Below are 131942 nucleotides of genomic sequence, written 5' to 3'. Positions count from 1 at the left end.
CATAGTTAACAAGATGCATGGAAGCTAACATTGGAGGTCACAGACAGAGACAAGGAGTGTCAGCTCGAAGCCACAATTCAGACCAGAAGAAGAGAATTGGGCTGGCTGGGATGAGGGTAGGACCAGAGGCTAGGCAGTGACGAAGGTGTAGATGTTGTGGAGAAAGCTGAGAAAGGTTGCATTGAGGGAGGCTCAAGGCCTCCTTTTGAAAGTTTGGATGTGCAATTGTGTTATGTCTGGCTCATAATGAATGCTAAAGGAGCAGATGTTTTCTACATCCAGGATTTGGCGTCTTCCACCTGAGATCAACTACAAGGTTGCCTTTTCACTTCCAGGTAAATTTAAGTTGTGAAGCCGATAATTAACATCAAAGTATTGGCTCCCCAAGCACCGCCATTTTTTGTGGGATCTTCCCAAATGGCCAGATTATGTTAAATCTTAGAGTGCTCCAAATGGGGTTGTACTGAGTTTTGTTTTTAATTCAAAAATATACTTGATACACAAAAGAAAACACCTTTGTACATACACAGTCACAAACAGAGTTTGGTTTTGTACAGTAGCATATCAAGGAAACAAATATTGGAGTTTGACTCTATCCAACCAAACCAAAGACATCTCTTACACATGCAAGATTATATTTACATATATTTGAGGCACAAGGAGGGTCCGCTAACTGAATGGACCCTCATTTACCTTCAGCTGGAAGACCTCAGACCATGGTCTTTCCCCACTGCAGCAGCTGCCCAATTGTTAGTGGTCCCTCAGCACGTAGTCCTGGACCTTGGAACATGCCAATTGGGGGTCAATTTCTTGTTCTGGAGACTAATAAGTTTCAAGCAGACCAATAAGCATCTTTCACCAAGTTGACAGTCTTCCAGGCACAGTCGATGTTTTATTTTAACCCCTTGGATTCTTAATCTAATTTCATGTGACGATTGGCTGCTCGAAGGAAGTATCAGAAGACTGGTTGCACTATGAAACCTATGAAAGTTATTATCTTGAAAATAGGATTACCTTATGAAAAAAGTGCAAAGTATATAAATTTGTGTAGTAAGTGGCTAACCTATACTAATTACTTCAATGTGTAGAACTCTGCTTCAAAATTAGTTTGAAGAATTTGATCAAATGTTTTATTTAAATGGAGTAATTAATCTTTAGAATATTTTATTGGGATTATTTATCTTTTTGAATGTCCTATTTAGTTATCAGTTCTGTTGATAATCATGAGAAAGTAGTTCAAATATGGTTTGTGATGGGCAGCCAATCTGGACCTTCAACTGAAGTGAAAATTATCTGCTATAATTTATGTACTAAGTATCTAAGCCCTTTCCTACCCTCTTTGGCCAAACATTCATTCATTAATGGAAGTCTTTATCCCATTGCATCTGCTTTGCTTCATTCAATTCTTTTACAGCATGGAAATGGACCCTTCGGTACAATTCATCTGCGCACACCAAACATCCCAATCTGACCTAGTCCTGTTTGCTAGCATTTGGCCCATGTTTCTGTAACACCTTCCTATTCATATACCCATCCAGATATCTTTTAAATGTTGTACCATTATCCACCACTTCCAATGATTGACCTAATTATGGTGTCATTCTTGCCTCAGTGGTAGAACTCATGCTGTGTCAGAAAGTTGCAATAGTTGCTCTATGGAACGTGCAATCTAGACTCCATCATTCTGAGCCATACTGAGAGTATGATGGACTTTCTTAGAAATACAATCTTTTGGAAAAGACATAACTCTAAGTCTGTCTCTCCTCTTAGAGCAATGTTAACAATCTCATTTCACTGATCTAAGAGGAGCAAGATAATGGTACCTGGTAATTTGACAATTCTTCATCCCTGAAACAGTATTTTTTTAAAAATGAACTTTATTGCTATTTGTGGAATTTTGCTATGCAAATTAGATGCTTTCCATATAACAACACTTCAAAAACGTTTCTTTGGCTGGGAAACATTTTAGAATTCCTGAGGTCTTGAAAGATCCTATGGAAATGCAAACCTGGCTTTTTCTTGATTGATCCCTTACAGGGGAGTTAATTTGATAATTGCCATCTGTTAGTTATCTATCCAGAAAGGGCTTATGTGCTGTTGTGGCACAGAATTAAAGTCCCTAATCCTGGGCTGGGTGACCTGGATTCAAGTCCCATCTGTTCCAAATTTATGTAATAACATCTCTGAACAGGTTGATTAGAAAAGCAGGATTTTAAAATAAAAGGGCCTGCAGCTGAGTTTGAAACTTATTAGACAGCTTTAAAGCAGGTATATCAGAATGCAAATTGTTTTAAAGACTGAAAAATTATAAAGGGTGAAATGATCAACCTAAAATATATTACAACAGTTTATTAGCAGAGCAGACAGAGTGTGACAGTGGAAAATTATGTATGTAGTATTAGCTTAAATTATTTTGAACAAAGTCAGTTGACGAAGTTGAGACTATTACCTTCTGGTATCCCGTGAGTTCACAGCAAAGGATGTGCATATTTGATTCATTATGTGTGCATACATTTTTCTTCTGCAATCCAACATTTCTTTGCACCTTTCCTATTTCTTAGTAGCAGTTGCTTCTTACATTTTTTAGATTTTACCTAAAGGGATTGGTGTCTGCTTGCACTTTGCCCTGTGGCAAAGCATTTCACACTCTAATAAACCTTTGCAAAAAGAAATTTACTTAATTGCTCTAATTTAGTAATAATTTTCAATCACAACTCATTATCCTTGACTCCCCAATGGCATGACAAGGAAAATACTATTGAAATGCTTCATAATTTTAAAAAGTCAGTAATATTCTTGCTTGTCACTGCCAAAATTAATTTTGAGTACTAACTAAGTGAATCTAGGTTATTGTGCTACAAACAATTGAATATATGATTTAAACATTAATATTTAATCATATTCAGTCGTGGTCCACATAGGCACCAATGACATAGGTAGGAAAAGGCATGAGGATGTAAGGTAGAAGCTTAGAGCTAGAAAAAAACCAAATTGTTATCTCTGGTATGTTACCCATGCCACATGCTAGTGAGGCAAGGAATAGGGAGAGAGAGCAATTGAACATGTGGCTACAGGAATGATACAGGAGAGAGGGATTCAGATACTTAGATAATTGGGGTTCATTCTGGGATAGGTTGGACCTCTACAAACAGAATGGTCCACACCTGAACCAGAGGGGTATCAATATCCTGGAGGGGGTAATGGAATTTGCTTTTCGGGAGTGTTTAAACTAATTCAGCAAGGGAATGGGAACCTGAATTGTAGCTCCAGTGTATAGGAGGTTGAAGTAATGAGGTCATGAAGAAGATTTCAAGTTTGCGGGAGTGTACTGGCAGGCAGGAAGGTGGTTTGAAGTGTGTCTACTTCAACACTAGGAGCATCCAAAATGAAGTGGATGAACTTGCAGTATGGTTTGATACCTGGGACTTCGATGTTGTGGTCATTTCGGAGACATGGATAAAGCAGGGATAGAAATGTTTGTTGCAGGTTCCAAGGTTTAGATGTTTCAGTAAGATCAGGGAAGGTGGTAAAAGAGGGGGAAGTATGGCATTGTTAGTCAAGGACAGTATTATGGTGGCAGAAGGGACATTTGATGAGGACATGTCTCCTGAGATAGTATGAGCTGAGGTGAGAATCAGGAAAGGAGAAGCCATCCTGTTGGGAGATATAGAGGAAAGGATTGCAAAAATGATTCTGGATAGAAACAAATGTAACAGGATAGTTGTTATGAGGTCTTTAACATTCCAAATATTGACTGGAAATACTACAGTTCAAGTACTTCAGATGGCCAGTTTTTGTCCAGTGTGTGCAGGAGGGTTTCCTGACACCGTATATAGATAGGCCAACATGAGGCAAGGCCACATTGGAATTGTTACTGGATAATGAACCAGACCAGGTGTTAGATTTGGAGGTAAGTGAGCACTTTGGTGATAGTGACCACAATTTGGTTACATTTACTTTAGTGATGGAAAGGGGTAGGTATATAATGCAGGGTAATGAAAATACTATTGAAATGCTTCATAATTTTAAAAAGTCAGTCATATTCTTGCTTGTCACTGCCAAAATTAATTTTGAGTACCAAATGTAACATTATTAGTAACTAAGTGAATCTAGGTTATTGTGCTACAAACAGTTGAATATATGATTTAAACATTAATATTTAATCATATTCAGTCGTGGTCCACATAGGCATAGGAAGAAAGGCAATTATGATACAATTAGGCAAGATTTAGGAAACATAGGATGTGGAAGCACACTGCAGGGGATGGGCACAATTGAAGCATGGAGCTTGTTCAAGGAACAGCTACTGCATGTCCTTGATAAGAATGAACCTGTCAGGCAGGGAGGAAGTGGTTGAATGAGGGAAACATTTACTGAAGAATTTGAATCTCTTGCCAAGAGGAAGAAGGATGCTTATATAAAGATGAGACGTGAAGGCTCAGGTCACTTGAGAGTTACAAGTTAGCTGGGAAGGACTTAAAGAGAGAGCTAAGAAGAGCCAGGAGGGGACATGGGAAGTCTTTGGCAAGTAGGATCAAGGAAAACCCTAAAGCTTTCTTTAGGTCTGTCAGGAATAAAACAATGACTAGGATAAGATTAGGGCCAATCAAGGACAGCAATGGGACGTTGTGCGTGGAGTCTGAAGAGATAGGAGAGGCGCTAAATCAATATTTTTCATCACGGGAAAAAGACAATGCTGTCGAGGAGAACATAAGAGCAGGCTATTAGAATAGATAGGATTGAGGTTCAAACGGAGGCAGTGTTAGCAAATCTGGAAAGTGTGAAAATAGTTAGGGCCCCTGGACTGGATGGGATTTATCCTACAATTTTCTGGGAAGCTGGGGAAGAGATTGCAGAACATTTGGCTTTGATCTTGATGTTATCATTGTCTACAGGAATAGTCGAGGAGAAAGTGAGGACTGCAGATGCTGGAGATCAGAGCTGAAAATGTGTTGCTGGAAAAGCGCAGCAGGTCAGGCAGCATCCAAGGAACAGGAGAATTGACGTTTTGGGCATAAGCCCTTCTTCAGGATTCCTGAAGAAGGGCTTATGCCCGAAACGTCGATTCTCCTGTTCCTTGGATGCTGCCTGACCTGCTGTGCTTTTCCAGCAACACATTTTCAGCTCTGATCTCCAGCATCTGCAGTCCTCACTTTCTCCTCGAAGATTTTAACCTACTGTAAATCCTCTTACAAGGATGCCTTCCTTGAAAGCTCTCTTCCTCCCTCTACAAGGATTTCCATGAGTCTCTCTCTCACTGCACACCTCAGGTCATCTCCTCTGCACAGAAGCTCTTCAGGATTCCTGAAGAAGGGCTTATGCCCGAAACGTCGATTCTCCTGTTCCTTGGATGCTGCCTGACCTGCTGCGCTTTTCCAGCAACACATTTTCAGCTCTACAGGAATAGTGCCAAAAGACTGGAAGATAACAAATGTCCCCTTGTTCAAGAAGGGGAGTAGAGACAATCATGGTAGTTATAGACCAATGAGCCTTATTTATATTGTGGGCCAAGTTTTGGAAAGGATTATAAGAGATGGGATTTATAATCATCTAGAAAGGAATAATATGATTAGGGATATTCAACATGGTTTTGTGAAGGGTAGACCGTACATCACAAACCTTATTGAGTTCTTTGAGAAGGTGACCAACAGGTGGATGAAGGCAAAACAGTTGATGTGGTGTATATGGATTTCAGTAAAGCATTTGATAAGGTTCCCCATGGTAGGCTTTCGCAGAAAATATAGAGACATGGGATTGAGAGTGAATTAGCGATTTGGATCAGACATTGGCTAGCTGTAAGAAGACAGAGGGTGGTAGTTGATGGGAAATTTTCATCCTGGAGTTCAGTTACTAGTGGTGTATTGTAAGAATTTGTTTTGGGGCCATGCCTGTTTGTCATTTTTATAAATGACCTGGATGAGGACGTAGAAGGATTGGCTAGTAAATTTGCAGATAACACTAACATTGGTGGAGTTATGGACAGTACAGAAGGATGTTGTAGGGACAGAGGGACATATATAAACTGCAGAGCTGGGCTGAGAGGTGACAAGTGGAGTTTAATACAGGAAAGTGTGAGGTGATTCACTTTGGAAGGAGTAACAGGAATACAGAGTTCTGGGCTAATGGTAAGATTCTTGGTAGTGTGGATGAGCACAGAGATCTCAGTGTTCATGTGTATAGATCCCTGAAAGTTGCCACCCAGGTTGATAGGGTTGTTAGAAAGGCGTAAGATGTGTTAACTTTTATTGGTAGAGAGATTGAATTTTGGAGCCTTGAGGTTATGTTGCAGCTGCACAAAACTCTGGTGAAGCCGCACTTGGAGTATTGTGTACAGTTCTGGTCACCACATTATAGATTGAATGTGGAAGCATTGGAATGGGTGCAGAGGAGATTTACCAAGATGTTGCCTGGTATGGAGGGAAGGTCTCATGAGGCAAGGCTGAGGGACATGAGGCTGTTTTCGTTAGAGAGAAGGTGGTTAAGAGGTAACTTAATAGAGGCATACAAGATGATCAGAGGATTAGCTAGGTTGGACAGTGAAGTCTTTTTCCTCAGATGGTGATGGCTAGCATGAGGGGACATAGCTTTAAATTGAGGGGTGATATATATAGAACAGATGTCAGAGGTAAGTTCTTTACTCAGAGAACACCCTGCCTGCAACAGTGGTGAACTCATCAACATTAAGGGCATTTAAATGGTCAGCACGGTAGCTTAGTGGTTAGCACTGCTGTCTCACAGCGCCCGGTACCCGGGTTCGATTCCTGCCTCGGGCAAATGTCTGTGTGGAGTTTGCACATTCTCCCCGTGTCTGTGTGGGTTTCCTCCGGGTGCTCCGGTTTCCGTCCAAAGATGTGCAGGTCAGGTGAATTGACCATGCTAAATTGCCCACAGTGTTAGGTGGATTAGTCAGGGGTAAATGTAGGGGAATGGGTCTGGGAGGGTTGCTCTTTGGAGGGTCGCTGTGGACTTGTTGGGCGACGGACCTGTTTCCATGCTGTAGGGAATCTAATCTAATCTGGTAATTGGATAAACATATGGATGATAATGGAACAGTGTAGGTTAGATGAGCTTTAGATTGGTCTCACAGGTCAGTGCAACATCGAGGCCGAAGGGCCTGTACTGCACTGTAATGTTCTATGTAAATGCAAAATAAATTGCATGCAATTCAAATTTTGACACTGCTGGTAAAGTATGAAAATTACATTATATTTATTGCACATCATGCATGCTGTTTAAACCCGACTTGCTTACTATCTTTGAGTAGCCAAAGCAAACCATGTTAGGCATTTTGTAGAAACAGTTATGATCTCAGCTGGTTCCAAATTGTAATCTGGCTTAATAAATCATAATTTCTTTTTGCAATTTGGTTCCCATGGTGGCCAGTCACTGAACATATTCATGAGAGGTTGCCAATGTACTTTTAGCAAAATAACAAAACTTTATTGCAAAAAAGATTAGGAAAAAAAGCTTCAAGAACATTTTGAAAATATTAAGATAAACAACAAAAATAAGGATTCAATACTGTTCCCTCACAATATCCTTTACATATACTCAACCCCAAGTGAAGTATCACTCAGCTTTATTTTAACAGTTCTTACTTAACAGTGAGTATTCAAGCATTTCCTTTTAGTGATTTCCTCCATATTTACTAGATGTGATTTTCTCCATCTCTCAGAGGTATACAGATGCAGGCCAACTCACTGATATTTTTTGCTGAACTTTGAGACAAACTCAATGCCCTTTCTAACCCTGACTATTTGAGTCCTAAAAATCTCTGATGGCCTAGAGACTGCTAAAACTAAACTTCACTTCAATTAAGAATCTTTTCCTTCTGAACTGAATCTGCTTAAGAATGTTAATATCTCTCTGCCTGCAGGTTGTGAAAGCTGAACTTCATAAACACTTCAATTATCGTTCTTATTCAGTCATTTACCATTTCCAAGATAACTGACTCTAACTTTTTAAAAAAGCAACAATCTAGCTTCAAGGAATTCAAATTAGAAACCCATGTACTTCTACCTTAGAATCAAAGGACTGAATTTTCCCACTTTCAGGCAGTGATTTTTCCCCCAAGTCAAAGTTATTGACTGTGGCTCAAAGTAACTTTTCTGATGCTATCTTTCACCCTGTAATTATGCATCCAGTCTCTAGGACGCTCCTCCCATGGAATCCCTTAGCAGAAAAGGTGGAAGTCTCCGCTGCTGCTCGCACCTTGTTATTCATGCTGCTGGTGCCATACTTAAAGCCCAGCTGCCTAAAGGTTTTTCAGTGTACTGCTCCAACATTATCACTGAGAACGTGGTCTAGAAAGGACGTTAACCCCTTGGTTTGACATAGACCTCGCATGTTAGTGGTGGAGAGGGCAATGCTATGTCCTGCTGACTGGCAAAGGATGTCACACCAGAACCATGATTTGGAGGTGCCAGTGTTGGACTGGAGTGGACAAAGTTAGAAATCACAGAATTCCAGGTTATAGTCCAACTGATTTATTTGGAATCACTAGCATCGGGTGGTTGTGATGAAGAAGCAGTGTTTCGAAAGCTGGTGAGTCCAAATAAACCTGTCGGACTATAACCTGGTGTTGTGTGATTTTTAACATCAGAACCAGACAGCTCAGACTGGGGCAGCGGCTGTATCACTGTTTTGGGGAATGCAATGTATAGCAGTGCAAGCTAAAGATTAATGATGTTTCACAAGGGCAAGTATTACATTTTCTCTCTGCTTATTCACACACATGTAAAGATACCACTCACCATAACTGTCACAAACTTCTTATCAAGGTTTATAGACTACAACACTCACTATTGCATGCAGTGTGTCCACTCAGACTCTCAGTTGCCTCATCCTTCCAAACGGGTACACCCTCCTGTCCTCTGCTCTTCCTACTCATTCACTCCATATTACCTCTCCTGTTCACGCATCATCAACTGGTATGTTCACAGTAGCCAACCGACGTACCTATAATTCCTGTCCTGCAAGATCAACTGTGACCCAAATGCGGACTGCAAAAACACAGATCCCAGGACCCTGACTGGACTATGTTTGTAATGAACGGTAGCCAACCTCCTTGACCAGAATTGGACAAGCCCCTTAACTGACTGTAGTTGGCCTTGATCCAACCAAAAATTCCTGCAATTTGTGTTTCAGACATGGCTGTGCAGAGAGAAGCATATTGTGTGTTTCCTGCATAAGCTGCTAGTACATGTTGAAGGTCTGACATTATTGTAGCCCAATGCCATAGTAATATGTCCATCCTCCTTGAAAGTCAGTGTACTGAACCATGACAAGCTGTCTGCCTTTCCTTCTGCACTAAAAGGCAATACAAGCCACAGAGGCTGACAACCTCCAAATAATCAGTGATTGTTTGTAAAGTAAGCTATCAGCCATAAAATACACCCTGTGTAGATGCATGTGTGTATCTACATGCAAAGCACACTGGCAAAAGGCAGGTCTCCATGTCCAGAGTGAAATCTAACAGAAATAGTAGGTGCACGAGTTAGCCATTTTGCCCTTCAAGTCTACACCACCATTCAACACGATCATGGCTGATCATGCAATCTCAGTACCCCATTCCCATCCCTTAATTTAGTCTGAGAACAGGCATGATATTAGATTAGATTCCCTACAGCATAGAAACAGGCCCTTCAGCCCAACAAGTCCACACCAACCCTCCAAAGAGTAACCCACCCAGACTCATTCCCCTACATTTACCCCTGAATGATGCACCTATCACTATTGGCAATTTAGCAAGGCCAACCCACCTGAACTGCACATCTTTGGATTGCGGGAGGAAACCCACACAGACACAGGGAGAATGTACAAACTCCACACAGTCGCCAGAGGGAGGAATCGAACCCGGGTTCCTAGCGTTGAGAGGCAGCAGTGCTAACCACTGAAACACCATGCCGCCCCAATATGGTTGGGTTGGTGGTTCACAGATGCCAACTTGCTCGGATGAAGAGTGGAGGAGAGTGTCTAATGGAGTACACAGGAATGCTGTGAAGATTGACAGCCTAGAGAAGTAACAAGCTGCTGCCATCAGGTAACTCACCTGATATGTCAGGAATTGGCATATCTAGTTTCTGTCAAAAGGAGAATTGCAAAGTGACACAAGTGAAGTGAGTAGGCTAATAATGAATGGAATTACAGAAGCTGCTGTTTAATAGTGACATTCTGAATTCAGAGTTTAAAACTTCAGGTGAAAATTGGGAATTTTATTTTCTTGAGACAGATTTTGTGATTTCATTCATTCTTTCCATATTTTCCCAACATATATACCATTGCTTGCATTCTTCATGGAAGGTGAAAATTCCACTTTAAATGTGTGGCAGTGCAGTCGGCTCCTAGGCCAGAACTCATCCGCACTGTTTCCTCACTTTTTTCTCTCTGCGTACCTCCATCCCTCAGAGAGCATGGGTAGTGGAGAGTTGAGTCTTCGTGGACTTGACAGGCTCCTGGACTTCTCAAGGAAGCCTGGCGTGGAACCCCAGCTTTAGAAAACTAGAATTCTGAACATTCAGATATAAATTGGAAAATTAAAGGTAAGTTTTTATACCTAAGATGGCATCAGAAATGGTGACTTTTTACACTTGTCACTGTATTCATGCACCCCTATACTAGAGTACAAGACGATAAAACCTAATTCCTAAATATTTTTAAACTACTTCACAACTCAATTTATGTCACTGTGGATAGTCTGGTTTCTCCTTAAAACCTGCTGTCCTGCCCATCTCTATCAAGATTGGCTACAACATGGTTAGTCCCTTCACCCAAATCATTAATATAAATTTAAATAATTGAGGTCCCAGCATCAACTCTTTGGGATTCCACTTGTTATAATTTGCTAACCTGAATATTATCTATTAATCTGAGCTTCATTCTCTATTGGTCAATACTCTATCCAGATTGACATTCATCCACATAATCGGTATCCTAATGAGTGTCTCTTAGAAATCAACACACATCTACTAGCCCCTCTTCTACACCCAACTTATTATATCCTCAAATAATTTTAACAAATTTGGGAACACTACTGCGACAAAATCGTATTGATTTTTTCAGTTTCTAATGCGATTTTGTAAATGTTCTGCTGCGATCTTCATCAAAAATTCTTGCATTTGCCTTCTGACTTACATTGTACTAACTGGGCACTTATTAGCCTTTGGCCCCATTAACTTTCCTAGCATTTATTACACTAATGATGGTGATTTAAATTTCTTCCTGCCTTTTGTCCCAATCAGCCATGCCTAGGAAAGGAGTCAAGGCTGCAGGAACAAAACTATTTTGGCATCTGCCAATTATCAAGCAGCATAATGTCACAAGGACAATTGATTACCCTGCAGAAGAATTGAAGCAATTAATCACAGAAAAGCTATGTCTTCAGACAGTGAAGGTCAAATGTCACAAAGAACAAGAATCCCTCAGTCAGGAATCCTCTTGGAAGGAGTGATCACAGTATGGTTGAATTTAAAATACAGCTGGATAATGTGAAGATAAAATCCAATATCAGGGTCCTGTGCTTGAATAAGGGAGACTATGATAGAATGAGGGAGGACCTGGCTAAAGTAGATTGGAAACAGAGACTTAATGGCGCCACAGTTGACGAGTAGTGGAGGACCTTCAAAAACATTTTTCAAAGTGCTGAGCAAAAGTATATTCCGGTGAGAAGGAAGGACTGTAAGACGGGTAATAAGGCAGGCTATCAAAGTGAAAGAAAAGGCATACAATGTGGCCAAAAACCAGTAGGAATCTAGAAGTTTGGGAAAACTTTGAAGGTCAACAGAAAGCCACAAAAAGAGTTATAAAGAAAAGTAAGATAGAGTATGAGAAAAAAGTAGCACAGAATATAAAGTCAGATAGCAAAAATCTCTACAAATATATAAAACGAAGAAGAGTGGTTAAAGTAAAAGTTCGTCCTTTAGAGGATGAGAAGAGGCAGTTATGGGATGTGATGAACTAGCTGACACATCGAACAGGTTCTTTGCATCGGTTTTCACAGTGGAGGACACTAATAAAACGCAAGTGATGGAGAGACGAAGGTAGGTGAGGACCTGGAAACAATTATTACAGAAGAGCTAGTGTTGGGTAAGCTAACGGAGTTAAGGATAGGTAAGTCTCCTGGCCTTGATGGAACGCATACCAGGGTACTAAGAGATTGGAGAAATAGCAGGTGGACTGCCAGTAATTTTCCAAGATTCGCTGGACTCTGGGGTAGTCCCAGCAGATTGGAAAATAGCAAATGTGATGCCACCATTTAAAAAAAGTAAACAAAAAGATGGGAAATTATAGACCAATGAGCTTAACCACTGCAGTGGGGAAGATGCTAGAGTCTATTATCAAGGAAGAAATAGCAGGGCATCTCAAAAGAAATTGCCCCATTGTACAGATACAGCATGGGTTCATGAAGAGCAAGTCATGCTTCACAAATCTTTTTGAATTCTAAGATGACACTTCAAGCAAGGTGGACCTAGTGGATGTGGTGTACCTAGACTTCCAAAAGGCTTTTGACAAGGTGCTGCACACGATGCTGTTGCATAAGGATGGATGGTGCTCAGGGTCGAGTATTAGCGTGAATAGAGAATTGGTTGACTGGCAGGAAGCAAAGAGTGGGGATAAGTGCTATTCTGGCTGGCAGTGACTAGTGGTGTGCCTCAGGGATCGGTGTTGGGACAATTACTCTCAATTTATATAGATGATTTGGAGTTGGGGACCACGTGTATGGTGTCAAAATTTGCCGATGACACCAAGATGAGTGACAGAGCAAAATGTGCAAAGACTGAAATTTTGCAGCGGAATGTAGATACATTAAATGAGTGGGCAAAGACAGTTGGAATACAACGTTAATAAATGCAAAGTCTTACATTTTGGTAGGAATAACAGCAAAATAATTTATTACTTGCATGGGAAAAAGTTGCAGCATGCTGCTGTGCAGTGGGACCTGGGTATCCTTGTGCATGAATCACAAAAGGTTAGTCTGCAGGTACAAGTAATTAGAAAGGCAAATTAAATTTTGTCCTTCATTGCTAAAGGGATTGAGTTTAAAAGCAGAGAGGTAATGTTACAGCTGTACAAGGTGCTAGTGAGGGCACACCTGGAGTACTGTGTGCAGAGGAGGTTCACGAGGTTGATTCCAGAGGGGAGGGGATTGGTTAATGAGGAGAGGCTGAGTAGATTGGGATTGCATTCACTTGAATTCAGAAGAATGAGGGGCCATCTTACAGAAACATATACAATTATGAAGGGAATCGATAAAATAGAGATAGGATGGCTCCACTGGTAGGTGAAAGTAGGACAAGACACACGGCCTCAAGATTAGAGGAAGCAGGTTTAGAACTGAACTAAGAAGGTACCTCTTCACCCAGAAGGGTGTTAATCTTTGGAATTCCTTGCTCGGGGAAGTAGTTGATGCTACTTCAGTACTCGCTTTTAAAGCTAAAGTAGATAATTCCTTTAGTTTTCAATAAGAAACTAAGGGATATGGTGAAAATGTGGGTAAGTGGAGCGGAGTCCATGAAAAGATTAGCCATGATCTTATTGAGTGGCGGAACAGGCTCGAAGGGTGGATAGCCTACTCCCGTTCCTCGTTATGTTATTTCTGATAAGTCGCGAAAATGCAGTTTTGCAATATTTTGGATGAAATAATCTAAAGAAACGTAGTTAATTTAACACATAACATCATAGAACTAAAGGATGAAAATCTGTACAAGAATCCAATACTAGACCCATCATTAGCAGAACTTTGAAGAACATGGCACAAGGATCAATCCCTGGACACTTCCAGGAACAAATACTGTTCATTGGAATAGTAGCTAAATTCCACCATTAATTGCATCATAGCCAGGTTAAGTGGTGAGGCTGAACTTGCTTACTTGAGGGGTGTTATTTTGGTTGCTACATGCAATGAAGTTTAAATCACTGTTTCAATACTTGATACTTGTGAGAAACGTAAATACTGAATTAAAGGGAATGTGGTGATTTACCTGCAATACTGGGCAGCAGTTATCATTGATTATTGATCAGCAAGTGCCACTCGATAGCACTTTTGTTTATTTCTTCCATTACCTTTCTCAATATTGACAGCAGATATAATGGAATAGCAGTAATATCACTGGACTAGTACTCCAAAGATCCTGGCAAATATTCTAGGGATGTGGGAGTTGGTGAAATTTGAATTGAATAGAATCTGGAATGAAAAAAAACACTAGTCAAATTACAATCATATGACTATTAGCGATGGTCATAATACCCATCTGGTTCACTAATGTCCTTTAAGGAAGGAAAATGAGTCATATTTGCCTGGATATGCCTACATGTTACTCCAGATACACAGACTCAATTGTCCTATGAAAGGGACTATAGTAATTATAGGTAGGCCCAAATGCTGGCCTTGACAGTGACACCCACAGCTGCTGAAAAATAAGATTTCAGGGGCAGTAATTGGCTGAGCCAGATTTGACTTTTTATTTTAAAAAGACAGAACCTATCTAGGTAATTTTCCACATTGCCAGGTAGATTAAAGTGTTGAAACTGTACTGGAGCAAACATCTTTATTTCTATTGCTGGAAATGTTGCAGCATCTGATAAAAAATAACAGCTATCAAGCTGATTGTAGGTGTTTATATATAGAATAGGAATGGGTCCAGATATCAACACCAATAAATAAATCCTTGCACCGTAATCAAAAACTGACAAGTTCCTATAGTATCTAAGGAATGCCTAAAGGATAGCAATTCAGTTTACTTCAAACCATTTAAAAAAGATTGAAACATTATTTTTCAAGATTTTTAAGCTGAAGTAATCTCAGTTCTAACTGAATTAACTTTTGTTTTCAGGTTATAATCACCTCTGAAAACGAATATTGGATATTGACAGATTTCACATCTTTAACATCCCATGTCATACATTTCTCAAAATGATTTAACACCAACATTTTGAATATATTTATTTACATGTATATTTTAACAAATTGATTAGAGACAGTCCAATTTCTAATAGGTGAATAAATACAAAAACCTTTAAATGTTAATTTTAGTTCTGAAACACTGCATTCACATGGATTGAGCCAAAGGAGGAAGAGTTTACATCAGATTATGACTATGGTCTTGATTATCGCATTTAAAATAAAATTCATTAGTTAACCGATTGTTAAATGCAAAGCCATTACCCTTGCTCCTTTTGCTAGATGCAATGACAAAATGCTTTACATATTGTGCTATTGATTTCAGATAATTCACCTTTTAGAAGATATGTCCACAGTACTGCAAACTGTAACTACAAAAAACTGTGCATTACAATGGAAAAAGAAACACCCTGTAACCAAAAAAAGCACACATTTGGGAGCTGGCTGGAAAAAATTACTGAAGGAATACATGGTCATTACTTACAGTACATACAATTGTAGAGTGCTCTATGTCATATTTATATCATAATTATAAAGTTTTTCATAACCCTTCTAGAACAAATCTGATCTACTTCAATTAGTTCTGTATTTAAATGATTTTTCAGTACAGCATTCCTAGCAGAGCAGACTGATAAATTTATGTAAATGCAGACCAAGTCTTAATACCTTATTTACAAGAAATGGATCTCAGTAAAATTGCAAAGTAATGATAGGGAATATACACAAGAAATATTAGTGCAAGAGTGGATAGCTTTTACACAACAACCTGCTAAAATAAAGTTCAATTCCATTATAATTTGCTGATCAGATTGAAGGAAATTTTACATTATAAAGTTATTTCCAATAAATAGTTAGATATTGGTTTTATGTACTGTACATCCAATGTAAACACTTAAGGATTAACCAAAAGGTCACCTCTTAGTTAATAATTGGATAGTTAAATGGTACAAATTTCAATAGCTTACATTAAATTGAACCAATTTAAGCAGGTTTTAAGATTTCATTTTTCATTAGTTCATCCCTACAGAAGGCAAAGTTTATGCTTATATTGAGCGATGCATGCATCTACCAACTGAAGAGAAGAACACATTACATTTTTAAGTTCTTAAGACAGAAATCTTGTATTAGAAATGTAACTATATGCTTTCCCCTTTAAATTTTGAAATTGTTGAGGATCATTTGTTATCACCAGTTCTTCCATTACAAAGCAGTAGTGAGGTGGATACTTGGAAATGGAATTACATTAGAAACAAGCCTAGTTACTACAGCACTGGCTCTTAGTCTGTTGAGTGGGTTCATGAAGATCTACTCCTCTGCTTCTTCCGCCGTTTAGTCCTGTACTCTGTGGCTCATTCTTAGGCAATTTCTTTGCTGCAACAATAAGATTAAAAGGTTAATGTCTGACAGTTCACTTTCTATTGTTTTTCACACCTGAGTATGTATCAGCTTTTCTGTGCAAAAGAATCTTTTGTTTTTGCAGCACGTTTCTACCCAGTCAGAAATACTGACTTTTCATTCTTTCTCAGCTAGTCCTAATTTAGGTGTTTTGGTGATGGACTAATAAACATCTGAAGCACAGAAGAGTCTGTCACATTTTCATTGTCTACCAGAATCTCTCACTGATCTCTTTCTGTTCCAAAGTATTTCGTAATTTGTCAAACAAAGCCTCATTGTTTAAGTTCAGTATTCCAGAATCCACAAGAGTGCAATTTCAGATCATAACCTCAGTCCTCATTTGGATGGTAGCTGAAGATTTTCACATCTGCATTAGTTTTGGGTCAGATTTTCCAAGAAGTGCAATCTTTCAGATTGCCACACTATCCCATGTTTTTACAAAATATGGGAGCTCTGCATTTCCGGGAGTAGATTTGATCAGGGCTCCATCAGAAATGTGGAGTTGTACTTCCATTCTGACAGTCTGTTGTCTGTTCTTGACAGAACTATAAAGCTGGTGGTTGGAGTTGGGGGTGGGGAGGTGGTTGTTAGTGCTGGGTGCTGCATGGCAATCAGTTGCCAGATCCTGATATTTAAAGGTCGAGACAGCCACTTTGACAGCTACTGTAAAATGCCAAGTACGTTGCAGTAGGGTGCCTAGTAAGGATTCAGGAGGCCTGACTAATCCTGAATAATTATTTAATTCATTTCATTGCAACATTCTGATTGCACTTATTTAATGGAGGCTTTTAGAGTGCTCCAAGCGCAGAGGAATGGCCACAGGAATCTTTAATTTCTCAGGCAATTCCTTCATGAGTGGATACAATAGGACCTCTGCAAGGTCCCCATGCGCAATCCACATCTACCGTGGAGTTATGACCATCAGGCTTCTGGAAATCCAGGCCTTTAATTTTTCTCTCTGGATGAATCCTGATCTGCTAATTGTATCCAACATTTTCTGGTGGCAGCTGGTGAAATCCAAATTTAATAGAAGTTAGCCTAATGGTAACCACATAGCCATGCTGACTGTTTGGTTCATTCATGCCCTTCTGGAAAGGAAGTCTGTTATTTTACGTAGTCTGGCCAACAAAGGACCACAGATTTACTCTTAACTGTAGTATTTTACATTTAACTATTTCTGAATTAGTGACAAGTTATATAAAAAAATGAATGAAATGACAGTTTACGTATTCCTGAAATATTAGCAGCTCTTATTCCAATTGCTTGAATGCAGAATCCATTTTTAATGGCATTTTATTGCAACAGGTTGCAAATTATATTAAGTTCCTTCCGATATGAACAAGCTTACCTATTGCCAAAAATATTTCGTTCACATTCATTGAAGTCTTTGCAGATGTCTCCATGAATAGTAAGCTGTTGTCGTCTGCATAGGACTGTGCTTCCTATAAACAAATCAATTAATTAGAAAGTAGTTCCCTTAGAGCTTCTGGACAGGACAACAGCAACTATTTAATCCTTTACAAAAAGACACAATTGGAACATATCCAGTTTTTGTGTCACGGAACAAATATTTCTTTGTGTAGTGTGGTCTGTAAAATACACTTTGGAGAATGCCACTCTGTTGAACATTAGGAATACGTAATAGATTCAGCAATGTCAAACAGGAATTCATTTAAGTTTTTCAACATTTATATAATTCATGAGAACTATTCTCTTAACCAAAGCTTTGATTTAACCCTTCTAAAGTCAGCTTCTGCTTCCTTGTATTCTCTCCCTCTTTACCAGGCAACAGCTCATTTTGAGATTTATTGGTGCAAGTGCTAGCGAGACAAAGATATACAGCATGGAAACAGACCCTTCGGTCCAACAGTCCATACCAGCCAGATATCCCACCCAACCTCGTCCCACCTGCCAGCACTTGGCCCATATCCCTCCAAACCCTACCTCTTCATATATCCATCCAGATGCCTTTTAAATGTTCCAATTGTACTAGCCCCCACTACTTCCTTTGGCAGCTCATTCCATACACGTATCACACTCTGCATGAAAATGTTGCTCTTAGGTCTCTTTTATATCTTTTCCATCGCACCCTAAACCTATGCCCTCTAGTTCTGGACTCCCCCACCCCATGGAAGAGACTTTGTCTATCCTATCCATGCCCCTCATGATTTTATAAACCTCTATAAGGTCACCCCTCAGCCTCCAATGCTCCAGGGAAAACAGCCTCAGCCTATTCCATCTCTCCAGATAGCTCAAATCCTCCAAACCTGGCAACATGCTAATAAATCTTTTCTAAACCTTTTCAAGTTTCACAACATCTCTAACCAATGTCCTGTACAGCTGCAACATGACCTCCCAACTGCTGTACTCAATACTGACCAATAAAGGAAAGCATACCAAATACTACCTTACCTCGCCAATCTACCTGCGACTCCACTTTCAAGGAGCTATGAACCTGCATTCCAAGGTCTCTTTGTTCAGCAACACTCCCTAGGACCTTACCATTAAGCATATACGTCCTAAGATTTGCTTTCCCAAAATGCAGCACCTCGCATTTACCTGAATTAAACTCCATCTGCCACTTCTCAGCCCATTGGCCCATCTGATCAAGATCCTGTTGTAAACTGAGGTAACCCTCTTCACTGCCCACTACGCCTCCAATTTTGGTGTCATCTGCAAACTTACTAACTGTACCTCTTATGCTCACATCCTAATCATTTATATAAATAATGAAAAGTAGTGGACCCAGCACCGATCCTTGTGGCACTCCACCAATCCTTCAGGCCTCCAGTCTGAAAAACAACCTTCCACCACCACGCTCTGTCTTCTACCTTTGTGCCAATTCTGTATCCAAATGGCTACTTCGCCCTGTATTCAGTGAGATCTAACCTTGCTAACCACTCTTCATGGGGAACCTTGTGAAACGCCTCACTGAAGTCCATATTGATCATGTCTCCTGCTCTGCCCTCAATTTCTCTTTGTTGCTTCTTCAAAAAACTCAATCTTAAGTTTGACAGACACTATTTCCCCCGCACAAACCCACCTCATCCTAGTTTCAAACTTCCAGTCCCCTTGATTTGTCCGGACTTGTCCGACCTGCCTAGCTCCTTTTCCACCTATCCACTCCACCCTCTCCTCCCTGACCTATCACCTTCATCTCCTCCCCCACTCACCCATTGTACTCTATGCTACTCTCTCCCCACCCTCCCCTAGCTTATCTCTCCACGCTTCAGGCTCTCTGCCTTTATTCCTGATGAAGGGCTTTTGCCCGAAACGTCGATTTTGCTGAAGCTCCTCGATGCTGCCTGAATTGCTGTGCTTTTCCAGCACCATTGATCCAGTGCTAACCAGTGTCCCATTGTGCTTCCTTCTTTTTCTTAACCAAACCCTCAATTTCTTTAGTCATCCAGCATTCCCTAGACCTACCAGCCTTTCCGTTCACCCAAACAGGAATATACCATCTCTGGACTCTTGTTATCTCATTTCTTAAGGCTTCCCATTTTCCAGCCGTTCCTTTACCTGCGAACATCTGCCCCCAATCAGCTTTTGAAAGTTCTTGCCTAATACCGTCAAAATTGGCCTTCCTCCAATTTAGAACTTCAACTTTTAGATCTGGTCCATCTTTCTCCATCACTACTTTAAAACTAACAGAATTATGGTCGCTGTCCCCAAAGTGCTCCTCCACTGACACCTCAGTCACCTGCCCGACCTTATTTCCCAAGTGTAGGTAAAGTTTTGCATTTTCTGTCATAGGTACATTGCACATACTGAATCAGAAAATTGTCTTGTACACACTTAAAATTCTCTCCATGTAAACCCTTAACAGTATAATTGTCCCAGTCTATATTTGGAAAGTTAAAATCCCCACCCTATTATTCTTACAGTTAACTGAGATCTCCGTACAAATTTATTTCTCATATTCCCTCTGACTATTAGAGGGTCTATAATCTGATCCAATAAGGTGAGGAACACTCCTGGAAAATTAGTGCCAATAGACTAAATGAACACAGCCAAAATAAGTATTTCCCAATTTAGAAAACTATTGAAGTATTTTCTAATCACAAAACAGGGCAAATGCAACACAGCTAACTTGCCAATTAACCTACCCCAACAATAAAAAAAAAAGGTGGAAAGAACAACAGTGCTATTAAGCACTTCCCAATAACCTGATCATTGATGTTTAGAATGACTTTCAGGGGAGACAGTGGCAATGTCACTGGGTTAGTAATCAAGAACACCAGGTTAATGTTCTGGGGACAAGGGTTCAAACCCCACCAGAGTGAAGGCAAAATCTGAATTAAATTGAAATCTGAATTACAAAGACCTAACGCTATTGGTGACCATAAATCCACTGCTGAATGTTACAAAAACCCACTTGTTCATTAATGTCGTTTAGGGATACATGACTCCAGAACTACAGCTCTTAACTGTCCTCTGGGCAATACATTCTGGCCGAGCCAGTGACACTCAAATCCCATGAACAGAAAAATAAACTTCCATAAAGATCACTCAACTTTAGACCTTATTCCAGACTCAATCCAAACATGCACACAAAAGTCTTACTTCCACAAACAGGTTGTCGACTGGCTGAAATTATGAAAGAATGACTTGAATGTAGGACCAAGTAAAACTCAGGTTATTCAGAATTGGGGAAACATTCCCTTGGTTAAAGTCATGAAAAGCCCTGACTGTTCAAAGGCAAAGATAATCATCTCAAATACTTCATCACTTCTTGAAGGGCATTAGAGAAATTTCCAAGAAAATTATGTGGTAGCCAATGGGTGGGGAGTATTGGCATCTTGGCGAAAGTGAAGACTGCAGATGCTGGAGATCAGAGTCTAGATTAAAGTGGTGCTGGAAAAGCATAGCAGGTCAGACAGCATCCGAGGAGCAGGAAAATCAACGTTTCGGGCAAAAGCCCTTCATCAGAAATTCATCAGTAACGTCAATTTTCCTGCTTCTCAGATGCTGTCTGACCTGCTGTGCTTTTCCACCACCACTCTAATCTAGTATTGGCATCTTGTTGACTAGTTGCAAAATGGCTCATCAGGACAGAAAAAGATCAGCTAGTTTCATGTTTGATATGAAATAGCCAAATAATTAATTATCAAGCCTCGTGGACAAATGCAGCAGGATCCAAACAGTGTCAAGATTAGACTGAAATGTGACATGAATATTATTTGTCACAAGAATAGCAAACAATCTTCAACAAGCGAATCCAACCATCAATAGCATTTTCATTGTTGAATCGAGTCATTTTTATCAGACAGAAACATAACTGTCAAGAAGTGTGGCGCTGGAAAAACACAGAGTCAGGCAGCATCCCAGGAGCAGGACAGTCGATGCTTCGAGTATAAGCTCTTCATCAGGACATTCTACACTTTTTGACTCTGATTTCCAGCACCTGCAATCCTCACTTTCTCCCAGAAACATAATTGCACCAATCATATAAATATTGTGCCTACCAAGAGCAGGTCAGAGGCTAGACAGTGGGAAGTAACCCCCAAATGCCTGTCCAACATTTCCAAAATCAGCAGGGCAATGGAATTCTCACCACTTGCCTGGATGCTGCAGCTCCAACAATACAAGCTTGACACCATCGAGGACAAAGCATCTTGCTGAACAGACACCCCATCCACCATTAAACATTCACTCCCTTCACCACTGACACAGTGGCAGCCATGTGTAACATACACTAAACAAAATGCAGAAACTTGGCACTTTCCAAACCCGTAATCTCTATCACTGAGAAGGTCAAGAGAAGCAGATATTTTGGAGCAGCATCATATCCAAGTTTCCCTCCAAGCCACATATCATCCTGACTTGGAAGTGAATTGCCTTATTTCATTGTCATTGGGTCAAAATCCTGAACTCCCATTCTAACAGGACCTTGGGTGCACCTGCCTTCCAAGGACTGCAGCAATGCAAAACAACAGCACATCACCTGCTCAAGGTGCTTAGGGGTGGGCAATAAATGACTACTTAGCCCAGGCTGCCCACATTCCAAAAAGAATTTTAAAAAGTATATTAGCTCATTTTGAGAGAGATAAAGTAATTACAGAACAATCTCGACTATCTGTCTGAGACGGGTGGGGAGTATTTTGTTTGGGATCTGATCGTAAACAAAGCCATATTGAACATAATTACATGAAAAGCATGTTTACAGAGTTTTTATTTCATTCAATCGATAAAATATGTAAAAACTGGATATTGCTAAAAATATCATGATATTTACAAATAAAATCACTGAATAAAATTCATTGAGGTGGAGGTTGGTTATTAGTTTTCGAAGAAAACACCCAGTTGCAATTGTTTAAGATGCTGGTGTTTCTTTGTTTTTGTCAGCAAAAACATTTGACAAAGATGCATCAACTTAATGGTATCGACTCAGTCTTGTGCTTCATACCACCAGTGTCAGTGTCACCTCTTTGATATAATGTTTTTACGGGACCTTAAGATCTTGTTTGGATAACCAAGGTTGTTCTGTATCTGGTTTAGATCACAAGTAGCTGTTGGGCAATGAGAATCAATTTCCATTAAGCTAAAATAGTTAGATTGCTTACAAGAACAACTAGGGTAATTGAACCAGATTTGAAAAATGTGTTGCGGAAAAGCGCAGCAGGTCAGGCAGCATCCAAGGAGCAGGAGAATCGATGTTTTGGGCATAAGCCCTTCTTCTCCTGCTCCTTGGATGGTGCCTGACCCGCTGCGCTTTTCCAGCAATACATTTTTCAGCTCTGATCTCCAGCATCTGCAGTCCTCACTTTCTCCTAATTGAGCCAGATGCCTTGTCCTGGCCAATGGTAGACTCAAACTTATAAATAAATATTCTGGCAAGGAATAGGATTTTTGAAGAGGTTGCTAAATATTCCACTTTACATTTCATAGGATCAATGAGATTAGCAGTTCGTCACAAGTGTGATAGGTGTATTTTGCTTAGTATTTTACTTATACTCTCCAAAGCAAATTCAAAAGGTTTTGAAAACATTTTTTGCAGCTTTTTGCAGAGACTGTTCAATTTCTTTCATATACAAACCTGGAACTCTACTGCTCTCTTGTTAGCAAGATCAGCCTTGTTTCCTGCTAAAGCTATTACAATGTTAGGACTTGCTTGCCTCTGAAGTTCCTTAACCCAATTCTTGGCACGTACAAAAGTGTCCTGCAAAGAAATTGACATGGGAAATAATGAACATAAAATACCTTTCAAAAATACGCTCAGAGGTGGCCAGCTATAAAACACACTTCACTAGCAGATGGAGTTTAATCAAGATAAATGTGAGGTGCTGCATTTTGGAAAGGCAAATCAGGGCAGGACTTATATACTTAATGATAAGGTCTTGGGGAGAGTTGTTGAATAAGAGATCTTGGAGTGCAGGTTCATAGCTCCTTCAAAGTGGAGTCACAGGTAGATAGGATAGTGAAGATGTTTGGTATGCTTCCTTTATTGGACAATGCATGGAGTACAGGAGTTGGGAGGTCATGCTGCAGCTGTACAGGACATTGTTAAGGCCACTATTGGAATACTGCATGCAATTCTGGTCTCCCTGCTACAGGAAGGATGTTGCAAAACTCTAAAGGGTTCAGAAAAGACTTACAAGGATGTTGCCAGGGTTGGAGGTTTTGAGCTCTACTGAGAGGCTGAATAAACTAGGGCTATTTTCCCTAGTGTGTCAGAGGCTGATCGTGATCTTTAAGGTTTATAAAATGATGGGCATGGATAGGGTAAATAGACAAGGTCTTTTCTGCCAAGTGGGGGAGTTGAAAACTAAACAGCATAGATTTAAGGTGAGGGTGGAAAGATTTAAAAAGTGCCTAAGGGGCAATGTTTGCATACAAAGAGTGGTATGTGTATGGAATGAGCTGCCAGAGGAAACGGTGGAGGCTGGTATGATTACAATATTATAAAAAGGTATCTGGATGGGTATATGAATTGTAAGGGTTTAGAGGGATATAGGCTAAATGCTGGCAAATGGATCTAGATTAATTTAGGATACTTGGTCAGCATGGACAAGTTGGACCAAGAGTCTGCTTCCGTGCTGTATATCTCTCACTCTATGACACTGCGCTGTGAAACATTGTCAGAAACAAAATAAGGCAGTTGTATCAAAAAATCCCTAGGATTATTTGACAGGACCCATTTCAGAAAAGGAATGCCATGCTTCAACTTTGCTAGACAGTGGTGTGCCTGTCAGATAACACAAATGCATAATATAGCTCACAAAGCTCCAAATGTCAAATACAGTCAAATGACAATCTACGCCAGAATCAAATATTTTAAACTCCTGAGCTTTGAATCAACAAAGTAAAAATAAATCCTACTGTGCAGCCAAATGTCAGCTGAAAGTCCAACTTTTCCAGGAACCTTGTGTCTCAGTGCTTAGTAACAGCCAGTAAATATATTTTACCGAGTTTCATTTGAGAGATTTCACAAATTAAGCGCCACAAAGAGACGATCTAATACAGTGATTTCTCCAAGATGTTGGGACAATCCACTTGTGAAGGGTGGTGGGTACAGCAGTCAATGAATTATATGTAATTCAAGACAAATTGTGCCAGTTTGTTATATACAACTGTCCACCTGCATTTTCTGGTAGGTCCAATTCAGCCATAAAAGTCTAAAAGGAAATCTGAACAATTGCTCTTCACGGAACAGATATCAAAGAATCTTATTTGATTATGATGTGTTACAGAATCGTCACAATGATCATCAATTTTGGAGACTGACAGATGGTCAACAGGGTAGCTCTAAAGAATAGCATTGGTAGTAACAGACTAAATTTCAAACTTTAGGCATTCCATATTCTGTAAAAGCATTAAAACTATACAATTTGAGCTATGTACCAAATTCTCTCTTTTTTTAAAAAAGATGTTGTTGATGACCGAGCAACATGTAGCTAAATGTCTGAAATACAGATTAATTTTAAATTTAATGTAAACCTTAATTATGAGGCAGAGGCAAACTGATTCAATTACCTATTTTCTAAGAATAAATGGATCAGTCTAGTGTTTGCATCTGATAGAAGTGAAGTGAACTCTCAGACTGAATGAGCTAAACAATAATTCTACAGATAAAAGATTTGACAGCAGGTAATAAAGATGACAAATGGAATTTTGGCATTTATTGTTAAAGAAAGTATAAAAGTAGGGAAATGTTGCTGCAAAGTGAGACAGCATTGGTGCTTAGTGTACTATTTTGGCCCCCTTGAGGAATGTAGTTGTTTTGGGGGCAGTTCAGAGGAGGTTCACTAGATCAATTCCAGAGATGGAGAGTTTGTTTTGCGTAAAAAGATTGAACAGTTTAGGCCTGTATTCTCTGGTCAGAGGAGATCTAATTGAGGTACGCAAGTTGCTAAAGGGATTAATAAAGACAGAGAGGAAGTTCTCTCATGTGGAGCAATGTAGAAGGAGGTAGCAGATAAGCTTTCAGAGTGATGCTCCTTCATCAGGTGAAGAATCACCCGATGAAGCAACATCGCTCCGAAAGCTTGTGATGTCAAATAAACCTGTTGGACTATAACCTGATGCTGTGTGATTTCTGACCTTGCCCACTCCAGCCCAACACATCCAAACACCTCCACATTATAGAGGAATCTAATAAATGCTATTCCCTCTCTATTCCTGTAGATTGCAAGTTAAGCTTCCTTTTGGAATGTTCCATCACTCTCCTAGGCTCCAAGTTTCAGGCCATCATCACTCATGGACTAAAATGATCTTTAAAAAAAATCAGTTTCTCCAACCTTACTTTATCGATGCAAGTCCTCATCTCTGGAATCATGCTTGAAAAATCAACTCCAAACCCTGTGGAGGACCCTACCAGAAATGGACTTAATGTGCTTTTAGTGGCCTAACCAAAATGATATACATGTTCAGCATTACTGAACTGCTTCTGCACTCTCTACCTCTTATGAATCCCAAGATTGTAACATAGGGGAAAATGCACATGGTATGCATGCCACGACAGTGATGAAATAGAAGCGTGAAAGAGAAATTAAGGAGTCTTAGCAGACTTGGAATTCAAATACATCAAAGTCTGTAGATCAATGATAAAACGATGTGTTGGTAATTTGATAGTACAGCATAAGTCAGAAATCAAAATCAAAACTCAGATGGCCAGAACACACCTTCAGTAGTGTAAGTAGCTCTAGTCATCAAAAGACAAGGGAGACACAGAAGGTCCAGCCCAAGAAAAAAACCATGATGCCAACTCTTAATGTTAAGAGACCTAAGTAAGGAAGGCTAGGAAAATGTGGTCATTTCAACCTTGAAAGATGAATGAAACAAATGCTTTACAAAAAACACAATTCAAAATTACTTTGTACTACATTGCAAACATAGAACCAGGGATCACAATTTAGAATTGGCAAAAGAAAAAAAAATTAGGACTGCTATCAGGAATGTTATCCAAAATATTTAAAATAAATGCATTTGCAGATGGTCTATTGGACGCAAAAGGTAACATTGAATGTCTGGATGGAAGAAATAAGCTCATCACAATTATCCAATGACTTTAATCATGTGGAGCTTTTCTACACAATGTTCAAAGTTATTATCTGCATATGCCATACAACTGCTAAATCAAATGAATCAGATAGGAATCCAAAATAAACCTCAGTCAGAAGAGAAAAAACTTCAACAATCCAAGGCAAAGTGCAACATTCCAAATCTGCGACCTCTGCCTCTAGAAGAATACATGAGAATACTATGACCTACCTGCAAGTTCCCCTCCAAGTCATACATCATCTTGACTTGGAAATATATCACATTTCTTCATTGGGGCTGGTCAAAATCCTGGAACACTCTAACATCACTGCGTGTAGACCCATACTGCATGGACTGCAACAGTTCAAGGTGGCAGCTTACCAACACCTTCTCAAGGACAGGGGAATAAATGCTGGCGTAACCAGTAATGCTCACATTCCATGAACAAATAAGCAATTCAGATACAGGAAAGTTGTTTCGAACATGCGAATGCACATTTATACTTGCAATATTTCCGAAACACCAAAAATTGCTTACGTGGATGCTCAAAAATACCAGATTAGACAAACAGTAAAATTGTCAAGTTAGATTCTCAATACCTCAAGATTCAAAGCAAACATCCATCAAGACTCATGAAGCTTTGGGGATGTAGGAAGCATATTTCTCACATCTGCACATTTTTATAGAATAACCTATTTAAATCATTAGGCATCTGCTAACTTTAATAATTTAAGGTTGACAGCCAACTGCAAAGATTTCCAACACATTTAGTTACCTCAGCAAAAAAATATATCTTAATATTCAAACATTAATTCCGCTAATACAATCTTGAATAAACCAGTGATGGAGTATGAATAGAAAGAGGAAATGAAACTAACAAAATGAACTGAAATCATAAGATTAAAATTTAAATAAAAGTAAAAGGAGAAGAAAAGTCAGGAATAGTGGACGTATGCCTAAACAAGGAGCAGGTGACTATTCAGCTCCTCAAGCCTGTTCTGCTACTATTCAACAAGATCATTGCAGTTCACATTGTGGTTTCAACTCCACCTTCTCTATTAGTTTTTGATTATTTTATTGGACAAAAATCCAACTAACTCTGCATTAAAAATATTCAATGATTTTGCCTCAACTGCTTTCTGGTAAGACAGTTCAAAAGGGTCACAGCTGTCAAGAAAAGAAATTCTCAAATGACTTAAATGGAAAATCCTTTCAAATCAAAACCAAACCTGCTACGTCCATGAATTAAAAATCTCTCCTAATAGATAGTGCTAACAGACAGTTCAACAAAAACCTTTTCCTAAATTTGGTCCTTATTACAGATGAAGAATCATTAACATTTTAATATCTTCATCCAACCGACAGAAAGCTGTATTAGTTAATCAAAATGCACTGCGCACACTGGTGCCTTCAGGTGAAATGAAATTGTTTAAATTTTGTACATTTACTGGAAACAATTCAACTTTGTAATACTTATAGAATTAATAATGTAGCTGTATAAAGTTATTGTATAATTCTACTTACATCATTTGTAATATCATATACCACTATGGCAGCCTGTGCTCCTCGATAGTACATTGGGGCCAAGCTGTGATATCTTTCTTGCCCTGCTGTATCCCATATTTCAAACTTCACAGTCGTGTCATCCAAGCATACAGTCTGAGTTAGGAAAGCAGCTAAAACAAAATAATGTGTTAGCGGGTCAACATTTTTATGTAGCTAAAAGTTTGAATATTTTTAAGTGAACATGCAAATAATTCAGAGAAGGTTCATTTGATTAACTTCAGAGATGAAAGGTTCATCTTATGAAGAGATTTTGGGCAGTTTGGACCCACATATTAGAAGAATGGCAGGAGATCTAAGTAAGATATATAAGATGCTGAGGAAGACTGATTAATCTGATGAAACACCAATATTTCCCCTTGTGGGGCAATTTAGAACGAGAGATCATAGTTTGAGGCTAAAGGGTGGCAGGTTTAAAACATTAAAACTCAATGTTGTGCTCTGTGAAATACTGCCCTCTGGGAGGTCAGCTCTTTGGTCCATGTTTGGTCCAAGGGCTGCTCTGATGTAACCCAGAATGATCAGTTAAGCAGCTTATTTCTTGGCAGATGCTGCTTGATAGCACTGTCAACGTATCCTTCTAACACTTTGAGTTAAAAATCACACTTTGACTGAGAGAAGAGTGATAGGGTGATAACTGAGCAGATTCCATTTCCATTGTTTTTTGTGCACAGGACATATTGGGTAGATGCAAGTGGTTGAGCTGTACTAGAACAGCTTTATGCAACAGTTTTTAGTTACACAACATATCTAAAATTATACATTACAAATCTCAGATACTGTACTGAGATGTTTTTTTTTTAAATTTTAAACAAAAATAAAATTGAAATAATTGTGCTTATCCCTTTGCAGTTTAAGTGGTAGTCTATAAACAGATAGCTAGCAGAACCATAAACATTTAAATAAACTACAAAATGCATGTTCAAACAAACAAATACTACAAATCTTTTGTCCTACTTAGAGTTTAGCACCTAGATATTTGGACCATGGTGGGTAGCTATCAGACGCATGATCTCGGTATATTACAGGAGTTTCTGATAAGGACACATATTACGTAGGTAACATTTTAAAATATTAGTCAAAGAATACCAAAGTTGCACTACCCTGTTTACCCAATGTTCACCATCCCCCCAAAAAATACTAATCCTAAAAACTAAGAACTCAAAAAACTTATAGTACATTACAAAATAGTTAGTGTAGCACATTAACTGGGTATGCAAAATGTATTTAATTACTTTTACCTCTTCAGTGGCATCAGCAGAAAACAATTGCTTTATTTGGTTAGCATTGTAACCATTATAAAGCAGACCTTAGCAATCATTTACAAAGATTCAAAAGCTGCTAGTAAAATATTCTACTCAGTCGCGGAAGATATTAATTTCTAAATGTTTAGACTGAGGTAAAGTCTTCAGATGAAAATAAAGACTTGTAACTTTTAAAATGAAGATAACATCAATTGCATGGCATTGCTGACAGTGAGTGAGTCAAAGAAAACTGGAATTTTATCAATAAGACTCATGGGAGCAGAAATCAGGCCATTCAGCCCATTGAGTCTGCATTCAATTATGGCTGATAAGCTTCTCAACTCCATTCTCTCGCTTTCTCCCCATAACCTTTGATCCCCTTGATAATCAAGAACCTATCTATCTCAGTCTTAAATATACTCAATGATGTGGCCTCCACAGCCTTCTGTGACAATGAATTCCATAGATTCACCACTCCCTGGCTGACGTTTCTCCTTATCTCTGTCCTTAAAGGTCTTCCCTTTACTCTAAGGCCTTGTCCTCGGGTCCTAGTCTCTCCTACCACTCTGTCCAGGCTGTTCAGTACTCTAACTTGCAATTAGATTCCCCCCCTCGCCCTCATAAACTCCATCAAATCCAGAGTCCTCAAAAGTTCCTCATATGTCAAGCTTTTCACTCTTGGGACAATTCTTGTAAACCTCCTCTGAACACGTTCCAGGACCAGCACATACTTCCATATATATGGGGCCCAAAACTGTGCACAATATTTCAAATGTGGTCTGACCAGAGCCTCAGAAGTACATCCCGGCTTTTATATTCAAGTCCTCTCAAAATAAGTGCCATTACTGCATTTGTCTTCTGAACTACTGACTCAACCTGCAAATTTACCTTGACAGAACCCTGGAAGAAAACTCCCAAGTTCCTTTGCATCTCAGAATTCTGAACTTTCTTCCCATGTAGAAAATAGTCCATGCTTCTATTCTTCTTACCAAAGTGCATGAGCTCACACTTTCCCACATTGTACTCCATCTGACACTTGTTTGCCCACTCTCCTAACCTATCCAAAACCTTCTGCAGCCTCCCTGCCTCCTCAATGCTACCTGTCCCTCTACCTATCTTGTATCGTCTGCAAACTTAGCCAGAATGCCCTCAGTTCTTTCAACTAGATTGTTAACGTATGAAGCGAAAAATTGTTGCCCTAACCCCACTTGGCTTCCATTCTGAAGAAGACTTTTTTATCCACACTATCTGCTTTCTGCCAGACAGCCAAGCTTCTATGCATGCTAGCACCTTGCCTCTAACACCACGGGCCCTTATCTTACTCAGTAGCTTCCTGTGCGGCACCTTGTCAAAGGTCTTCTTGAAGTCCAGATAGATAACATCCATTGGCTCTCCTTTTTCTAAACTGCTCGTTACTTAGTCATAGAGATGAACAGCATGGAAACAGACCCTTCGGTCCAACCTGTCCATGCCGACCAGATACCCCATTCTAGCGATTTGTCAGGCATGACTTCCACTTGATGAAACCATGCTGACTTTGCCCTATTTACCATATATTTCCAAGTTTTCAGAAATCTCATCCTTCACAATGGATTCCAAAATCATACCCACGATCAAGGTTAGGCTAATTGGTCTGTACATTTCCATCTTTTGCCTTACTCCCTTTTTAAAAGGGCTGTCATGTTAGTAAAATCAGGGAACCTCCCTGATTTTAGCGATTTCTGAAAGATCACCATGAACACCTCCACTATCTCTCTTAGAACTCTGGGGTGTAGTACATCTGGTCAAGGTGATCTATCCACCTTCAGGCCATTCAGTTTTTCTAGCACCTTCTCCTTGATAATAGGCACCATACTCAGCTCTGACCCCTCACTCTCTTCAATGTTTAGGATATTACCCATGTCTTCCACTGTGAAGACTGATGCGAAGTAATTATTCAGTTCCTCAGCTATTTCATTCTTTCCCACTATCTCTCCAGCATCAATTTCCAGCAGCTCAATGTCCTCTTTTGCCCTTTACATAAAGAAACTCTTACAGTCTTCCTTTGTATTACTGGCTAGCTTACCCTCATATTTAACCTTCTCCCTCCTTTTTTTGGTTGCCCTCTGTTGGTCTTTTTAAGCTTCCCAACCTCTGGTTTCCCACCACCTTCTGCCACATTATATGCTTTTTCTTTTTCTTTTATGCTTTCCCTGACTTCCCTAGTCAGTCATGGTTGCCTCATCCTCCCTTTACCCTGCTTCTTTTTCCTCAGGATGAATCTCTGCTGTGTCTCCTGAATTACAACCAGAAACTCCTGCCAATATTGTTCCACTGTCTTTCTTGCTAGACTCTCTCCTAGTCAATTCTACTCAGCTCCTCCCTCATGCCTCTGTAGTTGCCTTTATACCGTTATATCGGATTCTATCTTCTCCCTTTCAATCTGCAGAGTAAATTCAATCATATTATGTTCACTGCCTCATAAGGGTTCCTAAACCTTAAGCTCTCTTATCAAGTCTGTCTCATTGCACAAGACTAAATCAGTATTGCCTGTTCCCTAGTGGACTCCACCACAAGCTGTTCCAAACAGCCATCTCGCAGACATTCCACAAATTCATTTTCTTGCAATCCACTAGCAACTTGATTTTCCCAGTCTACCTGCATACTGAAATCCCTCATGAGTATTGTAAGTTTGCCTTTCCTATACATCTTTTCTATCTCCTGGTGTACCTCGCATCTCAGCTCCTGAATACTGTTTGGAGGCCTGTACATAACTCCAACTATGGATTTTTGTTGAACCTTCACAGTTCCTCAATTCTACCCACACAGATTCTACACTATCTAACCCATTTTGTTTCTTATGATTGATTTCATTTCTTAATAAGAAGGCAACCTCGCCCTATCTGCCTAATATTTCAATCGGATGCATATCCTTGAATATTCAGCTCCCAATCCTGATCCCCTTGCAGCCACGTCTCCACAATGCGCACGTCATATCTGCCAATTTTGATCTGCGCCACAAGCTTATTTACCTTATTCCTTATACTTTGTACATTCAGATAGAACACCTTCAGTCCTGTATTAACCACTCTTCTCTGTCATTAGTTTGTCCAGTGAGCTTGAAGTTTGATTGCTAACCCTTTCCAAACACATGGTCCTATTTGTGTCTGTGCTGACAGTTTAATAACCTCTCCTGATAACCTCTTCCACTCCACTCCCTCCACCCACCCCTCCCCATTTAGTTTAAAGTCCTGCCTACAGCCCCATTATTGGTGCCAATGTCCCACATGTGTTATCAATAATCATTGACAGATTGCAATTATAACTAAACGTTTGCCGTTTCACAGCATCCAGGTACATGCATGGTGTTTTTAAAACCACTTCCCACAATTATATCAATACTTGTGAGCACTCAGAACAGAAATAGGCCATCTGGTTCAACAAGTCTACAGTGGTACTTATATTTCACATACTACTTATCTTCCTCATCTAAACTTACCACTGACTATTAATTCTCTCCTCCCTCAAAGACCTGTCCAGCTTCCTTTAAAATGCATGTATGTTAATAGCTTAACCACTCCTTGTTTGCAAGTTCTCATTATTCTTTGGGTAAAGACGTTGGTCTTCTGGATTCTCTACACTATTTTTTTTGGTGACCATTTCATACTGATGGCTTCAAACTACATTGAAAACCACTATTAGACGATCGTCAGTTTTGTTTATTTTTTAAAAAAAAACAAACCTTTTAATCCTTTTCATATATGTATACACACACCCCCACACAGCATCTCCACCAGCCTATTTTAATCATAGTTGTTGGCTGTCCTTCAACCAGAGAATGTTGTTTGTTAAGGGTCAAGAGATTCTGCCATGGATCTTCACGTGACTGAAGAGGCATAGTCTTAACTTGTACATCCTTGGGCGTGTACGGCACAACAGCCTATGAGGCAGTAGGATCTAGAGTGCAGGATTTACTTCTTTTTCTTTGTTTTCCTGCCACTGCTGTGCCTCATCATTTCAATGAGTGATGCAGCGAGACAGACAGGTGGTTGCAACTTTGGACACATGGCAATAAGTTCTTTGCAGTCATTAATGTTAATGCTGCAGTGCCTCCAGGAGAAGGCAAGTATACTTCAAATATCTTAAGCAATCTTAGCAGGACTTATACATTTAATGGTAAGGTCCTAGGGAGTGTTACTTAACAAAGAGACCTTGGAGTGCAGATTCATAGCTCCTTGGAAGTGAAGTTGCAGGTAGAAACGATAGTGGAGGCGGCGTTTAGCATGCTTTCCTTTATTGGTCAGAGTATGGAGTACAGGAGTTGAGAGGTCATATTGTGGCTGTACAGGACATTGGTTAGGCCACTGTTGGAATATTGCGTGCAATTCTGGTCTCCTTCCTATCAGAATGTTGTGAATCTTGAAAGAGTTCAGAAAATATTTTCAAGGATGTTGCCAGGGTTGGAGGATTTGAGCTATAAGGAGAGGCTGATTAGGCAGGGGCTTTTTTCCCTGGAGCTTCAAGAGGCTGAGGCGAGACCTTACAGAGGTTTACAAAATTATGAGGGACATGGATAGGATAAATAGACAAAAACTTTTCCCTGGGCTCGAGGAGTCCAAAACTAGAGGGCATAGGTTTAGGGCGAAAGGGGAAAGATATAAAAGAGACCTAAGGGACAACGTTTTTATACAGGGTGTGGTATGCGTATGCATTGAGCTGCCAGAGCAAGTGGTGGAGGCTGGTACAATTGCAAAATTTAAAAGGCATTTGGATGGGTATATGGGCCAGGTGCTGGCAGGTGGGACTAGATTGGGTTTGGAAGTCCGGTCGGCATGGACGGGTTGGACCAAAGGGTCTGTTTCCATGCTGTACATCTCTATGACTCTATGTCCCTTTAATATGGTCATATAGCTTGCTCAATTCTACTCCATATCGCCTACATTAAAAAAAGAGGAGGGACAAAGAGAAAGTGAACCAGTGTGATTATTCCTCTGATGATCTTGGCTTGGAAACTGTTCAAACGAGAAATCATTTATTACCACCATGCTGGTAATAAGTTTAAAATACATTCAAAGATCTACTTTCTTTCTCATTCTTCTTTCTGAAAACAGCGTGGAGATGTTAATTTGTGAAGGGGAAAAAAAAATCGATGTACAGTACACAATACACTGATTAGCACTGAAAAAATGTTAATTCAATACAATTACACCAAGGCCTTTAACTAAATGCCCACTAAAGTAAAACTTACCACCAATAGTACTTTCTTGATATTCATGGAACTGTCCCTTCACAAAACGGAGAACTAAACTAGATTTGCCAACAGCAGACTCTCCAAGTAGAACAAGCTTGAACTGGCAAATTTTGTTAGCAGCAGCTGGTCCATTGGGTCGCGCTGTGCCTCCCCGATTTGCCATTCCTAATTGTCACCAGATTCACTCGTGCCAATACTTGCTCCTGGTCACGTTGTCAGTTTAAAGCTTAAAAAACAAAGACTTTTCTTAAAGCAAGGGTAACAAAAAACATTGAGAAGGTTAAATAACCTCTAATAATGCCCAATTCACAACTAACCAGACACAAAAAAAATTGTTAGAAATCTGAAACAAGTTATGAAATGCTGGAAATTTACACTATCTTAATCAGTATTTGAGAAGAGTAAAGACATAAATGCTTAGCATACATCCTCACAATTGAGACAATTATCCTACCATGACGGGCAAAATCCAGACCATTTTGGACGCCACCCAAATAAATTGATTTTCTGAGAAAAGCAGCAAGTTCTCTATTGAAGTGTTTTTTTGAACAAAGTTTTACTGTATGTTCCAATAAAGTTTTTTTCTTCTTTGCTCATCCTTTCAAGATACTGCCATACGTTTGTCACAAGCCTTCTTTCCTGTGATCCTTTTCTCATTTTGTCCTTCAAAATGGCCAGTAACCCTGCTTAATATTTATGTGCTTTGATTAGTTAGAGTCATAGAGATATAAAGCACGGAAACGGACCCTTCGGTCCAACTCGTTCATGCCAACCAGATATCCCGACCCAATCTCGGCCCACCTGCCAGTACCAAGCCCATATCCCTCCAAACCCTTCCTATTCATATACCCATCCAGATGCCTTTTAAATGTTGCAATCATACTAGCCTCCACCACTTCCTCTGGCAGCTCATTCCATACATGTACCACCCTCTGTGTGAAAAATTGACCCGAAGGTCCCTTTTATATCTTTCCCCTCTCACCCTAAATGTATGCCCTCTAGTTCTGGACTCCCCCATCTCAGGGAAGAGACTTTGTCTATTTATTGTATCCATGGCACTCATGATTTTATAACATCTACAAGGTCACCCTTCAGCCTCTGACTCTCCAGAAAAAAATGCCCAAGACGATTCAACCTCTCCCTATGGCTCAAATCCTCCAACCCTGGCAATATCCTTGTAAATCTTTTCTGAACCCTTTCAAGTTTCACAACATCCTTCCGATAGGAAGGAGACCAGAACTGCACGTAATATTCCAAAAGTGGCCTAACCAATGTCCTGTACAGCCGCAACATGGCCCCAACTCCTGTACTCAATACTCTGACCAATGAAGGAAAGTATACCAAACGTCTTCTTCACTATTCTATCTACCTGCGACTCCACTTTCAAGGAGCTACGTACCTGCACTCCAAGGTCTCTTTGTTCAGCAACACTCCCTTGGGCCTTACCATTTAGTGTATAAGTCCTGCTAAGATTTGCTTTCCCAAAATGCAGCACCTCTCATTTATCTAAATTAAACTCCATCCAACACTCCTCAGCCCACTGGCCCATTTGATCAAGATCCCATTGTAACCTGAGGTAACTTTCTTCGCTGTCAACTACACCTTCAATTTTGGTGTCATCTGCAAACTTCCTAACTGTACCTCTTAAGTTCACATCCAAATCATTTATATAAATGACAAAAAGTAGAGGACCCAGCACTGATTTTTGTGGCACTCCACTGGTCACAGGCCTCCAGTCCGAAAAACAACCCTCCGTCTCCTACTTTTGAGACAGTTCTGTATCCAAGTGGCTACTCTTCTCCCTGTATTCCACGAGATCTAATCTTACTAACCACACTCCCATGAGCAACCTTGTCAAACGCCTTACTGAAGTCCATATAGATCACATCCACCTCCCTGCCCTCATCAATCCTCTCTATTACTTCTTCAAAAAAAACTCAATCAAGTTTGAGAGACATGATTTCCCACTTGCCTTTCCAAATACATGTACATCCTGTCCCTCAGGAGTCACTCCAACAACTTGCTCACCACCGACGTCAGACTCGCTGGTCTATAGTTCCCTGGCTTGACATACCACCTTTCCTAAACAGTGGCACCACATTAGCCAACCTCCAGTCTTCCAGAACCTCACCTGTGACTATCGATGATACAAATATCTCAGCAAGGGGCCCAACAATCACTTCCCTAGTTTCCCACAGAGTTCTAGGGTACACCTGATCAGGTCCTGGGGATTTATCCACCTTTATGCATTTCAAGACATCCAGCACATCCTCCTCTGTAATATGGACATTTTTCAAGATGTCACCTTCTATTTCCCTACATTCTATATGTTCCACATCCTTCTCGACAGTAAAACATTGATGCAAAATCCTCGTTTAGCATCTGCCCCATCTTTCTGCAGCTCCACACAAAGGCCACCTTGTTGATCTTTGAGGGGCCCTATTCTCTCCCTAATTACCTTTTTGTCCTTAATGTATTTGTAATAACCCTTTGGATTCTCCTTAATTCTATTTGCCAAAGCTATCTCGTGTCCCCTTTTTGCCCTCCTGATTTCCCTTTTAAGTATACTCCTACTGCCTTTTATACTCTTCTAAGGATTCACTCGATCTATCCTGTCCATACCTGACATATGCTTCCTTCTTTTTCTTAACCAACACCTCAATTTCTTTAATCATCCAGCATTCCCTACGCTTACCAGCCTTTCATTTCACCCTAACAGGAATATACTGTCTCTGGATTCTCGTTATCTAATTTCTGAAGACTTCCCATTTACCTGTGAACCTCTGCCCCCAATCAGCTTTTGAAAGTTCTTGCCTAATACCATCAAAATCAGTTTTCCTCCAATTTAGAACTTCAGCTTTTAGATCTGATCTATCTTTTTCCATCACTATTTGAAAGCTAATAGAATAATGATCGCTGTCCCAAAGTGCTCTGCCACTGACACCTCAGTCATCTGTTCTGCCTTATTTCCCAAGGGTAGGTCAAGTTTTGCGCTTTCTGTAGTAGGTACATCCATAGACTGAATCAGAAAATTTTCTTATACACGCTTAAAATTCTTCCATGTAAACCCTTAACATTATGGCAGTCCCAGTTTATGTATGGAAAGTTAAAATCCCCTACCATAACCACCCTATTATACTTACAGATAAGTGAGATCTCTTTACAAACCTGTTTCTCAATTTCCTGCTATTAGGTGGTCTATATCAGTAACCTATGATGCAGCAATTCCTAACAAGGAGAAAAGATGACACCGGAAGATCCGAAGACAAGAACCTACAGCTGCTTGGTTTTGAGATAACAAGTGTTGTGTTGTAAATCTTAATTGGGAGTCTTATCAGACTAGTATTATAGAAGGGAAGGTAGAAGATAGGTTAGAGAAAGAAATTGTAAATAGTGGTTAATTAATTATTCTCTGTTAAACTTTAAGAAATGAAGTTTTTAATTTTTATTTTACATAGTTCTTGGCCACTCTAATCTTTATAGATTACTGCACGGGCTAAATCTTTTATGTGTTTTCTGTGTTTTAAATTAAGCAGGAGAGTTTACCCCGTGTCATAACAAGATGACTTTGGGACTTTCAATTGATCTGTTGTGCAATTACTCAAATACACGACTCCAGCTGCACATTCCAAAGTGATCTAAGATCTTGCTGCTATACCGTGATGCCAAAACTTTAGTGACGGTTCTGTTCGGTTTTGAACTGGGTAACTTGCATGTTAGAAGATCAACATTATATTACACAATCTCAGAGCCAACATAGTGTCAGAGTAGATATTTGCTTGGTTAGCAGTTAAATAACAGTGTTAGAATTAGTATGTAACAATACTTCCAGTGCTCCAGATATGCAGAAGTGAGCCTTTGAAATTAACAATTTTTAATTGTTTTTGAAAACAAAGCCTCACCTTGCTAAAACTTTGCTTGCTTAAGTCAACTACATACCACCTATCCAAAGAAGAAGAAAAGAAAGTGAATTGCGGTTATTTCTCTGATGATCTTGCTTGAACACTGTCAAACAGGAAATCATTTATTGCCATCATGTCATCAAGATGTGAGGTGCTATGTCTTAGGAAGGCAAATCAGGGCAGGACTTACATACTTAATCATACAGTCACGGGTGACTGTCTTTATGGTTCTCCCAGTGTCTGCATGGATTTCCTTCAGGTGCTCTGGTTTCCTCCCACAATCCAAAGATGTGCAGGTCAGGTGGATTGGCAATGCTAAATTATCCAGTGTTCAGGGACGTGTAGGTTAGTTGCATTAGTCAGAGTAAATGTAGAATACTAGAGTAGGGCAATGGGTCTGGGTGGGATATTCTTCAGAGGGACGGTGTGGACTTGTGAGGCCCAATGGTCAGTTTCCACATTATAGGGATTTGATGATATCTACGATAAGGCTAGGGCTGTTTTCCCTGGAGCGTTGAAAGCTGAGGGGTACCTTATAGAGGTTTACAAAATCATGAGGGGCATGGATAGGATAAATAGACAAGTCCAAAACTAGACAGCATAGGTTTAAGGTGAGAGGTGAAAGATTTGAAAGGGACGTTTTACATGCAGAAAGTAGCATGTGTATGGAATGAGCTGCCAGAGGAAGTGGTGGAGGCTGGTACAATTACATTTAAAAGACATCTGGAGGGGTAAATGAATAAGAAAGGTTTAGAAGGATATGGGCCAAATGCTGGCAAACGTGACTAGATTAGGTTAGGATATCTGGTTGGCCTGGATGAGTTGGACCGAAGGATCTATTTCCATATCGTATAGCTTTATGATAATGATAAAGTCTGAAATAGCATTTTTAAGCAAATTATTTAGAGTTGATCTTTGCTGACAAACTATGTATTCTGCTTTCAGCTGAAATATTTGTCACTCACTTCTGGCTAGTTCAGCATAAGTTTGCTTCCTTAGTCTATTCTCAATTCATATCAACTTCCTCAAATCTTTATCCAACTGTATCCATTTTCAATTCTTCAATTTTACTATGGATTGCATACCCTCAGTTTTTCCCCAGCACTTTGAAATTGTGAATTCCTATCTAGAAGTTTCTTACACTCAGTCTATCAGACTTTCAAAAAATTTCTGAACCACATTATGTGTATGGAATAACGTGCCTGGTGACTTCAACCTCAAATTCTAATGCTTTCTGAATAGAATTATACTATTTAATGTATTCTTCACAATAAATCCCCAGTATCTGATCAGGTGTACCCTAGAACTCTGTGGGAAGCTAGAGGTGTGATTGTTGGGCCTCTTACTGTGATATTTGTATCAATGATAGTCACAGGTGAGGTGCCAGAAGTGGCTGACGTGGTGCCACTATTTAAGAAAGGTGGTAAGGAAAAGCCAGGGAACTACAGCCCGGTGAGCCTGATGTAGGTGGTGGGCAAGTTGTTGGAGGGAATCCTGAGGGACAGTATTTACATGTATTTGGAAAGGCAAGGACTGATTAGGGATAGTCAGCATGGCTGTGTGTGTGGGAAATCATGTCTCTCAAACTTGATTGAGGTTTTTTTGAAGTAGTAACAAAGAGGATTGATGAGGGCAGAGCGGTAGATGTGATCTCTATGAAACAGTAAGGCATTTGACAAGGTTCCTAAAGGGAGACTGGGTAGCAAGGTTGGATCTCATGGAATAAAGGGAGAGCTAGCCATTTGGATACAAACTGCCTCAAAGATAGAAGACAGAGGGTGGTGGTGGTTTGTTTTTCAGACTGGAGGCCTGTGATCAGTGCTGGATCCACTGCTTTTTGTCATTTATATAAATGATTTGGATGTGAGCATAGGAGGTATAGTTAGTAAGTTTGCAGATGACACCAAAATTGGAGGTGTAGTGGACAGCGAAGGAGGTTACCTCACAATACAATGGGATCTTGATCAGATGGGCCAATGGACTTAGGCGTAGCAGATGGAGTTTAATTTTAATGAAAGGGTTTGCATTTTGGAAAAGTAAATCAGAGCAGGACTTATCCACTTCATGGTAAGGCCCTAGGGGGTGCAACTGAACAAAGAGACTGTCGAGTGTGGTTTGATAGTTTTTTGAAAGTACAGTCACAGGTAGATAGGATAGTAAAGGCAGCGTTTGGTATGCTTTCCTTTATTGGTCAGAGTATTGAGTATAGAAGCTGGGAGGTCATGATGCAACTGTACAGGACATTGGTTAGGCCACTTTTGGAATTTTGCGTGCAATTTTGTCGGAAGGATGTTGTGAAACTTGAAAGGGTTCAGAAAAGATTTACAAGGATGTTGCCAGGGTTGGAGGATTTGAGCTATAGAGAGAGGTTGAATAGGCTGGGGCTGTTTTCCCTGGAGCGTTGGAGGCTGAGGGGTGACCTTATTGAGGTTTATAAAATCATGAGGGGCATGGATACGCTAACAGACAAAATCTTTTCCCTGGGGTGGGGGAAGTCCAGAACCAGAGAGCATAGGTTTAAGGCGAGAGGGGAAAGACATAAAAGGCACCTAAGCGGCAACATTTTCTCACAGAGGGTGATGCGTGTATGGAATGAGCTGCCAGAAGTAGTGGAGGAGGCTGGTACAATTACAGCATTTAAAAGGCATCTGGATGGGTATATGAATAGGAAGAGTTTAGCAGGATATGGGTCAAGTGCTGGCAAACGGGGCTAGATTAGGTTAGGATATCTGATTGGCATGGACGAGTTGCCGGAAGGATCTGTTTCCATGCTGTACATCTCTATGACTACGATATGCTCCTGCTTAAAATGTAACACAAATAAAGGCAAGATCATTTTAACTTATAATTGACATGTAGGACATTAACAGCTTCTTGGAAACTTAATGCAAACTATGATACTTCATTTGCTTTTTTGAACAGTGATCGTAGTTTCACATTTCATCTTCTGTTGTTTCTCTTTAATAGCTATCTCAACTTATTGGATTCTACTTTGCACTGCTGCAAGTCTCTTGTTACCATATTTGTTGAGTGTTTGTTTAGGTATGCAATAGCAGTCAGTGACATATGCAGATGCTGGAGATCAGAGTTGAGTGTGTGTTGCTGGAAAAGCATGGCTGGTCAGGCAGCATCCGAGAAGCAGGAAAATCAACTGTTTCAGGCCGGAGCCCTTCATCAGGAATCTGGCCCGAAACAGGCATTTTCCTGCTCCTCGGATGCTGCCTGACCTGCTGTGCTTTTCCAGCAACACAATCTCAACTTAGGTATGCAATAGTTGAGTACATGGCTTTCTGGGCAATGCAGTAGTTTTATATAGTACCAAATTATTTTCCTCAGGTACCGCCTGTTTACAGGGTTACTGGTTAACGATTCCCATCCAGTCTTTCAGTTTACATCCCATTCTTTTTTTCTTAGTTCATGACTCACTTTTCTCCCTCTCAAATGCCTACATGTACTCCAGTCATATATGGTTACTGTTCACAGGATGTTCCCTATGTGCAAGGCGTCCCCTTACTAAACAATATTTGGTTCATTAATTACCACTAAATCTAGTACATAAGTAATTTGACAAACTGAGATCAAACAAACAGGAAAAAAAACAGAGTTCAGATTAATAAGACATTTTGTTTTACTCTCCATGAGTTGACGTAAAAACTGGTTCCTACTTTCATAAATGTTAAATGGTAACTTGGCATGGTTTTATATTCAAAAAGGTAAATTACAGGCACCCGGTATTTCGTAAGTGTTTAGAAAAAGGGCAAAAAATCAGGAAGTCTCATTGTAGTTTCAAAGTAATCTGCGCAGAAAGCAACATAATAATTGGGACACATAAAAGAATTTATGAATTAAGTTGGATTGATTTGCTAAATTACTTTTTTAAAAAAGTCAGCCAATGAACATCAATTTGCTCTTAACCTTGTTAGAAATCTGGTCATAGATTATACTCTGACAATACAGTCTATTTGACTCCTCCAACACAAACAACTTCAATTAATTTACAAAGAGTTATCAAGACAGGCAGCTGGAGAGCTGTCACACTCAGCATTATTCAGTACATGCAGGAAGCAGTCAAGGAAAGAAAATTAATACAAACACAAAGTAGGAACTGAAGTAGGTCATTCAGCCTTTCGAGCCTGCTCTGCAGCTCATTGCGATCATGATTGATCTACCAAATCAGTACCCTACTTCCACTGTCCTCACACCTTTAATCCTTGGAAAAATTCAACATTTTAGCCGTAACTGTTTTCTGTGGCAAAGAATTTCACAGACCCGCTACATGCTGGGTGAAAATATTCTCCCTAATCAGTCCTGTGGTCCAACCCATATCCTTAAACTGTGACCCCTACTTCTGTAATCTGCAGTCAGGAATATCCTTCCTGTGTTTACCATCTGTCCTGTTAGAGTTTCATAGGTTTCTCTGAGATTCCCCCAACGCCAACAAATTCTTTTAAACTGCAGTGAATATCAAAACAGTCTCTCTTCATTCATCAATCCTGCCAACCCAGGAATCAGTCTGGTAAATCTTAGCTGTACTCCCTCCATAACAAAAACGTCCTTCCTTAAACAAGGAGATCAAAATTGCAAACAATACTCAGATGTGGTCTCACCAAGGATGTGTATAAGTGCAGCACAGGATCCACATACCATTTGCCTTCTTCACTGGCTGATGCACCCACACACTTACTTCCAGTGACTGGAATACAAGATCACCCAGGAATCATTGTAGCTCCCCTTTTCCCAATTTAAAGCCATTCAGATAATAACCTGCCTTCCTGTGTTTGCTACCAAAGTGGATAACTTCATATTTATCCATACCATCACTGCATCTGCTATGCATTTGTCCATTCACTCAACTTGTCCAAATCACAGTTCAGTCTCTCACCCAGCTTTCTGCTATTTACAAACTTAAGAGATGTTACATTTAGTTTCCTCACCTAAATCATTAATCTATATTGTGAATCTCTGGGTCCAAATACTGATCCCTGCAGTAACCAATGCCTACCACTTGGAAAAGGATTGTTTATTTCTATTGTTTCCTGTCTGCCTACTAGTTCGTTATCCACATCAGTACATGACACCCAACCCCACACGAATTTTAAATGTTAATCTCTTTTGTCGGGCCATACCAAATTCTTCTGAAAGTCTGAAGAAATCACATACAACCACTCCCCCTTTAATCAACTCTACTAGTTACATCCTTGAAATATTTCAGTAATTTGTCAAGCATGCTTTCCCATTCATACATCCATGCTGATGCTGTCCAAACGTGTCACTGTTTTTCGAATGCTTTGTTATTCTTTTTGAAAAAACAATGAACTCCACCATTTTCCCATTACTTATGTCATGCTAACTGGAGTATAATTCCCTTTATTCTGTCAACAAGTCTTTTTAAAATAGTGGGGTTACAATAGTTACTTTCGAATCTATAGTATCTGTTCCAGACTCTAAAGAACGTTGAAGGACAATTAGCAATGCATCCACTATTTCGAGGGCCACTTCCTTAGGAATCAAAATATGTATTTCATTGGTCTCCATCTCTTTGTTCCCCATTGTTACTTTTCTAAATAAGAGAAGTTAAGGACCTACATTTGCCTTCCCCAATCATCTTTTCACATACCTATAGAAGCTTTTCCAGTCAGTTTGTTCTCCATAAGCTTACTTTAGTACTCTATTTTCCCCCTCTTGATCAATCCCATCCTCCTCCTCTTTGAAATTCAACCTGCTCTTTGGATCTAACACCATCCTGAAATTCTCATCATCCATGGTTAGGCCACTTGTCCCATTTTATGTGCCAGACAGAAATGAATAGTCTTTCCAGTTCCTCTGCATATTTTTAAAAATGCGAGTCATCATCCCTTTAAATAATGTTTCCCAATTTATCATGAGCTTGCACCTCAAACAATCTTTATTTTGATTCAGGACCCGAGTTTCAGAATCAACTACATCACTCTCCACCTTAATGAAGAGTTTTATATATTATGAGCGAGACTGCCAATTATTCCTTTCTCATTATACAATATCTAGTTCAGGACAGCATAGTTTCTAGTTCCTCAATGTACTGATGCAGAAAACCATCTCAAACACACTTAAGGAACTCTTCCTCTCCAACATTGTCACTGATTTGATTGGCCCAAACAGCATGCAGACAGAGACGCAGATCTACGTTGTCCATAATTAGAACATAGAACAATACAGCACAGAACAGGCCCTTCGGCCCACGATGTTGTACCGAACATGTGTCCTAGCTTAAGTACCCATCCATGTACCTATCCAATTGTCGCTTAAAGGTCACCAAAGATTCTGACTACCACTCCCACAGGCAGCGCATTCCATGCCCCCACCACTCTCTGGGTAAATAACCCACCCCTGACAGCTCCCCTATACCTTCCACCCTTCACCTTAAATTTATGTCCCCTTGTAACACTCTGTTGTACCCGGGGAAAAGGTTTCTGACTGTCTACTCTATCTATTCCTCTGATCAGAGGAATAATTAGGCTTTACCTTTATTTCTTGCATTTCTAATCCACTGCTTAATGCCTATCCCAACACTAGCACCACAGTTTGGGGGGGGGGGGGGGGGGGTGTATATATATATAAGCCCAATATAGTTTTCTGCCCCACGGTGTTTGTAGACAAGTAGGAGGCTGGAAGAACACAGCAGGCCAGACAGCATCAGGAGGTGGAGGTGAAGAAGTCAATGTTTTGGGTGTGACCCTTCTTCAGGACAAGGAGTGGAGGTAAGGGGAACTGCAGGTAAAGGGGAGACTGGGGGAGGGTTTAGGGTGGAAGATGAGGTAGGGATAGGTGAACACAGATTGAGGGTACGGCCTGGTTGGTTGATGGGGGGGAATGAATCTAGTTGGTAGCTGGAAGGAAGGGTCACTCAGAGGAATGGAAGGGAATCGGTGGGGCTTGAAAGGGAGTCAGGGGATGGGAATGGAGGTCATTTGACATTGGAGAACTCAATGTTGAATCCTCCGGGCTGAAGGCTGTCTAGGCAGAAGATGAGATGTTGCTCCTCCAATGTGCATTCTGATTTACTGTGGCAATGAAGGAGGCCGAGGATGGTCATGTTGGAGGGGGAATGGGAAAGGGAATTGAAATGGGCGGTGGCTGGGAGGTCAGGTTGGCCCTTGTGAGCCTGACTGAGATGCTTGGCAAAACGTGCCCTTAGTTTATGTTGGTGATGGCAAGATTGTGTAATATTTAAAAGTGGGAAATAATGCATTATTTCACAAGTTGATAAAGATTGTCAAAGCATGGTGAATGTAATTGAATGGGATTAGGGTAAGAAATCGCACAAATTGCAGATAAAGGTTTTAAAAAAAAACACTAGAAATATAAAGAAAGATACAAATATAAATCAAAGAGAAAACATATTACTTAATCTTTTTTCCATATTAGATAATAATGCAAATCATGTCAAATAAAACCAGTTAAGCAACTTCATTAAATGTTCCATTACAAGTCAACTTTCTACTGGCATCTGGATGGACTCCATTATGAGTATTATATAGATAGCTGAATAATTATTATTTTAAAACATATGAAATCTAGGCAATGTTTTTCACAAAATGTTATTACTTAACAAGTTCTCTTGAAATTAATTTAGAAGTAATCTTAAACCTGCCTATGAAAATTGGTGGGAGCATTTAGAAGTTTGTGGATGACACCAAAATTGGTGGCATAGTAGAGTGAAGGAAGTTTTCCAAGATTACAAGAGGATCTTGATCAAATGGGTCAATGGGCTGAAAAATGGCAGACGGAGTTCAATCTGGATAAATGTGAGGCATTGTATTTTGGTCCAACAAACAAAAGTAGGGCTTATACAATTAACGTTATTACTTTAAATACATTCCTGACAAAGGACTTATTCCCAAAACATGGATTCTCCTGCTCCTCGAATGCTGCCTGACCTGCTGTGCTTTTCCAGCACTTTTCAACTCTGATCTTCAGCATCTGCAGTCCTCACTTTCGCCTTATACAATTAATGGTAGCACCTTGGGTAGTGTTGTTGAACAGAGGGATCTAGGGCAGCATGTACATATTTCTTTAAAGGTTGCATCACATATAAACAAATGGTCAAAAAAGACATTTGGCATGCTTGCCTTCATTGTTTAGTCCTCTGAACATAGGAGTTGGGATGTTATGTAGAGGTTGTACAGGACATATGTGAGGCCTCTTCTGAAATACTGATTCCTGAAGAAGGGCTTATGCCCGAAACGTCGATTCTCCTTCTCCTTGATGCTGCCTGACCTGCTGCGCTTCTCCAGCAACACATTTGTAAGGAGAATAGTGAATTGCGAGGATAACACAGAGGAACTTCAGAGCAACAGTGACAATTTGGCTAAATGGGCAGACACCGAGCAGATGAATTTCAATGCTGACAAGTGTGAGGTAATGCATTTTGGTAGAAGAAACAGAGATACAATGTAGGTTCATTGGTACTACTTTGAGAGGGCTACAGGAGCAGAAGGACCTCAGGATTCCAGTGATAATTCTCTGAAGGTGGCCAGGCAGGCTGAAATAGTTGTTAAAGCAGCTTGTAGGATCCTTGGGTTTATAAACAGAAGCATAGAGTGAAAAAGGAAGTGACACTACACTTCTACAAATTATTGCTCAGACCCCATTTGGAGTATTGTGTTCTGTCTAAACGTTTTATTTAAGAAAGGATGTTACAGTCCTATAGAGAGTGCAAAGGAGATTTACTAAAATGACGTAGGAGTAAACTACTAGATGCTGGAATCTGTACTGAAATTAAAAATGGAAATTACAGATCAGGCAACATCTATGGAGAGAGCAAGCTAACATTTCGAATCTTGATGATTCTGATGAAGAGTCAACCAGATTCAAAACGTTAGCTTACTCTCTCCACAGATGCTGCCTGAACTGCTGTGATTTCCAGCATTTCTTGTGTTTCATTTCCTAGAACAATACCCGGAATGAAGGATTTTAGATACAAGGAAAGATTAAAGAAATTGCTCTTATCCTTCAGAGATCTTCATCTCTTCAGAGATGATTAAGAGGTGATGTTAGTGTAAAGATGAATATTCTGTTTCCACTAGTTGATATGTCAGTAACTAGGGGTCACAATTTCAAGATTATCAGCAAGAGCTAGGAGTGAGATGAGGAGAAACTTCTCTACTCAGTTGTTAGGGATTGGAATGCACTGAGTGTGGTGAAAGCAGATTCTATAGATACTTTCAAAAGACAGCAGGATATATATTTGAAAGTGACAAATTTAGAGGGCTACAGCGATAGGCTGGAGAACAGGACTAGCTGGGTATCTGCGCAGGAGACAGTAGGGACATGGGTTGAATGACCTCCTTCTGGACTGTAAAATTATATGATTCTGTATCTATCATGATACAAATTATAAATATCAAAAGTTGAAATTATTACAGCCATTATTCGGTTTATAGAATATTTTCATAAATAAGGAAAGACTGAAGTAAACACTATACTACTTCAATACATTATTGCTGTATTTACCAGTAGATAGGAAATAGGAAAGAATTCTAGCATGCTTCAAGTAACTTACAGAATGGCTCTTTGATAACATTTCTGACAAACAGAGGATTAACACATTTAGCTATAAACTAACAAAGAAATGCCAGAGCAGATTACAAACGAATAGGTTTGGTGTACAAGTGTTACGTTAAACAAGAGGCAAGAGTCATAAGATTGTAAGAAACAGAAAAACTGTTAGCAACAAACACTCTACTCACCCACAAAACTAAAGTTAATAACAAATTACTTTGGTGTAAACACATAACTTGTTACAGACATCAAATCGACAGGAATCAAACAGTATAGGAGACGTTTGTTTTAGCAGCCGACTGCTTAAAAAGTGTTTAATAGGTTTCTACAGTCTCTACATAATAATAGATAATGGAAACATGATACCTGGATTTCAGGGGTTAAGTCCGAGGAAGGATTCTACAAACGAGACCTTTTTAGTCTAGAATTTCAAAGGTTAATGGGGCGATCTGATCAAAGTTTTCCAAGATATTAATGGGGAGAAACAGGATAAAGATAAACTATATCCACTGGTTTGGAATTTTAGGACTAGGAGGCATAGTCGTAGAATTAGTGCCAAACTATTCAGAAACATGTTAAGGAGCACTTCTACACACAAAAGTCAGCAGACATTTAGAACTTTCTTCCACAATAGCAGTGGATGTTAGATCAGTTGTCGATTTTAAATTGGAGATAAAATTTTGGGTAGCAAAGATATTAAAGGGATATGTGCCAAAGGCTGGTATTTAGAGTTAGGCCACAGCTCAGCCATGATATTGAGTAGTGGAATTGGTTTAAGGAGCTGAATGGCCTACTCCAGTTCCTATGTTCAGCGTTAATAGCTGTAAACCTGTTCATTTTGCTGCCAACCTATAAATTAGAAATATGAAGAGCATACTTTTCTTTTTACCCAAGTTTCAAGCAGCTTTATTCCAAACTGAAAATCCTGGCAGCCTATATAATAGATAACAGCTTTAATGCTCAGATGAGGACAGCATTTACTTTTTCCTTTGAAAAACGTAGTTAGCCACAATTTAGTTGCAACTCTACAGTTCAATCTTTAGTGATGGCTAAAAATTAAACCACTTTTACTTAAGAATTTCCAAGAAAAATAATAAGCAATAAGTCCTGCTTGAAAGCTGCATTGGCATTCTTCTTTTCTAAATTCAAAACTCAAAACAGTGGAAGACGAAGGCGACATTGGGAAGTCGTGTCTTTTTGGTGCATATAAGGCAACATGGTTTCATTACAAACTAGCACAGATAATGACCACAAAAAATTCTGTAAAAGACTCCAGGTTAAAGCAAGATGACTGCAGGTTAATTAAAATTACCATTGGACAGAGTTAATTGAGGTTATTTAGAAATTCTGTTACATAACTACGAAGAAACCAAAGATTCAGACTTGTTGCACTTTACATTTCTTATTAGTCAGTTGTTGCATAGCCTGCCAAGTTTCCAGCATTTTTGATTATTTCAGATTTCCAATCTCCACTTTTGATTTTGAAGGAAATTCATTTGTATAACAATGTTTTACCTAACATACAACCCTTTGCCATCCAAATGTAATGTTGACCTAATAATAACTATGATTTCAGTGCAGCTGAGGGTGGATGTCAGAACAACAGGGTTGCGGGGGCAGGGAGAAGAGTTGGCAGCAGGAATGGGACGTTATTTGAGGAGAAAGATATGACAAGAGCAGGGCCTGGAGAGGTGAAAAGGGTGGGGCTCAGAGGGGTGGTGGCAAGAGCAAGCCCTGAAGTATTAAGGAAAGAATAGCACGGCCAGTCACCAGGACCTGGGTTTCAAACATTCAAACTAACAGGTTGAGCCACCTCCCACCAAGGACACCCCTCCCATCTCTGTCACTCAAACTTTGAAACCGCTTTTTTTGAAGATGCTACAACTACATCCCCTCCCTTTCTGCCTGTCTCTGACCCAATATTTCTCTCAAGCCAACACCCCACTCCCTTAGACACACTGCCCCTTCCCCCAAGTTTCCCACTCTGACATGCAGACCCCCACCCTTCAGAATCTTCTACCACTCCTCTCTCAGATGACTGGATCTATCCCTTTCAAAACAAGGCCCAATTTCATGTTTCTCCCTCTGACCCGCAGCCCTCGGGGGGCCCCCCTCGCTCCCACTAACCCGCAGCCCTCGGGGGCCCCCCTCGCTCCCACTGACCCGCAGCCCTCGGGGGCCCCCCCTCGCTCCCACTGACCCGCAGCCCTTGGGGCCCTCCCTCGCTCCCACTGACCCGCAGACCTCAGGGCCCCGTTTCCTCCCTCTGACATGCAGAACACGGCCTCCCTCTCTCCGACACACTGACCCCGGGGCCTCCCACCCACCCTCCCTCCCTCTCTCTGACACACCGACCCCGGAGCCTCCCACCCACCCTCCCTCCGACACATTAACCCTGGGCCTCCCTCCCTCTGACACACTGACCCCAGGCCAACCTCCCTCTCTCTGAGGCACTGACACCGGGCCTCCCTCTCTCTGTCTCTCTCTCTGACACACTGACCCCGGGGCCTCCCTCCCTCCCACACACTGACTGCGGGCCTCCCTCTCTCTCTCTCTCTCTCTGACACACTGACCCCGGGCCACCCTCCCTCCCTCCCTCCGACACACTGACCCCGGGCCTCCCTCCCTCCCTCCCTCTGACACACTGACCCCAGGGCCTCCCTCCCTCCATCTGACGCCGGGCGTCCCTCCCTCCCTCCCTCCGACACACTGACCCCGGGCCTCCCTCTCTCTGACACACTGACGCCGGGCCTCCCTCTTGCTGACAAATAGACCCCGGGCCTCCCTCTCTCTGACACACTGACCCCGGGGCCTCCCACCCTCTGACACAGTGACCCCGGGCCTCCGTCCCTCCCTCCCTCTGACACACTGACCCCGGGCTTCCATCCCTGCCTCTCTCTGACACACTGATCCCGGGCCTCCATCCCTCCCTCTCCCTGACACACTGACCCCGGGCCTCCATCCCTCCCTCTCCCTGACACACTGACCCCGGGCCACCATCCCTCCCTCTCCCTGACACACTGACCCCGGGGCGTCCCTCCGTCCCTCCCTCTCTCTGACACACTGACCCCGGGGCCTCCCTCGCTCTGACACACAGACCCCGGGGCATCCCTCCCTCCCTCTCTCTGACACACAGACCCCAGGCCCTCCCTCCCTCTGACACACTGACCCCGGGACTGCCTCCCTCCCCCTCTCTGACACGCTGACCCCGGGGCCTCCCGCCCCCTCTCTGACACGCTGACCCCGGGGCCTCCCTCCCTCTCTCTGACACGCAGACCCCGAGGCCTCCCTCTCTTTGACACGCTGACCCCGGGCCTCCCTCTCTCTGACACACTGACCCCGGGCCTCCCTCTCTCTGACACACGGACCCCGGGGCCTCTCTCTCTCTGACACACGGACCCCGGGGCCTCCCACCCTCTGACCCCGGGCCTCCCTCCCTCTGACACACTGACCCCGGGGCCTCCCTCCCTCTGACACACTGACCCCGGGGCCTCCCTCCCTCTCTCTGACACACTGACCCCGGGGCCTGCCTCCCTCTCCCTGACACACTGACTCCGGGGCCTCTCTCCCTCCCTCTGACACACTGACTGCGGGCCTCCCTCCCTCCCTCTCTCTGACACACTGACCCCGGGCCACCCTCCCTCCGACATACTGACCCCGGGCCACCCTCCCTCCCTCCGGCACACTGACCCCGGGCCTCACTCCCTCTGAGGGACTGACCCTGGGCTCTCTCTCTCTCTCTCTCCCTCTGACACACTGACCCCAGGGCCTCCCTCCCTCTGACACACTGATCCCGGCCAACCTCCCTCTGACACACTGAAACTGGCCTCTCTCCCTCTGACGCACTGAAACCGGGCCTCCCTCCCTCTCTGAGGCACTGACAGGGGCCTCCCTCCCTCCCTCCCTCCCTCCCTCTGAGGCATTGACCCCGGGGCTCCCTCCCTCCCTCCCTCTCTCTGACACACTGACCCTGGGCAAACCTCCCTCCAGCCGACACACTAACCCTGGGCCTCCCTCCCTCCCTCTGAGGCATTGACCCCGAGCCTTCCTCCCTCCCTCGCTCTGACACACTGACCCCAGGCCTCCCTCCCTCTCTCTCTCTGACACACTGACCCCGAGACCTCCCACCCTCGGACACACTGACCCCGGGCCTCCCTCCCTCTGACACACTGACCCCGGGCCTCCCTCCCTCCCTCTCTCTGACATACTGACCCCGGTGCCTCCCTCCCTCCCTCCCTCCCTCCCTCTTTCTGACATACTGACCCCGGGGCCTCCCTCCCTCCCTCTTTCTGACATACTGACCCCGGGGCCTCCCTCCCTCCCTCCCTCCCTCTTTCTGACATACTGACCCCAGGGCCTCCCTCCCTCTCTGAGGCACTGACCCCAGGGCCGCCCTCCCTCTCTGAGGCACTGACCCCGGGCCGCCCTCCCTCTCTGAGGCACTGACCCCGGGCCGCCCTCCCTCTCTGAGGCACTGACCCCGGGCCGCCCTCCCTCTCTGAGGCACTGACCCCGGGCCGCCCTCCCTCTCTGAGGCACTGACCCCGGGCCGCCCTCCCTCTCTGAGGCACTGACCCCGGGCCGCCCTCCCTCTCTGAGGCACTGACCCCGGGCCGCCCTCCCTCTCTGAGGCACTGACCCCGGGCCGCCCTCCCTCTCTGAGGCACTGACCCCGGGCCGCCCTCCCTCTCTGAGGCACTGACCCCGGGCCGCCCTCCCTCTCTGAGGCACTGACCCCGGGCCGCCCTCCCTCTCTGAGGCACTGACCCCGGGCCGCCCTCCCTCTCTGAGGCACTGACCCCGGGCCGCCCTCCCTCTCTGAGGCACTGACCCCGGGCCGCCCTCCCTCTCTGAGGCACTGACCCCGGGCCGCCCTCCCTCTCTCTCTCTCTGACACACTGACCCCGGGCCAACCTCCCTCCAGCCGACACACTAACCCTGGGCCTCCCTCCCTCCCTCTGACACACTGACCCCGTGCTCTCTCTCTCGCCCTCTGACACACTGACCCCGGGGCCTCCCTCCCTCTGACACGCTGACCCCGGGCCTCTCTCTCTCTCTCTCTCTGATATGCTGACCCCTGGCCTCCCTCCCTCTGACACGCTGACCCCGGGTCTCCCTCCCTCCCTCGGACACGCTGACCACGGGCCTCACCCCCTCCCTCGGACACGCTGACCACGGGCCTCACCCCCTCCCTCGGACACGCTGACCACGGGCCTCACCCCCTCCCTCGGACACGCTGACCACGGGCCTCACCCCCTCCCTCGGACGCGCTGACCACGGGCCTCACCCCCTCCCTCGGACGCACTGACCACGGGCCTCACTCCCTCCCTCGGACGCACTGACCACGGGCCTCACTCCCTCCCTCGGAGGCACTGACCACGGGCCTCCCTCACTCCCTCTGACGCACTGACCCCGGGCCTCCCTCCCTCTCTCTCTCTCTCTGACGCACTGACCCCGGGGCCTCCCTCCCTCCCTCCCTCTTTCTGACATACTGACCCCGGGGCCGCCGTCCCTCCCTCCTTCTGACACACTGACCCCGGGGCCTCCCTCCCTCCCTCCTTCTGACACACTGACCCCGGGGCCTCCCTCCCTCCCTCCTTCTGACACACTGACCCCGGGGGCCTCCCTCCCTCCCTCTGACACACTGACCCCGGGGCCTCCCTCCCTCCCTCCTTCTGACACACTGACCCCGGGGCCTCCCTCCCTCCCTCCTTCTGACACACTGACCCCGGGGCCTCCCTCCCTCTGACACACTGACCCCGGGGCCTCCCTCCCTCTGACACACTGACCCCGGGGCCTCCCTCCCTCTGACACACTGACCCCGGGGCCTCCCTCCCTCTGACACACTGACCCCGGGGCCTCCCTCCCTCCCTCCTTCTGACACACTGACCCCGGGGCCTCCTTCTGACACACTGACCCCGGGGCCTCCCTCTGACACACTGACCCCGGGGCCTCCCTCTGACACACTGACCCCGGGGCCTCCCTCTGACACACTGACCCCGGGGCCTCCCTCTGACACACTGACCCCGGGGCCTCCCTCTCTCTGACACACTGACCCCGGGGCCTCCCTCTCTCTGACACACTGACCCCAGGGCCTCCCTCCCTCTGACACACTGACCCCGGGGCCTCCCTCCCTCTGACACACTGACCCCGGGGCCTCCCTCTGACACACTGACCCCGGGGCCTCCCTCTGACACACTGACCCCGAGGCCTCCCTCTCTCTGACACACTGACCCCGGGGCCTCCCTCTCTCTGACACACTGACCCCGGGGCCTCCCTCTCTCTGACCCCGGGGCCTCCCTCTCTCTGACCCCGGGGCCGGCCTCCCTCCCTCTGACACACTGACCCCGGGGCCTCCCTCCCTCCCTCTGACACACTGACCCCGGGGCCTCCCTCCCTCTGACCCCGGGGCCTCCCTCCCTCTGACCCCGGGGCCTGCCTCCCTCTGACCCCGGGGCCTGCCTCCCTCCCTCTGACCCCGGGGTCTCCCTCCCTCTGACCCCGGGGCCTGCCTCCCTCCCTCTGACCCCGGGGCCTCCCTCCCTCTGACCCCGGGGCCTCCCTCCCTCTGACCCCGGGGCCTCCCTCCCTCTGACCCCGGGGTCTCCCTCCCTCTGACCCCGGGGCCTTCCTTTCTGTTTTGCTGCTGAATCTGCGCAGCCGGGAGCCGCCATTTTGGGTTTTTAAAGCAGCAACTTCAGTGACAGTGACAGCGCCAGCCCGAGATGCCGGGAGTCCACCGTGCGGCCCGGCTTTCCAGCAGACCCCAGTGAGTAGAACCGCCCGTCCTGGCCTGCAGCTTACCGGCTGAAGCAGGAGGCGATGCTCCCTCCGCCCTGTGTCCGGGGACTCGAGACTGACCGAGCGCCGCTCCACTACCTCCGCGTGCCTCAGCACTCCGCTCCGGAACTCACTGACGTACCGCATCACGTCCCCCGTCACTGTGCCCGTCCGCGGCTCACACCACGTGCTTTGCTTTGCTCCTGTCACGATTTGGGAATTCCTGGGAAACCACTTGTTTGAATAGCAAGCGCTTGTTTAGTGCATTGTTGTTATTGAGGTTTCTTACTGTCTGTCACTCTCAAGTTTAGCAACGTTTCATACTGGAAAGTGTGGCACCTTTTCCATGAAATGAATAGCTTGGACTAAATGCCAATAATTAATGAAAATGGCTTTGCAAGAAGAACAGGGGAAATTTGGTCTCAGGTCGTTTTCAGTTCAAAAGTATAACTATGTCAAGTTTAAACTTTTTTTAAGTTGAGGAAATGATGTAGTTGAAATCAATATTCAATTACTTAATCGGATCTAGGAGTCATAGAGATGTACTGCACGGAAACAGACCCTTCGGTCCAACGTGTCCATCCTAACCTCATCTAGTTCCATTTGCTTGCACTTGACCCTTATCCCCTAAGCCCTTCCTATTCATATACCCATCCAGATGCCTTTTAAATGTTGCAGTTAGAGTCATAGAGATATACAGCATGGAAATAGACCATTTGGTCCAACTCATCTGTGCCGACCAGAGATCCCAACCCAATCTGGTCCCACCTGCCAGCAAACAGCCCATAATCCTCTAAACCCTTCCTATTTGTGTACTCGTCTCGATGCCTTTTAAATGTCGCAATTGTACTAGCCTCCACCGCCTCCTGGCAGCTCCAACAATCAAGGAGCTAAAATTAAATCACCTTAGACAGTGATTGCAGATTGAGGACGTCTGGTTTGCTGGGTCTGAAATAGCTGATCATACAAATTTCAAAACAAAATGAATGAACTGGAGAATGCAAATAGAAATGAATAAGTATGACCTGATATCCATTACAGAAACATTGCTGCAGGATAACATGTATCGCGACCTGAATTATAAAGGATACAGCCCATGTAGGAATGGCAAGAAAGTAGGGACAGGTGGAGAGATGGCTCTCTTAGTTAATTATAAGATTAGCCTGATAGAAAGGGATGATCTAAGTTCAAGAAACCAAGGCAGTTAGGACAATGAATGTGGAAATGAGAAATTATGAAGGTTAAAAATTTTGTACGAGAATAGTGTACAATCCAGTAACAGTAACCACATGGTGGGGTGGGACATCAAGAAGAAATAATTAGAGGTTATCAGAAAGGCACAGCAATGGGACATTTTAGTTTACTTATCAACTGGAAAAATTATGTGGGCAAAGATAGCTAGATTTGGAGTTCATTGAATATTTTTCGGGTAGTTCCTTGGAACAGCACATTCTGGAGTCAACCAGAAAGCAGGTTGTATTAAACCTGGTGCAATGAGATAGGACTAAGTAGCAATCTCATAGGGATGGTGCCCAAAGGTAGCAGTGACCATAATATCAACATTCAACATAATATACTGAATGTTGCATTCTGTGTGAGAGAGAGAGATAGAGAGAGGTGGGACCTCTTCCCCCAAGACTAATGTTTACAATTTTAATTAGGACAGTTATGAGGTCATGAAAGAAGAGCTGGCTAAAGTGAATTGTAAAATTAGATTTTAAAAATGTCAAAAGATGTAAGGGGATATTTCAAAATATAGGGAATAGATACTTTCCAATGAATAAAATAAAATCCACAGGATGGACACACCAGTTGTGATGAACTGTAAATGTTAAAGACTGTATGAAACTAAAAGAAAAAGCAAAGGTAGGTCAGACGATTGGACAGAATATTTTAAAATGATCAAAACATTAATAATGGAAAAAAAATCATAGTACAACAGAAAGCTAGCCAGAAACAACATATTGGTAGTAACAATTTCTCTATATATTTAAAGAAGGAAAGAGTTAACAAAGTGAGCATTGATCTAATAGAAAATAAGATCAGAGAATTAATAATGGAAAATAAAGCAATAACAGATTAACAGATATTTTGTGGCAACTTTCTATGTAGAGGATACAAGTAAGATCCCAGAAGCGGCAATAAATCAGAAAATGGAAATGAGGGAGGAGTTCAAGAAAATCACAATCACCAGAGAAGTAATACTGAGTAAATTATTGAATCGTTGCTGTGGTTCTGTTCGCCGAGCTGGAAGTTTTTGTTGCAAACGTTTCGCCCCCTGGCTAGGCGACATCATCAGTGCTTGGGAGCCTCCTGCGAAGCGCTTCTTTGATGTTTCCTCCGGTGTTTATAGTGGTCTGTCCCTGCCGCTTCCGGTTGTCAGTTTCAGCTGTCCGCTGTAGTGGTTGGTATATTGGGTCCAGGTCAATGTGTTTGTTGATGGAGTTTGTGGATGAATGCCATGCCTCTAGGAATTCCCTGGCTGTTCTCTGTCTGGCTTGCCCTATGATAGTAGTGTTGTCCCAGTCGAATTCATGTTGCTTGTTGTCTGCGTGTGTGGCTACTAAGGATAGCTGGTCATGTCGTTTCGTGGCTAGTTGATGTTCATGTATGCGGATTGTTAGCTGTCTTCCAGTTTGTCCTATATAGTGTTTTGTGCATCCTTGCATGGTTTTTTGTACACTACATTAGTTTTGCTCATGTTGGGTATCGGGTCCTTCGTTCTGGTGAGTTGTTGTCTGAGCGTGGCTGTTGGTTTGTGTGCCGTTATGAGTCCAAGGGGTCGCAGTAGTCTGGCTGTCAGTTCCGAGATGCTCCTGATGTATGGTAGTGTGGCTAGTCCTTTTGGTTGTGGTATGTCCTCGTTCCGTGGTCTTTCTCTTAGGCATCTGTTGATGAAGTTGCGCGGGTATCCGTTTTTGGCGAATACCTTGTATAGGTGTTCCTCTTCTTTTTGCAGTTCTTGTGTACTGCAGTGTGTTGTGGCCCTTTTGAATAGTGTCCTGATGCAGCTTCATTTGTGTGTGTATCACTACCAGGGACACCATCATACAAACTGGCCAAAGAACTACAACAGAAACTGAAACACCTGGTCAGCGGATCCAAACACTCTATACAATCAACACAGGAATTCTTGGACATCATCAGAAATATACACATAGACAAAGAAGAAACCATGATATCATTCGACGTGACGGCACTGTTCACTTCGATTGACAAAACCCTAGCCAGAGAAACAATAGCCAACCTACTGGACATACAGAACAGAAAACAGGACGCTGAACCTATCAACAAAGATGGCATACTTAAACTACTGGACTTGTGCCTCACAACACACTTCACATTCAACAACCAGATATACGAACAAATCAACGGAACACCCATGGGATCACCAATCTCAGGACTCATAGCAGAGACAGTCCTACCACAAATTCAACCCAAACTCTGGGTCAGATATGTCGATAACACGTTTGTAATAATTAAAAACACGGAAATAGAAAAAAACACACCGGATCATCAACGCCACACTCACAGGAATCCGATTCACGAGAGAAGAAGAAAAGGATAGCCAACTCCCATTCCTAGACGTGATGGTACAGAGAACACCGAACGGAGAATTCACTACAAAGGTATACAGGAAAGCCACACACACAGACCAAGTCCTAAACTATGAAAGTAACCACCCCAACACACAAAAACGAAGCTGCATCAGGACACTATTCAAAAGGGCCACAACACACTGCAGTACACCGGACAACCGGAAGCGGCAGGGACAGACCACTATAAACACCGGAGGAAACATCAAAGAAGCGCTTCGCAGGAGGCTCCCAAGCACTGATGATGTCGCCTAGCCAGGGGACGAAACGTTTGCAACAAAAACTTCCAGCTCGGCGAACAGAACCAAAGCAACGAGCACCCGAGCTACAAATCTTCGCACAAACTTTGAAATTATTGAATCTGCAGACTAACAAGATGGAATTCATCCTGGTGTCTTAAACAAAGTGGCTCTGAGGTAGCTGCCACACTGGTTTTAATTTTCCAAACTCCCTTGATTCGGGCTGGTCCCATTAAATTGGAAGATAGTGAATGTAGCTTCTTTATTCAAAATGGAACACAGAAAGCAGGACACTACAGGCCAATTGGCTTCACAAGGGTCATTGGAAAATTTTAAGAAGCTATTATTAAAGAAGTTATAGCAGAGTATTTAGATAAATTCAAGTTAATCAGGAAGAATCAATGTTGTTTTATGAAAGGAAAGTCTTGTTTGACTAAACTATTGGAGCTCTTTGAGAAGATCCGCATCCTGTGAATAAAGGGGAACTTGTGGATGCTCTGTTTTTACATTTGCAGAAGGCATGTGATAAAGTTCCACATCAAAGATAATTGCAAATAGTAAATGTTCATGGTGTAGGGGACAGCACATTGGCATGGATAAAAGACTGTTTGGCAAACATGAAGCAGAGGAGGTGTAAATGTATTAAGTGGTGTGTCACATGCTGGGATTTGAAATTATATAAATGACTTGTATGAAGGGACAGAAACTGTGGATGCCAGGTTTGTTGATGACACAAAGTGAGATAGGATATTAAGTTGGCAAGAAAACACGAGGAGTTTACAAAAACATATAAGTGTATTAAGTGAGGGAACAAAGATGTAGCAAATGGGGCATAACCTGGGAAAATCAAATTGTCCATTTTGGGAGGAAGAATTAAAAAAGGAAGCATATTATCTAAATGGTGAGAGACTGCAGAAGTCTGTAATTTAGAGAGATCTCAGTGTCCTCATGCATGAATCAAAAAAGCCTGGTATGCGAGCACAGCAAGTAATTACAAAAGCTAATACAATGTTTCATACATCCCAAAGGCAATTAAGTACAAAAGTAGGGAGATTATTCGTCAGTTATACAGAACACGTGGGAGATCATGTTTGGAATACTGTGCACAATATTGTTCACCATATTGACAAAAAATGTAAATGCACTGGAGGCAGTTCAGAGAACGTTTACTGGACTAATACCTGAAATGGGCGCCTCGTCTAATGAGGAAAGGAAAGAAAACCTAGGCTTATACCCACTCAAGTTTAGAATTGTAAGAGTCAATTTTTGAAACATAAAATTCTGAGGGGACTTCAATGGGTGAATGTGGAGAGATGTTTCCTCTTTAGGGAGAATCCAGAATAATTGATAGCTGCTTAAAAATTACAGGACTTTCACTTAAAACAGTGTAGATTTGTTTTACTCTGAGGATTTTGAGTCTTTGGAACTCTTTTGCTTAAAAGTGATGGAAACAGTTCCTTGAATATTTCTAAGGGAGTGGAAGATAGGCTCTTGTTAATTAAGGGAATAAAATATTATTAGTATAAGTTGGAAATGTGAAGGTTATAATCAGATCAGCATTGATCTTTATAACGATATACGAAGAGAAAAAGATGAGTGTGGACGAATGTAGGTCATTGACAATTAGGAACAGGGAATAAACACATACATTGGTCTTCACAAAGGAGAACACAAATGTTGTGGAAAACAGAGTCTAGTGGGAGGGAGGAACTGAAGGAAATCAGAATTAGTAGAGAAATAGAGATTAAAAGCAAATAAATCCCCAGGGCCTAATAATCTACATCCCAGAGTATTTAAGGAAGTGGCCCGAGAAATAATTGATGCATTGGCGATTGTCTTTCAAGATTCTTTGGAGTCTGAAACAGATGCTAGGATTGGCTGGTCACTAATCTAACTCTACGATGTAAAAGAAGCAGTAGAGAGAAAACCAGGAATTACTGGCTGGTTAACCTGACCAGGGTAATGGGGAAACTTTTAAAGTCTATTATATTAAAAAAAACTAATAGTAGAGCACTTGGAAAGCAATAACACGATTGAACAAAGTGGGCATGGATTTACAAATGGGAAATCATGTTTCACAAACCTGCTGAAATATTTCAAGGATGTAAGTAGTGGAGTTGGTAGGCTGGGGAGCGGCTGGATGCAGTTTCCTTAGCCTTTCAGAAGGATTTTGATAAGGATAAAGGATTAGCATGTAAAATTAAAGTGTGGGGAATTGGAGTTGTGTCCTAATGTCAGTAGAGAACTGGTTGGCAGACTGAAAATAAACAGTAGGAATAAACAATCTTTTTCCAAGTGGTTGTCAGTGGCCAGTGGGCTACTGCAGGGATCAGTACATGGACCCCAGCTATTCACAATATATATTAATGATTTAGATGAGAGAACTGAGTGTAATATTTTCAAGTTTGGAGATAATACAAAGCTGAGCGGGAGGGCGAACTATGAGTGAGATGCAGAAATGCTTCAGTTTCTTTTGATCAAGGTCTCTCTCTGTCAAGACTAAGTGCTTGGCATGGAGAAATTCATGCAACTTTCAAATGTCAAAATGAGGTCTGGGGCTGAAGCGTTAGGACCATTGTAGACATGCCTAATTTTCGTTATAGCTCAGGAATTCAGGCATTCGGACATTGACATTGCCATCCTAAGGGAGACCTGGTGAAGAGGAGAAGTCTATTAAATGATCAAGGTGAAGGATCCACCTTTTTCTGGAAGGGCAGAGCTGGAGTTCTGGAGTTGTGCAGGGATAACTCACATCAACCTGGGCACTCTAGACATGGTTCTTTGGATTAGGTAAGTGTAATTAACAAATCCTCCATTGGCAGTTTGGGTCTAAAAAAATGAGGCATTGTACTATCCCCTCAAGCCCATATCTATCATAATTATCATGCAGAGACTACTGTGTTTGGAAGGGACCCTGAGAATCATAAAGATATATAGCACAGAAATGGACTCTTCAGTCCAACTTGTCCATGCCAACCAGATATCCTAAATGAACATAATCCCATTTGCCAGCATTCAGTCCATATCCCTCTAAAGCCTTCCTATTCATATAACCATCCAGATGCCTTTTAAATATTGTAATTGTAGCAGCCTTCATCAGCTCATTCCATCAACACACCAACCCTCACATGAAAAAGTTGCCCCTCAGCTCCATTATAAATCTTGCCCCTCTCACCTTAAACCTGTGGGCTCTAGTTTTGTCTATTAGATCTTGTCTATTTACCCTACCCATGCCCCCCATGATTTTATAAACCTCTATAAGGTCACCCCTCAGCCTTGTGGATAGGTACTTGAAAATTTGCTCATTTCATTAACAAATAGCATTACGCAAATGATGGTGTGCAGATCTCCAGGCCTACATAGAAAAACTTCCTTTATTGTCTCCTATGGAGCGATTTGCTTAAGAATTTCTTATTTTGACTTTCAGTGAAAATGATAAGAGTGGAATGCACTACTTAATGATCTTTAGAAGTTTATTTCACCCAGAAGGTGGAAGAGGCAGAAACCCTCATAACATTTAAGAATTATTTAGATAAGCACACCAAATGCCATAGCATACTTATGGGCCAAGTAGTGGAAAATGGGACTAGAGTAGATAGATGGCCGGTATGGACCCGATGGGCTGAATAGCTTCTTTCAATGCTGTAAAACTCTATGAAGCCGCACAGTAAGGAAGTGGAAAGGAGTGTTGCTATCTAGTGGTGTGAAGTAGCAAGTTATTTCCTGAGATTCAGAATTTGTTGGCTGACATTGACAATGCAGACACTGTAAAACCCTTTATTTGTGCAGTCAATGTGGCCCTTGCTGGCAATTAGGAAATCAAGGACCACCATTCTCAGCACATATTATGAGATTTCCTACACAGAGAGGAAAACAATCTGTCAGAGCAAAACAAAAGTGTACCTATGTCAGGACCTTTTTGCAAGTCCAAGTATTTGAAGTGGTGTATGGTGTATATGGGGTGGAGACATAAGGTGCTCCCAGTGTGATCTTCTCTTTATCAGGGAGACTGAACATAAACTTAGGGAACACTTCACCAAGCATCGCAGCTGGGTCTGCAGGGGCCGATCGGACCTCCCAGTCATTGCCTATTTCAATTCCCCCAACCACTCTATTTCTAACATCACCGTCCTTGGCCTCCTCCAATGCCAAAACGAACCACAGAGCAAATTGGAGGTTCAACACCTTATCTTCCGCCTGGACACCCTACAGCTCAGATGACTCAACATTGATTTCTCCAATTTCTTATAACCTCCCTCCCCATTACCTGACTCCCTCCCCAGCCCTTCCCCGTCCCTTCCACTGCTCCCTGCCAGCAACCTGATTCATTCCTTCCACTGACCAACTAGATTGCACCCTCTACCTGTCTTCACTTGTAACCACTTCACAACCTGCCCCCCGCCCCCCTCTGTATCTGCAGCTTCCCCCACACCCAGTCCTGAAGAAAGGTCATACACGAAATGACAATTTCTCCACCTCCTGATGCTGATTGGCTTGCTGTGTCCTTCCAGCCTCCTACCTGTGTGCATGAGGCGCGCACACATGGCTCTGTGGCGCCGCCTGTCTTTGAGCCACTGACCTGCCGCCCAATGCTCACGTCCGGATGGTTGCCTGGCGACAGTAGAAAAATCAACATTCCAGACGGGGAGACGCAGATCCTGTAGGCGAGAGGGGGGGACACGGTGCATGCCCTCTGAAATCAAACATTTCCAAAGTATTAGCGGTCACCATAAAGTTTAGGAGAGATGTTGAGCGACGTCCAACCTTTAAAACCTGTATATGCAGGAAAATTCACTGACACTGATCCAGTGCTGGATACAGTATGTACCGAATAGTTTCTTCCTTCTTCTTCCTAGTTTCTGCTCATTGTGTCAATTATTGTAAAGTATACCTTTCGCATTATTTTTGAAATTGTTCTCCCAAACGTTTAATTTTTAATCTTTGTTTAATTTAATCCTTATTTAATTGCCAGAAATTAGCAACGAAACCGACGCACGAAGAGTACATGCAGTGATGATATTGATCAGAGACTGGTGGTGATATATGTTTCTTTTGCAGGCGGGGAAATTGGTACCTATTACTGGGAGAGTTGTGGACTGTCTGACAGAAGTCCAGCCCAGGGTATGTAAACACGCTGTAACTTTACAGTTTCAAAATGATACAGGCGTTTGCTTGCGCAACAGGATCGTATTGATCTGATGACATTTGGGGGCAGCGAGATTTTATTTTCAATAGACGGCCACGCGTGCCAAGGCTAGTTTGATCAAAAGCTTGAAAAAAAATTGCAATCGCCGCAAAAGCTCGTAGCTGAAGACGAAACCAGACATGAGGCTTTATAACTAATGTATTACGCTTAAGTACGTAGTTCACAATGAATGGATTAGGGAAAAAAGCACATTAACATGTACATTTTCAACATACAAACCAAGCCGTTAACTATTTACCCAAAAGTTACCTCAGGAAATATTCTTTCATTTGCAACCCACAGAGAGTGTTTGAGGTCCAAATATTGAATGTTTTCAAGGATTTAGATATAATTCTTAGGGCTAAAGGGATCAAAGAGTATAGAGAAAATGTGGCAACAAGGTAGTGAGTTGGATGATCAGACATAATCATATTCAGTGAGAGAGCAGGTTCAAAGGGCTGAATGGCCTACTCCTGCACGTATTTTCTATATTTCTGTGCTTTATTCACCTCAATTCAAACTGGCATGCTTAATTCTGCACCCCCTATTTAGTTTCTGGGAGCAATGGTTTTACAGATTGACTTCCCCCAGGTTCATAGTTGAGATATTTGATCCTCAGGAGACTGCCCAAATGAATAGAATGGGATACTATCCATTACGGTTTGAAGAATGATAAAAGAGGCAATAGTTATTCTGACATCATGTGCAGCGTTCCATGGTCATTGGCCAAAAGATTGGCCAGGTAATTAACATTGTGTCGGTTATCAGTCCCCAAAATGAAGTATTTTAACAGGGATCGGTGGGAAGTGACGTGGAGAGAGAGAGAGTCTGGGTGAACAAGCATTCATTTTCTTAGGAGAATGCCAGGAATTTGAGGGAAGAATAAAGAATGTTAGCATCAAAAGCTACCATCAAAGACTCCAAAATATTAGGCTGAACACCCCACTGATTCAAACCACAGGAGTCCACAGGGTCTGACTCTCCATTCTACAGAATGGTTCAGAATTGGTAAAGCATTCTCATCTGTTGTATATTTTCTCTCTGTCTAATTAAATAATGGACTATATCTAAGCTGCTGCTTCTTAACAAACTCAACCTCCGATAGTTTATTAACCATCTGAAAAACCATTAATAGTGGCTTCAAAGCTGAGAAGTGGCAGCAGAGTGGGTAAAGAGTTGCAGAAGACACAGGTGGACTATCTAGGCCAACTGAGTCGAAAAGGCCACAAGGAGAGAAATATTCTCTTTTTCTTCTGGAAGACAAAGTAATTTGTGTTACACCGATCATGGGAAGTTAGCTATAAAGAGCTCCCCCACTAGGGATCAGAGTTAACCTCTGCAACAATTTCCTGATGGATCTGCAAAGTTGTACGAAGATCCAATGTAAGTAAAGCTTGCATTTTTCCATTAATGTCAATGAGGAATTGTTGCCAATTGTTAGATTTTTGGAGGTTCGTGATCACTATTACCTAATATAGGCAGATGACCATTTGTAATTTAAATGCTAGCACTGGTTAAAGTAAGCCTGTAGTATTTGTTAGCACTAGTTAAAGTAAGCCTGTAGTATTTTAAAAAAAAAGTGCTTTCTGCCTAGAACAAGTGCTGCAAATCATTTTACCACTGCTTCTGACATGGGAAAGACACAACAGTGGCAGGGTGTGTAATATAGGATTCTCTAATGCTGCTCTGGAAGCTTTGGAATTCAAATATAATCTATTCACAGGGAAAAGAAGATTCTCTGAATAAACATTTCAAAGACAGTGCGACCAGATTTCTATGGTGCTCAATATCATTTGTCTAGCTGAGACCTGGATGCAGTGCTGAAGAGGTTCAAAGACCTCATGCTTCTGACGTTTTCTTCTCTGTTTCAAATTGTTCCCAGATGATCAGATTGCTTACCATCCATTCCGTGACTCTCACTGTGGGCCAAAAGATTAAACTCCATCCATGTGTTTGTCAGTTTCTTCACTCACATCCAGTTATGTTAAATGAGTTTATACCATTGCTAAAATAGCAAACAAAAGTTATATGCTGTGATTGAGTTAAGTATGTATTCTCTATGATTGCTGACTTTAGTTTCTGGGGTTATTACAACATGTTCCAATTTTTACTTAGTTATTGGTTAATGTATTTACATTTTAATCCAAATCAGATACCAAAACCTGAATAGGCATCAAAACAACCACTTTTTTCTTGTCATTGCATATCCTACAGCCTGTTACCCCACCTGTAGTAAAGAAGTTTTTGAATACTAGCAGTCCCAAACCTGGTAAAGCCACAATTTTCTATGGCAAAGCAACTGATCCTGATGTTGCCACACAAATGGAACATGGGCTCCCGAGCAAAATCTCTACATCTGTAAGTACTTGTTGAAATGTCATGTTATTACTTCAGTTTCACTGTTAATAATTACATTACTTTTTTTTTAAACCCCATTACATATTTAAACTTATGGATATAAAATGAAAATGAAGCAAATTAGGGATACAGTAGCATAGCGTAGACTGATAATCTTGAGATTTAAACTATGAAGAGAGGTTTAATAGGTTAGGATTGTTTTCATTAGAAAAAAGGAGATTGAGGAGGGACCTGATTGAGGTCTACAAAATCATGAAAGGTACAGACAGGGTAGATAGAGATAAGCTTTTTCCCAGAGTGAAGGATTCAGTAACTAGAGGTCACGCTTTTAAGATGAGAGTTGAAAAGTTTAAGGGGGATACACGCCGCAGTACTTTACACAGAGGGTGGTAGGTGCCTGGAACGCGTTGCCAGCAGAGGTAGTGAAGGCAGGCACGATAGATTCATTTAAATGCTTCTGGACAGATGCATGAGTAGGTGGGGAGCAGACAGATACAGATGCTTAGGAATTGGGCGACAGGCTTAGACAGTGGATTTGGATTGGCTCAGGCTTGGAGGGCCGAAGGGCCTGTTCCTGGGCTGTAAATTTTCTTTGTTCTTTGTTCTTCTTTATGATTTGACGAGATGACTTCAATTGCACCATAGAAGCTGGGGCATTTAAATTCAATTATATTGCGAAATCGATATTTAAAAGCTAGAATCAGTAATGACAATAAGACTATAAAACCATAAGAAATAGGATCAGGAGTTGGCAGTTTGGCCCCTCGAGCCTGCTCCACCATTCAATAGGATCATGGCTGACATTCCTCACCTTCACTTCCCTGCCCTTTCCCTGTAATCCTCGATTCCCCTACTGATCCCTTCTCTCTCTCTTAAATATATACAAGGATTGCTCCCTGTGACAAGGAGTTGCAAACGCTCATAACCCTCTAAGAGAAGAAATTCCTCCTAATCACAGTCTTAAATTGATACCCCTTTATTCTGAGACTATGCCCTTTGATCCTAGACTCCCCCATGAGGGGAAACATCCTCTCAGCATTTACCCTGTAAGAATCCTGTATTTTTCAATGATGCCACCTCTTATTCTCCTTTACTCCAGTGAGTAGATTCCCAGCCTATTTAATCTTTCCTCATAAGTGAATTCTTCCAAACCAGGAATCATCCTAGTGAACCTTCTCTGAACTGACTCCAGTGAAATGATATCTTTCCCTCAATAAGGGAACCAAAACTGCTTCACGGTATTCCAGATATGTTTCACCAGCACCTTGTGCAGTTGCAGTAAGGCTTCTCTACTATTATACAACAAACCTCATGAGATAAGGGCCAATATTCCATTTGCTTTCCTGATTATCTGCTGCATCTGTGTGTTAGCTTTCTGTTTTGTGCACAAATACTTCCAAGTCCCTTTGTGTTGCAGCTTTCTGCCATTTTTTTCCTATTTAAATAATGTTCTGTTTGTTCTTTTCAAAATAAACAATGTTGTATTTCCCCACATTATATTCCACTTTTTGCACACTCAGTTAACCTAGCAGTATTTTTTTGCAAATTATTTGTATTTCTCTCCCTCAGCATGATTTTCGACCTATTTTTGTGTATTTTTCAAACTTGGTGACAGTACATTCCCTTCCTTCCTTCCTCCATTTGTGATCCCAGCACTGATCCCTGTAGAACTCCACTCATCATGGGTTGTTAACTTGAAAAAGAACCCCTTATCCCCACTCGCTGTTTTCTTCCCAAGAGCCAATTCTCTATCCATACCCATATACTACCTCCAACACCTTTGACTCTTATCTTATGACTTAAGCTTTTGTGAGGTATACCTTGTCGATGATGAATGGTGAATAATTATTCATAAAAATATGGCCAGTTCATTGCCATTTTTATCTGGTCTGACCAGTGTGTGACTTGAAGCTTGTGCAATGTGATCGATGTCAAAACTGCCCTTTGTAATGGCCAAGCAAAACCTTGATGACAAAATTACTTGTTTCCAGCAATTCATCATCAGATGGCAGCATAAACATGTCCATCCACTATATTGCATCAGCAATATGGTTGAAACACCCATGACTTCTGATATGTCCAGCAGCCAAACTGCAGTGTGGAAAGCTTTGGAAATAATTCTTGTTAAAACTGCAGGACATGAGTAATCAAGAATCACGATGACACAAGCTTTCATTGTGGGTGGATTAAAGTCATGGCTGATCTGATTACTTCATGATCTCAGATGCTCTGATATGCTTTAGTCACCTTGATTATTAAGAATCTACTTCTCCCTTAAGAATATCCAGACCCTGCTTCCACTGTTTTGAGATTATCTCATCCCACTGATGACTTTCTGTGGGATATAAAGTTTTCCTCATCCCTGTCTTAAGTGGGTAACCCCTTGTTTTGAAACTGTGATCCCGAATTTTAGATTCTCCCAGAAGAGGAAACATGCTTCCCACATCCATCCTGGCAGCCTTCCCAATATGGTTCAGTCAAATCATCTCTTACTCTGCTAAACACCTGTGGATACAAGGCTAACATCTCTAACCATTCCTCAAAAGGTAACCTATCCATCCCAGGTATTAGTCTGGTGAACATTCTCTGAACTGCTTCCAACACATTTCCAACCTTCCTTAAATAAGGAGACCAATACTATAAACAGTATTCCAGATGTGGTCTCACCAATACCCGGTAAATCTTAAATAGTTTTACTTTTCCAGGTTTCAGGTACAATTATAGAATTGTTCAGTGTGTAGAAAGAAAATGAGTATGAAAAATGTAAAAATGCCAATGAGACATTTTTGCTAATTTTTCCATCTCCACCATAAACTAAAAATGAAACGTCAATAAGCCAAGTGTCATGACAACAGCTCTGAACCACATTCGCCTATGGACACATTGGCCTTTAGGCATGTGTCTTTATTAAAAGAGAACCGCTACAGCCAAAAATGACAGTGGATGTAAATTCACTGGCATAAGCACATAAAAATTAGGAGCAGGAGTAGGCCGTCTGGCCTGTTGAGCCTGCTCCACTACTCAATAAGATCATGACTGGTCTTTTCGTGGACTCAGCTCCACTTACCCGCCTGCTCACCATAACCCTTAACTCCTTTACTGTTCAAAAATCTATCTATCTTTGCCTTAAAAAGCAATCAAAGAGGCAGCTTCAAGTGCTTCACTGAGTGGGCAATTCAACAGATTCACAGCCATCTGGGTGAGGAAGTTCCTCCTCAACTCAGTCCTAAACCTGCTCCTCCTTATTTTGTGGCTTTTTCCCTCTAGTTCTTCTTTCACCTGCCAATGGAAACAACCTCCCTGCTTCTATCTTATTTCTTCTGCTCATAATTTTATATGGTTCTCCAAGATCCCCCCCACCCCCTTTCTCATCTTTCTAAATTCCAGTGAGTATAGTCCCAATCTATTCAAACTTTCATCAGAAGCCAACCCTATCAATTCCAGAATCAACCTAGTGAACTACCTCTGCACCCCCTCCAGTGCTAGTGCATCCTTTCTCAAGTAGTACTCCAGGTGTAGCCTCACCAGCACCCTATACAGCTGTGCATGCCTTCCCTATTTTTAAACTCCAAACTTCCAGCAATGAAAGACAATATTCCATTTGCCGTCTTAATTACTTGCTGGACCTATCAACCAACTTCTTGTGATTCATGCACAAGGACATGCAGGTCCCTCTGCTCAAAGACATGCTGCAATTTCTCACTATTTAAATAATAGTCCATTTTGCTGTTCTTTCTATGAAAATGGATGACCTCACCTTTACCAACATTGTGCTCCATCTGCCAGACCCTTGCCCATTCATGGAAGCTATGTATATCCTTTTGCAGACTTTCAGTGTCCTCTGCACACTTTGCTCGACCACTTTAGTATCATTTGAGAACTTTGACACACTACACTTGGTCCCCAATTGAAAATCATCTCTGAAAATTGTAACTGACATATATGACAGGCCACTGATCACCAACAAGGAAAACACCCATTCATCCCCACTGTTCGCTTTCTGTTAGTTAACCAATCTTCTATCCATGGTAATATATTACTTTAATGACATGTACCTTTATCTTTTTTGTGGCACTTTGACAAATGCCTTTTGGAAAACCAGATACACCACATCTACCAGTTCCTTGCTGTACACTGTGCTCATAATGACCTCAAAGAACTCCAGTAAATTAGTTAAACATGACCTGTCTTTCAAGACCCCATGCAGTGTCTGGCTGATGGGACAATTTCTATCCCGATGTCTCCCTACTTCTTCCATGATTCAAGCATTTTCCCCACTACAGAAGTTCAGCTAATGGGCCCATTAGACCTTCTGTCTAATTCATTTTTTAAACAGTGACATCATATTTTCTGTTTTCCAATCTGCTGGAACCACATCAGAGTCCAGCAAGTTTTTGTAAATTACCTTGACTGCACTTGGTATTTCCCCTGCCATCTGTTTTACTCCCCTGGGTTGCATTCCATCAGGGCCATGAGACTTGTCTACCTTTAGCCCAATTAGTTTTCCCAACACTACCTCTTTAGAGATAATGATAGTTTCTAGGTCTTTAGCTGTCACAGGCTACTTGTCATTAATTATTGGCATGTTATTGGCATGTCTTCCATTTTGAAGATTGACACAAAATACCAGTTCAATGCCTTGGCCATTTCTTCATTTCCCATTATTAAATGCCCCTTCTCATCCTCTAAAGGACCAATGTTTACCTTAGCCAGTCATTTTCATTTTATGTATTTCTGGAAACTTTTGCTATCTGTTTTTATATTCTGAGCTAGTTTGCTCTCATAATCCACCTTACTTTTCTTTGTAGATTTATTCATGGCTTTCAGTTGACCTTTTAAGGTTTCCCAATCCCCTAGTTTCCCACTAATCTTTGCCACTTTGCTTTAAATTTGATACCCTCCTTTAATTCCTCAGTTATCCATGATGATTATACCTTTTCCTACACTTCTTCCTTTTCACTGGTATATACTTTTGCTGAGACCTGCGAAAAAGAACTTTGAAAGTCCTCCACTATTCCTCAATTGTCTCACCATATAGTCTTTGCTCCCAATCTACCTTGGCCAATTTCTCCCATCCCCCTTCTCCTGTAAAAACACGGTGCCTTACTTCCAAACCCTCCGCATCTGCCGTATCTGCTCCCAGGATGAGCGATTCCATTCCAGGACATCCGAGATGTCTGCCTACAACAGGACTGTAATTTTTCCCTCCCCTATTATCAACGATGCCCTCAATCACATCTCCTCCATTTCCCGCACCTCTGCCCTCGAACCTCACCCCCTGAAACCACAACAAGAATCCTCCGGTCCTCACGTTCCATCCCACTAATCACCAAATCCAGCATATCATCCTCCGCCATTATCCCCACCTACAGTTAGACCCCACCACCAAAAATATATTTCCCTCCCACCCCTATCTGCATTCCGTGGGGTCCATTCCCTCCGTGACTCCCTTGTTAGGTCCACACTCTCAAACAAACCCCTCTCCACACCTGGCACCTTCCTCTGCCACTGTAAGAGATGTAAAACATGTGTCCACATCTCCTCCCTCACCTCTGTCCAAGGCCACAAAATATCATTCCACATCCGGCAGAGATTTACTTGCGCTCCTCAAACCTCATTTACTGCATCTATTGCTCTTGATGTGGTCTCCTCTACATCAGAGAGCCTGTTTGCAAACTTGCGGAATGGTTCATGAAACATCTCTGGTCTGTATGCACCAACCAACCACACCTTGCTGTAGCCATCCATTTCAACTCCCCCTCTCACTCCCTCCCATGAAATGTCCATACTGGGCCTACCTCCACCGCCGAAATAAGGCCATCGCAAACTGGAGGAGGAACACTGCATTTTTCACCTCGGGATCCTACAACCACAAGGCCTTAACATTGAATTGACCAGTTTCCAAATCTCATCTCCCCCACCCCACCCCAGATCGAACCATCTGACTTGGCTACACCCCCTTGACCTGACCTACCTGTCCATCTTCCTTCATACCTATCTGCTCCATACTTCCAACCTACCTACCACAATCAAAAATCTCCTACCTTCGCCCACCTATCACCATTCCCTCCCCCATTTATTACTCAGCTCCCTTCTCCCTCCCCAGTCCTGATGAAAGGTTAAGCCCGAAACGTCAACTGTATTGTTCCTCAGATGCTGCCTGACCTGCTGTTCTTTTGCAGGCATCACACCTTTTGAGTCCAACTCGTCCCTCATCCCATAGTAGTCTCCTTTGTTTAAGCACAAGACATTGGTATTGGATTTTACCTTTTCACTCTCCATCCGTATTTTAAATTCAAACATACTGTCGTTGCTCCTTCCAAGAGGATCCCTAACGATGAGATCATCAATTATTCCTGTCTCATTACACAGGGCCAGATCTAGGATAACTTGCTCCTTTGTGGGTTCCATTACGTATTGTTCAAGGGAACTGTCATGGATACATTCTATGAACTCCTCCTCAAGGCTAATTTAACAGCGTGAGGGGAAACTAGAAAAGAATAAAGGAGCCACAGTGAGATCAGGGGACAGAGAAACATATACAGAATATGCTTTCAAATACCCCAAGCCTCGCACAAACCTAATTGAAGAAAATTGCAAATTGACAAAAATAATGATCTGCTGGACTTGAGGGGACACCATGTTGAGATACACTAGGGATTCCTCCACAGGAGGTGGCCCTTAATGCCTGCCTGCAATGCAATGTCCCCTTCCTGCATTGAATTTTCATTGATCTCCTCACTGCTGCCTCACAGTTGGCTGTATTCCTCAAGTTATCTCACAGATTTAAAAATTGTGTTGTATGTGGAATGAAGCCCTTAATTGACAGTTAGTTGTCCATTAAGGCTTCAACAGGCCTTATAGTGGGTGGGATGCCTGATGCATATCAGGCCTCATGGTATGTGAGACAACCTGGAGGTGTGTGTTGAGGGGGTTGGTTGTACAGAGAAATGGCAGATTACCATGTGCCCACTTTTACATGTCCCCTGTCTACAGCACCACTCTAATCTAGACCCTGTCTACAAATACCTGTTCAGGAGATCATAAAATTCACTGTGATGGGAAGGCTAATTAAGACACATCTATCGTGTAATATCATTTCAAAACATATGACTCATAGTTAATTGTTAGATTATAGTAATTAATGTGCAGGTTAAAAATAATAGTGTACACCAGTAATGGAGCACAAACAACTGTTATTAAAATTACCATTAAACTGTTTGTTATTGAGTTTTGCCTGAGGAAAATTGTTAGCAATAATACCATGAATCATTCCCTTCTTTTTCCCAAATAGCGTCATGTGATCCTTATTGTAAGACAAGGCAATTGAGGCCTCAGTTTTAGAATTATACTCTGGTAATATAGTAGGCCCTCATTATCACACTGGGCATCAACTCAGATTATCTGGTGAATACTTATAGGAGTTTCAGTGACTTGGGCTATGGAGCGATGTGTGGCAGATTCAGAGGAGAAGTCCAGAAAGGCACATCTCAACGTCAAAATTTCCTCCTATAGTTCTGCCACCTGCAAACGGACCCCACCACTAGAGGTATATATCCCTCCCCACCCCTATCCGCTTTCCACAAAGACCGTTCCCTCTGCGACTACCTGGTCAAGTCCACACCACCCAACAACCCACACTCCTCTCCTCGCACCTTCCCCTGCCACCGCAGAAATTGCAAAACCTGCACCCACACCGTCTCCCTCAACTCCATCCAAGGCCCCAAAGGAGCCTTCCACATCCATCAAAGTTTCACCTGCACTTCCACACACATTTACTGTATCCGTTGCTCCCCATGTGGTCTCCTCTACATTGGGAAGACAGGACGCCTACTCGCAGAACGCTTCAGAGAACATCTCCAGGACACCCACACCAACCAACCCCACCGCCCTGTGGCTGAACATTTCAACTCCTTCTCCCACTCCGCTGAGGACATGCAGATGCTGGGTCTCCTCCATTGCCACACCCTTACCATCCAATACCTGGATGAAGAACACCTCACCTTCCGCCTCGGAATGCTCCACCCCATGGCATCAATGTGGATTTCACCAATTTCCTTATTTCCGCTCCCCTGTCTTATCCCAGTTCCAACTTTCCAGTTCAGCACCACCCTCATGACCTGTCCAACCTGTCTATCTTCCTTTCCACCTGTCCACTCCACCCTCCCTCCGACCTATCACCTTTACCCCCACCTCCATTCACCTATTGCACTCTCAGCTACTTTCCCCCTAGCTCCACCCCACCTCCCTTTTATCTCTCCACCCCCGAGGCTCCCATCCTCATTCCTGATGAAAGGCTTTTGCTCGAAACGTCGATTTGCTGCTCCTCGGATGCTGCCTGACCTGATGTGCTTTTCCAGCACCACATTCTCGACTCTAATCTCCAGCATCTGCAGTCCTCACTTTTGCATAGTTGACAGCAGGTCTCAGTCGAATCAAGGGGGATCCAAGGAACTAAGGGGATCCAAGAAGTAATCAAGGGCAGCCTCTGATACCAATCCTGGGTCTTATCAGAGCAGTCAGAGTCAGAAACCTCTTCAGGGGTGAGGAGCTGAATAGCCTATGGTCTTGATATTCCTGCTCCGTTAAGGGCTATTTTCCTCCTGAAATGAGAGAGAGGCAGGTATTACAGAAGATGAAAGTGAGTGGCACAGCTGTTATTGGTGTATGTGTGGTGGTGTCCTGAGTCAGTGAGTAAGCAGTGCAGAGGCCATGCAGAATTGGCGGTGTCAGGAGTTGAGATCGGTGAGGCAGAGTGACAGAGGTGTTAAAGGCAATGGTAAAAATGGAAGGAAGATTCTGGGATAGCTGGTGAGCGGAGAATTGTTATGGGAAAGGAGCAGAGTAAGATGGTACAGAAACCGCATGTAATCCATGTCACAGGGGCAGGAGCATTAATTAATGCAACAAGATTCGTGTAATTCAGTGAGAAAGCCCACTTGGTCTCAAACTGAGAGTCCCTTCAACTAAAATCTGCAACATTCAGCTCTATGTTATTAATATGGTCTCAGATTCATTACTGTTGACCTAGAAATAGTGCACGCAACCAAACTGAGTTGCACATGGAACCTCCTGATGTGCAAAATTTATTGGAATGTAGTTGCCCAGCAAGACTAGGAACTGGGAATAGACAAAGAGATTATTAATTTAATTTCAGTATATTGTAATAGCCTTTTATTTCACATTTAGGCTGCATCATTGTTAAATCCACCACTGAGGACTCGAGTTCAGCAAATGTTTTTCGACAAAATTACCGCAGCATATCCAAGTAATCAGCGAGGTCCATTGGGAAAGTCTCATGATCAATCACCAGGTTTACCGAAAGGGATGGACATACATAATACTACGTTTGGCAGAAAAGGAGTCAAAGGTATGATTGCAATAAAGAGTCAACAAGCAAACAAAAGGTTTGACAATCTAAAATTATGTCTAAATCCTTAAGCCTCTCACGATATATAAAATAAAAGGTAAAATTTTAAAGGGTTTTCAGGAACACAGTCTAGACTGTCTGCACATGCAAATCATTTAAGCTGGCAAGACAAGTTGAGGATACTATTAAAAAAGTACGAGGAACCACTATATCTAAATAGGAGTTTGAAGTATAAAAGTTATGCAAAACCACTGGTTTATTATGCCCAATTCTGGGCACCAGACAGGCACAGTGTTGATATGGAGAAGGTGTTAGAGAGATTTATTAGACTGGAACTAGGAGTGTGGCATTTCTGCTCGCTTCAGCTGCTGGCTTTCTGGAACCCTGGAAACACAGCCTGCAGCTACTAAATTCAAATCAACGGCAAAAATTGTAGTATGCAATCTCCATTCAATATTATAATTACAGCCCAGCCCCTCGAGTGGCTAGTGAGGATTTAAGTTACCCTCATTGACTCTTTGTTGGAGTACAATGTGTGATCAGTATCCTCCAATATCTCATCCCTTTTTCCATTATTATTCATTCATGTCTCCAGTATGCATGTTAGGCTCAGGGCATAATGCAGAAGTTAAACAAAACCTGAGTACACTCCATCTCCTTTACCGTATGACTCCTGTTCTCATTTAAATCTTTCACTTATACGACTCAGACATTCGTGTAGGTAGAAGAAGAGATAGGGGGAACTTTGCATGTGTCTTAACAAGTAGCTGTCATAGAACTAACAGGGATGTCACAGGAATATCTTCATTGCACATTAGGCAGTTTTTGAAGAAGTAATGAAGAGGATTGATGAGTGCAGAGCGGTAGATGTGATCTATATGGACTTCAGTAAGGCTTTCGACAAGCTTCCCCATGGGAGACTGGTTAGATCTCATGGAATACAGGGAGAACTAGCCAACTGGATACAGAACTGGCTCAAAGGTAGAAGACAGAGGGTGATGGTGGTGGAGGGTTGTTTTTCAGACTGGAGGCCTGTGACCAGTGGAGTGCCACAAGGCTCAGTGCTGGGCCCTCTACTTTTCGTCATTTATATAAATTATTTGGATGTGAGCATAAGAGGTATAGTTTGTAAGCTTGCAGATGACACCAAAATTGGAGGTGTAGTGGACAGCAAAGAAGGTTACCTCAGATTACAACAGGATCTTGATCAGATGGGCCAATGGGCTGAGAAGTGGCAGATGGAGTTTAATTCAGATAAATGCGAGGTGCTGCATTTTGGAAAAGCAAATCTTAGCAGGACTTATACACTTAATGGTAAGGTCCTAGAGTGTTGCTGAACAAAGAGACCTTTGAGTGCAGGTTCATAGCTCCTTGAAAGTGGAGTCGCAGGTAGATAGGATAGTAAAAAATGTGTTTGGTATGCTTTACTTTATTGGTCAGAGTATTGAGTGCAGGAGTTGGGGGGTCATGTTGCAGCTGTACAGGACATTGGTTAGGCCACTGTTGGAATATTGCATGCAATTCTGGTCTCCTTCCTATCAATTCTGGTCTCCTTTCACGTTGTGAAACTTGAAAGGGTTCAGAAAAGATTTACAAGGATGTTGCCAGGGTTGGAGGATTTGAGCTATAGGGAGAGGCTGATTAGGCAGGGGCTTTTTTCCCTGAAGCTTCAAGAGGCTGAGGCGTGACCTTATAGAGGTTTACAAGATTATGAGGGGCATGAATAGGATAAATAGACAAAGTCTTTTCCCTGCTTAGGGGGAGTCCAGAACTAAAGACCCTAAGTTTAGGGTGAGAAGGGAAAGATATAAAAGGGACCTAAGGGGCAACATTTTCACGCAACGGGTGGTGCATGTATGGAATGAGTTGCCAGAGGAAGTGGTGGAGGCTGGTACAATTGCAACATTTAAAAGGCATTTGGACAGGTATATGAATAGGAAGGGTTTGGAGGGATATGGGCCGCGTACTGGCAGTTGGGACTATATTGCGTTCGGATAACTGGTGGGTTGGACTGAAGGGTCTATTTCCGTGCTATACATTTCTATGACTCTATCACTAGACATTCAAAAACAATAACACTGATAGTTGTGTTTCCTCTTCCTTAAACGAGGGACACTGGGATCAATGATAGGAACACTGAGTAGACAGGTAATTGAACTTGCAATGTCCCTGGTATATTTGGCTCAGCAACTCACTCTATAAATATGTTTATTTCTAATTCATTTATGGAATTTGGGCACTACTGGCTGTGCCAGTATTTGTTGGCTGGATGACATTTGAGATTGCTGTGGATCTGGAGTCTTATGTAGGCCAGACCAGGTAAAGATGGCATTTTCCTTTCCTAAAGGAAATTACAAACCAGATTATGTTTTCCTGACAGTCAGCAACGGATTCATGGTCATCATTCCAGATTTAGTTTTTATATTGAATTCAAATTCCACCATCTTGTTTTGGGATTCAAATCCTGGTCCCCAGAACATTACATGGGTTGCTGGATTTATAGTCTAGCAATAATACCACTTGGCCATCACCTCCTCATAATTGAGATTTGAAGAAAGCTGTTGAGGTTTGCTTGGCCCAGTGAAAGAAAATCATGAATCCCTTGGGATAATTTGTTGACTGTTAATTCACTCATTCCTGTTTGAAACTCTTATTTATTATCAGTGCAATATAAGTGCATAAAGGTGAACCATTATACTAATATCAAAGGAATCACCCACTCCTCAATAAAGAACATCCACTCCATGTCCAGTCTTCATTTCTTATAAATGCTGGTTAATAGAAATTTGTGACCTGAGCTCACATGCATCTCTTCCACAAATTTGTCTCAAATTCCATTGTCTGTTTTGCAACCCAGTGAGACCTGTGAAATCCCTTGACTTATTTGAAGAAGTGAAAGGTAATATATAAATGCAAGGTATTGTAAAAGTTAACACCTTTTTAAATACACCAGGGATAGGCAAAAACTACTGTCTAACTAGTAATGCCAACATCCCATGAAACAAATAAAAAAAATTCCTTAAATACTGTAGGAAGTGCTAGCTCTCTTGAATTAGCTTGAACCCATAGTCTTTTGATTCAGATGCTGTTGCCAATGGCAAAAGCTGATATGTAATTTGCTAGCTGCAAAATAATAAATATTTGAATGTTAAATATGAGCAGTCTTTATTTTGTGTAATTAACACTTATTAGAATTTGACTTCTTAAGGCAATATTGAAAATATGATTCCAGATATCACCGCTGGAGAGCTTGTAAATCCACCAAAGACTCGACGACAAGTTTATGAAGAATCACAGGCAGGACATTCACTTTATGTCACGACACACAATGCTTACAATGTTGGTAAGGAAACACATGATTGAAATTTAATTTCCAAAGCCAGATGGGGTGAGGTTTTGTCAGAGGTTAAAATGCAAAAAAAATGCCTAAAGCAGGAATCAAAACTGCCCCCATTCCATTCAGTTTGGTGTTTAATACAAGATGGAAGAGGTTATCCTACTTGTGGGAAGCAAGTTCGTTATTCAAATTTTATAGTATGGCTTCATGTCTTCATTTTAAGCCATTGTATTTTTAACCATGTGCGGCTTTCCTTCTCAGATCTCAGGATACTTTGGAAAGTAAAGAAGGTGAGAGGGACTCAATCGATTTGGAAATATCTCTATAGCGCTGCTTATGGGCCAGTAGGAGCAGGAGTGTTTCTTCCAGGTCCAACAAGCTAACTCAGTAAATTTTTCCTGTGACCCTGACCCTCTCAAAATCCAAACCCACCACATAATTTCTCACCCTTCCTGACCTACTTGATTCCATCAATTTTTGACCTTGTGAAGCAGATTTCCCACCCAAAATTCAGCCTGTCAATCTGGCTTCTTAAGAGCAGGAACATCACCTAAACAAACCGTACAGTTAAAATCTGCAGGACATCTGGAAAGCTGCTCTTACAGGTTTCCCAACTTCATAACAACACGCAAAACAGGCTGAACCTTTCTTCAATGTAAAACCCAATTCAAGATTTTTGTAAATAATATACATTTGCACTAAATTCAGTTCCATTACATGTGTCCTACTGCGCCAATTTAAATCCAGTAGCAATTGATACTGGAAGATGACAGAAATATAGATGTTTGAGAAAGGGATTTTTATGTGGATTACTCTGTAGAAGCTAGGATTAGACTCATTCTTTTATTGACCAGACTTTGACATAATATCCAGTAAGCAGGTTGCCTTTCTGAAATACCATGGGCTAAAATCTCAACTGGCTAAATGGGAGGGGTCTGCAGCAACACCTTATATAGAAGAGAAATACGAATTGGCAATAAGTGACATGTTATTTGAGAAGCATAGGCACCTTGTATACAGTAACCTCAGCAGGAAATGAAGTAAACTAGGAACTCTTTAAGTTTCAAAACATTATGTGACAATAATAAAACATGTATCCCATCCACATTACCCTGCTTTAGGTTGGGATAATTTTAAATTTCTCTAACAATGGAGCAACCCAACTTTTTTAAACTTATGGTTGTGGGGCAGAAACAAGAACCAATAATAATATTCTGGGAGACTGAGATAGAAGTGACTTTGGGGATCCTAATTACTTCAACTAATCCCTAATTAGCATAGATGTATGAGTCTCCTGTTTGTTCCTAATATCAAATCTGGCAGTTTGGATTGAAATTTACTTGAAAATCAGTTACGTCGTAATTCAATGTTACATTGGTGGGACTAAAAAGTCATTGCTTTGAACCTGCTACCATTCTGTTTGTAAGCGCAAACGGGATGGGAGCACCATGAAAATTTTCTCTGGAGATTTCCCCTTCAATTGGTTCTGCCTGTAGCAGCAAGTATCACATATTATATTCAGTTTAATATTACAGTGAATAATTCATAAATATAAAATATTAGGCAGCCTTGTAAAATTGATAGTGTGATAATAGTAACACTAGTAAACATGCACAGTGATTGATTTCTTTATTGCCTCCCATTTCTGGAGTATTTTACTTCACTTCATATTATCCACCATTTCTTATTTGCATCTAAGCACTTGCCAGTTTCTCTGATTAATGATTGTGAGGATATTATGAGAGAAACATATATTGACTGATTGTTTGATTGTTTCTGTGCTCAAAAAGCAAGGTTTCTTTTGACAATCCCTGGCAGTTTAGTGGAACTTGCGATCCCATCAATAGGTGATACAATGCATCAATATTTGTTCTTGAGGGTTTGCAGCTGGTGCACGTAGCAGACAAAATCTTTAAAAGTATAGATGCTTTTTGATTTGCTTTTTTAGAAACTGCACTGGAATAGTTTTGAGCCATGTATGTTGGATGGTCACATTTTTAAAAAATAGAGTATTGAATGAAAGGAACTGATTCTATTAAAAATGTATTTATACTGATCAGACCATTAAGCTGTGGTTAGTTGCATTGGATCATTTGTCATGAGTTTTCTTCTGTATCAAAAATGCAAGTTGTGTACAATAACCTTGGCAAGTCATTCAAGTAAGCTAGAGGTGTTCAGTGTACCAATATGCTTATTAAACATTCACATTCATATGCTGGCCTGCTATTTTTAAAAACTGAACAAATGTATTAATACTGCTTCAGACAAGTGAACCCATTCTCCAAATTAAATGATTAAAGAAGCACAATTTCACTATTTATCCAGAAGCATGGCATTGTTTCCATACAGATTCTGTAGTTCTGTATTTGCCACTCCAAGCCATTTGTTTTTACTTTATTTGCTAGTAAAAAATTAGGTAAATCCATTATCAAGCAAAATATTGCTAAACGAGAAACGAAATGTATTTCTTTGTGCAGCAGTTTACTTAATTTGAAGATCAACTGGCAGACACATCAAAGATTATTTTAAACAATAGCCATCTTATTCTCTAATGGAGAAATATGCTGGGAATTACTCTGTAGCCCACCCAGCTAGAAGATAGAAGATTGACAGAAAGTCTGCATACCTTGCAGAAGCAATGTTTTAGTTCAAGCTTAATAAGGCAGTACACAGCCCATATCAATCCTTTAAGGGTGGAAATTCTTGTGCATTGCTACCTGTTTCCTCCTGGAGATTTAAAGAAAGACTGTGTGGGGGAAAAAAAAACTTTTCCTCAATGTACCTTAACTTATCCCTTTTACATTGTAGCCAGTTTAGTTCATGTAGTGTGACAGATAAACTACATTCAAGATATAAAACAAGAATCATCAATGATAAGCACACAAACATAAGTTGAGCCATATATGTCAAAAGCAGTTTTAACCTGTTGTACATTTGCAAATAATAGCTTAAAATAACATACCTTTTTCCTTTATTCGACTAAGGTATTTCCTGAATTCTTTAATTCTAAATTCTCAGTCTGGAGCAAACTGTACAACTGTAATTGAGACGTTGCTTCAGAATGTCAGCAATTGTTTAGTGGTGGTGCAAGAATTTAAAATGAGACATGTAATAGTGGTCAAAATTTATATTGTTTTTGTCAACTATTTTCATAGGGGAGCAAAGGGATAGAAATTATGATTGGTCAAGACACAGCAAATATAGTGCATTTGGAATAGAGACTCCTTACTTTAATGATGGAAGATTAACGGCAAAATCATTACAATGGTTAACTGATGTACAACAGTGAGTATCTATTCTAAAGACTAACTGTAGCAACATCTTGTATCTTTTCTGTTCAAAGAAAGGCCATGAAATCAGACTGCTTTATAACTACACTTTTCCAGCTATGGATTTCTCACACTATAGCTTAAAAATGTGTTGCTGGAAAAGCGCAGCAGGTCAGGCAGCATCAAAGGAGAAGGAGAATCGACGTTTCGGGCATAAGCCCCTCTCCTTTGATGCTGGCTGACCTGCTGCGCTTTTCCAGCAGCACATTTTTAAGCTCTGATCTCCAGCATCTGCAGTCCTCACTTTCTCCTAGTTGATTTCTCATACCATGGTAACTTCAAAACTAGACACTTGCATCTATGGATCCTACTTCTAAGTTTAATAAAGGATTCAATTGTTGTTTAGAATTTTTGTTTGAGTACTTGTCTGATGCATCTCCATTGACCTCAGACAGAAATCCCATCTCCTTAGACCTCAGGGCGGTAAACAACATACTTCATATGGCTATATTGTCTTCATTTATGCATCAAAAAGGCGAATCAGAAAGTTCACACACTGAACATAACCTTTGACCTTAGACGAGCCTGTCAATTTGCTATTGATCATGCTTTCAAGGAAACACTAAATCGATCAGCAGCCACATTAATAAACAGTTTATCATGAAAATCTCATCAGACAGTTTAAATGTAAGAAAATAATGTCACATGGGTATTGGAACCGGTAGTGCCTACAAAAGTGGCTGACATGTTGGGCAGTAGTCACAATTAAGTATTCATATTGACGATCTGTTACTTTGCTGAATGTGGAGTAGGGCTTGTTAGATTAGCTAATCTTCTCCTGCCTATAATTTTTAAATGTTTATAAGTTCTGAGCTTAATAACCTGTGATACCTCTTTCTTATACTTTGTTTAAATAAGAAATATCTGGCTAAAATGTTCACTAATACTGTTGCTTCTTTATAATAAAGACGAAATTCTGCAAAGATCATATCAAAAAAGGTTGATGACTTCAGAGAAAAAACACAACATCAAATTGGAAAAGTCCTTGATCCGTAAGTCAAACTTGAATTTTGGAAGAATGACTTCAACGTAGCCTTCAGGTAGTTTAAATTATTTAGGGAAAATACTCGCCAATAAAGTCAATCAATCTGGTGGAATTTCAGCAGAAATAGTAACGGCAGATTTTTTTTGTCTTTTCTGTCAGAAATAATAAGAGGAAATCTGACTATGAGAAATATATATGAGGGAGATCTTTAACCTTTAACCCATTTATTCAAGAAAAGCTTGGTTTTGTCCCTTTTCTCTAGGTTACTTTGTCTTGTAGCTACATTTTTTATCTGTTGGTGATAGATGGGCACTGCATCAAGCACTATGTTAGTCTTTTCAACTTTAGACAGGCTATTTCAAGTGACATTTTTGGACTAATACTTGAGAAATGACCATGATGAAGAACAATTGTAATAGAAGCTTGACTGGGTTAAAATGTCCCTTAAGAAACATGCCTGCCATTTCTAACTTCTATCTAGTGTCTCCAGTTCACATAATGCAGTCGTCTCCCAATCCCCTTGGAAATGACCTGACAAGCCACCTGGTTGTAACAATCACTACAGAGTTCAACAATAAGAATATTCCACTTCCAACTCCTCCCTGTTTCCCTGCCTCTTCCTCACATTTGGTGTTATTGCGTTGCCTTTAGTGAGCTCTGCATGTAAGTTAAGCAATTGGAAACACGGGTGATTTAATACTGGTGGTTAATAGGTGAGAATTTCCACAGGGTGATTTGGTTGTGAGAAAAGCCATCAGTTGCATGTGATAGCACTTCCAAAGATAAGAAAAAGAGAGAAAAAGAAAATTTGACAAATAGTTGATCATAGTTGAGCAGGACTGGTCCCTTTGATCTTCTCCCTCTCTTATTGCTTATATTTTTCTATATCCACATGTTGAAAATTACTTTGAGGAATCTCCACGAAAAACAAAACACAAAGCATATTCTGTGTGACAAGCTTCATTGTCTGTCACTAAGAATGGCTGTGTTGCACCATCATTGGCTAAGACAGCTGAATTTGTAGGACATAGCTACTAGACTACAGCTGTTGGCTAGTGAGAGAATTAACATGAGTTACATGTTTGTTAACATGTTTGATCGTGTCCTCAAAGGTTTATCTGGTGGAGACAGTTTTCTCCATAATCACAATAGTGGACCAAAGTCATTTTATTTCTATTATGAGGGCACTATTCAAAATGTACTATAGCGCAAATGCTGTCTTTTTAGATTAAAGACAGATATTGCTTAAAGGCAAAGATCTGTAAGGTATTCTGGCTTATCAGTGGCGGCTAAATTATGTATCCTCACAATTCAGTATATGATGACATTTCAAAAACAAGACATGAACTTAGTGCATCAGTAGAAGACTAGGTAAAAACAATGACTGCAGATGCTGGAAACCAGATTCTGGATTAATGGTGCTGGAAGAGCACATCAGTTCAGGCAGCATCCAAAGAGCAGCGAAATCGACGTTTCGAGCAAAAGTCCTTCATCAGGAATAAAGGCAGTGAGCCTGAAGCGTGGAGAGATAAGCTAGAGGAGGGTGGGGGTGGGGAGAAAGTAGCATAGAGAACAATAGGTGAGTGGGGGAGGGATGAAGGTGATAGGTCAGGGAGGAGAGGGTGGAGTGGATAGGTGAAAAAGGAGATAGGCAAGTAGGACAAATCCGGACAATTCTTGGGGACAGTGCTGAGCTGGAAGTTTGGAACTAGGGTGAGGTGGGGGAAGGGGAAATGAAGAAACTGTTGAAGTCCATATTGATGCCCTGGGGTTGAAATGTTCCGAGGCGGAAGATGAGACGTTCTTCCTCCAGGCGTCTGGTGGTGAGGGAGCGGCGGTGAAGGAGGCCCAGGACCTCCATGCCCTCGGCAGAGTGGGAGGGGGAGTTGAAATGTTGGGCCACGGGGCGGTGTGGTTGATTGGTGCGGGTGTTCCGGAGATGTTCCCTAAAGTGCTCTGCTAGGAGGCGCCCAGTCTCCCCAATGTAGAGAAGACCGCATCGGGAGCAACAGATACAATAAAAGAGGCTATCCACATGTTCAACACCAAAGGTAGCAGGCTATAGACAGTGCTAAGTACTTACATAGCAAATAAATTAGACACATTTCTATAGTCTTATTATTTTCAGTTGTGAATGATAATGAACAAACTCGGCAAATAATAGTAGTTTCCTTGAACATCTTCATTCCTTATTGTGGTGGAGTCGAGAATATTGGTTAAAAAAAAGTTTATAAATGTTTTGACCCAAAGTCGAATTTTCCTAATTTTCCCTGCTCCCAAGGTAACTACGATCATGAATAATTGTGTTCAAGAGACTGAGTCCAATAGGCATAAAATATGGCTTATCTCAACAAAGTTGAGGACCTTCTACATATAGTGCTAAAGTCCTGCCGCTTCCTTAACAAAACAATTCTAATATTGCTTTGACACTATCATCTCCATGATAATGTGGAATCTATTCTGGTATGTACCATCTTCAAAAAAATAGGAACTAGTTTCTAACTAGATGAGACTACCTACAGTATGGAAACAGGCCCTTGGGCCCAACAAGTCCATAATGACCCTCCGAAGAGTAACCCACCCACACCCATTCCCCATATGTACCCCTGACTAATGCACCTAACACTGTGGGCAGTTTAGTATGGCCAATTCACCTGACCTGCACATCTTTGAACTGTGGGAGGAAACTGGAGCACCCAGTGGAAACTCATGCAGACACAGGGAGAATGTACAAACTCCACACAGACAGTCGCCCAAAGTTGGAATTGAACCCAGGTCCCTGGTACTGTGACATAGCAGTGATAACCACTGAGCTACTGTTTCTAACTAGTTTCATAACCACCCTCTAAGCTTCATTTCTGAAACTCTGTCACAGGATGAGGGCATTGCTGGGCCAGGATGTATTGCCCATCCCACTTTGCTGATGAGCAATCTTCTTGAACTGCAGCAATTCACTAGCTATGGGTGCACCCTCACTGCCATGAGATTGGGATTTGCAGGACTTTGACCTAGTGAAACAGAAGGACAGGTGATATATTTCCACGTCAGAATGGTGATGACGATGAAAGAGCCACAGGCAGTACTGTTAAGCTGAATGTCAGAAAATGCAGCACATCAGTCCAAAGGACAAGGCTTTTGGCATGTTCTCGAAATCCTCTTCATTGCAGATATCAGCCCTTAGCCAATTCAGTACACTCCAGTTGATATCAAGAAGTGATTGAAAGCGCTGGATACTGCAAAAGTATGGATTCTGACAGTATTCCAGCAATTGTACATGCCCAGCCAAGCTGTTTCAGCATAGTTACAACACTTGCATCTATTCAACTCCATGGAAAGTACCCAACCATGTCTTATATACAAAAAGCAGGACAAATATAACCCAGCTAATTATTGCCTTCTTTGTCTCAATTATCTCAACTCGCAATTATCATTGTCATTAATAGCGTGATCAAGTGGGATGTGCAAAGGAACAAGCTACTCACTAGCATTCAGTTTAGGTTCCATTAGAACCACTAAACTTCTGACTTCAGTAGTGCCTTAGTCTAAACATGGACAAGGGTGGAATTAAAGAGGGGAAATAAGGGTAAATTACCTTTAATACATAGGCAGCATTTAACCAAGTGTAACATACAGAAACCTCAGCAAAACTGGAGTGACTGGGAATTGGGAATACTTTCTGCTGGTTGGAGTCATTCCTAACAGAAAGGAAGTTGGTTGTGGTTGTTTGAGGTTTGTCTTCTGAAACACAGCACATCCCTGCAGGAGTCTGTCTGCATAGTGTCCTAGGCCCAATCATTTTCAGTTGCTTCATCAATGACCATCCCTCCATCACAAGGTCAGAAGTGCGATGTTCCCTGATGAATGCACAACGTTCAGCAACATTCACAACTCCTCAGATACTGAAGGTAGTTTTGTATAAATGTACCCAAAGGTCCAAGGCTGAACATCCTGGACTGTTGAAGTGTTCCCCAACTGGAAGGGAACAGTCCTGCCTGTTGATTGTTTTGCAGTGTCCATTCATCTGTTGTTGTAGCATCTACTCAGTCTGTCCAATGTACCATGCCTCACGGCATCCTTGCCTGCAGCGTTTGAGATAGACCATATTGGCCGAGTCACACGAGTACTCACCGCGTACATGGTGGGAGGTGCCCCTATGTGTAATGGTGGTACCTGTGCCAATACTTAGACACATCTTGCAGCGGCTGCCATAACAGGGTTGTATGGTGGTGTTGTCCTGAAGGCTGCGCAAATGATCTGTTTAATGTTTGGTCGTTGTTTAAAAGTGGGAAGTGTAGGGAATGTCTTGGCGAGGTGCTCATCCTCATCAATACTGTATTGAAGGCCGTGAAGACCATGGTGTAGTTGTTCGGCTCCCGGGAAGTACTGCACAACCAAGGTACCCTAACTGTTGCAGCCTGTGTCTATCTCCTGAGGAGGTCATTATGGTTACTTGCTGTGGCACGTTGGAACTGGTGATCGCTGAGTTGAGCATCATACCCTGTTCATATGAGGGCATCCTTGAGCAATGTCAAGTGTCCGTCACATTCCTCCTCATCCAAACAGATTCTGTGTATATGGAGGGCTTATCCGTAGGGGATGGCTGTTTTAGTATGTTTCAGGGAGAAGCTAGAGAAGTGTAGCATTGTGAGGTTATCCGTGGGTTTGCGGTACAGTGTGAGGTGCTGAGGTGCCCATCCCTGATGGAGATGCATGAGTCCAAGTGAGACAGATACTAAAGAGTAGTCCATATGAAGTCCGACGGTGAGATCACTGTGTAATTGTTTCAGTTACACTTCGCCAAGGGTCCCGAGGAAGAAAATGTCATCAATATATCTGGTGTATAGTGTTGGTTGGAGGTCCTGTGCAGAAAAGAATTCTTGTTTGAACTTGTGCATGAAAATGTTGGCATATTGGGTTGTAAATTTGGTCCCCAAGGCCGTTCCGTCTGGATGAAGAACTGGTTGTCAAAGGTGAAAATGTTGTGATCGAGGATGAAGTGAATGAGTTATAGCACAGTGCTCAGAGATTGGCAGTTGTTGGTATTGAGTACTGAGGCTGTTATCCAGCTGCAGTCATTGTGGGGGATGCTGGTGTAGAATGCTGATGTGTCCATTGTGATGAGGGAAGTTCCCAGTTTGAATGGTCCATGGGTGCTGAGTTACTATAAGAAATCTGTAGTGTCATGACAGAAGCTGGGGGTCCCCTGTACATTAGGTTTCAAGATGAGGTACCGGAAGACTGGAGGTTGGCTAACGTGGTGCCATTATTCAACAAAAGTGGTAAGGACAAACCAGGGAACTATACATCGGTGAGTCTGATGTTGGTGGTGAGGCAAGTTGTTGGAAGGAATCCTGAGGGACAGGATGTACATGTATTTGGAAATGCAAGGATTAATGAGGGATCATCAACATGGCTTTGTGCATGGGAAATCATGTCTCACCAACTTGATTGAGTTTTTGGATAGAAGTAACAAAGAGGTTTGATGAGGGCAGAGTGGTAGATGTGATCTATATTGACTTCAGTAAGCCCAAAGTTTGTGAGAAAATTTGTAGCTCGGGTGCTTGTTGTTGTGGTTCTGTTCGCCGAGCTGGGAATTTGTGTTGCAGACATTTTGTCCCCTGTCGAGGTGACATCCTCAGTGCTTGGGAGCCTCCTGTGAAGTGCTTCTGTGATGTTTCCTCCGGCATTGCAACACAAATTCCCAGCTCGGCGAACAGAACCACAACAACTTCAGTAAGCCGTTTGACAAGGTTCCCCATGGGAGACTGATTAGCAAGGTTAGATCCCATGGAATACAGGGAGAACTAGCCATTTGGATAGAGAACTGGCACAAAGGTAGAAGACAGAGGGTGGTGGTGGAAGGTTGTTTTTTGGACTGGAGGCCTCTGACCAGTGGAGTGCCACGAGGATCGGTGCTGGGTCCATTACTTTTATCATTTATATAAATGATTTGGATGCGAGCTTAAGAGGTAGAGTTAGTAAGTTTCAAGATACCCCATAATTGGAGGTGTAGTGGACAGCAAAGAAGGTTACCTCAGATTACAACGGGATCTTGATAAGATGGGCCAATGGCCTGAGGTGTGGCAGATGGAGTTTAATTTAGATAAATGTGAGGTGCTGCATTTTGGGAAAGCAAATCTTAGCAGGACTTATATACTTAATGGTAAGGTCCCAGGGAATGTTGCTGAACCAAGAGACCTTGGAGTGCAGATTCACATCTCCTTGAAAGTAGACTCACAGGTAGATAGGATAGAGAAGAAGGCATTTGGTATGCTTTCCTTCATTGGTCAGAGTATTGAATACAGGAGTTGGGGGGTCATGTTGCAGCTGTACAGGACATTGGTTATCCAACCTTCAGAATATTGCGAGCAATTCTGGTCTCCTTCCTATCGGAAGGATGTTGTGAAACTTGAACGGGTTCAAAAAAGATTTACAAGGATGTTGCCAGGGTTAGAGGATTTGAGCTATAGCGAGAGGTTGAATAGGCTAGGGCTGTTTTCCCTGTAGTGTTGGAGGCTGAGGGGTGACCTTCTAGAGGTTTATAAAATCATGAGGGGCATGGATAGGACAAATAGACAAGGTATATTCCCTGGGATAGGTGAGTCCAGAACTAGACGGCATAGATTTAGGGTGAGAGGGAGAAGACTTAACTTGGGCAACTTTTTCACACAGAGGGTGGTACGTGTATGGAATGAGTCGCGAGAGGAAGTGGTGGTGGCCAGTACAATTGCAACATTTAAAAGGCATTTGGATGGGTACACGAATAGGAAGGGTTTGGAGGGACATGGGCTTGATGCTGGCATGTGGGACTAGATCGGATTGGGATATCTGGTCGGCATGGACGAGTTGGACCCGAAGGGTCTGTTTCCATGCTGTACATCTCTATGACTCTGTGACTGTATGCCTTTGACATTGCCAGAGAAGTTCTCACACAGGGTCCCATTGCCTGATACAATGGGACATCCTGGTATATTGGCTTTGTGTATCTTCGGGAAGCAATAGAAGTCGTGTACGTGAGAAGTACGTGGAATGAGGACAAGTAGGGAACTCAGAAGGACTGGATCAAAAGTCCTCATCAATGATTTTAGTTCATGATTGTGTTCTTTGGTCGGATCGGCTGGTAGTTGCCTGTCGTGTTCTTGGTTGTTCAGTTCCTTGCAGTGATTTGTTCTATTCTAAATGACCATGGGATCCTGAATGATCAGGACTTTTCATCCAGTCCTTCAGAATTCCCTACTTCTTTCTTAAGTGCCTAGTCACAGTGAGACCACACTTCAAGGAATCACCTCGTGTCTGGAAGTACATGCTGAGGCCACACTAGGCTGAGAGACCACCACTTACAGCTGAAAGACCACCGTGCTAGGCCAAAAGACTGCCACACTGGGCCACTGAGAGACCACCATGCCAGGCAGAGAGACTGCCGTGCCAGACTGAAAGCCTTTTTAGCAAAGTGGAAGTGTGTGGTCGAAGAGGGAGAGTAGCAGTATGGAAAACTGCCTGAGGTAGAAAACAGAGGGTTGGATTTGACCAGAAATTGGCTTGTGTTAATTTTGGTGGTGTTCATGGAAGGTTTCTCTCTGTGGGTTCAAGTGACATGACTCATGCTATTTTCTGAAATTCTTCATAATAGCCTTTTACCATATCTCTATGATGCCAATTTGTCCCATCTTCCCTCTCATCACAGGCAGAAATACTCTCTCCTATCCTGTGATTCCTGTCCCCACCATCATCTGTAAAGCCCTGCTGTGCATGTGGGCAAGCACCTGTCAGTCAGGAGTTGCACTTCATTATGTACATACCAGGAGGCAAACTAAAACCGAACCCTTCTCAGGATATATATGGTGAAGCTGACGCTTCATTGCAAATACAAGTACACATTCTTAAAGATATTGCAGAACTAAACTGTCAGCAAGAGAGCTAAGAGTGAAATGAGGAGAAACTTCTTTCCCCAGAGAGTTGTCTGAATTTTGAAAGTGCTGTCTAAGAGTGGGTGGAGACAGATTCCATAGGAAGTTTCAGAAGAGAGCTGGCTGGACATTTGAAATTGAATAATTTAGAGGGTTACTAAAATAGGACTGATGATTGAGACTAGCTGGGTAACTGGTACAGAAATGATGGGCTGAATGGCCTCCTTCTGTACTGTAGAATTAATTCTTCCCAATGCCTAGCAGAGCCTCACAACTTCTCATTTTTCATTCACTTTTATGCAGCATCAGCCAAAGCAAAGAGTAAACAAACAAACAGAATGCACTGAACTGCCTTCCCTTTTAAGCAATACCTCATTTACGGTCAATAAGTGATTGCTGAACCCAACTCGTATCTGCTCAAGTATCAATTAAGTCCTGCTTGGCTTGTTATGCCTGACACTGCAGCACTGTATCATGCAGGAGGTGATTTGCTTGTGCTCAATGCCATTTTCCTTCTCAGACGATTGCTGCCATTTTCCCAGCTCGTCAACATTGATCACATCCCATCATTACCTGCTGTAGTTGTGCAGAGCACAGCATGCTAGGGTTACACAGCATGCCCTGACTGGACTGTACGGCAAGGCCCTCTCAGAATGATCTAGGCATTGCAGCCTTACCTTCAGTGAACCTATTGTCAGATCTGCTCCACCTTGGCCCGGATTGAGGAATGGGCAGATATGACAATACTGTGGCTTTAAGAGGTGTATTTTGTTCTGTGTTTTTTTGAAGAAAGGTTGAGACAAAAGCACCGACCAGTTTGTTCAAAGCCAATGAAGTAAAGAGCATGTGACGCCTTGGAGGTTTTTTTTAAAGTGTTGGTACAATTGAAGCAGCCTGAATGGGTGGAGTCAAGCTCCCACAGAGAACCAAGATTTCTAGTTTTGCTTTCAGTAACTGTTGGGGTTGTGAAAGTTGCTACATCTGTCTCTCTTTTTGCTGCAGCTAAAAAGCCTGAGTTCTCTTCCTACTACCAGAATTGCATATGGGACTATCTATTTTACTGAATTTGCCTCTGCCCAGGGTGTGCTTAGAGATGCTTCCATATTGGAACAGTTAATGAGTAGATTATTATTTTATAAAGTGTTTAAACCCAATTCTTTTCATTTTGTCTCTATTCTAACCATGGTGTATGAATAAAACATATCTTGCTTAAAGCCTGGTAGTTTGACCAACGTATTGCATCTGGAACACAACACCTGGCACTTTTTGCCTTTATAGTAAGAAAATGTTGGGATCTAGGCTATCTCCTTGACATGGTTTGAGGGGATTTGGTGTGGTCCATAACACAGCTTTGTATCTGCACTCGTCTCAGTCGGGAAATTGTGTGACAGAGTCAGCTATATCCTGAGGGGAGACTTGATAGAAGTCTATAAAATTATGAGATGGATAGATAGGGCTGATGGTATGAATATTTTCCAGAGCTGAAATGTCAAAGGTGAGAGGGAACAAGTTCCAAGGAGACGTAAGGGGCAAATTCTCTACACAGAGTGGTGTGATTGTGGAATGTGCTGTCAGGACCGGTGATGGTAGAAGCAGATATGATAAGGGTGTTTAGGAGAATTTTAAATAAGAACATGAATATGCAAGGAATGGGGGAATGTGAACCAAGGGCAAGCAGAAGGGATTAGTTTAATTTGGCATCATGTTTGGCACAACACCATTGGCTGGAGGGCTTGTTCCAGTGCTGTACAGTTCTGTGTCTGATGTTCTGTGTATATAATCGTACAGCACTTTCAATGCAAAGTGTACACAGTCCATAACACCAGCTAAGTTGATGCAACATTGAACTTGTCACAGACAAATAAGATGAAGTGGTATGATCTGGCACAAATTACATCAGTAAATAGCCTTAATACATGGGTTGAGAGTTGTGGAACCCCACATTGGTCACCAGAGGCTCTTTGGAACCAGCCAGTTGCAAAAGGTTTAGTGCAGCTGAACACCTTGAGACCATTGTGATAGAATGACTATCCATAACTATCCACTCCTTCATGTTGCTGTTCATGCTCCAACAGCTGGCATTGTAGTGTGACAGTGTCCCAGAACATTGTCAGCTCGCTGTTACACTGCACCTCACACATCTGGAGGAAATGACTTTGAGTCTGATGGACTCATGGGCAATAGATGGACATGTGGACAGTAACCTGGCAGACAGAATGTAATGTGGGAAACTGTAAGGCTGTGCACTTTGGTAGGATGAAGATGTTGAATATTATTTGAATGGAGAAAGGAACAGCAAAAAGGGATTTAAGACTCCATGAGCATTCATCACAAAAATAATTAGCATCCAAGTCCAGCAGGGAATAGGGAAGGCAAGTGGAATGTTACCTTTATTTCAAAGAGAATTGAGTATAAAAAATCCGAAACTATTCAAGACATTTGTTGACCCATAGCTGGAAAATTATAAAGAGTTTTAGTCCCCTTATCTAAGGAAAGATAGGCTGGCATTGGAGATGGCGGAACGTCTCTTGGTCCTAGTTTCTCTGTATCTTCATTGCACTGCAACTATATAATGTCAGCCCTGGCTCTGGCTGGATTCATTGGTTATAATGCCAATAAACCTGCGTGAGAAGTATAAGAGAAAGAAAAGATCCTTAATAATGAGAGCAACAGCATTTGCACCATTCTCCAATTATGGTTTGGCGTACACTTCCATCCAGTGGGACATGGAAGATTTCAATTGGGGCAATGGAGTGTCTCTGCTTGGCCCTTTTGACATAGGACCTTTATACTGATGAATGCAGCTCAAGTTATTTCATACAAATGAGGCAATAGATTGCAGGTGTCTTTGCATATTGATAACTTGTTCTCCCACCAATACATTTCCCTGTGCATTCATTGCACTGCAAGCAATGTGGTGATAACTCTGCCCACGTAGATTCAAGAGAGGTTTGGTTTCAGAACTGAGTAGAAAGGTCAAGATCACGGGTTTTGCAGTAGAGGGAATTGGTGAGGGAACAGATCCAGGCCAGAGCTGTGGAATTTGGCTTTGTGAATTTTGAGTTTGATGAGCTCATGTTCAGGATTCCAAGTGAGAGTCAAGAGGAACAGCAGTACTTTTTTTTTGGCTTGGACTTTGTGAAATGCATTCTGCAAATTTAGTTTCCCTGAGTGCAGTCATTGATGGAATTTAGTGCCTCATGGCAAGCCAGTCATGCACTAGAGATCTCATGCAGGCATCGGACCCTTCAGACAGCAAAACCCCCCAGTGCATTTCGCTAAGGGATGATTAAATGATATATCTTGTCTGTGGTGCGTTTTTGTTTGCCAATGTGCCCACATTTCCTACTTGCCGATTTGGGCACTTAAGTGGATCAGTGATGAGACCATGGAGTCAATTTTGTGATTCTTTTATGGTTCATTTTTCAAAATTCATTTTGTTATTAAAAGTTGCCTGGATTTTAATGTCTCTTTTCTCTTGGTTCTTTCAGAAATGCAGATACTCGGAAAATTCCTCCTGATCACACATTTGGTGTTTTACTACATCCTGATAAGTACGGTAAGGATTCAAACGTAAATAGAAATTTCCAGTAGAATAATCATTAATTTTACTTTTGGCAAATATCTAGATCCAAAAGTTGATTATGTAGTTTTAAATATCATTGTGCCAGTCTTGTATTTATTTCGTGATGTTCTTTTGTATCGATAAATCAAACTTGTATACAGTCGAAGACACAGAGAGGGAATTTCACACATTGCACCAACTCCTTCATGAGAAAATACCCCTGTCTTAAAGCAAAACAGAAATTGCTGATGAAACGCTGCAGGTCTTGCAACATCTGTGGGGAGAAAGCAGAGTTTAATGTTTCGGGATTGATGACTCTTCATCAGAACAACTCTGTTTTAGGCTGGTTTACATAAAGCTTCTCATGCTGAGCAAAAAGCTCTTTGAATTTATCATGAGCTGATTCCACAAACAGTCTGGGTATGGAGGTAATGTGAACTCTCGCCCAACAATCTGGATCACTCATAGAGTCATACAACACAGAAATAGACCCTTCAATCCAACGAGTCCTTGGTGATCATAATCCCAAATTAAATTAGTCCCACCTGCCTGGACTTGGACAATATCCCTCCAATATGTCTTATTGATGTATGTATCTAAACATATTTTGAACGTTGTAACTGTACTTGTATCCACCTCTTCCTCTGAAAGTTCATTCTACACACAAATCACTCTCTTTGTAAAAAGGTTGCCCTATCATGTCTTTTTAAAATTTTTCTCCTCTAATGTTAAAAATATGCCTCCTAGTCTTGAAATCCCCCACCCCAGAGAAGAGTCAGCTGCCGTTCACCTATCTATACCCCTCATCATTTTATAAACCTCCATAAGGTGACCTCACAATCTCTTAACGCTCCAGTGAAAAAAGTCCCAACCTATTCACCCTTTAAGCAGTGCAAGGCCATGCGTGTATCCGTAGTTGTTGATCAATGACCAGTGCAGAACTGTGAGGGTATGCATAGTTATTCGTCAGTGACCAGTGCAGGGCCATGAGGTAGGAGCAGAAATATTTGATCTGTGATCAGGACAGGGCGATAGGAGTGAGCAGCGGTTATTAATCAGTAACCAATGCAGAACAATGTGTGGGTATTGAACTTCTTCTGGTACTATATGGTGGATTTAAACTCTTGGTATTGACCATTATAGTTATCTGTTCTTCCTATCTTTGAAAATTATAGAGGACCTCACAGATTCTTGTGGAATGATGACTCTCTCCTCTTGTCCATTTATGTCATCAAGGCATCAAGGCAATGACAGAGAACATTGGAGCACACTATTTGCCTTGATATGCTGCAATATAGCACATTTTACTTATATAGCAACTTTAACATAATAAAACATCCCAAGGTGCTTCAAATGGGTGCTTATAAAGCAACTTATTAAGGAGAGAGTTGGTCGGATGATCAAAGGTTTGGTCAAAGACATAGGTTTTAAGGAACAGCTTAAAGGAAAAATACAAGGTGGAGAGGCAAAGAACTTCAGATGAATATTTCAGAGTTGGACTTGGGCAACCAAAGGCATAGACACCAAGGGTGGAGCAGTTAAAATTGGGAGTGCTGAAGAGGTCAGAATTAGATGAGTGCTTAATCTCAGATTTCGTGGGGATGGAGGAAAATATCAAGACTAGGAGACATCTTAAAAATGATGTTTAGCATTTTAAAATCAACGCGCTGCTTGACGAGGAGTGAATGTGTGGGTGATGGTGAATGGAACTTGATGTGAGCGGGGACACAGGGAGAGTATGATGCAGGAAGCTAGCAAGGACCTATTAATTGGCTAATCATTAAAAATTGGTAACATTATGATTACACAAGCATTCTTTATGATATAAAGTTGCCTCATTACTTGCAGTGGATCACTACACTACGGAAGTGTTTCATTGTAAAGTGTTTGGGTGTTCTGAGGTCATGATAAGTCATCTTACAAATGAAAGAAATATTTGTTTAAATATGAGCTCTGCTGACATTAAAGAATGCTGGGGTTACCAATCGTAAATTTGATTTGGGTTTATTAGCAAAGTAAAAGAATATATTTGGAAGCTTGTTTATAGGAATATTGAATCATGATTACTTATTTCAAGAAATGTGTGCTCAATTTATACTTCTGGTTGCCAATAACAGAATTGATATATTCTTTATATATGGAACATAAATAAACAATATGAAGTATAGGAGAGACAGAAATTATTTTTGCAGCTCAAGCCAGATTTACTGGTTTTTAATGACATGTGATGTTGTTATCACAGTTGACACTGAAGTGAATGTGTGGCATTAAAGGTTTAATAATGTTGGTATATACAATACTGAAACTATTAGGGTGGTTATATGTTGTACTGAATATATTATTTAGATTGGTGAGTTATGCTTGGCAGGATTAGTGACGTTTTTATTTTAATATACTAGAAACCATTTAAAGGGCCAAAGCCGAAAATACAACTTTTTAACAAGGTTGAAAAGAGTAACAGAAGGAAATCCTGGTAAATCCTGAACAGTTTTTTCTTGATATTACACTTGGGTTTTAAAAACTTGAAGGTGAAGAAACAAGGAAGAACATAGGAACAGGAGAAGGCCAATCAGTCTGTTCTTTCATCCAGTCAGATAATGGCTGATCTGTATTGTAATTCCATCTACGCCCTTTGGTTTCATAAGCCTTTATAGCAGTGCCTCACAAAAATCTATCAATTCCAGATTTGAATTTTACAATTACTTAGTATCAAAAGTGGTTTTTAGGAAAAGAATTCCAGATTCTGGTAACATCAAGCTGAAATGATGTTCCTCACTCCGTCGGCTCCAACATTGGGGAGCTTGAGATCACTTTAGGGATGGAGTGGTGGCACAGTGGTTGGCACTGCTGCCTTGTAGCACCAAGGTTTGATTCCACCTTGGGTGATAGTCTGTGGAGTTTGCACATTCTTCCTGTGTCTATGTGGGTTTCTGCCAGGTGCTCTGGCTTCCTCCCACAGTCCAAAGGTATGTAGGTTGGGTGGATTGGCCGTGCTTACTTGCCCTGTAGTGTCCAGGAATGTGCAGCTAGCCATGGGAAATGTAGCATTGTGGGGAAGGGTCAAGGGCTGGGTCTGGGCAATATGCTCTTTTGAGGGTCAGTGGAGACTTGATGGGTCTCGTTCTGCACTGCAGTGATTCACTGATTCTTAAGGAGCTTGACAGGATAAATGCTGAGAGGATGGCTCCCCTCAGCGGAGGGTTTAGGACCAGAGAACATAGTCCCAGAATTAAGGAGTGCCAATTTAAGATTGTGAAGAGGAGGAATTTCTTCTGTCTGACGATTGAGTCTTTAGAACTTCTTGCCACAGAGAGCTGTGCGCCACACTCCTTGAGTGTATTTAAGGCTGAGATAGATAGATAGATTCTTGATTCAGAGGGGAAACAAGGGTTATGGGAAGGGACTGAATGGGCTACTCCTGTTCCTATTTTCGATAGTATTATGGATGGTGGACAGTCTTTGCGGATTCAAGAGGTGAGTTATTTGCTCTGGTATTCCTAGCTTTTGATCTACTCTTGTGGCCATAGTATTTATGTGGCTAGTCTAGTTATATTTCTGGTCAATGCTAACTCCCAGGATGTGGGGATTCAGTGACATTGAATGTCAGCTGGCTGCTGCCTGCCTTTGGCACTGACATTTGGGTGTGCAGCTCCATCTCTTGGACGTACTTGCTGACCAGAAACATCTTCTTCAAAATAGAAGCATCATTCAAGTCTTTGGTAGGTTTGGACCTCAGAAAATAAGTATCTGCCTGAAACGTAAAATCTGGGTTCGCACCGTGGCTCAGTGGCTAGCACTGTTACCTTACAGTGCCAAGGGCCCAAGTTTGCTTCCACCCTTAAGGGACTGTCTGTGTGGAGTTTGCATGTTCACCCTGTGTCTGCATGGGTTTCTGCTGGATGCTCCAGTTTCCTCCCACAGTCCAAAGGTCTGCAAATTAGGTGGAATGGTCATGCTAAAGTACCCATAGTGTTCAGGGATGTGTACGTTAGGTGCGCTGGCCCTGAGAAATGCAGGGTTATAGGGTAGGGGGATGGGTCTGGGTGGGATGCTTTGGCGGGTCATTGTGGACTCATTGGGCCGAATGGCCTGTTTCACAGTGTAGGGATTCTATTCTGGTCTGTATTAAAGCAGTTTATGTCAACTGTACGTTAAGACTATCAACTCAAATGAGTTGAAAGCATTGTTCTTAATTGCTTTGGTAGACTATCATTTATTCCTGGGCATCATTTAGAGTTATAATTATTGTAACTGCTTTTCGTCATTTATATAAATGATTTAGATGTGAACGCAGAAGGTATGATTAGTAAGTTTCCAGATGACACCAACATTAGAGGTGGAGTAGACAACGAAGAAGGTTACCTCAGAATACAGGAATTTGATCAGATGGACTGAGGAGTGGCAGATGGAGTTTAATTTATAAAAGTGGGAGGTGCTACATTTTGGAAAGGCAAATCAGGGCAGGACTTAAATACTTAATGGTAAGGTCCTGGGGAGTGTTGCTGAACAAAATGACTTTGGAATGCTGGCTCATAGTTCCTTGAAAGTGGACTCCTAGGGAGGCAGGATAGTGAAGAAGGCATTTGGGATACTTGCCTTTATTGGCCAGTACATTGAGTGTAGGAGTCATGTTGCGACTATACAGGACTTCGGTTAGGCCACTTTTGGAATACTGCGTGGAATTCTGTTCTTCCTGCTATAGGAACGATGTTGTGAAACCTGAAAGGTTTCAGAAAAGATTTACAAAGGTGTTGCCAGGGTTGGAGTGTTTAAGCTATAGTGAGAGGCTGAATAGGTGGGGCACTTTTTGTGGAGTGACAGGCTGAGGGGTGACCTTATAGAGGTTTATAAAATCATGAGGGACATGGATAGGGTGAATAGCCAAGGTCTTTTCCCTGGGGTGGTGGAGTTGAGAAATAGGTTGAAGAGAGAGGGGAAAGATTTAGTAGGGGAAAGCTTTTCATGCAGAGTGTGGTGTGGGTATGGAATGAGCTGTCAGAGGGATTGTTGGAGGCTGGTATAATTGCAACATTTAAAAGGTATCTGGAGGGATATGGGCCAAATGCTGGCAAATGGGACTAGAATAACCTAGGATATCTGGTCGTCATGGACGAGTTGGAGTAACGGTCTGTTTCTGTGTTGTAAAGCTCTATGACTCTGTGTCTGTATGTAGGTGACATGGTGGCCCAACGGTTTGCACTGCTGCTCTACAACGCCGGGGACCCGAGTTTGATTCCAGACTTGGGTGACTGTCAGTGTAGAGTTTGCATGTTCTCCTCATGTCTGCATGGGATTCCTCTGGGTACTCCAGTTTCCTCCTATAGTCCAAAGCTGTGCAGGTTGGGTGGATTGGATATGCTAAATTGCCCATAGTGTCCAGGGATGTGTGGGGTAAATGCAGGATATGGGGTTAGGGTGGGATGTTCTTCAGAGAATCAGTGTGGACTCAATGGGCCAATTGGTCTCCTTCCACACTATAGGGATTCTATGATGGAAAGGAAAGACAATTAATATGCTAAGGTATTAGAAAATGAAAAGTGGATTGCATTTTCGACCAAGAGACATGGTGTGGGACAAAAGTGTTACATGGATGCAGAGACTAAGATCAGATAGGAATAGTCGGAAGCACATAGTTATATATTTGATTAATGCGAGCTGCAAAACAAAGACAGAATCATGTGAATTTCATCTTGATGTATCAATGAATTCTGAATGCCACACATTCACAGAAATTTATTCTTGTCAATTTTGTGGGTATTCAAAATTCTTTTAACCTTGGCCTCATCTCAATGAAGGCATTATTTTTTAGGTGTTGGGGACCTTATTTACTACAGAAATCCTGCCACCTTCCTCCGAGGGAATGATAGGGATCAAGGTATCTTCAATACACTCCGCCAGCATTTGATGAAAGCTAACTACCACAATTTCAAATCACTTCTTGAAGCTTTTCGACATTACGACAAGGTAAATTATTTAGTACTATTGTTATTCTGACGCTATGGCTGAGATTTTACATTTCTTTTATCTAAATATAGGGACAGCATCTTTAAAAGTGTGATATCCCCATTGCCTAGTGGCAAGAGAACCCATTAGACTAAGTGCCAGTCAGATACTTAAGTCATGTCCTGGCAGACATCTTGGCCAATCAGGTTCGCAGATAGTGATAACCTGCCCCGCTTGAAGCTGCCAGCCAACCACAGGCCAGCAGGCTCTGTGAACAGCAGTGCCATGTGGAAGGCCCAGGCTACTAGCTCAACAGCATACAGAACTAAAGTCAGGACTCAGAGGGAGGGTATGATGTTTTTAAGGATGGGGAACCACATGAGAGGTGGCAGGGAGAGAGGGAGGCCAAGGGATTGGTGAGGTTTCCAGCAGCCACCTTTCAAGACCTCATCTATGATGCTTATTGCCCCCAGACTGGGATAACTCAAGATCTGGACCCACCCCATTCAGCAAACTGCCTTGTTTTACATTTCAGGAAGGCTGCAACTTTTTTCACCTATTGGGAACAAAGTTGATCAGATTGGTGGCAGATTGAGGCTTTTCAGTGATTGACCAGAGAAAGGCCTTAGTTGGTGCCAAGTTGGCAATGTTGACCATGGACCTTCCTGCCCAGAATTTGATTGTTAAGGTAGTGAGGTAGGCATGAGTATCACATTGATGCCTGCCAGCTTGATTAATTTTAAAAATTCATTTGTGGGAATTGGGCATCACTAGTTGGCCAGCATTGATAGCCCATCTCTATTTTCCCTTGGGAAGATGGTGGTGAGCTGCCTTCTTGAATCACTGCAGTCTACTTCCTGTGGGTTGATCCACAATGCCAGTAGGGAGGGAATTCCAGGATTTTATCCCAATGATTGTGAAGCAACGGCAGTATGTTTCCAAGTCAGGGTGATGAGTGGCTTGGAGGGGAACTTGCAGGTGGTGGTGTTCCCAAGTACCTGTTATCCTTTTCCTTCTAGATGGAAATGATCATGCATTTGGAAAGTGCTGTCTAAGGATCTTTGGTGAATTTCTGCAATGCACCGTGGAGATATTACACACTGCTTCTAGTGAGCGCTGGTGGTGGAGGGATTGAATGGTGATAGATGTGGTGCCAATCAAATGGGTTGTGTTGTCCTGGATGGTGTCAAGCTCCTTGAGTGTTGTTGGAGCTGCACCCATCCAGGCAAGTGGGGAGTATTCCATCACACTCCTGACTTGTGCCTTGTAGATGTGGATTATTTGCCCTTTCCATCACTTCGAGGTGCTATACCTTCCCATTGGAGCTGAAGAAATGTCCTCCCATTGGAGCTGAAGAAATGTTCTCCCATTGGAGCTGAAGAGAGGAGGTTACTTTGACTTAAAACTCTTTTCATTGTCCTTCAAGCCTGCTCTGCCATTCAATACCATCATGGCTGATCTGATTTTAATTCAATTCTATATTCTTGCACATCCCCAATAATGTTTTATTCCTTGGTGATCTACCTTTGCCTTCAAAATACTTAAAGATTCTACGTAGACTGCCTTTTGAGGAAGGGAATACCAAAGACTCTCAATGCTATGAGAAAGAAAAAAAAGTCTGTTTCTCCATCTTTGTCTTAAATAGGTGACAACTTGGAATCCAAACAGTCTTGCCTACTGCTGCAATGCCCAGAGATGCCAGGAAATGGCCAAGTCCAATGCTGGCAGTCCTTAAACCTGCAATGGAACTTAACTACAATAGAAAAACACCCATTCAAATTGAAGAATCATTTTTACTTAACTTTTAAATTCCTCTCTCCTCCAAATAATGCCCCAGACACCAGGCAGCTGCTGAAGTCTACCCATGTTTCCTAAAATTAATAACACTTAATGGATACAGGCTCTTTCATGAGCCACAGTGATTTATATCAGGTCCTTAATAGGAGCAATCATACTTCTTTCTCTGTCCTGAGAAAAAAATGGGAGAAGGAGGAAATGGAGGCTGGTCTTCCAGCCAGATAGCTGAGCCAACTGTTTGTCTTGGTCTCACCGACAAGGAAACTCCAGCATCTAGTATTCAGTCTTTTGCAGCGTTTTTTCTTTCTGATCTTTCACGGCATGTGGCTGTTACTGGAATGACCAGAGTTTGTTGTCTAACTTTAAATGACCTTGAAACTGATTGACTTGCTAGACCATTGCAGATAGTTAAGAGTTAATGACTTTACTGTGGATCTGGTGTCACATGTAGGCCAACTGGGTAAAGGTGACAGATTCCTTTTTCATCTTGGTTATCTGGGTGGGACAATTGATAATATTTTTGTTGTTGGAACCATTATTGAATCAAGCTTTATGTTCCAGAATTATGAATCAAATTTAAATTCCATAAGCTGTCATGCTAGGATATGATCACATCTCCATAGAACATAAGCTTGGGTCTCTTATTAATCTACTGACATTCCCACTACATTACCATTCTTTCCCCCTCCCTTTGTCTGATTATAATAAGCAATATATTTTGTTTTCATTTTTCTTGTTTACTGTTATGATCAAGATTACTTTAGTCGGGTAACTAGAACAATATATTATTTTACAGCCATTAGTTTTGAGGACAGGCTTCGAGTTAGAGCTACTTGAACAGAATCAGGCATAAAGGGGATATGATGAGGGAATTGGATGGATTGTTCAATATGGATGCGATGGACATACATAGTGAGAACTAGAGAAAGGTGCATAAAATCTAAAGACAGAAAGCTAGGTCACATGCTTATACATGTAACTCTTTGCAGGGAATCAGAGTTATCTTGACCAGCTGACCTCAACATTCAGTACTTTGGAAGGAAACTTGACAAGTTCCAGAGAGAGAGAAGATTTCTAACTCATGGAACATAAGCTGGTAGTTATTTGATTTTGAAGCATAACTTACCCGTGATTAGCTTGATTGTTTTGGGGTTGGAGAAAAATTCCCTGGAATGTCTTTTGCATTATTGCAATTCCTTTCTCTTTTCTGAATGAGATCTTTGCTTTTATTCCCCTTGACTCCTGAGACACGTTGGTGGTAAATAACATTGTACCATTTTCTGACCATACCATGGTCACTTTTTGCCCTCGTTACATGTATGTGAAAGCTTGTGTACTGTGTTTATTTCCTCTTTTGCTGTGTGTTGACAGCCTGAGTTTGCACCATGTTACTTCTTAGTATAATCTGCCACTGATTCTAAGTGATTTGTTGTGCTGGAAGTTTGCATTCTGGCTGGCAACATGCTTTGACTGGCAACCAGCCAGAATTCTGGTGTTCACAATTTCCTTTGAATATATAATGCATGTCCTTGCATATGAGCCAGTTATGTGCAGGCCTGTGATGTCTGACTGTGCTGTCAAATTTTGGAGTTGGAGCTCCTGCTTTATAAATTTGCCTTTCCTTACCCTGCAACTTGAATTCTATAGTCGTGTTGGTCAATGAAGCCTCTGTATTTTGTTGTTTTCTCTTTGTGGTTCATAGCTAAATAGCTGGCTGGCACCAATGTGAGAGAAATAGCTTCTTCGACCCAAATTGAGGACAGAAAAATCCAAGAAGTGTAACCATTTAAATTCAATTTCTGAGCTTCACCAGCGATGAAAAGCTGTTTGTAAATGCTACCCAACTCCCAGCAATTTCCCTCTACTCCCACATCCCCAAACTCACCTGGAGTTCTTGCCCATTAAACTAAATGGATGGAAAATCATACCATTTGGACTCTTGAATACCTCTACATGTAAGTTGTGATATTAAGTTGAACCAATGTTTCAGGCCTATTTCTTGGGTCTGAAAAATTATGATTAGCGTACAAGTTGTTCCCTCTTCTGAGCCATGACTCACATACACAATCAGGCTCCATTTTTCATCACCAAAATGCATGTTACTTACTGCTACTTTGTAATCAGATGGAAGGAATCAAGCAAGTGATCATGGCAAGATATTGCAAAGATACGTGGGAATTTAAGACACTCATTTTCAGTGCAAACCCCATGTCAAAATGACGACTACCCATATCTATGCTGACTCATACTCAATGTATAATTAATCCCTGTTTTTGAAGGGAATTTTTGAGGCTTAGAGTATTGATTTCTAAATTGCCACATGCAGTAAGCCTTTAGAATGGTCAGGAACATAATGTTGCAATATTAAGTGAAAATGTGCAGGTTTTGTTACTTGTAGTTATTTTTAGTAATTCATTTTTAACCCGTGAGTAGTGCATATGAACATCTTAACATTAATGTAGTCAGATATTGAGCAAAATAATCCAGATAACTTGTACTGCCTTTGGTTAGAAAAAATAAGGTACACCATTTTAGAACACTGATATTTTATTTTGTTTTGTGTTTTTGTCCAGAACGGTGATGGACAAATTGACCGCGAAGAACTACGAGATGTCTGCATACAGTTTAACTTAAATTTAGACCCCAAATTGATTGACCAATTAATTGAATACTGTGATACTGAAGGGAAAGGAACAATTAACTTCTTGGAGTTTGCAAATTTTCTGAATTGGAAAGATAAAATGCCTTTGGGAGAAATTGAACAAAAGATTATTACAAAAGGTACAAGTGTTTTGAACTGGTTGATTATAGTTTTAACAATCTTATGCCTGTTCAGTAAACAGAAATGACTTTTCCATCAGGAAACTTGCCAACTGAAGAAGGCAGTGGGCTGGTCGCATCTGAAGATATTATCCCATTAGATATTGGAAGCTCTGCCAAGACGCTCAGAACTATAACTAGAAAGGAAGATAGGTCTAATGGACATTATTGGAAAACGTCGTCATTGATCAATGGAGTTGTAGGGAGTTATTCACCATCTGGTAAGTAGCTATACTTAAGTTTGTTTTCCATCTATGTTCCATTTATTTTATAAACGTGGTCAATTTTGCTTTTCTATGAACTATATGATTTCATGGTTTGATGATTACTTATTGAACATGTGAATTTGTATTATGTGTAATCTGTATTTTGGGATAGAAATTTGTCTTGGACATTTGAGCGGCACGGTGGCACAGTGGTTAGCACTGTTGCCTCACAGAGACCCGGGTTCAATTCCCGCCTCAGGCGACTGACTGTGTGGAGTTTGCACATTCTCCCCGTGTCTGCGTGGGTTTCCTCCGGGTGCTCCGGTTTCCTCCCACAATCCAAAGATGTGCAGGTCAGGTGAATTGGCCATGCTAAATTGCCTGTAGTGTTAGGTTAGGGGTATGGGTGGGTTGCGCTTCGGCGGGTCGGTGTGGACTTGTTGGGCCGAAGGGCCTGTTTCCACACTGTAATGTAATCTAATCTAATTAGTGTAAATATGTGCAGCATTGGATTGGCAGCCCACAATATGTAGTAGCTGATATTCAGTTGCGTTAAACTTTACATACTGTGGAGCAGCCAATCCAATATCACTCATTCTGCACCATCACCTGATATGAAATTCAACCCCTCGAAATAGACGCTTTAGTTCATGTAGCTAAAGGTTAACTAGGTATTAGATATTACACCTATAATTTAGCAATTTAATCAATATTGTTATAATCCAGAAAGTCAGTTGGTGAGGATAGAACTAGAGCTAGTGTTAATCCTTACCTTTATTTGCAGAGTTACACATTGCAAGTATATACTTCCCAAATTAATTCCATGCTACCAGTCTGGGCCAAATTTAATTTTTTTTGTGGCGAAATGTAAATTTTATTGAGTTTCATGGAGAGTTTCTCTTTGCAAGGCCTAGTGAGTTCTCTTGCTACATCTTACCAAACTTGCATCATTAACTACTGACCTACCTCACCCATCTATGTGATACATGCCTCCGATTATAGTCTGATTCTACCACTTGCTGTGTCCGAACAGCTCACTACTGCTGGGAAAACCTGGAATAGACTGGCATTCCTGGGAGCAGCACATCTTTAAAAGGCTGTTGTGCACCTGGACTAAAACTATTAGTCCAGAGATGTCCTGCATGGTTCCTGACATTTACCCTGGATGAGGCAGTGAAAGGAAAATTGATGCCTTGTTTTGTGGGCAGGACCTGGAGGTCCTGGTGAATAGACAGGCTCAGAAACAGGCTGTTCTCTTCCCTTAGGATCAGCAGAAACAATCTCAACATCAAGCCATGTCAGCCTGATTTAAGCATGTTACCAGGGAAATGCAGTATTAGCCATGTGGAGGAACACATGTAGTGTGGGAAGACGGTGGATGACCTTCTTCACTCTGCTGGTGTAAGTGCCACTGCCTTCTCTCTGCTACTTCACATTCAGCGAGTTTTAAGAAGATTTGTAGCTTAGGTTGAGGTTCTGGATGTATGTTGGCTCACAGAGTTGGAAGGTTCATTTTCAGAGGTTTCGTCACCATACCAGGTAACATCATCAGTGAGCCTCCGGTGAAGCACTAGTGTTAGTGATCCGCTTTCTATTTATGTGTTTTGATTTGCTTGAGTTTGTGACATCATTTTCTGTGGTGGTGTCATTTCCTGTTCTTTTTCTCAGATGTCTTTGATATAGGGACACAAACACATTGACTTCGTTACCATTTACCACCCTCTGAGAAAAAGAACAGGAAATGATATTACCACAGGAAATGATGTCACCAACTCAAGGAAACCTAAACACAAAAATAGAAAGCGGGTCATCAACACCAGTATTTCACCGGAGGCTCACTGATGATGTTACATTGTATGGTGACGAAACATCTGAAAATGAACCTTCCAGCTCAACGAGGACACTTACATCCAGAACTTCACACTCACTTTGTCTCTGCCACTGCATCCTCCTCCCAACAAGGTTCACACTCTGTCCCTGTTGCCTTCAATATTTCTCCTGACTCACTCTGTCCACTGCCAACTCTCCGCCATCACCAACTTTGTATATCCACTGCATTGCCTACTCACTTACTTGGGACACCTCCCCACCTGCACCAAAAGTAATACCTGTGCCACCCACTTTCATTTCTCTTAATACCTCCCTCTTACTTTACAATAGGGCAGAAAGAGTCAAGATATGACGGTTTGCTGCTCGGCAATTGGTGTCTCACTCCTTATGAGGAGAGACTCCAGACTCTGGACATCCCAAGTCAGTGACTCACCATGGACTGCTATCAGAGACTGCCTTTGACTTCATGGGCCAGGACCCCCTGAAGGAAGGCTATCTTGGTCAACTTGACTGAAGACTGCTGACAACCAAAACATGCTTTCTGGCTTTGTGTTGACACTAAACTGCACAGCCAAACAGCACTGCTGTGGGCATTGTATCTCTGGCTGAGGACCAAGGTTGAAAAAAACAAGGCAAGGATATTGTGAGCATTCAGATAGTGAGTGCTAAGACAGCAAGCATGCAGGCTGGAGATGTAGCCTGGTCCAGTCCATAACTGGATGCATATCCCTGAGTGCAGTGGATCCTTGTTGCAATATTGTAATGATAGTTGGCAATGTGCACTGAGGTCTGGAAATAAGGATAAAAATCACACAACACCAGGTTATATTCCAACAGGTTTAATTGGAAGCACACTAGCTTTCGGAGCGACGCTCCTTCATCAGGTGATTGTGGAGGGCTCGATCGTAACACAGAATTTATAGCAAAAATTTGCAGTGTGATGTAACTGAATTTTTGCTATAAATTCTGTGTTACAATCGAGCCCTCCACAATCACCTGATGAAGGAGCGTCGCTCCGAAAGCTAGTGTGCTTCCAATTAAACCTGTTGGACTATAACCTGGTGTTGTGTGATTTTTAACTTTGTACACCCCAGTCCAACACCGGCATCTCCGAATCATGGAAATAAGGAGGTATCCTATAGTAGATCAGAGATGTGTCATAAGGGTTCTTGGAGGCTGGTGTGAGATATTGTGTTATGAGACATTGTGTTATAGGCTATCTTTATTAACTCACTCACCAGCTCGCTATATTCATTCACGCCAGGTTCGCCTTCATTCATTCATAACCCTTTACTAACCCGTTATTTACTATAACACGGTTTCATTCATTCTTTCATAAAACCGTGATTTTGTTGTATCCAAATTTAAAAACAACCCTTTCAACCCCATTACTGCCTTTCCACACCTTATCAGCATACAGAACAATACCATCCCCATCAAATCTAAATACCTTTTAACTGAGCCATTATCCTTTAAGAAACTAACTGACAAATCAATGCTTGGATAGATGTCATACTGGCAAACAATACCTGCAAACAGGGTGTCTGTCAGTCTCACTGCAGGAGATGGGGGTGAAGTCCCCTGGAAATTCCAGGTTTTTTTTTAATCCAACTAGCTTACTCTTCCAAAATTTCCATTAGTTTCCTTCTAGTGATTTTGGACTTAATAATTTGCAGCCTTACCTTAACAGGAACCATCCAACTCTTTTTCAGAACCATTGCATTCCATTCCAGCATCACCACTGGCAATTTGTTCCTCAATTCTTTCACAAAACCATTTTCTAAAAATCTACTTTCTTGTAATACATTGGTCCACAATTCTCAAATCTAGTTTGTGAATGTTTCCGGGTCCAAATTCCACACATCCATAAAAAGTGCTGGCATAGTAGCACAATGGTTAGCACTGCTGCCTCACAGCGCCAGGGACTTGGGTTCAAATCCAGCCTCGGGCCACTGTCTGTGTAGAGATTGCACGTTCTCACTGTGTCTGCGTGGGTTTCCTCTGGGTGCTCTGGTTTCCTCCTACAATCCAAAGATGTGCAGGTCAGGTGAATTGGCTGTGCTAAATTGCCCATAGCTTTTAGGGATATATAGGTTAGGTGCATGAGTCAGGGGTAAATGTGGGGAAATTGGTCTGGGTGGATACTGTTTGGAGGGTCGGTGTGGATTTGTTGAACTGAAGGGCCTGTTTCCACACTGTAGGAATTCTAATTCTAAAAAAACGTTTCATCGTTATCCTCCAATGTACCTGAGGGAATAGATCCCATCTGTTAATTTGAATGGATAGTATATTATGGGGCTAACTTGGTGGATTTCTGATTTATGCTGTCATGGGTATGAAGCTCAGTGCAGGATGCGATGAAGGCGAAAATGTATCCAAAAAGACTAATAAAAATTAAGAAAGTAGGAAGTATTTTAAATAATGCTATAAAAGAAGCTACAGTTAAGAATCAAATCCTTTCAGTTCTTTTAAAAATAATTCTATGTAATATTTCTAGTTATGATTAATACTTTTTTTCGTTTGAACTGCTTCGTGATATAGATACAAGAAGATAACGTTTCTGCTTAACTAAAAACAGAAAATGCTGGAAATACCCAGCTGTCTAACAGTGCTTATGAGAGAGTCAAGAACAAATGTTTTAGGTCAACAGGTCAAGCACCTTCAGAATTACTGCTGAAATCTTGAGCATTTTCTGTTTTCATTTTAAATTTCCAGTGTTGGAAATATTTTCCTTTTATTAAAGCTTTTGCTTGATTTTTCTTGTCTAGAGTTGCAATATCATGAATAACTGATAACAGCTGAAAAACGTAACTGAATGTTGCAGCTATACAAAACTTACATTAGGCCACAAATGGAATATTGTGTGCAATTGCCTCACTATAGAAAGGATATGGAAGATTTGGAGAGAGTCCAAAAGTGGTTTACCAGAATGTTACCTGGATTGCAGTATATTAGCTATAAGCAGAGATTGGAGAAATTTTAATAGTTTTCAAATGATGGTACGGCTGAGGGGTGACCTTGTAGAGGTTTATAAAGTAATGAGGGACATGGATAGGGGAAATAGCCAAGTCCAAAACTAGGGGGCATAGGTTGAAGTGAGAGGGGACAGATTTAAAAGGGAGCTAAGGAGCAACATTTTCTCACAAAGGGTGGTGCATGTATGGAATGAGCTGCCAGAGGAAGTAGAGGTCGGTACAATTACAACATTTAAATAGCATCTGGATGGGCGTATGAATAAGAAGGGTTTAGAGAATATGGACCAAATGCTGGTAAATGGGACTAGATTAATTTAGGATATTTGGACAGCATGGATGAGTTGGACAGAAAGGTCTGTTCCCATGCAGTACATCTCTGACTCGATGATTCAAGGTGCCTGGAACATGCTGCCAAGGGAGGTGTAGAAGCAAATACAATAGCAATGTTTAAGAGGCATTTAGACAGGCTCATGATCAAGCAGAGAATAGAGGGTACAGACCATGTGCAATCAGGTAGGATTAGTTTAGAATGGCATCATGGTTGGCACAGACATGGTGAGCGAAGGATCTGTTCCTGTGCTGTACTGTTCTATGGTCTGTGAAAGTTATGAACTTATACCCAATAACCATATTATGGAGAAATGAATTACTATTCCTTTTAATGATATTGTTTGGAAAGTGTAGATCTATTATTTAAATATGGGTTTGTTTAAAATTTCTTTGATGTGATAATCAAAAGTTTTATTCTGGACAGATTATCAAACTTATGGTGTACCTACAATACGTACTGATTTGGCAGCCCCTCGCTTTCGTCGTATCAGTGATACAACTAACTATGGTGATGAAGCAACTGCTTCTGCATTGCTAAATCCTTCTGTGTTTGCCCAGAGGGAGGTTTTCGAGAAGGATATGTTCATGGATAGATCCAAGGAAGAGGTAAATCATTGACAATGATCTTTTAACTCTCTCTACCTAGTTCAAGGGCAAAACATAAATAAAGGAAGTTTTGAATAATTTTCTGCATTGATCAGAAATTAAAGAGATGGCTATATTTAAATAAAACTGTGGATGATGGAGAGCTGAAACAAATAAAAACTGAAATTGCTGAAGAAACCCAGCAGGTCTGGCATTGTCTGTTGGGAGAAAATTGAGTCCTGTTGACCCTTCTTCAGTACTATATTCAGATGTTATCCTGTCTAATAGCAAGTAAATTCAAAGTGAGCGGAGATAAAATCTGAATAGGATATCTACAAGTGAGTAGATTTTATGAATCTTATACCATTAGAATGAAGCTTCACTATGTGAAATGCACGTCAAGAATTTGATACAGCATTTCGAAATAATGGTGTGATTGCAGCATTTGATAAGGCCATAAAACAATTGTGATGCACCATTAACCTGGTCCATTCCTTCTGATGCAGCTGGGGTGCAAATTTTGCACTGTTTACTTATTTAACTAGTAATAGTGTACACCTGCACTATTTGTTCTGTTGGTAACTGCATGCCAGGAGCAGGAAGCATCACTTAAAGTCAGCCTGCGCCTCTTAAATGGGAAGCACACTCTGACTGGAGCAGGTGTGGGAAATGGTTGCAGAAGAGAATTTGAGCAAGAAGAATGCTGAATTATGACACAACATGGCAGAATGCAAGCTTCAAGACTTTCCTTTTGAAGCCTCGTTGGAAGAGGTGCTGAGCGAGAACAAGGTTGTATACGTACTTAGGATCAAGAAGCCCTTTAGACAAACTCTCATAGGGCATTGGGAACAGTAAGTTATCAAGTCAAGGAAAGTAGCCATGATCTAATGTCATATGAAATTCAGTGACCTCAGACAGGTCAGTAAATGTTTCTTCAAATATCACTTTCCATCTGCTATACCACAAACCTTATAGGCAGCTCAATGCACCATAGCCCTCATCGTTTATCCGCCAAAATTTCAATCAATCAATATTCTTATGTGGCATTCATTGCTTGACCTCACCCTTCGAACCCAGCATTGCTGTAAGCCCCGTAACCTCCCCCATTGATGATCAGCAGCATTCTACCAGGCAGACTGTGATAGTATTGTGTAGAAGCAGTCCACCAGGTAAACACATGTTGAATTCAAAGTAAGAGAATGTACAGGATGAGTAGTTTACGACTGTATATGCCATGGCATGATTTCATTCATAAATCTGGTTTGAAGTGTATCTTCTGTAGAGCTTTGTGGAAATGGCACTGTAAAGGTGAGTTAGAGAGGGAAAGCAAAGTGTGAGACTGTTGGTTAACCAGGAATTGAATTTGTATTCACTCACATCTCCTTTAGACTCACAGAATTAGACAACATGGAAACGAACCCTTTGGTCCAGGTCATCCATGCTGACCAGATATCCGAAATTTAATCTAGTTCCATTTACCAGCATTTGACCCATATTCCTCTAACCCCTTCCTATTCATGTACCCATCCAGATGCCTTTTAAATGTTGTAATTGTGCCTGCCTCTACCATGACTTCTGGCAACCCATTCCATATACGCACTACTTTCTGCATGACAAAGTTGCCCATTAGATCCTTTTTATGTCTTTCCCCTCTCACCTTAAACCCATGCTCACTAGTTTTGGATTCCCCTACACTGGGAAAAAAAACACTTGGCTATTCACCCTATCCATGCCCCTCATGACTTTGTAAACCTCGATGAAGCCATCCCTCATCCTCTGACACTACAGGGATAATAGCCAAAGCCTATTCAGCCTCTCCCTTTAATTCAAACATTCTGACCTCAGTAAAATCCTTCTAAATCTTTTCTGTATTCTTTCAAGTTTAACAACATCCTTCCTATACCATGGAGACCAGAAATGAATGCAGTATTCCAAAAGTGGCCTCACCAATGTCCTGTAAGTTGCAACATGATGTCCCAACTCTGATACTCAATATCAGTAAAGGCAGTGTACCAGACACCTTCGCGATCCTGTATACCTGTGACTCCATCTTCAAGGAGTTTACGAACCTGCATGCCAAGGTGTCTTTGTTTGGCAATATTCCCCAGGGCCCCACCATTACGTGTATAAGTCCTGTCCTGGTTTGTCTTTACAAAATGCAACACCTCACATTTATCAAAAGTAAACTCCACATGCCCTTTCTCGGCCCATTGACACATGAGATCATGGTCCTGTTGTAATCTAGGATAACCTTCTTCAATGTCACCTGCACCTCCATCATCTATTGCATCATCTATTGCATCCGCTGCACCCGATGTGGCCTCCTCTATATTGGGGAGACAGGCCGTCTACTTGTGGAACGTTTCAGAGAACACCTCTGGGACACCCGGACCAACCAACCCAACCACCCCGTAGCCCAACACTTTAACTCCCCCTCCCACCATCAAGGACATGCAGGTCCTTGGACTCCTCTATCGCCAGACCACAGCAACACGACGGTTGGAGGAAGAGCGCTTCATCTTCTGCCTGGGAACCCTCCAACCACAAGGGATGAACTCAGATTTCTCCAGTTTCCTCATTTCCCCTCCCCCCACCTTGTCTCAGTCAAATCCCTCGAACTCAGCACCACCTTCCTAACCTGCAATCTTCTTCCTGACCTCTCCGCCCCCACCCCACTCCGGCCTATCACCCTCACCTTGACCTCCCTCCACCTATCGCATTTCCAACGCCCCTCCCCCAAGTCCCTCCTCCTTACCATTTATCTTAGCCTGCTGGACACACTTTCCTCATTCCTAAAGAAGGGCTTATGCCCGAAACGTCGATTCTCCTGTTCCTTGGATGCTGCCCGACCTGCTGCGCTTTTCCAGCAACACATTTTCAGCAATCTTCTTCAATGTCTACCACACCACCAATTGTGGTGTAATCTGCAAATTACTAACTGTTCCTCCTATGTCCGCTTCCAAATCATTTACATAAATGACATAAAGCAGTGGAGCCAGCACCGATCCTTGCAACACACCGTTGGTAATAGGCCTCCACTTCAAAAAACAGCCCTCCATCACCACACTTGTTAGAGTTCATTGTGAACAGCCTGGTCAGAAAGTGTTTGATTTGTCTTTTCTGTCCCTTAACATTTCTTCCTCCTCCTGTCCTCTCTTCTCTCCAGTTCCTCACTTGATAGCCAAGTAGCTATTGGCAAGAACTGTGTCCTTATGATGGTGAGGTTATGTATACCATGTAATGTACCAAGATGGATCTTGACACGAGTTCTGCCAATTACTGCAGCACTTCCCACTGTTGTCCAAGCAGAAGAAGCATTGTTGAGGCACTTCAGTTGCCTCCTTTTCTCACTTTGTGCAGCAGCATGTCTTCACTTATGTGCATTTACATGGGATTATGTACGAAAGTCATGAACCATGTGGTCAGTGGATAGTCCTTGTCACCCATTAACTGCCCTGTGGTGTGTCATGCTGGTGAAACTAGAGAAGTGAACTTCTGTAGGGTGAAGGCTTTGGCAAATTACTCTTAATTGCAAGAGAAATCAACATAAAAAAGTAAGGAAGTATGGGGCAATAATGATATCACATTTTCAAGTACATTGTCTGCTGTGCTCTCTGTTTATTTGTCTTTGACTTAAGTATAGCAAAAGTTCACAAGATTGATTCACAAGAGGACTGACCTATGAGGAGAGATTGAGTGGGATGGGCTGATGTTCTCTGAAGTTTATTAAAATGGGTAGAAGACTGAGGTTGTTTCGCCTTGCTTATTGAAACTGGAATAGAAAGGCTTGCCCTCCAGATACTGGTCTAATGAGTTTCAGTCATTCTCCATTACAATGTCAGTAAAACGTACTTCCCAGATATTGCTGCTGATATGGGCTTTTTCCATATACTGATGTTAATTGGTGAGAAAACTTCCTGTGATCCAACCATGGGGAGTCTTCCAAGAGCTCTGCAAAATTAAACATGGGACGTCAACTAGTCCAGATGGAGTTCCAGCCAAGCTGATCCAAGCTTCAGCCTACATTGTACTTAATTTGCTGAGGGTGTTGTTCAATATTAATTGTAAATATTAATTTTCCCATGGACCTATTTATGTTGAATACAGAAGGCAGCATGTTCACCTTATACAATGAGTGGCAGTTAACTCTCCCTCACTGTTTCCTATGATAGGAGAATTCAGAATAAAAGGCACAAATTTTAACTTAGCATTGAAATCAGTAAGCAATTCTTATCAACAAAAACAACAAACAAGTTGGGAGCAGAAATAGGCCATTTGGCACCTTGAACCTGCTCCACTATTCAGTCAGTTTATGGATGATCTGTTTGTGTTTTGAATTCTATATTCCCCTAATAATCTTTATTTCTTGTACAATAAGAACCTATCCACCACTTACAAATATTCATTGACTTCACCTCCACTGCTTTCTGAGGAAGAGAGTCCAAAGCCAGACAACCCTCAGAGAGGAACCTTTCTTCTCTGTCATAAAAGGGGGCGACAATTTTAAAGTAGTTTTTCATTCATAAAAAGAAGCACCCTTTCTCTGTCCACTATCAGTACAATATTGAAACCATTCAGTGTTTTATGTACTTCAATAAGGGGAGGTGATGGCCTAGTGGTACTATCACTGGACTGTTAATCCAGAGACCGAGGAAATGGTCAGGGGATCTGGGTTTGAATCCTGCCATGGCAGATGGTGGAATATGAATTGAATAAAAATCTGGAATTAAAAGTCTAATGATGACTAAAACGTATTTGGTTCATTAATACCTTTCCTACCTGGTCTGGTCCCATGTAACTCAAGACCCACAGAAATGTGGGTTACTCTTAACTGGCCTGTCGACAATTAGGAATGGGCAATAAATGCTGGCCTAGCCAGTGATGGCCACATCCTATGAATGAAGAAAAAAAAATCAAGTCAACCCTCACTCTTTGAACTCCAGTAGGATCAAACTTAGTTTGTTGTCCAGCTTTCCTCATAAGACAATGCGCTCACCGGAGGTATTAATCTATTATAACGTCCACTGATTAGCCTCCAACCACACATAGTATTTGAGACATGGTCTCACTAGTGTCCTATATGACTGAAGTGTAATGTATTGCCCCCACACCATGAACTCCTGCTTTGTGCAGTAGGCTTTTCAATGGCATCTTTCAAATACCTGCTGGAAAGTCAAGGACAGTACTTCTAGGATTTCAAGGACAGTGTCTTCAGACTCCTATACACATGTCTCTTACTCCTTTAATGAACTTGATTTTCCTTTAAAAAAAATCATGCTGACTCTTCCAGATTACTTTTGAGATTAGATTACATTACATTACAGTGTGGAAACAGGCCCTTCGGCCCAACAAGTCCACACCGACCCGCCGAAGCGCAACCCACCCATACCCCTACATTTACCCCTTACCTAACACTACGGGCAATTTAGTATGGCCAATTCTAATTTAGCATGGCCAATTCACCTGAGCTGCACATCTTTGGACTGTGGGAAGAAACCGGAGCACCCGGAGGAAACCCACGCAGGCACGGGGAGAACGTGCCAACTCCACACAGTCAGTCGCCTGAGGCAGGAATTGAACCCGCATCTCTGGCGCTGTGAGGCAGCAGTGCTAACCACTGTGCCACCGTGCCGCCCACCGTTTTGATACTCTGATTGAGTTTTTCTAAGTGCTCACTTGTAATTTCTTTAATGATCAAGTCTAACACATTCTATATGACAACATCAAGCTAACTAGCTTGTAAATTTGTGTTTTCTCCCTCATCTTTCTTGAGTAGAGGTGCTATATTTGCTACTTTCCCGTATGTTTGAACCTTTGCTGAATCTTGGGAATCTTGGAAAATTAAGAGCAACACATCTACTACCTCATTAGAGATCTTTTAAGTCCCTAGTATGAAAGCCAACAGGTGCAAGCTAACAGACTTGTTAGCTTGCAGATCTATCAGTTTGTTCAGTTGGTCACTTCCAATGTGATTGTAATTTCATCAAGTTCCTCTCTCACTCTGTCTCTCTGCCTTCTCCCTCTTGATATACAGCTTTTAATAGAATTTTTTGTATCCTCTAAAATTAAAACAGAAGCAAAATATTTGTTCATTTCATTTGCCATCTCTTCATTATCTACTATAAATCCTCAGTAATGCTCTGGAGCAGGCAGATACTCATTTTACATACTCTTTTCCTCTTTTAAATGCCTTTGGAAAGTCTTGCTATCCATATGACTGTCTCCATGTACAAAGTATCCAAGAGGCAGTCCCCCTCCCTGATGTGTTGCAGTTTCGGCTTCCTATCCTTAAGCTCATAAACTCGAGCTGCAAACCTTCCGACAGACATGTTTGTCAATTCAATTATTTGTTTCCTTTTTTCTGCATTTTGTTAATCTTAAGACTCGTCCCTGTTCTACTTTAAACCTTCAAAATATAATAGACCTTAAATATTTAGCATATAAGCAGCAAATGTTTATTATCCCAAAAATTACTTTATTCATAAAGTTTGTTTAAAAAAATTACAAAATATTTCAACTTGAATTTACCAGAATTTGCAATGATATTCAATTTGTCCGCATGCAGCATGTTTCACTCATTGTGATTCTAATAGACTAAACATTTTACAAAATGTGAGGTAAACAACCTGAGGATGAAAACAATTCACATTGGAAACTACAATAAATGTAAAAGATGTAACAGTTTCTTCTAAATGCTAAATGTGCCCTAAAATATAATTTCTTACTCTCCTCACTGACACTAACTGTCCCCAGGTCCTCCTTTCATTGTACAAAAAGAGTGGTGTTTAAAAAGCACATTCCTGATGAAGAGCATATGCTCGAAACATCGACTCTCCTGCTCCTTGGATGCTGTCTGACCAGCTGTGTTTTTCCAGCACTACACTTTTCGACTCAAATAGTCGACAATGTTTGGATAATTCAAACTTTCTACTGAATGAGTATCGCAAATTTCTATTAGCGATCTTCTACAGCACGATTTTTTTATAGCGTTTTTCCAATACACGAGGTTGCAGAGGAAAACAACTATTGCGTTATAGCAGGACAACCTATACAGACAAAGGCTGGTGAAAATCAGAAAAACTCTCAAAATCAATGTAGGGTCTTTTTAAAATTGAGCTTGCCATTATTTTTCAGTAACAATTGAAATTTTGTTTGGCATAAAGGTGTATAGATCTAAGTCAGGTAAATCTGCGATTCATATCACCCATAACCTGATGAATGTGGTACGTGTCTCATTGACATTTACTGCACACAAGGAGACCATTTAGCCCATCATGTCCATGCTGGACATCACATTCTGACTACACTAGTCCCATTTTCCAGCTCTTGGCCCATAGCCCTGAAGGCTATGGCAACTTAAGTGAATATCTAAGCATAGTTTAAATGTTATAGGAGCTTGACTCAGCCTTGCATTCCAGCAGTCTTACTCCTATTCTATTGTTTCATTTATGGGAATCAATGTAAAATCTTTATAAACAGTCTCTTAGAAAACAGCATATCTGTCAAATTTAATAAGTTGCTGCTCCATTCTACCAAGTGTACAGTTTACTACAGATTGTACAACTGGATGAATAAGCTTGTAGAAACTTACTGTGATGTTTTATGTCAAATATCTGCTCTTGTTATTGCTATAATTGAGCTTCAGTCAAGAAAAGTTAAAACATTTACTCAAATTCTTTATGCTGAGAGCAGTTCGGTGGATCTGCTGTTCATTCAGATTTTCACTTAGTACATTCTATTTCACCCAATGCAGTATCTTAACCATTAGCTGTTGTAAACTACTGATTTCTTGAATTGTTTAATTTCACAATTAGGCTCTCTAAATTATAGAACATAGAAGAATACAGCGCAGTACAGGCCCTTGGGCCCTCGATGTTGCGCCGATCCAAGCCCACCTAAACTACACTAACCCACTATCCTCCATATACCTATCCAATGCCCTCTTAAATGCCCATAAAGAGGGAGAGTCCACCACTGTTACTGGCAGGGCATTCCATGAACTAACGACTCGCTGAGTGAAGAACCTACCCCTAACATCAGTCCTATATCTACCCCCCCTTAATTTAAAGCTATGCCCCCTTGTAATACCCGACTCAATACGCGGGAAAAGGTTCATACTGTCGACCCTATCTAACCCCCTAATCATCTTGTACACCTCAATCAAGTCACCCCTAAACCTTCTTTTCTCTAGTGAAAACAGCCCCAAGTGCCTCAGTCTTTCCTCATACGATTTTCCTTCCATACCAGGCAACATCCTGGTAAACCTCCTCTGCACCCGTTCCAATGCCTCCACATCCTTCCTATAGTATGGCGACCAAAACTGCACACAATATTCCAGATGCGGCCGTACCAGAGTCTTATACAACTGCATCATGACCTCAGGACTCCGGAACTCAATTCCTCTACCAATAAAAGCCAGTACGCCATATGCCTTCCTCACCGCACTATTTACCTGGGTGGCAACTTTCAGAGATCTGTGTACATGGACACCAAGATCCCTCTGCTCATCCACACTACCAAGTATCCGACCATTAGCCCAGTACCCCATCTTTTTGTTATTCTTCCCAAAGTGAATCACCTCGCACTTAGCTACATTGAATTCCATCTGCCACCTTTCTGCCCAGCTCTGCAGCTTTTCTATATCCTGCTGTAACCTGCCACATGCTTCCTCACTGTCAACAACTCCTCCGACTTTCGTATCATCCGCAAACTTGCTCACCCAACCTTCTAACCCCTCTTCCAGGTCATTTATAAAAATGACAAACAGCAATGGTCCCAAAACAGATCCTTGCGGAACACCGCTAGTGACGGCACTCCATGAAGAAACTTTGCCATCAACTACTACCCTCTGTCTTCTTCCATCCAGCCAATTCCTAATCCAAACCTCCAACTCACCCTCAATGCCATATCTCCGTATTTTCTGCAGTAGCCTACCATGGGGAACCTTATCAAACGCCTTACTAAAATCCATATATACCACATCTACCGCTTTCCCCTCATCAACCTCCTTCGTCACCTTTTCAAAGAATTCAATAAGGTTTGTGAGGCACGACTTGCCCTTCACAAAACCATGCTGACTATCCTTGATCACATTATTCCTATCTAGATGTGCATAAATCCTATCCCTTACAATTCTCTCTAAGACTTTGCCCACAACAGAAGTGAGACTCACCGGCCTATAGTTACTAGGGCTATCCCTACTCCCCTTTTTGAACAAGGGAACCACATTTGCTATCCTCCAGTCTTCTGGCACTACTCCTGTAGACAAAGAGGACATAAAAACCAAGGCCAATGGCTCTGCAATCTCCTCCCTTGCTTCCCAGAGAATCCTAGGATAAATGCCATCAGGCCCAGGGGACTTATCTATTTTCACCTTTTCCAGGATTTCCAACACCTCTTCTCTACATACCTCAAAGCCATCCATTCTACTTATTTGTGCCTCAGTATTCTCATCGACAACAATGCCCTGTTCCTGAGTGAATACTGAAGAAAAGTATTCATTCAGTGTCTCCCCAATCTCTTCCGCCTCCACACGCAACTTCCCCCTACTATCCTTGACTGGACCTATTCCTACCCTAGTCATTCTTTTATTCCTAACATACCTATAGAAAGCCTTAGGGTTTTCCCTAATCCTATCTACTAAGGACCTTTCATGTCCCCTCCTTGCTGCTTTTAGCTCTCTCTTCAGGTCCTTCCTGGCTATAAAGAGTGTCTCTTTATTTTGTTGAGTGAATGTCTTATCTAGTGCAAATGCCAATTAGATTTTCTTCTTAATAGATCATTACAGATTGTCCAATTTTTAATTATCAACAAATTGTCAGCTTTCTTTTGCAATCGGTCAATCTAAAAAATGGGCTTGAAAATGCATTGACGTTTCCTATTTCCATTTATATTTTTTCAGATTAAGAGAATATTTTGTAAGGTTGGAGTGAACATGTCAAAGGAAACATTTGAAGAGGTCTGGAAGCGTGCTGCCATGAAACATCCGAAAGGAGAAGTTAGTGTGGAGACTTTCCGGAATGTTCTGGATGAGATTCAGACAGCACAAATTCTAACTTGTTGACCAATGAAATTTTTTTTTCACAGAATTTCAGGCCTTTTAAATTAAATGTGTGGAGTTTTGGAATTGTGCACACAAGTCTATGTCCAAAGAGCTGGTTTAAAGTTATTATTATATCTTTAAACTTGTGAATGGGGTGTAATTTTTATCATCAAACTTTTGGTCATCATATTACTTGGATAAAAATAAAATACCAAACATTCAAATGAATATATAACATCGTAGCATTTGGAGCATGACTCTCTATGTATTACTTTTATTGTAGTTGGGCATTATGAATATTTGGATATGACAAATTTCATGCAGCTAATTTAAGCATCATACAAAACATTAATGCTTTACATTCAATTTTGTTTCAAGTGTAAAAAAAAATTATAGGAATTGTCATAACATTTGAATAATGTGTCTTTGTATCTAATGTCTGAGCTTTTATTAAAACAGAGTGCATTTTGCAAAGTTTTTCAAAATCCAAAACATTTCAGCTGAGAACTCACTGCGTGGCATTTCAATTTAAACTTGCTCAATCATCAAATAAATTTAAGAATATGCTGTTTCTTCACAACAATAAACAGAAAAAAAACATTTTTCACAGATGTTATCATGATCATTGCCATTGAAAGTTGGAAGATCTGTGAATATCTCATAGAAATGGAATGAATGGTGATTGATTGGGAAATGCTGATGGAAGATCAACACTCTTGTAATGAATATTAAACTGTCTGACCATATGCTTTTGGTGACAACTAAGGACTTTTTACAGAATCTCTAATTTGGCAAAAATAATGCAATAGCTGTTAAACAATTGGTCATTTAAACAGCATGCACTCTCTCATTTGGGACACTGGTTCAATGGATGAAAAATCATCATCTGGTTCATCCTCAGAGCCCTGGAAATGCAATCCTCAAACTGTTGTGAGCTTGGAGTTGTGATTTGTATAACTGGTAGATTTCAGATCTTCTTAGTGAAGACCAAATGTCTTGCACATTGTTTCTCACTGTGTCCCAAGTGAGCGAATTGCTCCCAATACATCCTGGCTGGATATGACCACCTGTTGAAAGCCCTTCTCTCTCTGCTCCTCCACCCAAGCAGAATGCTTGTCTTGTCCCTTGTGGCTTCTGCTTATTGTCCTGGTCATGCTCTATCCTCAGAAAAGTCTGGTAATGTAACTATATCTGGGAGTGCCAGCTTTTGCAAATGACTATACCCTGCAAATACACTATCAACAGTTTTACTGCATCTCAATCCCCAACAGGATATCAAGGTTTGCATCCCACCTACCAAGTCAAGCTACACATCACAATAATCAGTCTTTTGGGCTCCATAAAATCCTGTGTCCCTCACCCCCCACCACCATTGATTGTGGAGGAGAATACTTCTTGCCACTGCAGTTGTACACACATTTTGTATAAGTGTTGCATTTCTTACAGACTCTTTCCAAAATCGAGACATTATTTAACATAGATGAACGGTCTTGAACAGAACCACTGAACTGAATCTTGCATTTTTCAGACTGTATGTAGTGTCCTTGCAGCAGCTTTTCGATACTGATTGCCGTCACACCTTGCAATGCAAGCCCATGTTTCCAAAGTGTACTGCAAGTGGATCAGACTGTTATCATGATGGCCAAGAGGGATTAGCAGATGTTGGATGGCAAAGTCCATGGACGAGGGGTGCATGCAGCTGGTTGCTATGGATGATGCCTTGAGATCCTGTTGAGTACTGAGCAACAAGTTGCCAGGTGTCTGCCCTGATTTCCCTGATGAGACTGGATGACATTTGGCTTGTTTGGTAAGACAGGAAACTGAACATTAATAAGGCAAGTTTTGGCATTAATGCAGGGTTTAACAAACAATAATACCCCTTACCTGGCAACTTGTTGCTGTCTAACTCACCTTGCTGCTTGGCAAATGCAAAAAGATCCATTATTGTGACTCATAGACAGCATTTCAGCACATCCCAATATCTATGCATTTTATTTTGCCTTTTCCCCCTCTCTAATGATCAAATGGAGATCCTATCAACTCCTCAGTCAAAACAGAATCAATCTTGATTCTACCAATCATTATCCCTCACCCATAATCTTTCTCATAGCCACCCACTCTCCGCTCTTATTTCCTTTTTTTTTACTTTGCATACAATAATTGGGAATAAAATGAAGGAATGTACCTGATGGTATCAATTTGGCACATCAACAATAGCAGTTACCTGGCATGTCAAGACATAGCCAATTCATAAGTTAATATTGGATGCTCCGTAAGTCCGGTATAAAAGCAATTGGTGCTCATTATCTTTGTAAATATTCTTGGGGCACCAAATTAAAAATTGCTGTGTAAAATGTATGAAAGGTTTAAGATGCCAAATATAATTCACAGAACTGAGCTGAAAATGTGTTGCAGGAAAAGCGCAAAGGAGAAGGGCTTATGCCCGAAATGTCGTTCTCCTGTTCCCTGGATGCTGCCTGACCTGGTGCGCTTTTCCAGCAACACATTTTCAGCTCTGATCTCCAGCATCTGCAGTCCTCACTTTTTCCTCGATAATTCACAGAAGTCAGTAATAGAAATCATATATAACATATTATTCAACAAAAAAAATTCCAAAATGATTAACTGTACTAATTCTTTAATTTTCAATAACCTGTTTCCAGCAGAGGACTGTCCCACTTTGTATCCTTCTTCCAGTAGCAAAATGAATATATTTTGATGTGTTAATTTTTTGTAAAAGTTGCATCTGGTAAAGGTTAATCTCTCGATGGAATTCAGGAAAATTTATCTCCAAGGTATTTCTTTTACTTTGATCTTCAACATAAAATAGTAAGCTTTATAACATCTGCTCAGTAATGAACATAAACTTAATACATTTCTTTGCTACTACAGATCAATTTAAAGGTTAATATAATGCATTTGATATTTATTAATATTGTCATACATGTATGTATGCATATATAAATATATGAAGAAAAACATTAAAAAGTGTATGCTAAATATTTCAAATGATCAGACATTGTGAAACAACGTGTGCTAATGATACTTTAAATTGAAGTTTCACTGTGTAATTACTTCAGATATCCCCAACTGAATCCCTATTGAATCCATATGTATATAGTTTAAAAAGTCTTACAATAAATTATTATTGTAGCAAAATTGTTGCTTCAATTAGAACAGGAGATGAGTTGATTTCACTATCTATTAACTGAATGGAGAAGGCTGATTCTCTATTTTAAATGCATTTCTAATTCCTGGAATATTCCAAAATATTTTCAAGATAAGCAGTTTGCTATTTTAAAAAAAGTAACATTTTGTTGAGAATATGCAATATGTGTTTCGGTTGTAGCTCATATATAGTCTTGCTTGTGCTCTGTTTATTTTGATTACTCACCATACTGGTTGTTCAGTATTGTTTATAGCATTCAGCTCAGTTGTTGGCTTGTGATTAAACCCTTGTACAAATATGAGTGATACCTGGCAGAATTGGATGAGATGTCCGATGGGGCTGATTTCAAAATCAGCAGCAAATCCCATCATCTTTTATATTTTTCACAAGTACTGTGGCAAATTTCTTTCAAGGCAGTGGCAAGTGGCCAATTAAGGAGGATTATTGCTGGTTAAATGCCTTGTTGACAGCCCAACTTGATCTGGAAACCAGAATGAGAACCTGATGGATTCAGCTCATTACTTGCTCCATTCCATCTTGCATTACGACCAAACTGCACGATCCACAGGGGCCAGCTGCATGCATCCCTCATCCACAGATATTGGCATCCATCAACGCTAACTCCTCACAAACATCATGACATCCCCTCTGGTACACTGACAGGTTTGCTCAGAAGCACAGACTTGCATTGCAGGGTACATAATGAAGGACTGCTGCGGGACAGTTTGCCCGTATAGACAGGCAACTAGCTAAAGGAATGACCAAACTGCATCTACAGGCTGTTCACTTGCTCTCTTAGCACTCACCTACCTGGTTGCTCATGGCATTGCCTTGCCATGCCATATCTGTTGCCACAATTGTGCTTCAGTCAAAGGCTGTCACTATTGCTGTTTTGAAGTGCAGTACTGCACAGACATACAGACAGCCTACAGATCAGTCTGTACAAGGAGAGCACCTTGGTGAAAGACACTCAAGTATAGCATGTGCCAGAGAACTGTGGGGCAAACACAGTGTATGTTTATTCAACCAGTGGCCATGTAAGAAATTGTTGGAGTCCTATCCTCAGTCCAGCCAACAGGGTGCTGCTGTAGGTCAGGGCATTCTGGTACTATCATCACAGGCACAGACCACACACAATGCAGGGCTTTGCTATGGTTAGTCTTCTACTTGGGACACTCACTGTCAGGGGAACTGTCTTAGTACTGGGTGAAAGTGAGGACTGCAGATGCTGGAGATCAGAGTCTAGATTAGAGTGGTGCTGGAAAAGCACAACAGGTCAGGCAGCATCCGAGGAGCAGGAAAATCGACATTTTGGGCAAAAGCCCTTCATTAGAAATGGTGTGTCAGTATCAGTGTCTCAGTACGGTCTGCAGACTATACATTGCTCAGTCCAGTAGGACCAGAAGCAGCAGTCAGGGGAATTGCAACTTGTCAGTTGTGTAGTTGCAAACATGTAGTCGGAGGTCTGGATTTTTATATAATCTCTTGCCTTGTTAATCCTCCCAAAATGCATCAGTTCAGACTTCTCGGGATTAATGCGCATGTATGTTGGAGACACAACCCTCTAATATAGGTGCAGTATGTCTCATTGTATGGAGAAACGTGCTCAGTCCTCATCCACAGCGTATGTCACCAGTGATTGTTCTGGGATCGAAGGAAGTCTTTTGTTCTTTTTATTCCAATGTTTGGGCCTTTCCGGCAAGAGTCGTGGGCCCTACTGCTGAGGGTGACTACGAAGAAGGTAAAAAAGATGCAGAAGGGTCAGGGCTGATGGTGAACCCAGGGGCAGCAGCCCCTCTGGAGGGTGAGAAGCATCCAACTCAGGGAGAGGTCACAGCTGCATGGCCTCTCAGATACATACGGTGTATCGGGGACCCAGTTTTCCAGCCTTGACTCCAATTCCTGAGGCACAGTGCTGATGCAGATTCCATATGACCCACAACTCTGTGAAGTACGCTAGAGTTGAACCTGAAGTCTGCAGGAATAGGAAACCATCCTCTCCCAGTATTTGGGAATGCTTCCTTCCAGGGAGCAATGGGTGACCTGTGTGGAATTGCTCAGTTGTGCATCCACAAATACATCAGGATAATGACTGACGCCCGGTCACACCGGTTCATTTAGTTTCCCCATGACAAATAGTAGGATTCAGAAACATCGCTAAGCTCCCCCGACTATAGAATACCATTGACTATACAACATGGCACTGCGATGGCTGTATCAGAATACTGACTGAATGGCGAGTGGTTCTGCAAATGGCACAAGATAAGATGGGGCTGGGATTGATGTGGGAGACACCATGGAGGCAGTATAGATAATTAATTTGGCTTGTTTGGTAATACACAGTGGAAGAACACACTTGGACCCATGAAACCTCCAAAAAACTTAATGCAATTTGTAACTAGCCAAAATAACTTGCAAAATTCAGCTTTTGATCTATTTTCAAATACCCCTTTAAACTTACAGTATCTAAAGGATGTTTGAACTTGCCTACAGTCGGTGGGCAGTGGAATAATCACAGTAAGAGTTCATGTTCTAGGGGCACGAGCTCAAATCCCATCACAGAGCGTGAAATTTGAATTTAATTAATAAATCTAGAGTTTCTAACCCATTGCCAATTGTTGTAAAAATACATCCAGTTCAATAACATAGTATGCCATTGAGTCTGCCCTGCTATTCAATACAGTCACAGTGGATTAAATACTTTAATGTCATTGATTAGCCCTGTAACCCTGTCCATCCTGGTAATCAGAAATCTGTTAATCTTTACCTTAAACATACTCGAAGATGGTGTCTTCACAGTCTTCTGTGGTAGAAAATTTCAAAGGTTCACAGCTCTCTGAGTAAATTTATTTTCTCTCATCTCAGATCCCTTATTTCCAATTGATCTTGCTGGTTCCAGACAGAAGAAACATCTTGCCCACATCTACCTTGACTATCCCTTTAAATATTTTATAGGTTTCAATGAGATCATCTCTTGTTCTTCAAACCTCTAGAGAATATAGGCCCAGATAACCCAATCGCCTTCATCATACAGTCCCATTTCCTGGAAACAATTGCCTGACAGTCATTCTCATGGAATCATACCTTAGAAACAATGTCCCAGGCTTCACCAATCATCATGTCCTGTCCCACCAGAATTGGGGATACAATGTCATCCCACTCTGAGGTCTCATTGCATCAGGTCAAACTTGGACAAGGAAACCTCCACTTGATTACTGCCCTCCCTCACCTTTTGAATCGATGCTCTTCCTTATTGAACATGATCTAAAGGAGGTACTGTGGGTGGCAAAGGCACAGAATGTGAGAGACTTTAATGTCCATCACCAAGAGTAGCTCAATAGTACCACTATTGACCGATCTGGTGGGTTGTAAAGGACATAGCTGCCACACTGAGTCTGCAGAGGTAGTGAGGGAACCAACAAGAAGGAGAAGCCTACTCAACCTCACTGTCACCAGCCTACCATAGCACTGGTCCATGACAGTATCAGTAAGAGTAACTACCTCACCTTGTGAAGACAAAGTCCTGCATTCACATTTAGGATACTCTTTCTCACGTTGTGTGCACCATGCTTAATGGGTTAGATTTTGAACAGATCCAGCAACTTAAATTAGGCCATCCCTGAGGCACAGTGGGGCATCAGCAGCAGAATTACATTCAACCACAATCTGTAACCTCATGGCCCACCATATCCCTTATTCTACCATTACTACAACCCATGTTATTGGCCCTGGTTCAATGAAGAGTATGGAATCAGCACCAGGCATAGCTAAAAATAAGGTGTCAAGCTGGTGAAACTGTAACATAGGAATACTTATTTTTTTCTTCAGGTTTTTTTTGTTTTGTTCTTTTTGCTCTCCTGGTTATGTTTTTTGTCTTTTAGGAGTACTTATATATTAAACAATTAGCATTCAATAGACACAATTAAGCAATCCCACAATCATTAGATCAGATCTCGGCTCTGCAATGCTTTCAGGTCCAGTTGTGAAATGTGCTGGACAATTAACTCACTGGAGATGAAGATTCCATGAACAACTTCATCCTCGATGATGGAACAGCCCAGCATATCCATATAAAAAACTTAGGCTGACACATTTACAACAACCTTCAGCTAAAAATGCCAAGTAGACATTCTATCTCAGCTTCCTCCTGCGATCCTTATCAACATAGATGCCAGGCTTTGGCCGATAAAATTTAATTCAAAGGCTGGAGAAACTGGGTAGTGCTAAGATTGTGGGTCCTAGCAACATTCCAGCAATAGTACTGAAGATTTATGCACCAAAGGTAGCTGTACCCCTAGCCAAGCTCTTCCAGCATGGTTACAACAGTAGCATCTGTATGACAGTATGGAAAATTGCCCTGTTATTTCTTACCAATACAAAGCAGGACAATTCTAACCCAGTCAATTGCCATCGGTCCACCCTCAATTAATAGCAAAGTGATGGATGTTTTCATCAAGACTGCTATCAAGCAGCACTTGCAAAGAGATCATTTGCTTTGTGATGCCCAGTTTTTCAAGATCCACTCTGTTCCTGACCTCACTAGAATTTTGGTTAAAACATTGGGCAAAAGAAATGAACACAAGAGGGACAGTGAAGGTCACTGTCCTTGACATCAAGGCAACATTTAACTGAGAGTGGCATCATGGAACACCAGCAGAATGAGAGTCAGTTGGAATCAGGGTGAAGACTCTGCTGTTGGAATCATATGTATTGTTAACTTGCACCATCTGAACGTTATACTTCATGGAACAAATTAAAAGAAAACAACAAAATGCTGACCTAAAATGGCAACTGTGATTACTTGATCTCAGATTAAGGTATCCAAGTGACTACTGTGGCACAAACAAAGGCATCTGCACTGAAATTAACATTTGATTTAAGCGCACTGGGGGAGTTTTCTCAGCTCTTGAACAACATGGGTCATGATGAGTCAATTGGTAAAATACGGCAAGATTGGAGATAATTAGATTCTTAATGTCAAAAAAAGTGCTGTTTCTGCACGGCAAGATGAGAATCTTGCTGATGAACAGCAGAAGTCTTTTTGCATGTACTGACATTGCTGCATTAATACATAACTTATTATCTCCCACAGGACAGATAGTAACTTGATAGCAACAATTCCTGCATGAAAGTTAGAGCAGGTGCATGATGGCTACAGCTTGCTGCATGTTCCTCCAGGCCTCCATCTTGGCCAGCATTATCCAGCATCTCAGGGCATGCTGCATGGATAACGATCACCATCCCCCCACTGCCCCCACACCCCCCCCCCAACCATCTACAGAGTGCACTCACACCATGCATTGTAATGTTACTGCCAGACTCTTCCATTGTGGGAACAAGTACCCAACTCATGATTCAAAGCAATGTGCATCTCAGCTGTTCACTTGCTTTCATACTGCACATTCAATTCATGCTTACATGAAGTCCATGTACTGTTGGTAGACTCACAATGCCCTTAGGGAGGGAACTCTAGGATGTTGACTCAGTGACAGTGAAGGAACTGTGATATATTTCCAAGTCAGGATGGTGAGTTCTTGGAGGGGAACTTGCAGGTGGTGGTTTTCCCATGTATCTGCTGCCCTTGTCCTTCTTTATGGAAATGGTAATGGGTTTGGTGGGTGCTGTCTAAAGGTCAATTTCTGTGGTGTGTCTTGTTAATGTGCATACTGCTGTGACTGAGTGTCAATGGTGGAGGGAGTAGATACTTGTGGATGTGGTGCCGATCAACTGGGCTGCTTTATCCTGGATGGTGTTAAACTTCTTGAGTCTTTTTGGAACTGCCCTTATCCAGGCAAGTGGGGAATATTCCATCACACTCTTGACTTGTGCCATGGGAAAAGGCTCTGGGGAGTCAGGAGGTGAGTTACGTGCCACAACATTCCTAGCCTCTGACCTGCTGTTGTAGCCACTGTGTTTATGTAGTGAGTAGAGTTGAGTTTCTAGTCAATGGTTACCCCAAGGTTGTTGACAGTGGGGGATTCAGTGATGGCAGCACCATTGAATGTCAAAGGTTGATGGTTAGATTGAAGATGGTCATTGCCTTGCATTTGTATGACGGGAGTGTTCCTTGCCACTTATCACCCTAAGCCTGGATATTGTCCAGATCTTGTTGCATTTGAACACAAACTGTTTCTGTATTTGAGCAGTTGCGTATGGTGCTGAACATTGTGCAATCATTGGCGAACATCCCCAATTCTGACCTTATGGTGGAGGGAAGGTCATTGATGGCTGACCACAGCACATGCACAGTAAAAATTCTGAATGTAGTTCAAAAATGTAGCCATGTCTCAATGTCAAAGAGGAATAGTAAGTCAGGTCCAGGAGGTATGTCATCAGTGAGGAAATCCAACCACAGTCAGTCAAGAGCAGTTTCCAAACTCAGTCCAGAGGCTTGGAAATGGTCATTCAGCTGCACAGAGCAGTCAGGGAGATTCTATACCATTACAATCTGGGAAGTGGGCCCAGTCAGTGCTGTAAGTCCAATGTACCAGTCAAGTGATTAGTGGTAAATCAGTAAGAGAACTGTCTGGAGATCAATCGGGGCCTGATCACTCATCAGTTGAACCTGTCATTTGAAGACATTTGAGATAGTGGAGTGGGGGCACAGCGAGGGGTGCAATGGTCAGTCTGGGGATCTGTTCACTGAAAGTCAAGATAGTTTATGAGGAGCCACTGCTCTGGTGGGAATTTTGGGTCAGTGAATTGAAAATATAAGGATGGGAGACAATAGTGTGTTGAGGGCAAGGGTTACTGAGCATGATGGGAAACATCTAGCTTTGATGGAGTGGCCATGCATCACACTGGTTGATATGGCTAAACTGTAGGCCACGAGCTCACGGAGTAATGTTGGGAAAGGAGGATTTAAAAGAAAGAATGGGTGAGAATGTGTGGAAGTTCAGAGCTGATGGGATTAACAGGAGTCTATGGAAGAAAGAAACATGAAGCTGTAGACTGGGGAGGTGGTCACCTAGATTACCAGACTGAGCCTGGGACACACTCGGCAAAGTGTGATCTGTGTTGTCTTTCATCATCATTTGAATCACAAATATACAATGGAAATTAAACATGGCTGCCACCATATCTGAGTGGGTGGAATTTATCTTTTTATTCTGTCTGAGAACTTGGTTTCTACTTGTGAGACATGTGAAGCCTTCAAGAGACAATTGCATTAATCAAACACTTTTAGAGCACATTCACAAAGCCATTCCAAAGTTTCATAGACCATACAAGGGCACAGACCTGGTTTCCTCTCACTTTGAATTGTAAGTATTTGACAACATACAATGTTGCCTTTCTTGAGTGATTTGGAAATTTGAGTGGGATGTAGGTTTCAGTAATCCTA

General features: G+C 41.8%; 2 protein-coding genes across 4 annotated transcripts; one reads left to right on the top strand and one right to left on the bottom strand.

Moving 5' to 3' along the window:
• Positions 1–14926: 14926 nt before the first annotated feature.
• On the bottom strand, positions 14927–55167 carry LOC122549941 (ras-related protein Rab-5A). The gene is made up of 6 exons (XM_043690213.2): positions 55057–55167; positions 34808–35036; positions 28298–28449; positions 23331–23453; positions 17643–17736; positions 14927–16270 (listed from the first exon to the last, which is right to left on the bottom strand). Exons 2-6 carry the CDS (start codon positions 34971–34973, stop codon positions 16155–16157), a joined length of 651 nt encoding a protein of 216 aa, XP_043546148.1. The 5' UTR covers positions 34974–35036; positions 55057–55167; the 3' UTR covers positions 14927–16154.
• Positions 54894–124185, top strand: efhb (EF-hand domain family, member B). 3 transcript variants are annotated; one of them, XM_087987296.1, is made up of 14 exons: positions 54894–55021; positions 61471–61657; positions 63926–63988; positions 66267–66410; positions 75600–75780; positions 79013–79123; positions 82273–82402; positions 83355–83438; positions 94830–94897; positions 100713–100867; positions 105217–105424; positions 105505–105684; positions 111229–111410; positions 121291–124185. In XM_087987296.1, the coding sequence occupies exons 4-14, from the start codon at positions 66375–66377 to the stop codon at positions 121450–121452; spliced, it is 1497 nt and encodes a 498-aa protein (XP_087843422.1). In that variant the 5' UTR covers positions 54894–55021; positions 61471–61657; positions 63926–63988; positions 66267–66374; the 3' UTR covers positions 121453–124185. The 3 variants fall into 3 exon arrangements, with proteins under 3 accessions (XP_087843422.1, XP_043546147.1, XP_087843423.1); XM_043690212.2 differs by lacking the exons at positions 54894–55021; positions 61471–61657 and adding an exon at positions 63524–63687; XM_087987297.1 differs by lacking the exons at positions 54894–55021; positions 61471–61657; positions 111229–111410 and adding an exon at positions 63524–63687 and having other exon boundaries at positions 121291–121415.
• Positions 124186–131942: the final 7757 nt, after the last annotated feature.

The sequence above is a fragment of the Chiloscyllium plagiosum genome, unplaced genomic scaffold, assembly GCF_037043375.1.
Source record: "Chiloscyllium plagiosum isolate Xiang-an unplaced genomic scaffold, Cpla_swu_hap1 HiC_scaffold_5, whole genome shotgun sequence".
Lineage (NCBI taxonomy): Eukaryota > Metazoa > Chordata > Chondrichthyes > Orectolobiformes > Hemiscylliidae > Chiloscyllium > Chiloscyllium plagiosum.
This window is presented reverse-complemented; position numbering and strand designations above follow the sequence as displayed.

Coding starts and splice junctions, on each gene's coding strand:
- LOC122549941 (XM_043690213.2), bottom strand. CDS start 34,973: ATGGCAAATCGGGGAGGCACAGCGCGACCCAATGGACCAGCTGCTGCT. Junction 28,450..34,807: donor TCAAGAAAGTACTATTGGTG/GTAAGTTTTACT, acceptor ATTTTGTTTTAG/CTGCTTTCCTAACTCAGACT. Junction 23,454..28,297: donor TATATGATATTACAAATGAT/GTAAGTAGAATT, acceptor ATTTCTTTGCAG/GACACTTTTGTACGTGCCAA.
- efhb (XM_043690212.2), top strand. CDS start 63,613: ATGTTGAGCGACGTCCAACCTTTAAAACCTGTATATGCAGGAAAATTC. Junction 75,781..79,012: donor TGGCAGAAAAGGAGTCAAAG/GTATGATTGCAA, acceptor ATATGATTCCAG/ATATCACCGCTGGAGAGCTT. Junction 79,124..82,272: donor ACACAATGCTTACAATGTTG/GTAAGGAAACAC, acceptor CTATTTTCATAG/GGGAGCAAAGGGATAGAAAT.